This window comes from Balearica regulorum, chromosome 2, assembly GCF_011004875.1.
Source record: "Balearica regulorum gibbericeps isolate bBalReg1 chromosome 2, bBalReg1.pri, whole genome shotgun sequence".
NCBI classification, from domain to species: Eukaryota; Metazoa; Chordata; class Aves; order Gruiformes; family Gruidae; genus Balearica; species Balearica regulorum.
In genome coordinates, this window is record NC_046185.1 from 117,123,604 (window position 1) to 117,267,782 (window position 144,179).

At 40.4% G+C, this 144,179-nt stretch overlaps 1 protein-coding gene across 1 annotated transcript; it reads right to left on the reverse strand.

Moving 5' to 3' along the window:
• Positions 1-9,381: 9,381 nt before the first annotated feature.
• Positions 9,382-113,866, reverse strand: ARPP21 (cAMP regulated phosphoprotein 21). Its single transcript, XM_075745489.1, is given in 20 exon segments — positions 9,382-10,212; positions 11,372-11,523; positions 49,162-49,288; positions 57,143-57,400; positions 59,802-59,906; positions 61,447-61,616; positions 65,989-66,219; positions 73,746-73,975; positions 76,530-76,589; positions 78,684-78,721; positions 85,219-85,320; positions 87,171-87,279; positions 103,791-103,931; positions 104,801-104,860; positions 106,184-106,262; positions 107,525-107,675; positions 111,807-111,896; positions 112,787-112,828; positions 113,662-113,765; positions 113,768-113,866. Coding segments are annotated over 20 exon segments (2,568 nt in total). The 5' UTR covers positions 113,829-113,866; the 3' UTR covers positions 9,382-9,954.
• Between the last annotated feature and the right edge of the window lie 30,313 nt (positions 113,867-144,179).

The window sequence follows — 144,179 nt, forward strand, 5'->3', positions numbered from 1 at the left end:
CTGCTGTGAGGGTCTTAACTCCTGCGTAGGCTTGCGTGGGACCCAGATTCTCTTACAAGCTGCCAGCCACCAGTTTACTCTGAAATGGACCAGCTGAGAAGCCAAACACAATAAATGACTGTTGAAAAGAAATACAGTGGGTAACAGGCTGAAAAACAGAAGGGTTGTGACCCTTGGTTTTCTGGGATTCACAGCCGCAGTGTGCTGAATTGAAAGCACTTGCTCCATTACCTGTCAGCAGCAGAGATCACATCTGAGCTATTCCCCTTGGCCTTTCCGCAGCTCAAGATTTTACTAATTCTGAAGAAATAAGTAATTCTGTGAGAGAGCATCCTTTTTCTCCAACTACTACCCATAAGACACACTGCACTGATTCATTTTAAAAAGGCTGTGCTCCACTTTGGTATAATATTGGGGTGGGGGTATGGGTTTTAATGATAGTCGGCACAGGGCGTTGGCAATCCAGTAGTTGTCATTGGTCTACCTGGAATGATTTCTGTGTCCTGGGTGTCATTTATCCAGCTTCTTGTTGTCTAGAAGATAGACGTCAAGCTGCACTAATTATCTCAGCTCCCCTATTGTCAATAGAGAGAGGAATGGGGACTTGCACAGAGCGATTCATTCCACCCTGGAATATTGCATCCTCACAGATCTCTGTAAAGGATATGTCTTTATCATGAAAAACTCAGGATAATAGCTCTTCTTCTAATGAAAGCGCAGCAGCAAAGGGAAATATTCTTTGTTGGTAGCACAGGTTGAGAATGGCTCTAATGGTGCCTTTCCTGCCTGTGTTTCTGTGTGAGCTCAAAAGATTGTCCCTCTCCCACAGAACCAGTCCCTTAGTGGGGTTGTTAGCATCTGTTTCATCTCCCTTCTGGATCTCAGGGGTAGCAGAGAGTTAGGCATCCTTTTTCTACTGATCTTACACATATTGCTGATATTAGAAATGCCCTCCCTGGCACCCTGTGTACAGCCACAGCTGGCTTTTTCGTGCTTCTGCTGTACAAAGAGCACTACAACACTGTCCATAATAGGCACAGAGAACAGGCAGCCAGGGTATGACTTCATTTGCAAGCCACGTTAGTATCAAGTCACACACGTCTCTCACGCTGGTGCCGTCGCGCCGTCGCAAGCAAGCACGAGTGCAGGCTCCTCACTTCGGCCAGCAGCCTCAGAGACTTTGCCACACTAACGTCCAGGGGCTCAGCGTACAACAGCATGTTACAACAGCTCTGAACCTCCTCGCGTGCTCCCAAAAACTAGCCATCACACCTCTCCCACTGAATCTGCAAGCCATTAGTTTTCTGTGCATGACGTTTCAGAGCCCCTTTAACCACAGCTCCCGGCAGTACAGGCTTATTTATGTGGAACAAAACTGGGCAGCACAAAGAGGAAGGGAAAAGGGGAAAAATAATGCAGTAAAATTTCTCTTTTAGCTACTCATACCTGTCTTGCAGCATCCACAGAGCTCATCACAGCAGAGCTGAGCAAAAAGGCCTTGCCACTGCACCTTGCTCTCAGGTATTTCTCCTGCTTTTGAATGCAGAAGGAATTTTCAGTTTCTCACAAAAAAGGTGTATTTCTTTGCACAAAAATGGTTTTAAGGAGCCACTGAAGTGCCTTTGTAGTTAAACCTCACCCCCTGTTTTTTTTTAAAAAACATGCTTTATTGATGAGAAGAATGATCATAAATTACAGTTATACCAGAAGAGTCCTGTGTTGGATGAGTGGTTTGAAAAAATTGCAGCTTCCCTTTATACACTTGGACAATGTTAGTTAGTCTCACTAACAGACATTTTTGCTAAACACATACATACATCTGTTCAGACAATTAGCCTTCCCACTCAAAAAAAAATTTGATCCAAAACCCAATTATTTCTTAAGCAAAGAGGGGCAATGCTTCTAGTTCTGTACCACAGAACATCTGCTGTAGAGCAAGGCAGCTTTCTAAAAAATACAGCCCCACACCAGAGGAGCATAGAAGCACATGAATAAATAACAGAACAACTCTCAGATCAAATTTTTTCCTATGCTGTATGAATGCTTCATGTCCAGAGCTCATTCCACTGCTATGTGACAGCTCTGATGTCTACAACGTCTTTATTTGCGTATCACCAGTAACTCCTTCCACCACATGCCAACTGCATATAATCTTCAAGTTCCAATGGACTGGGAAGATAAAATCTGTTCAAGAAATACTTAAAACAGACCTTTTCCCCCCCGCTCTCTATCCCCAGGACAGCAGGAAGGATCCAGATTTATCCGAGCATCCAGATTTACCCGAGTGTCTTCCATATAATTTGGAGCCCTTTGTAGTTTCTGAAACACTCCCTGATAATTTCAGCCTAGTGGAAGATGGCAGCGAGCCCCATGACATGTGGTTTTCTGATATCCATGCCAATAAAAGAAGTATCAAGCTGTGCATAGCCCATAGTCATGGGAACATGTTGCCCAACAGGCTTACGTACCCAATAGGAAGCAAGACTGTGGATGCCCGAAGCAGTTCTGAATTGCAGCACGCTGTACGTCTCGGTGTTTCATCTGTACGGATGAAACAAAATGAAAGAGCAGTCATTAACGCACGCAGGAGCTCGGTTCAAGTGCCACATGTGAGCTTCATGCAAATGCATTCCTGCTTGCTCCGCATGAGAGAGACCTCACCTCAAGCTTAAGCGTAGTCAAGGCTTGAACCTCACTGAAAATTTGGGTCAGGGACATTCTGAATGCTGGTTGCTCTCCGTTTTACTTACTGTTAATGTGATTAACTGAGAGCGTACGTGTGAATTGCTCTAAACTGTTATTTGTAGGAAGCTTACACATACGCAGCACTTTGCTTTAAGGTCTGATCTCCTGGCCTTTACAATGGGTGGCACAGTCTGAGGTGTTGGAAGTAATTTCTTTGTTTTTCCCTGTGGAAATACTCTAGTGTATTTGAGAACTTTTAATCTCCAAGGCAGAATTTGTCCAGATTTACCACTTAAGGTTTGATCTCAATGTCATTTTTTTCCCTCCTTGGTTCTTAGATAAGATCATTTGTTGTGCAAATAATGGCATGAAATTTTGCACATCAAAGGACTGTACTGTGACCACCCACCTCCTGACATCGTGTCCCATGACTAAATCATGTCCTTAATGAATCAGCAACACTTAACTTGAAAACACGAGCATGGTTCACGACAAATTTTGTCAACCCTTTGTTTTTAATTGAAAGGCTGTAAGAAAAAACAAGCCATGCCTTTTTCTCCGTCACAAAAAAATTTTACTCACATACACACGCATGCACAGAAGCCCTTTTCCCCAGCAAGCTCCACATGGCATAAAATTTAATCCTGATGAGATTAAAGTTAATGGGAGCTAAGTAGAAAATGTCCAGTCTTGTCTACTATCCATTTACTTGGTCCTCCTATCATACTCAGTGGCCACTACCTACAAAAAAAAGCATTTCATATACATCTGTTTTCCATGCAGATAAAAGCAGTTTTTCATGATGGTGGAGATGATCTAGTATAGATTTGCAAGCAAAACCTGGATATGGCAAGTGCCTTGAGTCACACCCATATGATTCATGCTTAGGGTTAAAAAAAAACATGTAGCCTTGGGAACTGTGAATTCTTTTTCTCTCAAGATACACAGCAATCTTTGAGGGGACCTTTTTAAAGCATTCCTCTAGGAATATATTTGTTAGAGTTCAATGGAGATAATTTCTGTTCTGGGGAGCATATATCTTTGCTATAACATTATCTTCTACTTACATTTCCTTTTTACAGCTGTGTTTTACAAAACTGCACCCGCAACATAAAAGACAAAGTTTATTTGACTTATTTTTCCTAAATCTGCAGCCTGCAAAATTATTCCATAAAAACACAAGGATGAACTGAGATGTAGTGCTTCGTTAAGCATGTGTAGGTTTGCAGATGATCTCTCCAAATGAAAGCCAGGGAAGAACTGAATACTACTTTTCAACAAGCCATCCAGAAGTTTACCCAGAACACCTGTTATTCTTCAGCTTGAAAGCTAATCTCAGGTGCTCTCTTGCAGTTTATTCCTGTAATTCCTACATCAATTAATCTCTGTTAGGTCAGCAATAAAACACTCTTAAAAACATTTTTAGTAGCAGCTGTACCTGATGCTCAGAAAAGCCAGAACTTTTGACATGAAATAATAGAGTATATACAAAATGCCACCTGAAAAAAAATAAAATCAATTATTATCAACTAAAGCAAACAACGCTGAGCACAAAAGAATTGCTTGTGCATAATTAACCTTTACAACAATAATGAACAATTATATGCTACAAAGAAGAAATGAAAGATGAAAAGATCATGAGGCACTTCCCACTAGAAGGCTTATTTCATCCTCAAGACGATATTACATCCTACTCTGAATAGCAGAACAAGCAGCTGTGTAAGGCAAGTTGTAGTTACTCATGCAATCAGGGGCATTTGACACTAAACAAACTGAAGAAAATTAACCCAAGGTTAGCCTCACCTCCTACTTCTGATCCTTACAGGTTTTGTTACAGGATGGACTTTGTCAGATAATACTGATTTTTTAATTTATTTGCTTATTAAGTATTGGGTAACAAATATTGCTTTACAGAACTGCCATATTCGGTCAGGTCAGAGGTTTATCCCCAGTCCAATACTCATCTCTAATAGCATCTGGAGAAAGGTTTAAGAATGGGGCAATGATATGGTGACATTTCTTTAGGCTGTTCTCTGCCTCTGTGAGCCAGACGCTCTCTGTCTGTATTTCACAGCCTTCAGTACAACTTTCTTCTCTGGCCTCGTCCACCCATTTCTGAAACCACACCTAACATCCTGCAGCAAGGAATGCCACAAGTTGTCTACATACCCTATGGGGAAAAAAGAGCTCTTCTCCCATTTTCTTTGTTGGGAGACTGCTGTTTTAATAAGCAATTTTTTTCTCTTATGTCCCCTTGTCCTTATATCAGGAGAGGTAATGAGGAGTCATCCCCTTCCACAGCTGGTGGGATATTGTAAAAAGAGCCAGAAGAGTGGGGTTTGATTTCCCCCCTCCGACGTGCACTGGAAAGCAGTATTTTTAGCAGTATTTAACACAAAGACAAACTCTGCAAAACATATAACAACATAGCAATAGTTCATGCCACTCACTGAACACTGGGCCAACCATCCTCAGAAACACTGTGTGCCATGAATTGTTTAACCATCAGTCCACTGCCTCAAAGGTTCATTATATCCACTTTTCTGAAGAATGAAAGGAACCAGCAGAGAAGAGAGTATTCTTACAGCAAACCAAGGGCAGAAATTCGATTAGAAATGGGGATCTTTTGTCCTGTTTTGGGAGCAGGCATCCCCAAAACTGCTGCATCACCCATAGTACGGTAGGCGCAGGCAATGTGCACGCAGCGAGGCTTCGTCCCCTCCAAAACGCTCACGGCATTTCTATTGTCTGCCACGCAGCTTTGAGTAGCGCTTGAGGCTGGTAGGATTGCTGTCAAAGCACTAGTCAGAGCTTGGCTCAATGTTTGCCCTAAGCTGGACACTGCCCAAGACTAGATGGTGATGTCCTACACCAGAAATGTGGTTTTAGACAACATGAGCTAAGCAGGTGTTGAAGCTGTGAGGCTTTTTAAAGCATAGACTCTGGGCTAAATGTGAGTGGCATATTCCTGAAGAATGAGGAAACTAGTCTCCCTCTTCATCGCCAGTCAAGAGAGGAGCTCTGGGAGACACCAGGCCAAAGCTCCCAGCCCTGCGTGGGCATCGCGCTCCACCAGAGCCTCTCCGCTGCGCGTTAAGGGAGGACACTGGTTTCTCCACAGTTAGCCCAAAGGGGCAACGCATGCCACAGCTCAACAGCCTTGTGAACGGGAGGGCTGAAAGGACGCTGTGCGTGTTTCACATCACTTTTGGGAACGCCAGTGAAACAATCGCATGGAAGCAGTGAATGGCCGTGCCAGGGCAGGTCGCCACGTGCAGAGCAGCTAACGGGGCTCAGAGCAAGACGCTCTGCACATGCTACAGCTTCCTTCCTTGCCACCGCATTTCCATTCCTTGCTGCTGGGATAATTTATGCAGTCGGCCTTCAGTACAGGAAGCTATTCACACAGAGTTAAATAGAAACATAAGGGAATAGGGTTTTAGAAGGAAATCATTGACTTCTTGGGCAGCACAAAGGGCAAAACAATAGCAAATGGCATCTGGCTTCCGTTAGGACGTACAGCCTCTGCAAATTACAGCCCAAATGAATTACACCCATCCAAAAGGCTGATCAGTGTCATCTGATGCAGTCAGCTTAATTCAGGATATGCCTCTTTGGTTTCGCAGTGCAATATAAATTAAAAAAAACCCAAACAAACCAGTAACAAATTAAATATGTACAGGGCCTTGGGAGAACTTTCCATCAGCTTCAGAATATAAAAAAGGAGAAAGCAATATGCAGTTACCAAAGCAAGTATGCAGCAGGTAAAGGGAAAATGGAACAAACAGTCCCTAGCCACCACAAAAGGGCTGCCACAGAGTAGCTGCCTCAGCCTGCCGAATTCCAAGGGAGGACTAGGGAAAAACAAGCCCACTGTGACATAGCAACCCTCCCTCCCCAGGAGAGGAGCATGTCCTGTAAATCATATCACTGCTACCAGCCGGACTCTGAATTCAAGGTGACCAATTGCTGAGTTGCTTGAACTATGTTTGGCCAGGTGTGTCTAATAGCACTCCTCTTATGGAGATGGCCTACAAAGTATTTCAAGGGACTGAGAAAAAAAGCACAGAGCTTCACCTACCCATTTTTGTTACATGTATTTGCAAGTTGCTTCTATTTTTCTCCTCCTGGTCTTCTGCCAATGCTGAAACATCTCTGATTCAGTAACAGAAGGCGGCTACACAATCCAGCTTGGAATATTTTTAACAATGAGGAAAAAGTTTAGGAGAAAGACTTTAAAATATTGTATGATTAAAAAAAAATAAAATTAGAGAATAATTTTTGTGCTTCACTTGGTATAGAAGCAGAATTACTTAATTGTCTTCAAATATAAATTCTTACAGCATAAAGCAAATATGTGCACCACCACGTGAGGTATCTCCCCCATGTATATGACACCTTAGTAATTAGGGCATTCTCCATAGCTGAGGGAGATCAAATTCAGTTTCCTCATATGCCTAAGGAGATTCAAACTCTTTGGAGAGTGAGACAATCAGAGGATGTAGGCCATTTTGGGGTGGGTGGCTGTGACCTCCTCCTGAAACTGCTCAATTTTACATAAAAAGGTAAAGCCTCATTTGAGCGGGAAGGTGCGTTAACGCGCAGGCAGGCGCTGCTGCCACAAGGCTGAAGAAGTCAGCCAGCAGGTTCCCTGCTCCCACAGCTACGCACGTGTTCTGCACGAGCTGGTCACTGGACTGGGACAGGTAAATCACGGGAACTCATGGCCATGGTTGGCCGCGGGACATGCTGTTCACCAAGGGGACATGACCAAGAGTGGCGTTAAGGTCCTGAGAAGATTCTTTCTTTATAGAAGCAAGGTTCCTAGGCTTTGTTTTTTGACTCCCTTCCCTGTCGCTACTGAGAGCATCTACAGCCCAGCTTGCCATCGATCTGTGATGCTGAGAGCAGATTTTTATTTTTTAACCAGCCAATTCATTCATAGTTCCCTGACAAGAAGGAAGATCGATAAGGTAACAGTAGCGCTTCAGAGAAGAGAAGAAACAGGACTTAAATATAGTGATTACCAAAGGGTCTCTTCACTCCAGACACCATGTGCACAGAGGTTCGTTCCCCCCTCCCCGCTCGGTCAGCCTGGCTACGCACAAGGTCACCTGCGGGTCCTTCCTGCTGGACTCTGGAGCCTTGACAGAGAGGGACAGCCCTTCGTTCAGCTGTCAGTCATTCAGCAAACACAATTACATGCAATTATAGTAATGCTAGGAGAGAAACCTCCGTACTATATACAACATTAAAAGGAAATAAGCCATACGATGTAGGGCATCTGAAATGAGAGCTCAGGGTCACAGGCAAAATTCAAATGCAGCATGTCGATTTAAAAAAAGGGAAAAAAAAAAATCAATCAGTATGCTCTCCCAAGGCATTTCACCTCTAATTGAAGAGTGAATTGTGTTTACTTACCTGCTCATGTTCTTGACTGTCTCTCAGCAAATGAATCGTGATTATACTACATAAAGTTCAGTGCTTGGCTTTCTTATGATCCCATAGGACTGGATTCAGTAGAAATTCCACACTTTAAGACAACATATATGTAAAAAAAAAAAAGATTGAAGCCAGAAAGATATCTATTTTTGTATAGAAAAGAAAAATATTTGTTTTAAATATAGGTTGTAGCCCTTCCTGCTTCCACAGCTGAAGTGTGCAAAGGAAATGCTAGCCCTCTTAAAGGGAAAATAAAAGCTGTTTCACACTCAGATTAACAACGATCGAGGGCAGTGTAGGCTACTGTCATCCTGAGTATACCTAAATCATACTATGCCACATACAGATTTTAGGCACAGAAGGATCTCAGGCTTTTTCATGATGCATATACATAATTCTGGGGGGCTCCACTCCTACCTAATTTAAAGGTGTTCAAAACTGATCAAAAACGCAGCTTAAGTGAAAATCAACACAGGCTTTTGTCTGGTAAACACATTTGCTACTTGAATGTCGTCATCACTGAAGCAGAATGAGGAATTCCATGCAGCATTTATGAATGAAGAGTAATTTATTAGAACAAGCTGGGAATTTGAGTGAACATGGATGTAATAATGAAAAACGCCACAGGAATTTGAAAAAAGGTTCTAAAAATTTCTGGCAAACCACTGTGCTGCATGTTTTAAGAGCCAAAAACCCTAATGTATTGTTTGTCCCCACTACTTGAACGTGATGGATGAGGTTCTTGGGTTGTCATCTTTTTTTTGTAAAATAGCTTTATAGCTGGAGTAGCAATAATTGGGTAGACTATCTCTACAGAGCAGAATAATTGCTATGGTTGCTACCTTAGTAGCAATTGATCTTCCAGCCAATGGATGGGATATCACGGGACATCTATGTCTTCTTATATGCAGCTCTTGGTTGGCCTCTTGAACACATATAAGTTAATTGATAGAGACTTGTAGCTGTGGCAAATTGCGTTTGTGACATTACTGGTCCTAGGGATTGGAAAAGCACTAACTTAGTTTAAGATGATCTGGTACATCATTCATTAAACACTTCCTGGGTGTCTATGCTAGTATTTCTAAGTGGTCTTAGCTGTTACGGTACTGCGTGCTAAGATACAGGTACCTTTTCATCAAACTCCCATAAGCCCATTAAGCATCGTCCCCCCCCTTAGCTTCACCTGAAACAAGACAATGCAGAAACAAAGAGGAGTTCACTCACTCAGAAACAGAGAGGAGACCAAGCAGGTGGTAGAAACATGACCTTTCTCCATAAGGCCAAATAGCTTTATTGTGATTAAGCACTACAATACAGTATATATCCATAAAAAAACTCTATAGTGTATATAAATTATTCCTTCCATTCAGTAATTCTTTTTTTTTTTTTTTTGTTTTCATTTTTTTCATTTCCATTACAGCTTTGGTACAATGTGATTTTATTATATTTTTAAATACTTTTAGCTTCACAAACTCAACACAAAGTACAAAACTAATCCGAATCGGGGATATTACAATCTACACAGTGGTGTTCAGTGGTAGGAAAAAATCTTACCTCAATGAATTCATGTCACTAGCTAAGCTATAAAGGCATACCTAGCAGACATGACAAAAATATGCACCATTAACCAGCAAACATGTTTTTTTTTTCAAAATTTATTTTATTTTATTTTTTTTACAGATTTTTCCAGCAGCAAATCACTTGAGCATAGTCAGTACTTATGTCCTCAACTGATGATCCTGTTGTGTTCCTCTTCATTTGAAGGCCATGAGTTACTTGTCAAATAATGCACTGCTATCCTCGGTATATCCACACTAAGCCACAATGTCAGTACTTGACCTGCCACCCTGCATTATTAATGCTCGCACAGTTTGTCCTGCAGCTGGCAGAAATAACTGGAACGTTATTGGAGGGGCAGTGTGGGGCAATCAACCGTAGGTTGTTCTGTGGGGCAGGAGGTATGACATTACAGTAGACAGGCATTCCAGTGGCTGTAAGTGTTCCTTGACCTGATTGATTAGGTAGCATGATTGGTTGTTGATATGATTGTTGCGGCAATCCTTGAGAACCCTGGGTCATTGGCACCTAGGTAGGAATGCGGACAGACATAGGAGAAAAAAAAAAAGTAATTACTAAAGCAATTAAAGTAGGGCCTGAGTATCCCTATCTTCCTTCTAGCTGAATTTGAGTATACAACATGTTCTGCCAAAATTGTTTTCTGCTGCTCAGAACTGTTCTCATCCCTGAGGATTTTCTTTGTTAGAGAAGGGTTAAAGAGAAATCCCTCTGCTCCCAGGTCTAGTAAGGGGCTCTGTCATGATCTAGCTCAATGTGAATTTCTGGGATCAGTGCAAACAGAAGACTCAATCCTGGTATGTCTAGGCCATCTAAAAGGTCTAAACCTTTAACTTGATCATTAACCTTTAAAACACATTTTCAGTATAGTAATTCTGAAGACGCAAGGGGAAAATTTTACCCACAACCAATTCCCCCATTTCCATCTGGGTTTCTGGAGTGTTTTCACAGAAGCTGAGGGAAAAGGTGAATGCCTGCTGAATCAGTGCAATCTATTAAAATGAATTAGAAGTCATTTAGTTTCTTAACTTTCCAGAGGGACAAGCAGAAAATGCAAGCACAGGCCACCTCTCACAGGCTCGTGGCATATCTCACAAATACCAGGTATAAAGTTGGAGAAATAAGTCTGGATAATTCATGGACTTGGTAAAAATCAAGCCACTGCTTTCTCTTCAAACCCAATAAACAAAAATCTATCTGGCTACAGCTTGTTATAGAAGACATGGTGAGATCCTTGGCAGGAGTCTCCTGAGATGAGTAATTTTTAACTGAATCAGGCAAAGCCCTCAACTTCATTACAGGAAACAATACTGCACTGGCAAAAAACCCCCAAAAACAAAACCCCAATGTTCTGTTTTGGGTGGGGTTTTTTTTAAATTAATTTTCTTCACAGGAAGAAGTATAATTCCTTCATCCTGTGTGACATTCTACCCGCACTGCAGGCTGTAATAAATAGTTCAAGTATTACCAATTCAGAATGAAAATCGGGAATTCTAAGAATACGTAAACAAGAAGCAAAGAAAACAATTTGACTTAGAAGCATATTTATTAGGAGGCCTCCTGCCACACACTGTCCTAATGAAATAATAAAGACCCTTCTGCGATACAAAAAACTTAATTCAATTAAGCACTCTGAGAAAAGTGGTCTTTCTTTAGAGCTCCCAAGTACCTGATAAGACGACATGGCTGGATACTGCACCATCATGCCTTGCACCTGATTTCCCTGTTGATTATTCATCAGGTTCTGGCTTTGGGGCGGCTGCTGCATTCCCATGAGACCCTGGAACCCCTGCTGCTGGTTCGGCAGGACAGGCTGGTAACCTGGAAGAAGAAAGATGTCTTCAAATACCCTGTCATTCGTAGGGGTAAAATTAAAACAGTTCTAAGGAACAGCACATGATCCCATCACTTCTCCCCGCATTTGTCAAAAAGTTGCTCGATTTCTAGAGAAGCATTACTGGAAGTGAAAATTGAAGGGGAATAAACAAATGCTGTGAGTTGACATCCCCGGCAGGCTAACAGGAGCGGGCAGCACGCTTTCGTCATGCTCTTCAACCCTGCGGCACAGACCAGCCTGAGGGACGCCTGACTGCGGCGCAGGATTGTAAAGCCCTGAACAGACACAGGGTGCAACTGGCTAGTTCCTCAGAGGCAAAACTCCCACCGGCTTCAAGGACACCAGTATTTGGCCTTCACAGTCAATCTGGTAAGTTTTTTTTCATGTTTCTTATCTTACTCTCTTACCTTTCTTGTAATGCAGCTCTCTAGCATGATGTAAGCAGAGACAGCTTTATTTAATCAAGAAGAACATCTGTATACACACTGGCTCCTACTTGCAAGGCTTTTTACACAATTAGAGCATATTAAGGGTCATAGTCCACGCTATGAGCTTTGTGTTTGGCCAAAGAAGAAAATGATAAATTAGGGAGTGTCTGGTCCTCCCTGTTGGTCAGTAAGAACACTGCTGACACGCAAATGACTGCACAGGGATGAGAAGCTGATGCTTCTGTTTCAACCTGCTATTGGCTCTGTGATCAAAGTCACTGCAACATTGCAGGTTTTCTGCTGGGACAGCTCCTCTAGGACTAATTGAGAAATGGGGAAAGTCTGGATGATCTGGAGGGCAAAGCTGCTAATGAGGCAGAAACGTGAATGGGAAGTGAAGCGCGAGCGGTGCGCTGCTTGGAAGCAACACGATCCAGCCTGAGAATGAGCCTTGCTGGATGGAAGTGCGCTGTCGAGGTGATGCTACAGAAGGTGATTATCAGAAGGAGCAATGCTGTGTTATTTTCATATGAAAAATGTGTGTCACGTCTGCTCAATTTATATTCATGAATACAGTACACGGTTCAATATACTTCATGAATTGGAAATCATCACCTGGGTATTTCTTCATTATGTAAGAAAAATAAAGTAATGAATGTCTCTGTTTCTGCTGGTCTATTGTCAACTGATAGCTTTTCTTCAAAATCTTTTCTGATGCCAGAGAAATGTTGGGTATCTCCGATCAATTTTTTGGCAGTAAAGATGCCTTTCCACAGATATGAGATTAATGCCTCCAGTCAAGTGAGCAAAATAAAAAAAATAATTCCATGAGTGATTAACTTGGCTGGGATATAGCATCAAACATCTCCCCAATGCACCAGATTATTATACATTCAAATTTGCTCTTTTCCTATGCACAAACACAGTGTCAGCATATTTTTAGTCACAAAAATTACCAACATCAGAAGTGCTGTAACTGAGTTTACAGAAGGCTTATACAGCAATAATAAAATCGCAAGTCCTCTTCTCCTCCCATATACCAATTATGGGGGGAGCAGGGGGGAGAAAGGACAGAAATAAAAAATTTAGCACTACTATTCTGGTATTTGCAAGACTGGAAGTTTAAGCAGAGCGGAGTCAACTGACAGCGGAAGCAGCAACAGATAATTCATCTCACTTGTGGCTGTCAAAGTAAGTCCCAGATGTTGTAATGAATGATAGATTGATGGTGGACCAGGGATCAAGTGACGCTAAGTTGGGGAATGCAATCAAACATGAGATCTGTGCTCACAGAGTGGGACTGTGATGCACAGGGCGGTGGAGTGGTGCTCTGCAGAGACAGACAGACACCTCTGGGGTCGAGCAGAGAGAAGCCCTTCTGTTATCTCTAGTAAATATAATTGCATTACCATTACTTTAGTCAGACTACTGCTGATACTCTGCTGTACATTTGAACATACAGCTGTCTTCACCTCAGCTTTGTGTTCCAGATTCTCCAAAAATGACAAATTTATTGCCCAACACAGACATGACTATCAAACTGAAACAAAAAGTTATGGAAATGACCAAGTATTTACCCTTATGCTGAACATGTAGGCATCGTCTCATGGGGATATTACAATAGCATGTACCTTTGCCCTGAAAATTTCCTCTCTGTTAGCAAACACTGCTTAGTACATTGCACAACCACTCCACGTTTAGGTGCAGAAATACAAAAAGGTGATGGGTTAAGAGCTGAGGTCCACTAGGTTATGGATTATTATTTTAACAAAGACCTCAGCAATTTCTCCTGCCTGTAGAGCATGTCCTCACCCTTGTCCCAAGCAGAGTCCTGCTTACACCCCTGAGAGTCAGGAGAAGACCTCTTTCCTACTCCCTCTGCAAGCCCTTTACAACGCTCTGACCACACAGAGGGGCCTCAATACAAGCAGAAAAATACTTTGCGTGCACTCTAACGCACTACCAATGCGATTAGATGAGAGCAAAGAGGTATTAACATAAGAATCTGATCACGTTGTCTCCTGAACCTTCTTTGCCGTTAAGGGAAATTAAGTCACTTATTCGGCCCAGGAGGAGGTACTGTGGTCACTTGACCATTTGCTCCCTTAACTTGTGGGTGAAAACAGGGATGTTTTAAGAAGGTTACTGGCCTGCTGTATCCTTGCAAAGATGCTGGCTGTCATCTCTTCCTCACTTAATATTCATGGACTTCATTTTATCATCAGTACCCTTTGGAATACAATGAAGCTATGGATGTCAGACCTTGCTGCAGAACCCCAGTACAGCATTTGGTCAAAATCCAGCACCCTCTTCAAGGCTCTGCAACTCAAGTGAAGCCACTTCACTTTACCTTATAGCAAAGTCTGACCCTTAAATAAATGCAGAAAGATGCGAGTTCATCCATTCCATTCAAGATAAAAATCTGACAAGGTACAAAAATATACTCCAACAGTGCACAGGAGGTACAGAGTATTAAAAGGTGAACTAATTTCTTTATCTACAACAAGCTCTATAAGCAAGAGGGAAATGCTGTGAAAAAAGAAGCAGCCCAAGTCCATTCTGCTAGACGGCTTCTGTGTGAGCACAAATGCAAGGGGAAGGAATTGGCACTCTATGTGGCAATCCATTTGAACAAGAAGTTGTTAATATCAGAAATCAGCTGCTCTGAATTTCCTGCAGCCCTCCAGCAACTCTGACTCTGCATGCTACGTAACATTTGAAACAGATCCTTCAGTGTTTACTGTGTGTTAATGTCTTCATATGGTTTTGCACACTGGTCAGGAAAAGAATGGAGATGGGAGAACTGAGACTCTGCATGACTGATAGGCTTAATAGATCAATCTTTCAGCAATGTTCATGAAATTATATCATTCTAGCAAATAATTTTTTTTTTGAGGGCACAGACTATCAGAGATCGCTATTGCCCCAAAATTATTTCTTTTGTACACATAGAGTAGTTTCAATCCTCACCTCAGCTCTGCTATGCATTTGACATGCTATTTATTTTTCAATGAAATGAAAATAATACGGTGTTCTCAAAAGTCTTGGGAGCCAACTGCAGTGCACGAAAGGCCATGCATTGCTGGGCAGAGATGGATGTTTTGGAGCTACACAGGTGTCTGGAAACAAGTGAGAACAGGAAGTGGCACCATGCTTTCCGCAGCAATAGTTTTCTTCATACTTGCTCTTTTGTTCATTAGCTTTCATACTACATAAAGTGTAATCCTTAAAAGCCTCTTTACTGTCCCCTGGGAACGTACATACGTGGGTTATTTTCTAATGGCGGTACACATCAGATGAACCATCCTATTACTGCAAGCTCCAGGGCCTCTTTACTGCAATTATATCATCCTCCTCTATGTTATCTCTGCTACAAAGGAGGATTTTTTAAATCAGGGCAAACATGAGAGACATTGTTAAACAACCAGAGGAACAAATCGCGCACAGAATTTCAATGAATGCCTCAGAGGAAAAATGAGCCTTGAATTGCAGTCGAAATGGAAGAGGCTGTCATACCATCAAGGTAATTCTCTGAACCTTTACAGCCTGCATCACCATGCTGACAGCCAGCTAACTTAAACATCCCAGGGGGAGAAAGAGTGCATGGAAGACCCACAAATGTTTTAATTTCTTAATGAGGCTACGGAGTTGAAAAGACAAGACACAGTGGTCTTACACCTCTGCCAGTAATGTCACCCAGAGCTGTAATTAAAGCATGTTTGGTGCTCTGCTGGCCTCAGCATACATCCTTCATGAACGGCACATCCATGTTTGGAGGGACTGTTTCATTGCTCATTTTAGATTTGAAGCATATATTAGCAAGCTAGCTTTGTAATATGTGTGTCAGCACTCCAGGTAAAGAGTAATCAGCACTTCGGCTGACGAGTGCGGCAGTCTGGCGCGAGTCCCTGAACTGCAAATCTTATTGTACTCTTACCACTTGAACAGAGTCCTTGCATCTAAGCCCATCTGATGCAAATGCAAAAAATCATGGTGTTTTTGATGTGAAGTGATTTGAGAGCTCACCTCCTCCCTTCCCGCTTCACTCAGTGTAGCACTGGGAGAGGCCGAGCTGTTGCCACCAGCAAACCCAAACTGCAGGTACCTTGGCATCACACTGCAGTGGCTTAAGCAAGCAAAGTCCAAAATAAATCCAAAAGGGAAACCTCAGCAGGGCTAACGGGGCTGGGTGCAAGGCTACACAGATCTGGTCATCCTCCTGCCTGCTCCGCAGTGCCTTTCCGCTGCCCTATGCCACCAGTACGGACCAGGTCAGCCTCTGCTGCAACTGCCACCAGGAGCACCGGGAAGAGATTGAACTGGAGCTCCCATGGAACAGCCAAAGGGAGCGAGCACCACCTCTGGGTGCGGACACAAGGGAATACCCTGCGATGTACTGACAACAGCGTAACAGCAGATTTTGCACCCAGTCCCAAGTGCTATGCTCACCGCAGGGGCTTACATTTGCAGAAGACTCCCCAAAACTGATAAGGGCTGAGAAGAGAGCTGCAAAAATGATCCGAGGTCAGAAAGTGCACCTCTTCCTGGGAGAGCTAATGAGCTTACTCTGCTGAATTTACTCAAAAGATGAAGAGGTATCTGCTGGTAGATAGATCTTCAACAGAATAGAAAACAGTATAATAAAATTACGTGGTTGGAAGATAAACCTAGAACTGTTCAGATTAGAAATAAAATTCAAAGTTTCAACAGACCCTATAATTAACAAGGGGGCAATTAAGCCAGAGAGGAATCACATTTGCTATCACCCAAAACCTCTAAAACAAGGATGGACAGCTTCCTAGACAATATTAACCAGTTTAATAAGAAGTTCTGGGAATAAAGATATGATTAGAGTGTGCTCTGTGTCCAGTATTATTCAGACCATTACATGTTCCAGACTTGAAATACTTATGAAAATGTTAGCCGGTTAGCTCTTAACACTTTTCCTATCTTCCAAGGAAAAGGACTAATCTTTTGTTTGTGAGACAGGATCCTCTTCCCAGACCATCCCCTTTGTTCACATACTGCGATGCCACCAAATCCACTCCATGAGCAGAGAGTTCACCGGTGTACGGTGGATATTCTAAGCATTTTTTTTTTCTGGCATATTTTAGTTTACTTTGCCCTGGCTAGAGTAGTGCTCAGTAGGTTTTGTAGGCTGAAGAATATGATCGATATCTATTCCCACAATTTTGCTAGGCTACGTTTTCTTTTACTTTTTAAAATAAGCTATGGATAAAGTATTGAAGTGGCTGGATACAGCTTTTACTCTATAATCATAGAAACTTACAATGCCCATGATAAGTTACTAGTCAGAGAAGAAAAAATATCATTGTAAAACTACAGTTCAGTCATGCACACATCAGTAAGTTTCTTAAAGTTTTTGGCAACTCACTTATTTGCCAAAAGCTCTGAGCTGGTCCATCCCAAAGTACTTGCAAAACTGGAAGGAAGAAAAAAAAATGAAGCAAGCAGTTTGGCAAGATCAAACACTGTGTCTTGACACAAAGAACCTTTTGATTCTCAAACAGACCCTAAACGTTATCTGCAAAGTACAAGGAAAGGAAGCCAGGTGTGGGAACCTTGCACGAGGACAGTTGGCCAAGCTGTGGGAGGTGCATATTGAAATCCCTTCCCAGCACAAATGGGAGCAGGAATTTGAGGCAAGGGGTTTCCAACAGCCAGAACAAAGCCCTCCCTGCTACAGGGGTCCATCAGTCCCTCCTGCCAACGCTCCTTACCTCGCGCGAGATACTCAAGTACTGGATTGCAACCAGATGTTTCACCTCCTACATGAACGTCATGAACCAGCTACAGAATCTCCCCATACACTGCTGGCTCTAGAGGAGCGCTGCTCCAAGGCGCTGTGCTCAGACTGCCTTCTCACGTCCAGGCGTTACGCGTGAGATTTGGGTGGCTGCTGAGGAAATGGGGGGAGGGGGATGGTGTTTCATTATGCAGTTGGTCATTACCTGGCCAGATACACTGCAAATGATGGACTAAAAGTCTCATTGAAAACACAAAATTAAGCTATAAATTTAAGCTGGTTTTGATTTAAGCCTCACCTCAATGTGTCTGTAGTTTGGAAAACTCCCACAGAAAACACACTAATTAATGTCTCCCTGCTGCTCTGTCATTTTTTTGTGTGAGTCTGAAGATTTAAACTGCATCTTGTGCAGCTGGAATCCAAAACACTTTGTAAACAATTTTGTAGTTTAAGCTTGGATCTAAAATCCAAGGCATGCTGCAACCCAAATCTGCTGCAGTTGATCAATCCACTTCTACTGTGTCTGCTTTCTCACTGCAATACACATAAAAATGTCTTGACCTAGTAAGATATTTAAGCTTTGTGTTCCACTTGAAGACACCACAGATAATTTCTGGGTGTGAACTGGATACCATGTGAGCTAAAAGCACAAATACGTAATAGCTTAATGCTAAAAAATCCATCCCTTTCCCCCCAGAACATAAGACCATGCAATTATTTTATTTAGTTTTCACACATATACAAGGGAAAAACCAAGAATACCTATGCCTGAAATAAAGGAGTCTTAAGAAGCAACAGATAACTTGGAGGTATGAGGTGGCTTACAGCACACATATAACAGCACATGTGCCAAAAACCACAGCAGTACACAGACTCCTTTCCCCACTGCGCTCTGCAGGCTCAGACGCTCAAAACCAAGAGAAGCCTTTTCACCTAAGTGACTTACAGTTTGGCTTCTTTCATTTCAGGTAAAAGCACACCTTTCGAGTTGTGCGAAATGAAAACATTTTTTAGCTAATGGCACTCCAGTTACATTCATTGAAAATACATAAAACAGTAAATATATTCCTAAACTGATGGCAATGACAGTGACTCGAATAATCTCTGCAGAGCTGGGGTTATGAAACTGCAGGATTTTGAACACAGAGTCTTGACACATAATTCCTGCCAGAATCGTAGCTCCTTGGTCCCTAAATTTGCCGTAGCTTTGCTAAGAGCACATTTGTGCCTCCCGAACCTGGTAACAGACCAACAGCCACATTTGTTGGCAGGCCCCCAGAGAAAGAGACATAATGAGCTGCATTAAGGAACCCAGCAAGATGTATATGCATCAGAGATGTAAGAAAGACTTACTATCACAAGAAAAAGAAGAAAAATACTGGTTAGAAGACAGCGTGTCTGTTTTCCCCACCTCTTTTTCTTTTGCTGGTTTACAAAGCTGCAAATCCCACAAAATCAATAGTGCAAAAATACCTTCATCCAGCTGAAGAAGAAGAAATGAAATTTGGAAATTTGCTGCAATTTTGCATTATTTCAGAGTGACCCATTTGTTGGATTTGGTAAAAACGGCTGATGAAAATACTCTGATACACAAATTTTTTTGTGGATAACAGCTCTGAAATCCCCCATCTGGCTAGTTCTGGCTAACTGCTAGAGCAGGACCTGCCTTAGCTAGCCTAACTGCCCCGCCTTGTCTTCATCTATTCTTCCTCAAAAAGGTACATGAAAATCTCTTTTTTTTCTTGTTTTGCCAGCCCAGGGGCACTTCTCGGCTGCTAATAAAATGGGAAAACAATTAGGAGAATAACGCAACTCCCCTAGCAATGCAGACCCTCCCAGTTCAAAAGATGTGCAGGATCAGAGCCTCACAAATCTATTTTTTTAACTGCTTGCCCCTTGTAAACTGGAATAACGTACATCTTTACAAAAGCTAAGAGAAAGTGTTTTGTGCAGAGACTTCTCCTCAAGAATAGTTGCTGCATAAAACAAATGGCCTCATCTGGGTGGTGGAAAGCCTCTTGCTATGGTGGTTTAGATTATGCCAATGCGAAATGATGAAAGTAACACTGCATATCACAAGTAAGATTTAGAGCTTCTTACATGTCAAAGAAATATCCATTACAGTTTCTTTTACCCTTTTTCTATCATGCCAAGTTCCAACTGCTGGAGACGAGGAATAGCATTATCTTTCGAAAACCATGTATATGCATGCTTGCTGTCCCGTGGGGGAAAAATGTTTTCGCAAAGAGCACTGAACTGTTATTGAGAGCCTTCTACTTCATCATCCAAGCAACTACCTTTAGGGCAAACATGCAAAATCATGGATACAATGAATTCATGAATCACTTAAATATGTATATCCACCTCTCAGTTACTTCTCCACACCTTAAAAGAGTTGTTTTAAAACTTGGCGACCTCACTACCAGGTAAAAAGGCCCAGACAAATAAGAGGTATGATTAAATACTTTCATTATATACCTAATGAAATCACATACTGTTAACATCTTCTGAGACTAAAATTTTAATTAAGGCAGGCTGGCATTTTGGGTTCCCCCCCCCCCCCGCTATGTTCCCGGGGAACAGCAGGTAAGGTCAAACAGAAAGCTTATGTGGTAAAATTGCGTGAGCGCGCTCCTGGGAGACCTGGCATTATTAACAAGAACATGAAGAAGGGCACAGTTGAACAGTTCAAAGATAAATGATTGCATTCAGTTTACTTTTCGCTATCAACTGGAGAACCTGAGAGCGCTGTTATTTGACAAGCAATGTATATAAATAGGCATCAAAAAGAGTTTGAATGGATACAAATATAGGAGATTCAAGGTTGAGGAAATGTTCTTCTTCAGTTTAAAATCCAGATCTGTTCATTTACTTCTCTACACAAAGGATCTCCAAATTATAGGGACAGCTTGAAGAAAAACTTGCTACTAGTAAGTGGCTTGATGCTGAAAATAAACCTGTTCTTGATGAGAACCTAAAACTATGTTATTATATGACACTTTAATAACTTATTTTATTCCCTTTTCAATATACTTTTATTTTTATGTTTTGAGACCACTTAGCACTGTTCATGTTCTTCAAAAACTATGACAAAAATTATTTGCTCTTCTCCTTGAAGATAAATCTGAAGATAAACAGAGGGGCACCTCTTACAGACACGGTATGTAACTCAAAGCTTCTTTAAGATACAGAAAAGAAAATTCTATTTTTAAGACAAAATCCTTTTATCTCACTTCAGTAAAAATATAGAGGGAACAGCCAGCTGCAAGCCAAAATAATTGCAACACAATAATGCAGGGCTCCATTACAGCAGCATAATTCTGGTAAAGCAGCTGATCCAGGATCTTGGCACTTACCCAGACCCTGAAGCCTGACTTAAATGCATTAACCCAGACAAAGCATGTGCAGCTGTTTTGGTAATCTGAGGCTTCTGCATTTTATTGGAGACCAAACAAACAAATAAAAAAAAGTCAGTCAGTCAATGACACAGGTGATATAGACAGAGAGAGGAGGAAAGTATTTTATGCTTTTGAACTAAGTTAATCCATGGAGTCATGTGAACAGCTTTGGGGAGATGGGCTTTAGGAAGTGTTTCGCTTTGGCCAGCACAATGAGCAAGCGTTTATGCTGGAGCGGTGTAGAAAAAGGCAGCTGAGGTGCCTGCAGGGACCTGGCAAACATTATTCTGAGAGGGGCGAAGCCTTCTTGTCCCCACAGATCTAAGGCACTGAAGGCACACGTTGCAAGTTGGTGCGCGGTTCTGGTGACATCAGGGAGGTCAGGAACGGCGCTAGGGAAAAGCCAAGTATAATCCTTCCACTCCCACCGCCCGCCCGCCAATCCCGCTGACGTTAATGAGAGTTAACGTAGACGCATGGGCAGGCCAAGAGATCACTGTGGAGAATTTGAGGGTTGCTCTTAAGAGAGCTTTACTGCCGAAAGACCAGAAGAGATGCAAATCTAGCCATAGCCCTTACTGCTGTTGTCTGCTGCAATTCCTCTTTATGGGACTGTTGAATACACAGCTAAAACACCAATGTAAAAACTGATTAGTGGTGATAGTAACATTCCTTTGGCATATGATGTGCTGTAGGCCTTGTCTTACACTGAAAAGTGGCACCTAAAGAGATACCTTTGCCACCAAAACATTATAGAGCATTTTCATTTCGAACGACTACGTAACATTATGTTCAGGATTCTGCTGAATTCAGAGACAAAGTGTCCATACATTCTTGCAGAAAAAATTAATTTTATTTAAAGCTAAGATCCACAGTGAACTGTGAAGAAATAAAGCATATGATTAACTGTTTTGTTACTATTATTTTCAGAAAAAAACCCCAAACAGTAGCTTTGGATGAAGACTGCAAGAACAAACTGCTCTTTTCTCATCTCTCTACCCAGAAAACTGTACTTTGCAGAATTGCAAAATGTAACCTTTGTTACAAATGTATTCATTTTCACATGGGAATATTTTTCATGCAAAATAGTAACTTCCTGTGGTTCAGGGCAGGAATATCAATATTGCAGTTGGTACAAACTTACACTTGGTATAAATTCAAACCCTTATTAAAAAAAAAGTGGCACTAAACTTTTGGTATGCATACACATACACACACGCATCTATCTATATCAGTGGAAACAAATATTAGAAAAAATGGAGAGCTAAAAAAGTTAAATATTAGCCCATTCATTGCAACCACTGAGCTCAAACCTAACCACCCGCTCTAACGGTGGGATGCAGGGCACACAACAGCTCCAGATTGCGTGATGCAGCGGTCCAGCACAGGGCTGCCCAGGAGAGTTCATATAAATAATAAAAACAGTCAAGTAAGATCAACTTAGGATAGCCCACCAGAGAGAATTTTCTTTGTGATTGCATCGGAATGATTTCTTCACCTGGGTCAGGTGTCAATGTGATCATTTTCCCCACTGAGTATAACAAACCTGGCCTCTCCAAGGACAGCAGACTTACGACTGTTCTTTCCAGCCAGAAGTACCTGCAGACATGAGGGACAGGGCTCAAGATATAGGAAGGCAACAATAAACGTCCAAGTTACTGATCATCAGCTCAGCTACGCAAATTGACTGTGCACAACTGCTCTGTGCTGAATGCAAAGCAAAGCAGGAGGTGGGTTAAGCCTTAGTGCGTAGAGCAGGCTGGAAGCACAGACGGTCAAGTCAATGTAGCTCGTTAGATGAACAGCACCCCGTGTAATACTCCCTATATGTACCTGTGTCTGTGTTTGCATTCTGTTACGTAAAACAGTTCCTGGCCATGGTGTAACAATTATTTGCAATATCCATTGTTTTTGTTAGCAAATCCATAAGGACTATGTGCAATGGGACAGCTAGCCATGCAAGCAAAATTGTGATCCAAAAAATGAAGAAAACCAAAACCAGCAGAATCAGATTTTCCATGCAAGATGTGAACCCACAGATTCACTGAATTTCAGCAGGTTTCTCTCTACATTACACTAGTTTGATTTTCTGGATTGCCCCCAAATCAATAACAGTAGGTCTGAGCAAACAAACTGTCGATCCCCCATGTACTGATCTATAACTTAGCTCTTGGTATTGCTGAAATACCCACAAGCACGAGCCCAAGGGTGAACCTCCACCATGCCAGCTACTGTGCAAACTTCCAAGGAATAGCTGCAGTCCCTGCACTGAAGATGGCACGTTCCTGAACAGACAGGACAGCTGTAGACAGAAAAGTAAGCACCCAGGAGAAATAACTTGCCCAGAGAAAAACAGCAGAACCGCACAAAGCTTTTCTGGAAAATACACCAAAATCTCTGTGCGCTGCCTCAGAGAGAACTAGTGCTTAGAGCCCCATCCTGAGCAGGGAGTCTCACCAGCACAGTCACGGAGATGATGGTCCATGTGCTCTCACTGCTTCTGCCAAGCTGTTTGCTTCCATGCAGCTTCGGGAACAGGCTCCTGCCCACATCCTATGTACTGGAGGAAGGCTGCAGCGTGCTGGTAGTGCACAGTTCGCTGTACTGTGTTGCATTTTACTGAGGGCAGAACGGGGTAAATAACTGCTAGCACCATAGATTCTTGCTAATGATCTCTGCTCTTCAGCGTCGCAGGCTGGGCTTTGTTTTGTGGCTTAGCCTCAAAAAGAGTTTTCATAAACACAACACCAACCCTAAATAGCATCTGCAACAAAGGCACGGCCACGACTTGATGGCGCTCTTCCTCCTCATTGCTTCTGCGTACACCTATAGGTTAATGTATCAAATCACTGAGCAAAAGGACTTGTGTTTGTTAGTTTACCTATAACATAAGGGTACAGCAAGTTATGGGCTACATCCTCCAGCTAGATGCAAACAGACACAAGGTTGATACTGAAGCCAACAGGACTTTGATGGAGCATATGTCTGCCCATATGGGTCCAAGTGCAAAAATCTCATCTTTTCCAAGTGCGCCCATGCAGAACATAATCCAAATACTACTGGGGTTAGCAATCAACTTTCACTGGTTTTGTGCCACATAAGGAGCACTCGCCTGTAACATAGTGATTACTCTGGCCCCTGTACAGCAGGGCCCTTAAGCATTTGCTTAACTTTTAAGCATATGAGCCAATTTCTTGATTTCAGAGCAATGATTTACAGGCTTGAATACACTTCTGAACTGAGGCCAAGGAATTCAGCCCCTTAAACGAGGGGATCTCCAATGGGAGAGATACTGGCACATTTATTCATAGTGTATTCTTAGCATCCTTTAAAAGGCTTCTGAGAAACTTGACCAGGCAGGTAGCAATCAATCTAAAGGAAAAAGAGGCCCATTCCAATAAAATTCAGTTCTACAATATATGAAACAAAATAATTTCTCAACTCTCCTTTTGCACAGCCACTGCTTAATCCACAAGCTGGAAAGTGGGGCAAGATGGGACTGAGCCTGCATTCACTTATGGCCCAATGCACATATACGTACATATATGAAAGTGCCATTAGAATAAGCATTGGCTATGTACCAAGAGATACCGGCAAATAATAAACTAAATGGCAACCAGGGATGAATCTAACCACTTCTACGGCACAGGCGCAGAGCACTCCCAATCATGTTTACCTTGCAATTAAAACCCCTTCCAGTTTACTAGTAGACCCTAGTTTCCTTCTCTTGTCTGTCTTAATTAAAACGTGCTGTTAAAGAAATTGGGTTAGGCTTTTACTGCTACTAAAGCAATCGTTATCGTTAAGACCCTCCATTCCCATTACCCCTTGAAGTGTAAGGCAAATGACACGTGAAGTACCTGCCTGGGCTTTGTATCAGCCCCTATTCTAGGCATCCACTCCATTCTGTATCACTGCAGAAATGTAAACACCAATTGCAATTCTGCCATAGGTACAAAAGCAATGCATCGGATGACTGCACTAAAACTGGGCTGTATCTTCCAGCTAAACTTGTTTCTTGGAAGGAGGTGAACAGCAAAATCTAGAGACGTAGTTACTCCAGTGCCTGGTTAGCTTCATCTGTGGTATTCATCTTACAAAAGACGGAATAAGTGAGTAAAATCCAAAAATGTCTGACAAAGTAAAAACATTCCCTTTGGACATTCCAAATAGAACACTACCAATTTCTAAGACTTCAAAAATTCTGTTCAATTTACATTTAAAAAATATTTTAAATGAAATGAAACCATTTAATTGTCCATAAGCAATGTAAGGCTTTTGTTTCATCTTTTGGGTTGCCTTGGGGCAGAGGGGAGACTCTGTCATTTCAAAGGAATTTGAGATTTTTTTTTAAGTGGCCAAGTAATCTGCAAAATAGCTCATTCATAGTGTTTTATAAAGTCTTTCGATAAATCAGGCAGCTACCTCTGCAAAGCATGCCTATCTCCACATCACAGGCAAACATATTTTCAACTCTTGCATTGGGTGGGCAGAATAATATGAACTGCATTTTTTAAAAAAAGAAAAAAAGGGAAACGCACAGTGGATGTAAACTTTCGCCTTTGCCTTTCCTAAAAAGGGGTTAGTGGCACTTTTGAAAACAAGAGCGTTAACACCTGGGGACTCAAGTTCCTTGTGTATTCACAAAAGAAATTAATAGATACGACACTGTCAGCAGCAAGCGGCAAGCTTTTCCGCACAGCTGTGCCAAGAAATCTTGGCCCAAAGAGAGAAGAAGAAATAGAAAAGGGAGAGGGAGGACGGAGGTAGCTTCAGAAGACACCGCCTAGTTTCTATATTGATTCCCAAGTCTCTGCCGAGTTGGCCAACAGGCTGACAGCGGTGCTTGGGACACGGGCAGATGTCACTCCGCCAGCGGCAATTTTTCTGTGGGCTTGAACAAGCCTGGAATCAGGCCTGTGGTCAACAGATGTCAAAACATTCAGCCGGAGCGTGGTTTAATTCAGTTACATGGAAATAAACCTCTCTTTGCCCTTGCTCACCCCCAGCTCTCACTGCAGAGCATGTTCGTTAGTTGGAAACGTCCACTGTTATCGCTGCACGAGGATATTTTGGTTAACCTGACCAGTGCAACAGCCTGAGAAGGCCGATCCGTCAAGCAAAAGCGTTGTATGCTGGCTTGCCCTGCGAAACCCACAGGATCAGTCCCGATCCCCTTATCTTTCCTCAAGGTATCCGCAACTGTGCAACTGTAAATGATGTAAAATTTACTTTCATTAGCAAAAAACCCCCGAAGCATAGCACAAATTTAAATGTAGGAAAGTCTCCTGAATACTTGTGCTTTGTCTGCTGCAGGTCTCTCCAGGGAGATGTCTGCTCTCAGAAATCACTGGGTCAGAGCTGCCACGGAGCATTTGCTGCCACACAGCATACTTTTAATAGTTTGCAACCCCAGCAAAACTGTGTTTACAATCTTCATGGCCAAGGGTATTTGCAAAGTCTGAACTCATGAGCAATGCTAGCTAAGCATTCAGAGCTATGGAAAATGCACAATAAAGACCATAAACGTATGGAGTTTTCAAGTCAGCATAAATACTGAAGATCAACCTGTGTGTGTGGTCAAGGTAGATTTGAGAGTCAGCTGCAGAACTTTTTTCTTGCATACATCATAAATATTGATAGCTTTTTGCTTGCCTGGGACATAATACACTCTGAGTGCATTACTTCTCCTTTCTGCATATTTGTTTTCTCCTCTGTAAAATAAGGTTTTGAGGGGTGACTTCTTCATCAGACATTTTGAAATCCAGCAGTGCTGAGAAGTGCTATATACTCAATTGACAAAGTAAATGGAAAAACAACTGATCTCCAATCTGGTATACAATATGAAGAGACCTCTGAGTGCTGAATTTGCTAAGAGTTACATAGAGAGCTTCACAAAATTTTCAGCTGGATCAAGAACTATACTTTGGTCGAAAAAAGATGTGGGTTTGGGTTTTTTTTTTTCTGTCAGCACCTGCAAGGATAGGGCCGAATTCCCAGAGCCCAAGGTCTGCCAATACTGGCAGGAAGGTGAGGAAGAGGGCATGGTAAGAGTCATTTGCCAGAGCACAAGTCTTAACTACACCTCTCTGCAAATCAGAGATTTGCCAGCAAGCCACTACGAATGGGAATTTTGAAATTAACCTGGAAGGGTTTGCAAAGGGTTTGCAATGCTTGCTAAAAGGCAACTGCCAGCTCCCCAGGCTCAGCTGAGGTGGGAGAGATGTCTTCTGTAGGAAGTGCAGGTTTGGTTTCTTAGTGGTTTTTCACAGAAACATGAGTATCCTCCATCCTTAGCTCCTCTGATCCTATGAAATGATCTATGCATGTGGGCAGGGTTATATATGCATTCCTATAGATGCAATCACTGAATTTAATGCAGCACCATCATCCACGTCGACCTTAGGCTAAAATACTTGTGTCTTGCTTACGTGGTCTGGATGGGGTAACTGATTTCATATACTTCTTCTGGGGCTGCTCAAAGTCAAATCACAAAGCAGCTGCCAGAAACATCTCTCCATGTAAAATTTACATGCATTTCTGAAGCGGTAGCTGATGTGCTTAGCCAATCTGCTGAAAATGTCTGTGTAGCTAAAATTTTTGAAAAGAGAAAATCACGGGATCTGCAAACACATCTGCAAAATGTTCTTTAGCAGCTACTGCTCATTCCGAGTGCTAACCTTGAGAATAAACACGAACTTCTGTAATGGCAAAAGGACAAATGTAAGTCATACATTTAGACTATTTGTCACGACAAGGAACTCAATCTACACCTATAAATTTTCCTTACAGGAGACCCATTGTTCGATTTTAAACAATTAACATAACTTCTTTAAACTAAAAACCAGATGAATACAATCCTCACATTTTAGCAAATATATCTGCTGCAAATAAATAATTTTCTAATTACACAAACTGACTACTTTATAGACCTTGTTCTCATATTTTGGAATGAGCTATTGCATCAATTAAAAGCAAAGCACTTTTTTTTCCCATCATAGGAGAAGCCATAGCAAATTGGTTCATAAATATTCACTGGTATTGTAGGCATGGCCATAAAAAAAGGAGACATTTTACTGGCTGTCCTGGAAATAGTGTATTTAATGTCAGAGCACCCCTGAGAAAGGAGAGCTGAGGAGAGGCTCTTGTTGAAAGTAGCTTCCAAGTAACAGCAAGGTCCTGAAGCAGCCACAGGTCACACTCATAAAGAGCTCTACCACTGTGGCAGGAGAAGAAAAATAGTATGGATGAGCTTGCGTCTGTCTAGAGCTTACAGTGACGTTACCAGGAACCTGCCCGGTGGGGCGGCTGAGCTGGCGGATGGGAGCAGTATCACCCAGCACACCCGGGACGGGGGGAGCAGGCAGACGGCGTGAGCACGGCTGGTCCGTGCCCAAGAGAGCCGGTCTGGCTGCTGAAACACAACTTTCCTTCTTCGCGGCCCAAGCCTGAGCACCACGTCGCAGCTCTGACAAATCCTCACGCCACTCGTGCTCCCGGCTGTTTTCTGTGATTCAGGGGAAAGACTGCCAGATGAAGGAATTAATTATGCCTTAGGCACAATTAACTACTCGTGATTTCCCGTTACGCTATCCTGCAGGTCTCAGGTAGGAAGGCTTGTCTACAACTGTGTTCCATAATTGAGGAGGCTTTTTATTATTTTAAATCCACACAATTGATTAGTTAGGTGGATATTGTGCACAGGCAGCAAATAAACTCTATGAGGCAGGGAGGATCCTGCATCTGCCCACTGTCCTACTCGCTGCAGAGACTCCATGGCCCTGGACAACTGTGTAGCTGCTCTTCCTGCTACACAGCAGAGCGGGAGAGGAAATGAGCTACGAAACAAAGCTACCCCAGCTGCATGAACCGCTTAAAAGAATGAAAATTAACAAATTGAAAACAAACTGCAAGTGTTGTTAGGGCTAATTAATAATAAAAAATAATAATTACATCTATAAAACACATCCCATAAAAATGCTGTCTTTTTTACAGGGCAAGGCAAAGTTTCCATTTAAAAGAAAAAAAAATCAGGGCTGCTCAAATTTGTTTGATAAAATAAGTTATGATGCATTACAATGTACACAAATAAAACTCCAGAATAGTATCAAGACTACAAAGCATGAAGATAACATATTGTTCTGGCAAGTGATAAAACTGCTTACAGTGACAGCTGTGATTTATTGAAGCAATTCAAATACACTTTGAAAGTATATTAGCTTTGCCTCTGCCCACAAAGGGTGCATTTTAGCAGGGTAGGGCACACCGGTGATAAATTACATACCAGCAAGAAGTGAAGGCAATTGGCAACATCAGATGCCCGAAGGCCCTGAATTACTGTGATAATGTGGTTTTCATGATAATACCTCGCATGCAGCAGCATCTGAGCACCTAAAGAATCACATCAAAGCTGTATTTTTGTTGGCTTTTTGGAAGATAACGTTATGACGGTGAGAGCGGCCGAGGCTTCCCTGCTAAAGTTGACATACAAAGCATTTACAAATTGGCTGTGGAACAAAGTTTGGCACAGAAGGTCACAGTTTAGATGCTACCTTTTAGGTGGAAGCTGGAAAATAACTGCCTCTTGCTTCCAGGTTGCAGGCAGTGAAGCAAACCACAGGCTGCAGACCTGCAGGCTGTCAACCTACCGCAGACCCTGCCTGCGCCTGCCCGCTGCACGGCTTCGACGGGACTGGTAAAAGTGACCCCAGCGCTGCTATGGTTTAGCTGTGCTAATACCCAGAACGGGATGGGGACTTGGCCATATTGCGGTCACCGTGCTGGCACCTGCATCGCCACTTCTGTGAAGGAAGCGAGTTACTGGGTACGCTCGTTCGCTGGTCACACACCAGTTCAAACCCGCAGTAAGAGCCAGGCTCTTCCTATGGCTCAGAGTAGCCCTGGAAAAGGAGCCACAGAAAAAGCACTTTGCCAAAGTCTCCTCCCACAGCAAGGTTTTACTACTGTAAAAATATTGAAAAATTATTTTAAGACACTTTGGGCTAAATTCTACCCTTTGACGTACTAGCATAGATCAAGATTGACTTCACAGTCAACCTGGACTTCAGAGGGTGTCCTCTGAAGAGAACATGTCCCTGGACAGTGCCATGGAGTGCCACACGGCAGACTCTTCTTCTGATATTACCTGGAAAAGTTCAACAAATTCTATCTGCCTCCAATTATTACAGTCCTCCCATTTTGATACACTAGGAAGCACATCTTTGTGTCTTTACAGCTCCTAGATGAAGAACAACGAGAGAAATTAATGACTCGGTCAAAGCAGTTACATCTTGCTGTGGATCGAAAAGAAGTTTATCAGCAATTATACTGTAATCGGCTCATCTCCAAAAGATAAAGCACATTTAACAAAGAGTTTGTTTCTGGTGGGCATTTTTAACTTCTATTTAATCCAAAACACTCCCTTGGGAAGTGATAATATCTATCTATTTCTATGATACCCATTACCGTATAACCTGAGGACCTCAGACATACTGCATGCTTATAGAATGAGTTTGTAACATTTTTAGAGGAAGGTGACAATTTCTTGAGTTTATGCCAGTAAATGCCTGAGAGAATCATGTTTCTATATTTATAGTCTCTGTATGAAAAATGCCCCAGTGACAGTGTAACTGAAACGGTATAAAATACCTATATATACAGATTGATACTTTAAAAGTAAGCTAGATAAACACTTTCCCTACAGATGGGGACTTGGAAAAGATGCAAAAGTGGCAAAACTTAGGAGTTATTTTCCCAAAAGCATATGGGAAAGAAGAGCTCAGCTGCTTTTTGAACCTGCCCCTTGATTTTTGTAGCTCTAATCCAATGATTCGAAGAAAGAACGCTTTTTTCCTTGAATTGAAATTCTGGGTAGTACAGATATTACAGCATAGTGCAGGCTATCACTTCTATTTATTTACGGCTCTGCAGCACCATTCTTCTTTAGAAACATTTGCAGGAATTGAATTGATTGTACGTTAAGTGCTATTCTTAATAGTTTTTTCATTGCTAGCTAATGGAAATATGGATTCAACATTATTTTAAGCTCAATAGAGTGTAAAAGAATTAGTTTAGTACACTGTAATTATGCTTTTTTTTTTTTACAGCACTTAATAGAAGTACAAGGCAGAAATAGATTTCTTCAAGCAAGGAAGAAGAATGGGAGCATTTTTGTTTCTTCACTAACAACTTGAACATCAAAGCTGTAATAAGGAAGTCACTCCTGCCCTTTCTTTTTTCCCTTCAGGTTTATAGTTGACACTTACATGATGTGTTTGCAGCATCCCTCAAATTCTACCTTACCAAAAGACCAGAAATATTCTGTTAAACTTTACCTCTGAGCAGGGGAGGGATTCTCCTCTCTACTGCAAATTGAGTAGGAGGCAGTAGTCATTGCCACAGCCCCTGACTTGATTTCAACGACAGAAGAAACAAGAATACCCTTCCCTACCCCATCACCTGCCCGCCCTTGTCATCCTGAAGCGATGAAATAACACTCACAGCTTTCCAGTAATCGGGGCACTAAAAGTGATGAGAAAATGTTTATTTCTATTCCTCCCACGCCCTCTAACCCAGAAAATATTCACTTTATCCCCTGTTCCCTGGAAAATTTCACTCTTAAATAGGTTCCAAATCTCCTTCCTTCCCAAACACCCATTTCTATGTTGCAGTCTTCAAAATGTCTTTCAGGACATTTCCCCTGAAAGGCTAACTTCTCTGTGTGACTGCAAATGTTTCTTTGTCTGAAGAGCCCAATTTACCAGAAAAACATCGCTTCGTCTCCATCTCCTCTGACAGCTTCCCAGGTTCTCCATGCTGCACAGCCTCTCTGGCCACAGCAGCCAGCCTAGCTGCTGCAGCGGCACTTCATTTTTCTTCCAAAGGGAAAACAAGGATGGTCTCTTGTGCCTCCGAGATCTCATTACAAAACAAATCCCAGCGTCTTGTAACACAGTGAGTGTGACGGACTTACAATTTCATGACTCTTTTTGCAAGAAAAAGACTAAACAGAGAGCACCACGGGAAGGAAAGGAGATAAAGTGGTCTCTGCTCTTGCCATCTGCTCCTTGCTGTCTCCCTTTCCCCATTTTCTCCATACTGCTCAGAAACTTGCTGAGGCACATAGTATCCCTCCAGCCCCCTTCTTTTCTACTAGGTGTTTAATAAATACCCAGCCGTGGCTCTACTCCAGGGCTCTAGCAACTATGGCAACACAAACAACAAGTTAACATGAAAACTGGAAATGTTCCATATATGTCAGGTTCCTTAGGTCTCCGAGGAAAATAGTACTAGGATTCCCAGGCCTAAGACAGTGGTCCTGGAAAGCTGCCATAAAAGGTAAATACTGTATAAAAGCCAAGAGTATTTTACCACCTGCTTTTACAACCTAGTAACTGTAAAGCATCTTTCTGCAAATGAAAGGAAAAATTTCCCCCATACTATGTTCAATTTTTCAGTTTCTGTTATGTCAATATAACAATCTTTTGTAACAAGACGACAAAAGCTTTTCCATCTTCTTTGGATCAATATTATTGCTCAAGCAAGGAGAACTGGTAGCCCTTTGTTAGGGCTCTATTTTCATGTACTGCCAAAATACAAACACAATTCTAACTCAGCAGATAATAACCTGCTTTTCAGACCGAAGGCTGAAGCGGTCGGGATGGAAAACCTACATGCCCTTTAGTTTTGGACCACCGTTCTCTCCCAAGCCCTTCTCACAAATAAGAAATCTGATGGTGCAGGATGGTCTGTGCAGATGCACGTGTCCCACATGTCAGCTCACGCCAGCAGAAAGTTAAGATCTGAAGTCCCATACCCCCCAAAGCTCCTTTCATGCTAGCCCCGCTCTTCCACAGTGTGATCACAGCAGTTTCACAACCGAAGGACTCTCCAGTAGGGAGCTGGAGTTATTCCTAAAGCTAGGGATGCATGAACTGTAAGAAAAAGCTTGAGAAATAAATCTGGAGCAAAGCACATACAGACGTCTGTACAGAGACAAGCAGGCACCCCAAATGAAAGTCAAGCACTGAAAACTGAGAAATTTGTCATTGTTGGTGTCGTGGTTTAACCCAGCAGGCAGCTAAAACACCCACACAGCTCCATCCCCAGTGGGATAGAGGAGAGAACTGAAAAGAAAAAAAGAAAAAAAAAGGTAAAAGTTGTGGATTGAGATAAAGGCAGTTTAATAGGGCAGAAAATGAAGACAACAATAATGATTAATAATAATAATAATAATAGAATATATAAAACACGTGATACACACCACAATTGGTCACCAGCTGAAGCTGATACACAGCTAGTTCTTGAGCAGAACTGCCTCCTGGCCCACCTCCCAGTTATATATGGAACATGACATTATATGGTACGGACTATCCCTTTGGCCGCTTTGGGTCAGCTGTCTTGGCTGTGTCCCCTCCCAGCTTCTTGGGCACTCCCATCTTCTCATTGGCAGGGCAGTACAAAAAGCTGGAAAGTCCTTGACTGCTTGGCAACAACTAAAACATCAGTGTGTTATCAACATTATTCTCATCCTAAATCCAAACCACAGCACTAACCAGCTGTTAGGAAGAAAATTAACTCTATCTCAGCCAAAACCAAGACAGTTGGCTACAGCTGCATTGCCTGAAGGGGTCACATTTCCAGCTCTTTAAAACGTTAACAGAGCTCAATACACTTGTGTCCGTATGGCCTCAGAGAGCACCATGGGCATGGTTACATGAAATCAGGAAAAGGCAATGCAAAAGTAGCACCTACAACCTTAATTCCAGTGACTCAAGCGTATATGAATGAGATGCAGTATTTAATTACATAATAATCATATACATTGCAACAGAATTTGCCCTGTAAATTGCTGAAGTGCCCCCCAGCAGAATTTCTAATCTTCCTATTTCCTATGTTGTGAACCACAGGAGGACTTCAAAATGTTTTTGAGCATGATGGCTTATAAAGCCTTTACCTCAGCCCTTGCACAGGTCTAGACATTCAAGCACGCAGATGGATTGGTATAAATCGCTGGCAATTTTCTCCAGATGGATCCTTTGTGAGCTGTGGGAAAAACCCCGTGAGAAGTACGCTGAGTAGGCAAAGTGAATTTCAAAAGATCAAGCCTTGATGAAATCTGCATCTGCTTTTGCTGCGACACCTCAAAAGGGCAGTTGTCAAATGTTAACCTCCTGCCCTGGGGAGAGTTGGCACTTAAAGCCACAAGCTTTCTTTCCTCCTTGTTTAATTGTACAAGGAACAACATACTTGCCTATGTACGTTCTCCTCATACTCACAAGTCACACATGTGGGGCTTGTGTTAATCATATGAAGGAGGTTCATCTTTAGAAAGAAACAGATTGACACAAACCATACTGAAAAATAAATGGGGAAAAAAAAGCTCCACACAAACTTATCTGGTCTTGGGGTCATCCCAAAGCACGGGTTTTGAAGATGTTAAGAAATCAACTGCTGGTCAGTTGGGATCAGAACAGAATCCACAGTCCTTTAGGAAGCAGCAGTGCTCAGTTCTGCTCATGCTCTTGCCTCAGATATGGGGGGGGGGTGGGGGAAATCCTTATACAGAAAGCATTTTAAACATGTAAGCAAGTCCTACTGAGCAAGATGGGACTCATATCCCTGAAATGATGACCTGAACAGGAATGGATGTAAGTATGCACTTCAGTGGCCCACAGCTCTGCTGCAGGAGGAAAAAAGGACAAGTCAAAGGAGGCAGCTGGTTTTCACATGAAAGCAGCTAAATTGGGGAAACGATTTCAATTTCACCTTTTCTTCTATCATACAGTGACTGCTTTTAACCTCACAAAATTGTTTCCAAGAAAAAAAAAAATCTTCAGTACTTCTTAAACAAGATTGAGCTGCTGGTACTAGGAAGTCCCCAACGTTCACGCAACAAAGGGCAGCTCTCAGGGCCAACACAATTCTTCCCAAGGACCAGCAGCCCACAGGCTGTGTTTCTAGTACGATAGATACAATGAGTTGTAGAAATTGCAGGTGTTTAGAGAAACAAGGTTTTAAAAAGGACAGATTCAGTATCATCATCTTAAGTTCTGGCCTTTAGATTCTAGAAAGCAATAGAAAATGCTTGGAGAGCCACTTTTTGAGCAAAAGTAAAAATACAGCTGATATACTGAATCCTGAAAGAGTGCTTTGAGTACCTTTACTGTGCAGCAAGACTAAAGCAGTTTCTTAAGCAGCTCATGGGCATTCTTGGAAAACTAATATAAAATTATCGCTAGTTTCAAAACCACTGGAAAGACATGACACAGGACCTTGAGCTAAGGAATTGGACAACCATTTGGAACATTACAGCTTTGCTCATTTACAGCACAACCCAACTCTGAAATTACACATATGACCCCACCTAACTGTTGGACTTCTGGCTTTCACTCCAACAAGCTAGTTCTTAAGATTTTTGAAGAGAAGTCAACTCTTGGAAATTAAGCAAGTGGTTTTCTGAGGGCTGATTCCTGTAATGGACACCCAAACATTCCCCTCTTTTCCACATTCAGGAAGCCCTGCCTTCTCTTCAAATATCCTTCTCTAACCAGAAAGCTTGATGGACCTTACACTAAACAACAGATGGCTGGGAGTCCTTTGACTTTCAGGTATTAAAAACTAAATCTCATTCCCAAATTGCTGAACAAGGAGATAAATGAGATAATCTTGAATGTACTAAAGCAGAGTATGAAATCAACCACCTGCACAGCAGATCCACCAATATCCACCCGTTCCATCACCAGCATAGTGTGCACGGTCAAGTCCTACCTCTCAGCGTGACAGGTCTGGAACCAACATAATACATACAAAAATAAAGCTAGATCACATTTCTGATTATCAAAACTTACTGAGATTTTCAAATTACTACAATATATTATAAAAAATGGGTTATCACTTATTTCCTCTCCAGATTAAACATCTCCAGACCTAAAGATTTTGAAAACACTGTAACAATGCTGCTGTAAAACAGATATTCAAAACAAGTTTTTGACATTCACTTTTGTGATTGGTGAGCTCAGCATGATTAGAGCTATTACAGTTAACTACTGATGTACTTGCACATCACAATGTAATGAAAAAGAAGATGAGAAAAAAATGTGTGAGACCACTTATCGGAGGAAGGTTTTCGTTTACCAGCCCATTTTTTGTGCCATCGTTCTTCGTGACTCACCCCAGCCACCTTCTTAGCATGCAGTAGCAACCACTAGTGTATTAAAACTTTAACAAACCTACAAGAAATGAGAAATTCAGGATTTCTTTTCAAAGCCAATGTTGTGATCACTCAGCAAAGCACCCTGCTGGGATTGCTTCACCGAAATACAACCACTTTGCTCACTGGAGACTCAGGCTTTTTCCCCTCTCATTTTCTCAGCTTCTACTTGATGGATGTGCCGAGTCTGTTCATTTACAGGAGGAAACTCAGAAAAAGAGTTCTTGCTGATTAATTATGGCCTACTCGGAAACACCATTTTACTAGTCAATTAGAAACAACTCTCTAAGGCAAATTGTATTTCCACGTGCCTACACCTGTTTCCCCAATAAATCATATCTTTCTATATTTACACAATGGGCCATATTATAGCACAAATGAGCTGCCTAATGCACTTCAAACACCACTGTAAACTCATGTAACATATTAATCAGGACCAAGTAGAACGACCAGACAGAAATTAAACTAACTGTGCCCTCCTCTAGGTTTCAAACTGGCCAGAAAACCGATTTGTTTGAGGACTAAAAAGACTCAGTCCCTGCCACACATGGCTCACCTGACCACAATTCTTAATAAAAATGAATAGCTCTGCGCTTCCACTTTCTTACTTATTATGTAACAAGTAAAGACTTCAAAGTGGGGAAAAATAGGTAGAAGCTACACTTCCTTAGCTTCTGTCAAATTGAAGCATACCATGTCAGCTTTTGTAGCCATTTGTTTAATCTCAAATTTGCACAGAAGAAATGAAGAGTATGCACGGAATTACACAGTACATCTATTTTTGACACTTTATAAAACTATGAAGTCTCTTTAGTTTGTAAACACTCCACAGCTCACTATCAACACAGACAAAACAGATAAAAGCGGATGAGTCTCTATCACTGTGAAGTTTCCACCATGGAAGTATAAATATGTTTCCCTGCAGACATATGGTATCTCCATGAAATTAGTGGGACCAGTGTGCAGACTCAACAACAATGCCCTACAAACCCACTGCTATTGCTAGCTATGTTTCCTAGGAACAAGTTTCTTGCTCCTTATATTGCAAGGTCATATTTCTGAGCGACACTGCTAAGCGATTTGAAGAAAAGCAGAATAATATTTATTTTACTTAGGAATGTCTTCTTCCTTAACATGACCCTGACATAACAAACTCATGGCTCCTCATTTTTCTGGAGCTAGCCAGGGGCTTGAATGGCTCCTGCCTATTGCTCCAGTGGGCCAGTATGGTGAGGCACGGTTCTGGAATAGAAAAATAAAGCTCTCGACTCCCGCATTATTTTTTCTTCACATCCTTTGCCTCTCCTTATCAGGAGATACAGTGTACAGCATCTTGTACACTGCTCCATGACGTGAACTGATGGTCCTTTCACTGACCAGCTTCCACCGAGTTGGCTGAAAAGCCCCAAGGTGAAACGAGGTTAGCAACGCAACTTTGGCATCTGCAAGGCATGCAGGGGAGCTGTACGAACAGCAGGGTGGCACCGGGGGGGAAAGGTGTCCCCTGAAGCTGCATGGGCAGGAGAGAGAGGGTCAGGGTAAAGCTGCTTTGACTTGTATCTTCAGTCTCCTCAGCAGCTCACCACAATGGACCAGAAAACTTTTATATGATGTGGTACCACTGAAAATTTTGTGGAAGGCAGCACTGATGATATAGTGCCCTGAGTGAAGAGCAGGAAACGATTCGAAAGATGTTAATACATCCATGCACCTCAGCCATCGCCTTCTCCCTCCATAAAACAAGTCCTATGATCAGAGGCTCTAGGTGAGTTATAGCTGAGCATTTGCCTACACCAGCACTGCAATACAAATAATTTGGTGATAGCTTGGGTATAAAAGGTGCTTTGTAAAACCCGGCTCCACTCTTTTACACACAAATCACAGGCAAATTCATACTTCTCTGGAACAAAGAACATCAGGAAACCTAATTCAGATTTCTAATTCCTGCATTAGATGATAATTCCATTTCACCAAATTACTTTTGCCTTGTGATGTAGCTGTATTTATAATTATTTATTGCCCAGCTCAAGGTTAAGTGAAGGAACAGCCTCACTGAGATCCCGTTTAAGCCCTTATTTTTCACAATGTGCTACAAAAGATTAATTGCTTTCTATTTCTCCAATAGAGACAGAATTAAAATTGCCGTTTGATACAAACTATTAATGCAGCAATCATTTTGAAGTAGCACACTGCTTCTCATAATGTAATACCTTTCCCCTCTTTTGCTTATTCTATAAAGTGGTACTTGGCAACCTTAAAAATTTAATTTGTGGAGGTTCCTTTGTAGGACCTGTAAAAGTCCAGTCTTTTGTACTCCTGCAGACTTGGTGCCTGATGAAAGGTAGCTGTCAACAAAGAGCAAACTGGAAATGCAGCACTGTTGAGCAGATGCCATCGAAGATGTTCTGTTTTACCAGCATGCTACTTGGAAGCCCTGAGGACAGTGCTGAAGCATATAATAAATTGTTTTGATAACATGGCCTGACAAAAGGAGCAAGGATACATATATATAGCCTAAATATTTGCTTGCTCAGAAATGGCTGGGCTTTTTTTTTGTTTTTTCCCCTTAAGTAATGACACGGGGCTAAGGTCTTTCAGAAAGAAATGATTTGCAATGTGCATAAGACTGCTGTTATTTACAGGCAAAGTCCACTACTCACTTCTCACAATGGTTGTGGCTTTTCATTGTTTAAGCAAATACAAGGAACACCAAGACTGAAGATGATGAGAAATTCAAACACTTGCAAAAACATGAATTATTCCAAACAAGAATATTTAGGAGAGCACACTTAGGGATCCTACATGTACAACCCCAAAAGCTACTTAATTGTTTTCAGCACTCAGTGGGAACTTTGGGTGTCCAGCATTTTACAGGCATTAAATGAATGAACAACAGCCACAGTAAAAGCTTTTCCTTTCTTTTTCTGATTTACTTAAGCTGCCTAAGGAACTTTTAAAAGATGCGCAACAGCCCTGAATTGAATGGCCACCACGGTGCCTACCTTCATATTCTTTTAGCCCTGGATGCAAGCTCTATGCTGGGTCCCAGGAGTGAAAAAGAAAATCTCTTCACATTTATACATACAGTTCTTAGCACAGAGGGCTCTCACGGCTAGCTGTAGCTTCTTGGTATGACTATGGTATAAAAATCATTATTGCACAGATTGGCCTCATTTCCTTTCCTCATTTTTAAGTGCTTGTATGACAGTAGTCAAAAGACTGTAGTTGTTACTAAGACATTAGTATCCTGGGAACTGCGTTGAAAATAAAAATTAAATACGTAAAAATGCAGAAGCAAAAACTGTGTTCAAATACTTCTAATCTCAGCTCCTCCAGATAAACTGGGGTAAAAGCTTATCTAACTTCCCATTATTCAGGTATGCTTGGGTTAGGGATTCAAACTTCTAAAACCAGGAATTTCAGTTCACCATATTGAATAGTCTGTTTATTTGTCTCTCCATCCTGAAAATAAGATTCCTAATGAGGATATAGTCATGTCTTGCCACAAGCACAGAAGCAGAAGCTCTGCATAGTATTCACCAACCTCTATTTGTCAGTTCTGGAATGAATTAACAAAATGACTTGCATTTACAGCTAGGGTCTTACACTAGCAGCAAAGGCTGAGTAAAGAATCACCTCTTCCCCTTCTCAATCTACATCCTATCAGCCATGAAGGAACCCTCATCAGAGTCTGCAGCAAGAAAACCTGTGTTTATCCCTATCATTCATAATGATAAATGCCAGCGATACCCACTGGAAGTGAAACCTTAGCAGGGACTATGTATCACTAGTAATAACAGAAATAATCAAGTTGTTGTTAGAACCAGACACTCAGATGGCAAATTCAATTTTTTTATTTTTTATTTATTTTTTCATTTTCTGCCCAATGCCAATGACAGCTACCAGCTATCAGGCATTACAATTAGCTCATGCTGCAGGAATGCTATCTGCTCTGGTGCATAATGAGTGAGCTGCAACAGAGAGCAGGACCTGGGGAAGAGGAGAACAACTATTTGGAGAGGTATCACGTATCCTTGCCTGTTGCTAAGGAAACCAGCTCCTTTCTTTGGGAAGACTCAAGGTCTGTCTCCTTCACACACTCACACTATCAGCTTTATTTCACTTATGAACAAACAAAAGAGAAATTAAATCAATTGCTCACTTGCTATATAAAAACATACATTCTATATGTCTAATGTTGGCGAGTCAAAATGAGAACGTCCTTGCCATTGCAGAGGGATGCTGTTCTTGCGAACGGGTTAAACAGTAACTGACTGTAACAAAGGTTGAACAAAACTCAGGTGAAGGCACTGGGAATCTTTTACACATCAGGGCTGGTCAGCAGAACACTGCTTCAGTTACTGGGCCATCATTCTTGAGTTCCTCTGCCCTAACACCGAACACACGCTGTGGGCAGGTGCTTCCAGGCAGCTCATACTCACACGCATTTCATCTGCCGCATCCCAATCTAAATAAGTGTCCTGTTCTCTTAAGTTTTACAGCTGCAAAGTGTGCTTCAATTCTTAAATCCTCAATCAATAGCAACTGTAAGGCAAAAGACATCCCCCCCTCCCCGCCCTCTGCAGTGCAGGTCTCTGGTGTACATTTGGAGTATTTCTTCAATTATTAACTTAGACCCAAAAGCCCTCCTGCACTTCTCCATCCCGTTGCATGCTTTTGTCTGCAGGAAAGTTATGGGAAGCTGAGCCCCAAAGCCTATAGACCTACTGTGAGCAGCATGTCTAAAGCAGAGCTAGAGATGGCCTCTGCCCCTCCAGAGAGCACTTCCAGCATTTCTGTCCATGGTGGGGCTACACTAGTTCTAGCAATGGCAGGATGGTATCAGAAAACAAAACAAAACCAAAACACGTCGTCCCCCCCGTCCCCATCCCCCCCCCAAAAGATGAAATCTGTCTTTGTTCTCAAGGGCTACAAAATAAACCTCTCAATTATTCAGTGCTGGAAAATTCCATCACAAGAAGTAGGAGCACTGTGCATTGATCCAACACAGAATTAGCAGTAGAGATGATGTATGATTCTCTTTGGGGGGGAAAAAAAAAAAAAGCCAGAAATACAAAGATTCTTTGTACACACTGTTGAGTATCTTAGAGCATTCCCTACATCTTAGGGTGGCCTCTGCAATTTTTACAGAGTCCTATCCACTGCACAATGCTGTTAGAAATCTTTTCTCTCTCTGCTTGCTCCTGTGCATTAACTGACATGAGATTAACTCATACAAATTATCTTTAAAAAAAATTAAAAAAAAATTTTTTAAATCTGTATTTTAGTGTGAAAGCCCAGGAACACTGTCAGAAATGGCTTAGATTTTAATGAGTGCTAGAGAAGTTGAACAAAACTTGAGAAGCCTTGAAAGAAAACCAGAAATAAATGCCTGTTTTAAGATTCTTATGGCTGTCAAGCCTACTGGTGTGCTCTTCCCTCAATATTTGCTCTCTCTTGGTGTGAATGCTGAATAATTAAACAAGTCATTTGAGGAAGAACAAAGCATTTTGACAAAAGTAATTTTGCCTTTTAATTTTCAGCATCAAGTGTGCTGCCAGGAGTGTGATAGTATTAATTCTGCTACTAATTTAAATTACAGATATTCTGTAAAGCTGAATGCTGGTTCAATACTGGTGCAGCACTATTGCTTCATGTCAGAAGGACAACAGGATTTAGTGTTTCCAAGACCAGAAAATTCAAAACTTTTCAGCCCCAGTCCTGGCTCTCCCAGCGAGCTTCTGAAAAGTCTTGAATGTGATATTCAGACACAGAATCCTCCTCCAGCAGTAGGGGAATGAAATCCAGGGTGCGAAACTCTAGGTAGGAAACTCCCTATGGGTAGCTAATAGGAAACGCTGAGGAGCTGGATGGGTCTTGGAGCTAATCTTAATCACACACCATATACAATAGTGAAATACCATAAAAGCAAGATGTTAAACTTGCAAAAAAATAACATAAAATACATGACCAGAACTAAGCGAGTTTCTTGTTTTATGCCCTTTTTTCCCCATGCACTTAATTCTCTGTTTCTTCACACCTTTAAGGAAAACACTGTAAGAAAGATGGAGAACACCCCTGAACAGCAGAGATCCCGGTGAGCGTTTCCCCTGCAGTGCACAACACGGGTTAAAACCCTCTCAGGCCAAGGCATACAGGTTTCTCAAGCCATGGGAATGCCTAAAGTTGGAACCGGATCATAAAATTAAATGAAAAAAACCAAGAGGGCTCCTTCTTCTCCAGATGTGATTTGGGAAAGGGAGGAAAAAAAAAAAAAAAAAAAGAACAAGTCTGAAGAGCAGTCCCCAAAGAGCAAGCCTGAAGAACAATCCCCGAGGTTTGCTCCAGGCACTTCCATGGCACAGCCGTGAGAAGCCTCTAAGGCAGCTGGCAGGAGGAGCGCTGAGCTCTGCCTTGCAGATGCTCTTGGTCTGACACACTGTCTAAATGGAAGCATTTGTAGGTGAAGCTTTAAGTTTCTGGGCAATTTAAACATAAAATACTTGGACAGAAACTACTAATATCAGTGTGGATCACTTCAAGATTACAATTTTGAATTTAGTCCTCCTACTGCAACTGCTGCAAACTCCTTCTTCATCTAGCCCTACTATTTCATTAAATGCTTTTAAATTTCAAAGCTTTACATAAACATTAATGAATGTAGCACTACACTTAAGTACAAAAAAACACCAGGGCTCTGTCCCTGCCATTCCAGTCAAGCCCCTGTAAAAATGAGACACGCACCCCTTGTGCAATGCTTTTCAGGAGCAGCAGTATCTGCTGCAAAAAAAATTATAGCATTAAACACAGATGGACACCTTCAGTACAAATCTGTTTCACTAGTGCAGTAAGCAATTACTATTGGAGAAATAGTTTCTTCAGATAATTAGATACTTAAAAATTGAAGTTGTTTATGTTTATATAAGCACAAAAATTATGGATGGAATTATGCAAACAAATCTATCATGGACTATGAGCTCCTGACAGGTTGCTAATGAAGGTAGAAAGCGACAATCTTTCTTTATAAGGTTCTCTAATGACCATGATAACAAACCAGCTTTTTTTTTTTTTTAGCGCTGCACATTTCCCTTCCCCCATTTTTTTCTCCTCTCAGTATCAGTTTATAGTGACAAATGCTTTCAGAAGACAAAGAGGATGAAAGAGACTTCAAGATAACATTCTTCAATTATGCTGACACCTAAATGATCAACTTAAGCAAAAATTCAGTATTTCATTGTCAGTTTGACTCTGATTTCTACCTAAACAAATTTATGGACTCCGTTAAGGTACATTATGTCTTCGCTTAAAATTTGTTTCAGAGATGCATTAAAGAGACAATTACCTTTTTTTTCCTTACTGGAAGCCGTAAAGGCTACTAATACAGTACTCCATCAGAAATATTACCTTTCCTTCAAGACAAACATTTACTGTTTACAGGAGATCCATGTATACTTATTAAGAAAGGATTCCATATCCAGACAGTGTTCAGATATATACTTTCCTCACGTAATGACTTCCTTTGCCTACTGTACACAAACAACTATATAGCTTTTAGGAAAAAGCAGAAATTTCCTATGCAATATGAGCCTTCTCACGCTATCTGGGCACTGAAATGGGTTATAATGGCAACCTTTGTTGATTCTCAAATGTATGAGAAATCCTGAAATCATTACATTAATTGCAGGAATTGCAGACCATCCAATTATGCCAAATACCATCTTATTTTCTCTGGAAATATTCTAGTGTAAACTTTTGGCTGGAAGATTTTTTTAACCAAATACTATAGGTCTTAGCTTTCATCTCCTCAAAAAATGATCTTCATTACTGATGCAAAACACACACCACAGATTTTTACCTTACAACTGTGTGATAAACCAAGCTAACTGCCTTTTAGAACTAAGCCCAAACAAGAAGCTAAATATTATTTTATCCATAAAATTTCTGTTGTGCTCTGAAATTATCCAGAACACCTGAGGCAGACATACAACAATGAACCAAAATAGGAAAAAAATCATGTACTTTGTTTCAACTTGTTCACTTGTGAACAACAATAAGAACAGTTGCACATCCCAAAGTAATACTCATGTACTTATCCAGTTCATGTTTATGAAGCACTTTAAAGATGAAAATCCTCAAAGTGCACAGCAGTTGCTATAATGAAAGAAAATAGAGACACAGATAAAAACCAACACATCGCTGATTTCTTCTATCATGATAAAATACAAATCATTACCAATTTATCATCAATATATCTCTCTATTCAAACACAGTAACTAGGATTGAAAGCTTTCAAAAGTATCAATATAGAGATAATTATTGAAGAACGAAATACTGATGATACTAGACATGCAATTTATAGAGCGCTGCTAGATGAGAATACAAAAAATATTTTCTTCTGTGTGATTACAGAACAGGGCATTTCACAGTATCTTAAGTATCATCTGTTGTACAGAAATGACTAATAGCAACATACCCAAAATAGTTTGAAAGACGAGCAATATTGTTTTTGAGAACAGCTGCCTGAATACACCCTGCAATGTCCTACACATGCCACGGCCCGACAGTGCATTGGGTTTGCGTGGCCAGGTTTTGGTAGCAGGACAGACGGCTACAGGGGTGGCTTCTGTGAGAAGCTGCCAGAAGCTTCCCCCATGCCCGATACAGCCAATGCCAGCCAGCTCCAACACAGACCCGCTGCTGGCCAAGGCTGAGCCCATCAGCAATGGTGGTAGTGCCTCTGGGGTAACAGAGTTAAGGAGGAGGGGAAAAAAAACTGCTGAGGGAACAGCAGCCAGAGAGAGGAGGGAGAAGATGTGAGAGGAACAGCTCTGCTGACACCAAGGTCAGTGCAGAAGGAGGGGTAGGAGGTGCTCCAGGCACCAGAGCAGAGATTCCCCTGCAGCCCCTGGAGAAGACCATGGTGAGGCAGGCTGTCCCCCTGCAGCCCATGGAGGATGATGGTGGAGCAGATACCCACCTGCAGCTTGTGAAGGACCCCATGCCAGAACAAGTGGAGGCACCCAAAGGAGGCTGTGACCCTGTGGGAAGCCCACACTGGAGCAGGTTTGCTGGCAGGACTTGTGACCCCGTGGGGGACCCACGCTGGAGCAGTCTACTCCTGAAGGTCTGCACCCTGTGGGAGGGACCCACACTGGAGCAGTTCATGAAGCACTGCAGCCTGTGGGAAGGACTCACGTTGGAGCAGTTGGTGGAGGACTGTCTCCCATGGGAGGGACCCCATGCTGGAGCAGGGGAACAATGAGAGGAGTCCTCCCGCTGAGGAGGAAGGAGCGGCAGAGGCAACATGTGATGAACCAACCACAACCCCCATTCCCCATCCCCCTGTGCTGCTTGGAAGGGGAGGAGGGAGAGAAATTGAGGGTGAAGTTGAGCCTGGGAAGAAGGGGGGCTGGGGGAGGTGGTTTTTTGAGACTTGTTTTTATTTCTCATTTCTCTGATTTGATTGGCAATAAATTAATTTCTCCAAGTCAAGTTTGGTTTGCCCATGATGGTTGACTGATCTGCCCTTACCTCGACCCAGGAGCCTTTTGTTATACCTTCTCTCCACTGCCCAGCTGAGGAGAGGGTGACAGAGCAGCATTGGGGGGCACCTGGCCTCCAGCTGGGGCCAGCCCACCACAGACAGCCACCGGCTGGACCCTGGCCCCACTCAGTGGCAACACTTTGAAAAACTGTGCGCAGGACTGGACAGAAGAATAGTGCAGAAGCAGCATAACGAAGAACAACCACGATGGACTGTATCTAAGTGAAATAAAAGTATTTCTGTTTACAGACCATGCTACTACTCTGTCAGATACTACATTTTGGCTCGAACAGAAATGAACGTAATTCAAATGGCAGAGATTTTTATAAAATTTTCATGGACAACTTCCTCTGTACCAGGCTTCTGTCAGAAATGCGTCACTTACGTTCTCATGCAAGCCAGCACTTAAGGAAAAAAAAATAAAAAAGGTAAACAAACACACAAAAAAATTCTAATCCTTCTCTCCAAATGACTTATTGCTGCTAGAGCTCTAATCTAATTTTAGGTGAGCTCATCTTTTTTTTCTGCCCTGGAGCCATTTTAACTTAATATTGCTCTCCTTCCAGAGCCACGAGAGAGTACAGGCTCCCTTAGCCGCCACAGATACTGTGCTGACATTTTACTTTAGCTGTTTGCTGTAAAAGTCATCAGTATCGCTCCACTCCTGAAGAGACCTTTTCTAAGAAAAATGAAAACAAATTGCTGGCGTTAGATCCAACTTTGACCTCTGCAGCCCAAAGTGGGGAAAGTAAGATCTGAACTCCTCACTGCTGCTCTGAAAGCTTCCAAAGTTTCTGAAGTTTTGTAAAAATCACTGGCTTGAAAGAGGAGAGGGGTGCCCCAGCTCACTTGCCCTACTGTCGAAAGGCTGGCCGTACGAGCCACCAGTTATTTGCTCTGTTTAGGTACCACCACTCAAGCTGCTGCAGTGGTGAAACGCCATAACCTGCCCAGCCTGCAGCTTCTGGGCATCGAAGGGGTGCCAAAAGAGAGGAGGGTTTCGCAGGTGGGCTGAGGCCACAGGGCACACAAGGAGCAAAATATACGTGCGTGGGGAGGCTGATGGTAAGGAAAGCAGATGCAGCCACACCGGGCACGAAACTACCTGAAACCATCACGGAAGCATTTGGGGTTTTGGTGTCTCAGTGCTTACAGTGAACCTCCTGCAATACATCTGTAGCATAAATAATATACTTTCCTATACTTTAATTTCTCTTTTAGCATAAAATATGTGACATTTTGGAAAGCTAGTTATTTTCCAAATACCAAAGGATGGAGTGGAACATAAATTTGAACGATTCTTACACCATGTCCAAGAAAAGACCTGCAGGAAACTGCAAGCTGCTTCCTGGCACACCTATCACATGCTTGGACGACAGCTATGGGAAAGGATGTATCTGAGCCCAAAGGGATGAACCAGCTTGAGGAATCTGTTCTCAGCCAAGTCTCAAGATCTGAGAATAGCTAAATGCTTAAATCATTGCCACAACAGGGAGTCTAAACTGTAGTCACAATGTTTTCATGTTTTTAAACAAGAGATAAGAATAATGTTTCCGACTGAGCAGTCAGCTGAAAGAGTGAATTGCAGGAAAAGACTGAGGCGCTAGAGATTTTACACAAACTCCTTGACTCGTGTTTTCTAAACACGTAAGGAAAACGATGCAGTAAACACAGAAACAAAATTAGCATTTGCATCTCTGCATTGTCTGTACTCAAAACATAACAGATCCTGTGCTACAACGTACCTTTAAAACAAGGATTTCCTCAAAATCAAATAGCTGGATTTCCTCCAGAACATCACTCAAGTGCTTCAGACCATCTCGTGCACTTCATTTACCATAACCTCCACTATGCTATGGATGTAGCATTAAACTGATAAATACGGCTTTATAACAACACAGTAGACCCAGATAACGTTATCTAAGTTGATTTGCACTTAGGTTCAAAGACCTACTATATACAGATAATAAATATGGTACCAGACTGTCAGGCAGGAGAAGCTAGAAGAGACAGATGACCTTTGTGCAATATTTCACCCTCTCCTCTCTCAGGAATGTATAAATATGGAAGTGTGAAAGCAGATACAGTCAGCTAACACTGGCACTGACCAAAACACCACCAATTTTATTAGAACAGCTTTAAAAAAAAAAAAAAAGTAATCAATTGCTTAGTTATAGTTGTGTTTGCTGTGTGTTTTTTTTTCCCTGAGCACCTGAGACAGCGTGAACAAAATTGCCAAATTGCCAGCAGTCACATTACAGAGACAGGGTGACGGGCTGGATGACCCCATAAGTCTTGTTCACATCTCACGTCTGGCCTCTTGACTTGCATCTTAAAAGACTTTCATATCAATGCCTTCGCAGGAACCTGCTTCATCATTCAGAAGGGTTTCTGCCAAACCCAGACACAACGATGAATGCTTTGTCCTACCTGGCACGTCTGTAATTGCAAGCCTTGCTGGGAAACAACACCCCCCAATGCACCTTGGAGTTACTGTCTGAGACACCCTACGAGGGAGGTCTGCACTAAAGAAACAGTCAATCTACAACTTAAAAATAAATATAACCATCTCCAAAACCAGAACTGTTTATTCCCTTGAAACATGAGGATCCCCTCACAAGCACGACCCCTGCCCTCCCCAACACGCACCCACCCAACTCTACCTACGTCCCTCTTACTCTGGTGTCATCAGGAGTGGCATGACACAGCAGGAAAAGAGACCGGTTCACTGTGAGACCTGCTACTCACTCTCTTACAGTGTAACGGCCCCCCTTCCAGCCGCACGTAGCTGCGGGGAGCTGGTCCCCACGGGCACCAACCACATGGACCACCTCACTGCTCCTCAGGCATGGGCAGAGCAGAAGGTGGAGCACAACTGGCCCCTTCTGCATCGCTGCAAACCTGTCCACTGTGTATACTCTTACAAATGTTTGGGGAGTTTATATGATGAAAGACAAACTACAAGAATTGGCTTGAACATGCAATGCGACTGCTCAGACCTCCTGGCTCTCTCTGTGCCCCATCACGTGGAGCACAGACACTGGAGAACACAGCACCGCATGCAGGACAGCAGCGGTGTAGAACACAATCTCTTCCATTGCTCAGTATCTCCAAGCAAAGGGTTTCTCAATTTGTAATTTTCACTGTATTTTCAAACAGAACAACAACCAGCTTTCTCCTCCACTATTCAAATTCAAAATTAAACCACAACCAATAGGTTTCACCAGCAAAGGCTCTGCGAGCAGCTGAAGAAATGAGTAAGAGATGTAAATACCTGCTTGCTGTGCAGTCTGTGGGATCTGTTGACTCCGCTGTGCATTGTACTGAACTGAGGCAATGGGTCTGTACTGCTGAGTTGTTGAGGTAGGGTACTGACCAGATGGGTAATAATACACTGGCATCTGTGAAGAAAGAGAACGGCAGCTAACTGCAGGCTCCAAAGCTCAGAAATTCACAAAGTAATAAAAAAAAAACTAACCAAACAACCACAAAACTGGAAGGGGAACAAGAGTTAAAGTAAAGCATATTAGTGGTAACATTAAGCAAGAGGAAAGATTTGCGTTGTCACTCTCGAGAACTGCTGCTTGCTTTCAGCTTTGCTAGGAAAAGAGCTATCAGTGCCCAAATTTCTTCTCAGATACTTTAAAGACACAGAATAAAAAGAATTATAATTGAAAGAGACAAAACCATACAGGATACATAAAAAGCTATATACAAATACCAAAGAAATCATAGTAAAATACCAAATGCTGCAGAAAACCAGATGCAAACATCACCTTCCATATCAACATAATACATACAGGCAGCATATCAAACCATCAAGTGAACTCTGGAGAAAATGGTCAATTCAAAGCAAAGAATAGCCCAGAGTGGAAATATATAGAGGTGAGATAAAGGGAAAGATGGATTGTGTGCGCCCAGAACACTTGTATGAAATTATTATTAAATTCACGCTTTTGTTTAACAGCTACATCCTTCCTTACATGAAGGTTTCCCTGTAAAGCCTCCCTCACATTTGGTGTGAATTCAGTTACAGTTCAAAAAACAATCATCACAGTTGTTTTCTTGCAGGAGCTGAGTGTAGGCCTTGAGTCAGCAAGTTCTGCCAGGTGGGCTTCTTTTTTTCTATTATTATTGTCATTATAGAGCAACATGTACTACATCACCTTACCATGTAGGTGAACACGGAAGTTTGAGGGTGACCGGAGATAAAGATTTTTCCTATAAAACCTATACCACTGTCAGCGAGGCATTTGAGCTAAACAGTTTTCAATTGACCCTTGGCAAGTTCAAAGCACTCAAAATTTTTCATTTTCAGCTGCAGTGGATGCTGTAAGAACCTGACAGAGTTTGGTAGCGGATGGTATCAACAAACTGCAGAGGGACACGGGCTTGGGAGAATGTTGCTTCTCTCATAACTTCTGCCACACCTGTCAGCATTTATGTATAAATCATATAATTATTTGTGTTTGTGTGTAGCGTTTATCCTACTCAGATATATGCACAAAGTCATACCAAGTACTTTTGGGGTTTTTTTTCACATGAAAATAAGAACTGGTTTTGCCGCTTTTATTTGTATGGAGGAAATGTTCCTGGAACAGCTCATTCAGCTTGATAACACATGAAGTATTAGCAGAGTAAAGGTAACTGCATCCTTTTGTAAACTGCTAGGAAATCATAACAGAGATCAGAAATTTTTTTAGAGATGATGTCAAATGAAAAAGAACAGGCATAGATACAAAAGACTAGGCGAGAAAAGTGTATGGACGGCTAATTTGGCAAGTAGAAGACTACTGAATGGCTAACTGTGGTGGGAAAACTATCAGGATCAACAAAACGGGACTCAGCCATGTTGGTGAAGTGAAACCTCCAGACCAACTGACAGTCAGTATCATCTGTCAATCAAGAGGTTGAATACCCATTCATTCTTCAAGGTCTATTCATTTTCTCTTGAATCAATGGAAAATTCTTTTGTCCCTTCTCCCTCCTCCTGACAATATCAGCCAGATTCAAACTAATACCAGAAAGACAAGAATGTTTGATTGGAAAACGTTGTAAGCTGTCGTCCTTCCAGACAATACCAAGTGACACCTGCCCTCAAGTCATTTGTTTTGTTAGAGACTAAAGCAACAAAAGCAAAATGCCTCTGCAAAATGGACAAAAACATGATGAATTTGTTTCTCTGCAAAGAAAAGCCACAAGGTATAGGAAAGTTGACCCAGACATTTAAGGTACAAAAATCCATCTTTAAACATCATAGCAGTGTAAACAAGGGATCAGGCAAGTTTAGCGTGATAAAGTCATCTTGTGGAAACCTCTACAATTGAACCAAGTGAGAAGACTCAGCCTAAGTCAAGTCAATGCAAATAGCTGATCCTGCCTTGGAGCAGTGGAACAGAGCAGACATCCTCTCAAATATGCTTTGTATTTTATCACCATACTCTACAAACTAAAGAATATTAAACCCCTCTGGAAATACTCTCAACTTCTCCTGGCTGCAGCTTAATCTCACTTAAAGGATTTAAATTTATGTGATTTATCCTCAACTTCCTCCTTTTCCTTGGGCAGACAAGCCCCTAGATATTTGAAAATACAGGAGCAATGAGAACAATGTGAATTATCTCTTGTGGAAAGAGTCTGTAGGTTTTAACTTTAAAACACAGCCTAATGAGTATAGGTTTTGAAGTGAGGTTTATAGTTGAACATGCTTAGCAAAAAAACATATATTGAAGCATTCAGAGTAATTTGGAAACACTTATTTATTTTTATCACACAGATAACACCTCAGAGTTAGTCAAAGGGTTTTCTCCCTTTCTCTCATTTTCTCAATTCGTGGGAATACATTTGTTATATACTCCATTAGAAGCTTATCAGACTGCAATCTATCAGCCTGAAAAATGTTAGTAGTAGGAGTATCGGGTAAGAAAATCATTTCATTTAGGAAGATTAATGGATGAATTTGCTAGTAGTCATGCACACATGACTTGCAAAGAAGAGGTATGTTTTTTTGCTGGTTGGTTGGTGGGGTTTTTTTCGGGAGTGTTTTTTGGTTTTGGTTTTAAAGATATCAGACCCTAAAAGAAGGGCTTGGTGTAAGATATAGACATGGATAAAATAGGTCTTTTGTGGTTGAGGCGTCTGGAATGATCCATTTTCATTTGAGTACATCTCTTCGTCAGTAGTTGAAACATGTTATTTGTCCTTTCTGATATTACTTTAGTGAACAGTGGAATTAGAGGGATCAGAGATAACAAGTATCACTTTCATTGTCTACTCTGACCCTCTTGAATTTTTTAGTTTCTCATTACATCAGTGTTACTAACACCTCTGTTTACGTGCTCTTCAACAAAACCCATTACATTTCTGTAGCAGCTTACTGACATGCCAAATTATACTTGAATTGCTTTCCCATTTGAACACACCATCTAACCTTGGACTTTCTGCTAGTATAACATATTTCATTTACAGAATCCGAAAGTTTCAGCTACACTAACAAACATGCCAACACTGCTATATGGTTATTCTAAAAAAAAAAAAAAAAAAAGCGCAAAAAAGCCTTCTTCTAGGCTAAAAGCATTGTTTCTTGATCTTAATTGTTGGCACTGTGAAAAATCATCACTCTTCAATAATTATCATAGAATCATAGAATGGTTTGGCTTGGAAGGGACCTTAAAGATCATATAGTTCCAACCCCCCTGCCACAGGCAGGGACACCCTCCACTAGACCACATTTCCCAAAGCCTCATCCAACCTGGAACTATTTTAATTACCATTAAAATAGTTGACAGATGATCCTTGTCCCCATGGATACTCTTATTTTGAAGGTGAATACCCTCCTTGTTTGTAGGCTGACCATTCCAACACATATCTATTTTTTCTCTCATATATAGCATCTTTTGTAACTTAAACTGTAATGGGACTGGGCACATCACTTCAGAGACACTCATGAAATGGCACAAACGGGCATTATTTTTTGCTCCTTCTGATGTGCTTTGTCGCTAGATGATGGTAGAGACTCACTACAGCTTTGGCTTTCTGCTTTGTTCTGTCTACATAAACAGTTTGAAATCCATTACCAGGCCGGGTCTCCCTTGGACTGCTCTCTGACAGCATCCCTGAAGTTCACAGGTATGTTGTTTATTTCCTCATGATAGGAAGAAGATTACACATATCCTTCAGACTGCTATTGCTTTCCTAGCCTATGTCCTTACTGACTTACAGCTCAGTTCTGCCATCAGACAGGTATTCCACCTTCTCTTAACATCGCTGACAACCACTTAGGTTTGGATTAACACCTTCATCCAGATGATTAGTGATGCTGACGCTATTGCTAATGGCAATATTCCAGAAACCGGAATAATGTATGGACCTAGAGAGGTACTGTTTCTTCCCACTATCTAACTGACTGGGATGAGTCATTCTTCAAAGATTTTGCTCTCCCCTCTACCCCCCATCCTCCATAATAATTACAAGAACAGTAACAAAAACCAATGGCCTGGGTACAACTACAGGCATGTCCTTCAATATCACCTTCTGAGATCACCAAGGAAAGACCTACTCACTTGCAGTGACTCCTCAGCCTTTTTCATAAAAGGTTTCCTAGAAGAGATATGCTATGCATAAAGATTTTTGTTTTATGGTAGCTATGGACTCTCTAGGAGGGGGCCTCTGCAAAGAGACAGCTAAAAGTAATGATGACACAAAATTAATTCAGGTGAAAAAAATCCTTCAGCATGTGTATTACTTCTCCAAGCCCTTCCAAGAATTCATGCCATCTCATTTTTGGACATCATTTTGACAGTACAGCTTCCACAAAGAATAAGTCAGAAGTGAAAGTATCCTTAAAGGGAGCGTATGCTTTCCCATTGGCATAGTACTCGCAGTTTTCCCATTTTCTTCATTTGCAGAGGCAGAGCAATGACAAGCACCAAAAAGAGTGAGCTGCAAAAGCCGAATGTGCGCCCTTGTTGAAGTGCCCGGGTCCATAAGTGCTATAGAAGAACCATCAGAAAGAGAAGAAAATTGAAAACAGAAGAAAATGGAGAAAGTAAAGATGTATGTTTGCTATTTGTGATACAGAAAGCAAACAGGAATTCACTCCTAAAAGTCCCTTTTCAGCAAACCCTGAGTAATTTGTTCATGGGATTTTTTTTGTTGGGTTTGGTTTTTTGTTTTGGGGTTTTTTGGGGGTTTGGTGGTGGTGTTTTTTTACAATTGGCTGAACGAAGACAGATCATTATTTTCAGGTTATTAAATCATGGGTCTGTTGTAAAGCTGGGGAATAGCGGTGATGAAATAAGCAGCAAAAGAAATTCAAGGGGTCCTCACACCACTTCTTAGGAATGTCATTTCCAACTCACGTCTGCCTCTGCTGTGATACAGACTGGGAGAGAGAATCATGGAGAGCTGCTGTAGAGCCATGTTTAATTGAACTTTAATACACAAGCTAACAATTTAAATGCAGTACCATTGGGTTTGTAGGCTCAGAGGGCATTTCTTTCTCCTCCTTTCAGCTCTCAAAGGAAATGATTATACTCACAGGACCTCCACCCAAGTTTTCACTGCCAGTTTCGAACAGCATACAGGGCACCACAGCCAACCTACTAGAACCTTATCAGCAATGCATTTACAGGAACTAATTAGCCATTAGAGTCAAGCTTCTTTTTTACTGGTATAAATTCAATAGCAACATTTAAGAAATAGAAGTGCTTTCACATTGATTGCATTGCATTGATTGATGCATCACATAATGTTTTGCATGCATTACCATTTTTATTGCCTTTTTTTTTTTGAGACCACCTTCTTTGGCATCTGAGAGCAGCTTTACCATTGCATCTAAGCCCAGAAGAGTAACAGGTGATTCAGATTGCCAATAGCCAGTGCCACAGTGAAGTTTTGCCAAGGGCAGGACAGGGAGTCAGGCTCTATCTGCCCTGCGCAGAAAGCTGAACTGTTAGGGCAGAGGAACTACTATTGCCCAAGGCTTTGCTCGTCTTTTTATAAGAGGGATGCTCTATTTGCCGTATATGTGCTACAAGCAGTGTCCAAACCACTGTGCCATATTCTAGGGCTGAAGAGACTGAATTAAAACTTGAAGCGCTGATCAGATCTGATCCGCACACGCGGATGCAGAGAGCTGCTGCCGCCTCTCCCTCACGGCACAGGCACACGGGCAGCAGGGACCGACCCCCTCACACCTTCTTCCACGGAAGTATCTGACAAGAGGTTTTGGAACAGCAACAAGCTGGAGGCAAATGGTGTGCGTGGTGCAGGGGACGCGGAGGAAGCTGACAGCGCTGAATTTCTCACCTTTCTACACCCCCTGAGGACAAACCATTCCCCAGTGAAATAACTGAAGTTGCTGCAAACCCAAAAGATATTTTTCTGCCCTCGGCAACTTTCCACTTTGTTACAAAGTAGGAGGAAAGCACCTGTACGTACTGTATTTGGGGTACAGACAGAGACCATTAGACACACCAGTACGGTACTGGTCCTACAGCAGCCTATATGTGAAAAGGCACCTCCTTATCACTTGTCCTCTGAAGAAGTTCACCTGCCTCTCCAGTTGCACCAGTGGAAGTATTAATGAGGGAAAAGAGCCTCACAAAATAACACTACGCCAGACTGAGCAAAACCCCTGCACCCTGCTGCACACAGGAGGGTGAAATCCAACGCTCCCGCCCCAGGTGACGAAGGCTTAGCCACGTGCAGGCAGGAGCCGTGGGCAACCCCGCAGAAGCAGCCTCTGCAAAGTCAGCCAAGGGAGGGGTCTAACAGAGACCCCAGGGTGGGCTGAAAACCCGGTCTCACCCGAGGAGGGGAGAGGAGGCAGCACGGGGTCCCCCCGCCACAGCAGGCGGCACGATGCCGCGGCCCCCGTCAGCTCCCGCAGCAAACGCTGGCAGGCAGGGCTGGGAAAAGCATCGCTTCGATGCTGCAGTGACAGCTTGTAAAATGGAGGTGCTCGCATTTATCTGGTTCACTACAAGTGTCGTGAGGTTTGATTAAATGATGGTTGAAAATGCTGCGGGCACCAGGGGGTTGTACATGAGGAGAGGAGCCTGGACAGCCTCTACTTACTCGCTTGGGAGAAACAGGCTAGATGGGGAGACAGACACTTCAGGTCATTTTTTCCTCCAAAATTTTAAAAAAATGCTGCATTTGGCAAACAGTGAAACCTTTTCTAACACTACTTTCAATTTAAAAAAAAAAAAATCACATTATATTGACCTTCAGCTCCTTAAAAATTATTTTTTTGCAAGCTTTCTCTCAAAAACAATGGCTTCATAGTTTCTAACTACAGAAACTATGGATGTCACAGTCCTCTACAAGATGTGAGCATCCAGTAGTCTTCAGATTTCTTTTATTGTTAATTAGTGATCTAATTAATTAACTAGATCTCTAGCCCACTTAAAACATTATAACAGTATAAATTCTTCATTACTGTGGCAACACAGAATCCCAGTAACACACACAACTGGAGATTTTCAGTAAGAAGTGGCAAACAAAAAAAACCAGCAGGGTTTACGCTACTTTTGCATTAAAAGAAATGGTGAATTTGGTGGGCTTTTTTTTAACTTTATTTTTAAAACATTTTATTCCAAAGGATAAAATGAAAACAGGAGAAATACTATTAATACCATTTTAAAGTGGAGTTTAAATGAAGTTATCTATAATTGGATAAAGAAATTTGGCTTTTTAAAGCATACGCCTTGAAAATGGGCCAGAAAGTCATCTGTGCATTTTACTTCTTGACAGTAATCACTTTCAATATTCCATAAAGGTACCCAGGAGACAAGTAGAGATGTTTGGTAGTGAACAGTAAAACATAATCAGTCTTCAGGAAGACAGTTAAAATTACTGATCTGTGACACCTCACATGTTCAAGTCAATTAAATATGATTAACGACTACCTGGGCTGATGTGCACGTTGTTCTTTTGGTATATATAGGGAAAAAGGACTATGGACATTTACTCACCCTCCTCCTTCATATTTATATGCAGATGTGTCCTGGAGTACAAACATATGTTCAGAAAATGGTTTGAGGATAGGGAAGGAATTGCTGAAACCCAGGAAACGACAGAGGCTTTGCAAGTTTCCTACTGCCTAAGAATCTGCTAAGCTTTTACTGGAAGGAAAACCAAACAACCTAGAACCCAAGTAATTATTTATAATTTTTTTTTTGTATTCTCTTTTCGTTGTAACGAACACCAATGCCAAACTGGCTGCAGAGGGAAGCGAAGGTTTTGCCTACCTGAGCAGGTGGCGGTGGTTGTTGCACAAAGCCCTGGGGCGGTGGCTGCAGCACTTGCTGGGATACTGGTGGACCTGAACCTGTAAAGCCTCCTGGGGGAAGCTGCTGACTTGGGGAAGCCATAATGTAACCCGTCTGCTGGGCAGGCTGCTGCAAGATAGGCGACGGGTAGACAGGGCCGGAAGGCGATTCGGGGTTGTCTCCTGATGATTGACGACTTAAGCTCATCTGGTTAAACTGTGTTGTCATGTCATCTCGCTGCAGGGCAAAAGGCAGTAGAAAATGATGTAGACATGATGTCTGCGGTAGACACGCAAATTGGCAAAACAAAATAGGTTCAAACAGAGCATGAGGGGAAAGGGAATCACTCAGCTCAAATACATGCCAAACTTTGCACGGATATCTACAAAAATGGAGGCAATTAAAATGAAAATCACTATAAATGCTTTGACAAAGACTTCCAGACTGCGAGGTGAATGGCATTGCTTGGCGCAAAAGCCAATTATTTTGGTTTTTACCCTGCCTCCCCCACCCTTTTAATTCCAAAATGACGAGTGAACTTTAGAGTGTTCAAAAGACGACATTTTAAATATAAAGGGCATGAAAATAATGTCATGAATACCTCTTCCCCCAAACACAGAATTCCTCAGCCAAACACATGCTGGTAATTTCACCTGTTTCAAAATGATCCCAAGAGGAATTCAGTAGGATCCAGGTGCCGACCTTTTCCTTTTTGGACTGTTTTGAAAATCCAAGTTTGTAAACATAGAGAAGGTAAAAAAAGCTAAGCCTTCAGTTGCTATTTCAAGGCTTTTTATTCAGTGTTGGAAAGAAACAAGTACTTTATTTGACTAGAGGGGGAAAAAAAATAAATCTATGGTAGGATGAATGTACCAAATAAAGTCAATGGACCTAAGTCTCATTACATGCTGGTAATGATACAAGGATTCTAGACAGTATCTGTTCAGTCTTGCAAAAAGATCCATACTAATCAACGCTCTCAAGTTTATTCTGTGAAGGTCGAAGATTTACAAATGCGGTTCTATGCATCTTCATTTGTGCCCATATCACAAGACTATTAAAGACTCAACATTAAAATGTACTCTATATGGCAATAAATCCAGCATAAAACTCCACTGTGTGCTAGTGTGCAGATTAAGGTCCCTTCCTTATACCCCCTCATGGATAGGGAATAAAGCACTATAAAAATGCTTTTCACTTGGAACATCCATTTTTTAAAAGGAGCCTCTTCGATTTTGTTTGCATCCCTGTGGTGTTCGTTCTCCAAAACCACCCTGCACAATGTATTTATTGGCAGGAAACCTCAAAACAGGGTGGTGGGGGGGGAAGTTTGTTTGTGGAAAGCCCTGCCAGAGACTGCACAGAGACTCACCCTCTCTGAGAGCAGATACCATGGGCCAACATTTTAAACACTCCTGGCAGATCTTCAGTCGGTGTAAGAAAGTAACGCTATTAACTTTACCATCATCCTATATGCATATTCAGGCACATAAGCTGTCTGTCTGAAGTTGTTTCTTTAAAAAGCTAGGATATTCGTTACCTGGGTGGCGAATGACTGCAAACAGATTCTACGAGAAACTTCACTGAGCCTGGAATGTCTCTGGATTTGCACAATAGAGACCAAGACCTTCAAAATCCTATAATTTACACATTGTGTGTATAATATAATGTACACTGGGGACATTAATTCAGGTGAAATTTCACTATTAAATTAGCCACTAAAAATATCAACCTTCCCATGACTAGAACAGCCTGCAAGACACTTTTCAAGAGAATTAGCACTGATATACACAACTTCTGTTCAGCACAGAACATTTTTTATTGTCCTTTAAATGGTACCGCTCATCTACCAGGCATTAATAACATTATTTTAGCTGCAAGGGTCCATTCAGTTTTGTTTCCGTCTCTTACTATAACTACGTGACATCTCTACCTTGGGGAAAAAAAAAAAAAATCAGTCATAAACAAGATTACCAGAGCAAGAGAGAAAATAACAGAAAAAAATCTTGTAGTGCCTCTTAAAATGTCAGCTTCATTTTACAACAGTATAATCTTAGCCTTGTAAGCATCAAGCCAGATTCAGACTCCAGGAGAGCACTCTATTTATTTTTATTATACATGTCCATTGGTGCTTTCTCATGATGCACAGCACCTTCTGTAGTTGGTTCACTGCTACTCTGTTTTCCAAGTGCTCTGGTATCATCAGGGAATAAATCCAGGCAGTGGATTTAGTATACTGAGAAAATAATATAAAATAAAAAATAATGACTTCAAGAGGTCTCTTCTCCAGTGTTCATGGGCTTAACAGGGGGATAACCCAAATCTCAAATGCCCAAGCTAGCAATTTAAACTCCTGTCCAGGCACAACAAAACATTTTTCTGGAGGCTTTGCTAACCAGGTAGAGAGCCCTGCTCCTAACATCATCCTCCAGGTTAGATAACCAGAATCAGTGGGAATGCTCTTACAAAATGCTTGTCAGTACCAAAAGCGTTAAGGCAAACGTAGATTTAGGTGGGACTGTCATGTGGGACACCTCTCACAGTGCTCCCCAGAGGCTCTTGGGCATACTCATGCTTACACACCCAACTTCAAGGAAAGGGGGAGAAAAAAATAAAATTAAAAAAATATCTTTAGTACCACAGAAAACTGCTGCGTTGGAGAGACTGGCAGGAGATGCTGGGGAGGGTAAGAAACTGCTGGATATTGGACTGACTGAGAAGATGGCTGCATTGCCTGAACAGGCTGCAAAATAAACACAGTGAAAGACAATAAATACAACCTACTCAGAGATAACAACCACCACCACCACCTCTGTTACTGCGAACAAAGGTCTCAAACACAGCTCTGAAAAAGCAGGTGATTCATCACCAGCCCAAGTACAAGAGGTCAGGTACTGTGATTTTAGTCTTCATTTTAGCCTTATACCAAACAATTCTTTATTACAGATTTTTCTGCCTATTTTCATATACTTGATGGCTGTTAGATTAAATAAAGCCATAACTACACCTTCTTATTACTGATCTGAGGCAAAGCCAAATTATGATTCTACATTTAATTTACAGAGATAAAATGGTAGAGCAGCACAGTGTAAGTGTATATTTGAATTTTGCTGATAATGACTGATTAACTCCAAGTGGCAAAGGAATCGTGATTGTAAAGCTGCTTTGGCAGAACACAATAGCTAAAAAAAAAAATTGACAAAGAACAGGCTGCGAATTATCAACAGACAGGCCGGTCACCTTGGAGCAGATGTTTATCTAAGTGAAAAGAACAATTTTCTACAGCACTATTACCTTGGAATAGCTTTACTATTCCTTTCGGTTTAATGTCTCATTTAACTTGAGTCTTACACAGGTTTGGTACTACCTCTGTCTTCTAAAACCGCTAAGACCAAATCAAGAAATAACAGCCGCAAACACTTAAGTCTAAACCCAGTGAAATCAAAGCAACTTCACTGAATTTAAACATTGTATTTCTGGGTAACCTTGGATGAAACTATGCCAAATTATAAAGCCACACAAGAGCCACAGTAGACCTTGGCTGCTCTGCAAGTAAGCAGGATGTAGGATTCTCGCTTGAGTAGTTCCCTCTGCCTGCTGCACTCTGGGAGAGCAGGCACACAATCCACAAAATTAAATTTGAGCCAGACCCAAACCCTGCCGCACATGCTTGGCCACATGCCAGGGGCCAGAGAGCTGACATATCGTGGTACTGTGCCCAAACCACGCTGCTCTTCCACTCTCCTGCTGTAGCAGCAGAGCTTCTAGCTCAGAGGAGGGTCATGGCCAGAACACAGGGTGCAGGCAGAAGACCCATGATCTGGGGCAGGGGTGCTCAAAGAGTGGGCTACCCATAGGTTGGGCCTGATATAAAGGGACATGGAAGAGTTTATAGAGCCCTGCATTGTACTTGATTCTTTGAGTCGACCCCACTGCTGTTGAAAGGGACAGGGCTCTTTGGAGAGAATTACAGACTGCACTAGTTTGAGAATGAATGATTCAGCCTTCACTTATGGGAGATTTTTGCCAAATTTCTGTAGACATACACCAACTCGCTTAACAGTCCTTTTCAAAATGACACCATCCTTTAGATGGAATTAAAAAAGGAATCTTCCTTCTCCATCTGTTTCTCCATCTGAAAATACAGATCATGTGCCACATTTGTTCCAAAAGAGAAGAACATCCTGCTATTTTGTCTAGCTGCATCCTTCCCTCCTACCCTTCAGGTCATCCTTCGTATCCCTGAGAGCTTCTTCTCTCTTTCCAATGGCCACCACACCTACCTGTGTGACAAGGTGACTTGCCATTTGCTGCTGTGGCTGTTGAACCTGCTGAGGCTGCTGGGATGAAGGCTGCTGCTGAGACTGTCCCACCATCTGGCTCCTCATCGTCTGCTGGCCACTGGGAGGATTGTATATTGCCGGCGTCCCATCAGGATTTACAAACGGTTGACCTGAAACAAAACACCCTACCTTTGCTGAACACTTTTAAGAATGTACTGTTTTCTGTATGAAATCATACAACCTTGCTTTAACTGATCGGCTGCAACAGCAAAGTGCTCCTCACCCTCAGTGCCTCATAACAGCATCAGCCATCTTTTTCTTTTTCTTTTTTTTTTTCTACAGGCAAGGCAGACAGAAGATATTTGTTTTGGCAGTATGACTTTCCAAGGAATGGGTGGAAGGTTACCATGGCTATATGATGATTCAGATGCTATGACTATTTGAAGTCATTCAATGATGAATCAATTCATACTAAAATTGAACTCTGGAGCAAACACTGGAGGTAGAGAATATTCATGTACGTTTTATTGCCACACAATAGCAGTCAAATGTACACAACCACTCCTGACACACTGTAGTTTGTATGGAAAGGAAAAAAACCAAACCCACCCTCGTTACTAATTTATTTATGCATTCCAATAACATAGTGCTGTACTTTTGAGAGCTGTGCCCTATATAATTAGAGGAGGCAGCACTGGAAGTTATCAAGGAAGAAACACTTAAGATGTCTTTGAAAATCTCTTATATACAGGACAAATTCTGTCCAAAGTTCTACTAGTTGCTGAACTCTTTGTGCTTCAGATATTTGAGCTGGGGGAAGTAACCTTGCAAGAGCAATGCTTGTTAAAAAAAAAAAAAAGTTTACCCAAGTCATTGTCTTACAAACAAGAACGAAATGGTATTTCTCTTTAGGGAAAATGTTTTCCATGACCTCAGCTCTTTTTTCACTTCATCATAAATTCATAAATCAAAGGAATTACAGATGTTTCCATGAGAAAAAAGGAATTTTAGCAATGAAGTGATAACGTTTAAAGTAGGTAACTAAAGTATGAATATCTGAGATAAAAAGGGAGATCTGGAGGTGCTTGAGAGCAACAGTGAAATAATGAACTTCTGATTTGTATACCACAAGCATCTCTACTTGTTCTATCTACTCCTCAGCCTTTCGGTTCCTCCCTCTTATTAATCATGGTGAGAAATATATGAGAAGCAGTGGCTAAAGAAACCTTGCCTTCTCTCTCTAAAGCATCAAGACTTTCTGGATGAAGTTGCGGTATTATACTGGGCATGTCTCACACAGTGAGAAAGGTGATGATTAGAGTGACTGGAAGAGAAGCATGGGACAGTTCTGTCCACTAACTGATTTCCTGCTTCTTGCTGTGAGCACACTGGGTGACAATGGCAGGGACTACCCAGATTTGGGAGTCTCAAGGCTCCAGAAGTACTTCAGGAGACTGGGGGAGCAGGATAACAGGCTCCTGAAACCTGTGCCAGATGCTCAAGGGAAGCTGTGGCAGTGAAGGATGACAGAACTGAAAGAGGAAAGGTCCAGCAGTGCTTTTAAAGATGAGGAGAAAGGAAAAAAAAAAGACCTTTTATGAAAAAAACTTGAAATATGAAATGAAAAGGAGAGATCAGGCGGTAACAGGGAAGACATTTGTAAGTTATGACCCATGGCCCTGATAGAAGGGCAAAGATTGCAATGCCATTTAAAGGAGTAAGAATGAACCGTAAATGCTCTTAAATTGTCAGAAGGGTTAAGTCAGAGAATGTGTCAAGAGGAATCCTTTAAAGGGTAAAACAGACTGGTGAAGCGGGTGAAATGGAGAGTTGAAACAGCATAGCCACCTAAATGGTCCTTTCCCAAAGCAAGCAAGAAGCTTCTCTGTCTGTGGAAGGAGAAGGATAAAGCAGAGGAGAGGAAACAAAGGAAACTGCAGATATGGAAAAGAAAGCGTGGATTGCCAACACCTGAGAAGGAGCTGAGAGGTATAATCAGAGCAGAGAGATACTGACAGCATCTGTGGATGCCATTAGAGGCTTGCACAGTCAGTGACTATGTAGTGTGAAAGGAAGCAAAGATCTTTAAAGGACACAATGTTATGATCAAAAGAGAGAAAAAGATTGGAAGTAGCCACTCTGCAAGAGGAGAAAAAAGAGCTAAAGAATGGTGTTACACAGGGAAAGAAAATCTATTCATTGCAGGAAACAAAGCTCCTTTTTCCTTTTCTTTAAGCTGTCTTCTCTTCATCTGTTTCTGACAGCATCCATCACTTTGATAGTCGATCACAGCATCCAGCAATCTAAGTCTCCTCCCTACGGAGCTTCTTTTGTAACGTTACCCTAATAAGATGCAAAGATTCTGAGCCCAAAGAGTGACAAATTTGCAGCATGTATTTTGCTGCATGTTAAAAACACAGTAGACACTGCAGTATAGCCTGACTTCCAGCAGCGTGAAGCTATGCGTCTGAGGCAAGGATTTCAGTCTTGAAAAGAATCTGCTCCTTCTGTTTTATTATGTATGTATTTACAAGGGAGCTACAGAAACAAGACATGGGGTTTGAAAGAAACACAAAATTATATATACACAAACCCACTTGCTCCCTGAATGTTAAACATACTAACACACACGGAGCTCTCGACGATGCCTCTGCAGACAATGAGGCACGCTAGGAGGGAAGACGAGGTGCTCTGGTCTAGTGACAGTATTGAAAGGCATTACACCTGTAGCAGAAAAAGACTCCCTAGGTACCAGGGAAAAATATGAGCTAGCTGCTGCAAATTGCTAAATTGACAAAACAGAAGTAGGGGATGTTCCTCTTAAACAGCTCTTCTGGCTTGCAAGTGTGGTGAGCTGCAGTCTCTGTCCCTCCCATGGCCAGGAACGAGCACAACCTCTCAGCTGTTGGTGGGCTCGAAGCAGCAGCAACTCCTTTCCTCTGTTCCTCTCAGTCCTACCACCTGAATTATGGATGGACACCTGCTAGGCCTGCTGAGTTTTGTACGAGAGTGGACCACATAATACACAAAATGCCTTCTTCTGTATTGACCAAGAAATTCCAGTGTTACAGACCGAACTGTCACCTACCAGAAATGAGTAAATTAATAATTATGAGTTTTGTCTTATGCTCACCTCCCATTCTGTCCTCTTCCCTGAGTCATTTTAAGACATGACTAAAATCCTCATTTATGCTGACAGTATTAGGCTCTCATGTCAATAATGTAACAGCTTGAAAAAAAAGTACACATAAATAGTCAAGGCTTTAGTAACTCGCACAAATGTGTACTTTTCTAAGTCATCTCTCTGGAAAGAACTTAAATCACATTTGAATCTAAATAAAGAACTCCTCCCTGATTTTATATATGCTGTTATATATTGATCAGCCCTGGATACTACTATCTCTAAATATCCACGAAAAGTTTAGTTTAATAGTTTGCCAAGGCTGTCTTTTTCTTAAACACTGTAACTTTCATTTTTTCCTGACTGGATTTTGACTAAAAAAAAGTATTTCTAGCAGAGGACTCGCAAATAAACTTTACGCATTTGCACCAAAATATTGGAACACAGGGGTGCAATATACATAAAATACTGGTTATAAATAAAAATCTCCAAATAAAAATCTCCTTTGAAAAAATATTTTGGAGTTCAACTCTAAGCTCCCAGTATAATGGAAAATACATTGCACTGTAGGCTTTGTTATTTTAAATCCAGCATAACTCAGCTAAGGTCGACAGCACAGCTGGTCACAGTCACTGAAACAGTCCACATCACTGAAGAAGCATCATAGTCTCAACCTCCCTGAACCTTTTTAATGTTGTCAGTACAATACTGTGGAGAGTAATGGTGTAACATTATCTGGACTTCATCCGGATGAAGGAGGTAACAAATTGCCTTAAACTTTGAGCTAGCACTCAAGTTCAAGCTGAGCGGTTTCTGAAGTGTCTGCAGTGCTTGGGTGACTGTGAATGCCTCGTTCAAACACCCCAGTGCTGCTACCAGGGCCACGATGCAGCAATTGTGACTTTCTCTCATTGCAAAACTTTAAATAAATACAATTGCTCATCACATGAGGAAATTAATTCTGAAGTGCTAATTCAAACGCAGCCTCTAAGCCTTTTGAAATTCTTCTGCTGTTAAGAACAATCTCTAAAACTTTGAACATTGTATTTCAATTGCACCCAACCTCAGCATGCTTGATATGGAAGAGCGTCTGTCCTTACTGAAGCTAATGGCATCTCAGAGGATTCACAGCCAGGGAGTGACAGGACTTTACAAGAGGAACATCCTGTCTGGGACCACATGAGTGTGTTTTGCATCACTTCCCACCAGCTATGCCACAACAGCCTCAGAAAGCCAATCCAGCTTTGCCTGCAGACTCAAAAACACCAACCTGCCAAATATCATTTCTACGTATATTTGCTGCTTGCTTCCTCATAAAGTGCCTCGAGGAAAACATCTCTAGGAACATGAAATTTGCCAATTCCCCAGATGACACTGGAAACACTGAAGGGCAGTATCAGGCAGGAGAGCACCGTACTGACCTGTGTGTGGGTTGAGAAGGATACTGCCAGGTGGTATCCCTGCAGCTTCAAGTGGAAGAATGATATAGCTGGTGTTGCTGGGGGCCACCTGGCCACTCATCCCATTCTCAGGGTAGGACACGCTGCCTGAAGAGCTGGCTGTCACCCCGGGGACAAGAGATGCACTTTGGAGAGGCTGATGTATTCGTGACAGTGATCCTGAGGAGCCAGCGCTGCTGGAAGACTCTGAGCCTAACGGAGAGACACAACCGCAGTGACGGGGGGTTACAAGGGACCCCAGTCGCCATCCAACACGGCGCGTACGCGAGGACAGCCTTCACAGACTGCAAAGGGAACCTCTAGTCCATGCCCAGCTGGTAGGAGTGGGGTTTTCACTCCCCTCTGAGTTCAGCATCTGCTGGTGTTTCTACAATTCAAAGGACCACTTTCCTCCCACAATATCTGCTTCCCCCCCATCAGCCAGTAAGTAGCTTTATCAAATAGAACACAAAATGCTCAGCATGTATTTATAATGCTAAAGTATTGGTTCGTAAGGCATAAAAACTAAACACGGGGTTTGTAAATGAAAAAGAAAAAAACCCCGCCACAACACAAAACCCCCACCAAACGTTTTCTGTAAGGAAAATACCAAACAAACCAGCAACTGAGTTGTCAGTCAAGTAAAAAGGTAGCCGTGCCATATGTGCATTAATTTAAAGCTACCTAAGATGCTACGCAAGACTTTTGCCACTTTGGTTTTTCAGCACCTAGCCTATTAAAATTAATCGAATGTGCTAAAACACATTTGTGCCTGGAAGGATGGGGAGACACATTATTTTAAAAAACAAATATAATTTCCAAACTTCAGAGATTTTACTTGATTAGATTTCAATTTGCTTCACATAAAAATGACAAGAATCTCTGAGAGCGTAAGGCTCAGATGAAGGGCTTCCTTAAAGGAAGACGTTAAGGTGAATACAAGGGAGGTATGAAAAAAAATGTCTGCATGGGTGCTTCCTCCCAAAAGTGTATTTTAATTGCAACTTCTTTGATTTTAATTCTGTACACTGTCTATGCATCTTACATTAATTACTAACCTCCTTAGTGCCCTCCTGAAGGTGTAGATTAAAAAAAATAAGACAGAATTCAGACTTTGGTTTTAGGAAACTTCTTTCTTAGAGGGCAAATTATATCCCTTCGTATTTGGGATACTACAGGAGTACCCTGCAGTAGACTGCTCAGAGCTTCAGATTCATTTTCAGTCGAATCCATATTGGAATTTTTTTTCCCCTCATAATTAGAGCAAAACAGGTTTCCTCTGAAGAAATCACACCAGCATCCTGTTACTTAGCAGAGGGTCTTTCCACAGACTACTACTGATTGCTGTGTAAAACACATTTTTATCCATCATCTTCAAACTTCATATTCCTACAGCAGCTACTACAGAGACAGTCCTCTTCATGAGCTGTGCACTATTTGCCATCAATAGGACCCTAAATCTGCTTCTCCAGTACCTAATCAAGAAAATAATAGTGATCTCAGAAGAAATTTTAAATTTCTGTAAATACACTTCAAAGTTGTATTATTGTATTATTATTGATATATATTTTTTTTTCCTCCGTGTAGACTGAGGTTGGGAATTTAGAAAGATTATTCCTGCAGGGATAGTTTTATTTATTGGATCATTTCAGATTTCAGTGTTTCTAGAAATTGCAGAGATATTCCCAGAGGTCATCCTCATCAAGCTGCAAGCAGTATTTGGCATCTTCCTTGCAAATGTGAATGCAACTGCTGGAGTTTAATTTTCTTTCCACAGCAGTTACTAGGTCCTTTCCTACATTTCCCTGGCCCTGCTACATGCGCTTCACGTTGCTTCTTGGAGTTCTTGCTTTACTTTCTGTAAACTTCACTCTTTCCATCACCAACTGAATTCAATGGGTTAGAAAGCTACCCAGAGATGCAAGAGTGGTGATTTCATAAACCTCCCATTATTTCTAAGCGTGTAAGTAGCGTCAAGCCTGAGTTCAGACTTCTCTCTTTCCATTTTGTACTGGTCTGAAGAAACGCCATGAGCGTAAAAGAGGATTGCAGCTCTTGCAGGATTGCAACGACATGCAATCGTTTTGTTTTTTTTTTTTTTTCTCTTTTCCCCCCTTTCAGCTATTTTTACTGCAGAACAATGGCTTGATCTTTACCAGCTTCTGAACGTTAAAAGCCAGAGGACTGCTATGACTTCAGATGTACTCCTCAAAGGGTAGGCAGAAGCAGTGGAAAAACCTGTAGAGCTATCACCTCACATTGGCCAAGATGACAGCCTTGAGATGTCTGCCTTAAAAGATCAGAGATCTGCTTTCCTATGCCAGTAGGTCAAGTTGGTGATTTTGAAACAACACAAATAAGACACAACACCATTTCTGCAATTTTCTGAATATTTAAAAAACAATCCCAGAAATTACTACTTAACCAATTTTCCCCCATTTATCGTGTATAAGAATGATCTATTTTAATTTCTTTCCATCACTACAACTTAGTTCCTATCATTTTAAGTCTAGACAAGTCAAAGCCAGGTAAATTCCAACACTAATGTTTGGAAATTAACACCAATTAATCTTGTCTTTGTAGCTCTGATTAGCTGTTTTCACGGTGCCTAAATCTGGAATAATAAATCACCACATAATGAATTCAGTACTGTAGCAAATGGAAAAAAATGAACTATCTGACTTTATTGAGATACACATTAAGAGATGTCTTCCTAAAGACTTCTGAAAGGAACTTTGACTAAATGAGATTTTTTGCCCCCATTACACAATCCAACCTCTTTTTTTTTTAGTATCTAATGATGGCTGCTACTTCTAGATTCTTCTATAATTTTCTTGCTGCTTCACAGCTGACAATAATAAACCTTCATATTCTCATCGCTGTCCACTAATATATTCTTAAAGTAGTCTGAAAGATACAGCAGTTCAAAGAGTGGTAAAAGAAAAAAAAGAGACAAAATTCACCACAAAGTCTTAATAGCTTTGAGGATTTGTGGAGGGAGAGCATGGAGGTACCATTAGTTTTCCAATATTCTGAGAGTTAGTGAGCAATACATGACGTCTTGCTCTATTTTCTTTGAGTCAGTGTTCAGCATCTGATGACTTTGAACATCTCTGCTCATCCTACCTTCCAAGCCCACGGTAAATTTTTCCTTTCGTAACAACTGGAGTCTCAAGATCTACCCACTACTTGCACCAGACAGGCAATTTTTCAGGAACAGCAGAGCACCGATCATCTCTGGAAGTACTTTTGACTTGGGTATGGTTTCTTGGCTTACGAATATTTATTTGCTACCTTTGCAAGTCACTTGCATTTCTGTATGTAACAATGTATTTAGCGTGGGGTTTTTTATGATAATGTTACATGCTCATATGAACACAATTATTTCTCTGCAAGCTGCACTTCTAAAAATAAGATTGATGTTTCAACAGTCAGTTGGCAGGAAGCATATGACTGGAAGCAGTTGGCTCATGATTTATTGCCCGTACATCAACATTCCTACAGTTTCTCTTGGACTCAGAAGATCCATCAGGCTAATGCCCAATTAAAGGAAATCATAAAGAAGCAGAAATAGAGTTCCAAAACTCAGAGACAAAATTATAATTTACAACACACTTTATATTTAAAAAAAAAAATAATTAAAAAAGGTTAATGTATTGAAATGCCTGGAGTATACTTGTCTTTCCCCAACAGGAGTAGCAATGAACACCTAAGAGGAGAGATTAGACTGTGGCTCCGATTACTTGGAGCTCCGCCAAGGAAGTTAACGATCCCTACAGATCTGTATCAACATAGCTGATACCCCAGTGCAGCCAGCTTCTCATAAATGGGGGGGGGAGAAATACACTCCAACAGATGTGCATTCCACTGAATGGAAAATGCATTAAGAGAACCTAAAGATGCAATAGTTACATCTTTTTACTCTTCCAACAATTATTTAAATAGACAAGTAGATACACAGAGGATGTTTCTTTGAAACACATCCTCATAATGTATATTAAAACCTGTTGTAATGTGTCAGTGAAAATAACACAATAGTTGATGGGTTAGATTTTCTCTTCATTGGTGTGCTGGAGACTGAAAATGTACATCTTTGATGCCTACAGGGACATCTGTTTCACTTACCACTCTACATGCTTAGTCAACCCTGGAAAGTCCACTATAATACTGGAAATTTAAGCTAACCAATGTTTTGTATGATGTCCTAAGTTGTAGGAACCCAATCTGATTGCAATTTGTTCAATTATTAACTCAATACTGAATTATGGCTTAATATAACTCCATATATCTATTAAGCTCCAGAATAACAGAGAAGAAAATTTTGTTTGCAATATACAGTCTGTGCTTTTCAGTTGAATGAGGCTTTCTAAACAATCAACAGATGCATGAAAATCACCATCCAAACCAGTAAGATAACCATGTAATGGGTTTCAAACAGCCCCTTTTGTGAAGTTTGCAAGAATGAAGTAACATAGTTCCTTGGCTAAGCTCTAATTCCTGTGCAGCTGAATGCAATTAAAGTCTAAGACTAATTGACATTACCGGACTCTACTGCAGAGAACAGCACGTTCTATGATCTGACTTCCCCTAAGGGGAGGCTAACATCTTTCTGTGCTTCAGTTTCTGTTTTTCTGATATGTACCACTAATTACTGATTTATCAGAAGTTGAGATTAAGGGCAGAATACTTAATTTTGGTGACAATATTAAAAACTGATCCAGAAAGGCTACAATGCTAATATTGGATTACTGTAGGTAATCTCAAAGGTAGCTGCAAGCCATCTGTGAAAATCCTGGAAGTTTTCATATTCCCATGCTCAAGAAGGGTGCTTGACAATGCTTCTGGATGACCGTCAGATATATGGAATAGTTTTCATATTTAAAATGGTCACAAACTTTTTTCATTATTTAGCCAAGGAAGAACATTTTGACCAACTAATAACTTCAGACTGATTTCATACATACTATATGCAATATAAAAATGTTTTAAGTTTATTACTGTGAATCATAAAGCACTTCAGAGAACAAACTAGTACTTTCTGCAGAGGAGAACTGGGACAGAATTGATGCCTACCAGGCTCTGCCATGCTACCGGGGCAGTGTACCTCATGTTTGTAGTTACACCTCTGCAATCGCATTTCAATCACTGTAACAAATACAACCAAAAATAAACAAAATCCCCCAAAATAAACACATGATCAAGCTTTAGATGTGTACCCAGCTACAGAACACCTGGCGATGCCTATGAGCAGAGTAAGGCAGATCTAATGCAAAATATGCACAGTGCTACCTAACATACCTTAGAAAACATATGCAAATAGCACATGGGGTTGTGACAGCTGTATGAATGCACTCAGCATTTTTTGGTGAAGGGAGAACACTTTATCAAGGCATATTTCCCCATTATTTTTTGAAGAGTCATTCTTTTCTGCTTTCATGCCATTCAATAACATTTTAGAGAGGACCGAAAGAGCAATTCAGACATTATTTCCTATGACTTTCCTCAGGCTGAGAGTTTGGACTTTGTGTCCTGGCTTTGAAGGTGTAAGTTTGTTTTGACATCCAGCCCCTTGCTCTTTTTTCCCCCACCTCTTCCCCTTTTTTTTGTTTCTTTTTTACTCTTTCTGTGCCTCAACTGGCTTTCAAATCTAAACACTTTGCTTTAAAAAAGTCAAAGCACTCACAATACGTAATTGCTCTGCAAAGAACATGAAATTTTAATATCACTGATGTTTTAAAAATGTATTATAAGAGTTTTCATTTGAAATCAATTTTGGGTTTGGTGCAGACGGAGTGCAGATGCACTTACAAGTATTGGCACGCTTCAGAGATCTCTCATTTAATACCTTTTCTAAGTGCACCCTTTAATATGCTTGATTTTAATACTAAACCAGCTACTTAAAAGTATTACTCTTTTGCAATTAGATGTCTCAACCCTTCCAACTGAATTTCTCTGACACTATTTTAAATGCTCTGCACCTCTGCAATGCAATGCTGCAGAGAAATACATTTACCTGCATTCTACTGAAGGTGAATGATACGAAAAAAGTATCCCAGGAACCTGTGCCTCCTCCCTAATTCATGCATATCAAATTGAATTCTGATGCAATGGAAAGATTTGCAGGAGGCAAAGACATCTGGAGGTAAAAACATGGTCTACTGCATACTTCAGGCCCCACTGTATAGCCTATTCAGCCTTTATATAAATAAAACATACAGGAGAGTGTAGACTACACACACACTGGTTTTGCTATGCTGCGTATGTTCATGCTCAGGAACAAGCCAGAGATAAACATCTATACTGTAGAAATTTTCAAAGTCAAATTCATGTCTTAATTCCATAGGATTTCACATACATAAGGATGGAGTAAAACTGAAGGAGAATCTTATCTTAGGAATGGATCCTTATAGGTCCCTTCCAAGTTGATACATTCTATGATTCTATGAATCTTATGATAATAAACCCAGTATTTGTCTAGGGTCTCAAAAGAAACATAAAATCTAAGTGTTAAGAAGAGGAGGCAGAATATTCCAAAAGTTCCCAGCAGCTTTATGACCAGCAGGGTTTGAAAAAGCAGCTTTCCAACCAGCCAGGTTCCTTTACAGCTGTGAAATATAACAAAATCTTAAACTATGTTCAAGATCTGGAGGTCCAGAATGTAGTTACCAAGTCAAAGGTTTTATCGATTTATTCTTAAAACTCCGTTCCCCAGCATCCTGAATCATGGCAAAGGCTACCATACAATTTTGGGAATAGGAGTGAAATCTGACCAACCCAGCTTTGATAAACTGGGTTTAAACTAAGTACCGTCCATAAAAAAACTCTCAAGCTGAAACAGCACTAAGTGCTAAGTATTGATTACCACTTGTTCTGTACTATATTTATGAAATGAACCAAACTGATGGAATCATCTGATGGGCTCATTATTTATTATGCACTTTTACACAAAAATATAATAGAGTAGCTTAATGGCACGGCTTGAAATTACTTAGAACCAGACCCTGTGACTCACTTGTATGTTAATGTACTGGTGAAGTTAACGCAAATAAATGCAGAATTCCCATCAGGTTCGCAGTCTCCTTAAATGGTGCTTTCATTTAATGGGAATTGAACAAGAAAATGGAGAGATTGTGGGACCTCTGTGAATCCACCACTTCTGCCCGCTTCTACCACAGCACACTGCCTCATCTGCCAGCAGTGAGGGAGAGGCTATACTCCACGATACAGATGGTCAGCATTTTAGTAACCACAACAAAATGTTCTTGGATTTCTCATCAGATATACAACCTTTAATTCTTCATGTTTCAAAAAGATTAAGATTAATAAAAAGGTAAAATCTGTGCTTTGTCTGAAAGGAGTACTACCTTTTTAGGCTACAAGAAGTGCAGACAGTGTTCAAATAGGACATATGCACATGCTCCAGGAAAAGCCTACCTCATCTATGACTGGTACCTATGACTGGAACCAGGTTTTCTTCTTGATTCCTAAAAACTCAATACCAGGTACCCAGATACTACCGTAAATAGATGGGCATGCACATATGCTACGCACAGGAAATACAACTGTTCATGTAATTCACCGTCTAGTCCAACCATGGGGATAGGATTGGATGATCTCTGAAGGACCCTTCCAACCCAAACCATTCTGTGATTCTGTGATACACCACACTTGGGCAAGTACCAGTACAGACATTTATCAACGCACAACAAGTACTGTGAACCCAATACAGTACTAGCTACCTGTTTTAGACAGTTTGCCGGTACTTCTGTTACTTGATGAGCTATCTCCTCTTGTCAGGACGGTTATCCCACCAAAACTGGCTGTCTTTGTTATGGCTGGCTTCAAATTTCGATTTGAGCTGTCTGAGTCTGTGCTGCTCCATGGCCTCTGGTGGTCTGTCCACTTCAGTTCATTCTCCGTACTGCTCTGTCGACTGCCAGATGTCTTCCCCGTGCTGTCTCTGTTACCCCTATGGGCATCAGGAAACAAAGATTTATACACAAACCAACCCGCGTCAGGGCAGAGTCTATCTCTGGGTGCCCTGCAGCGACCCTAATAAAGAAAAAGGAAATACTCTGCATTTACAAAAGCATGCCTGAGACAGGGGATTTGACCCCCATACTGATCTGCCTTCAAGACTGCTTTACCCTCTTACATGCACAGCACTTACCACTGCTCCCCTTTTGCATATATCCTAAGAGCACTTCACTCGACGGGGCTGACGTAGCAATATTATGCAGCACTGATGTAGCATTTCTGTTGCCTGTTGACTGGTCTCTTTCCTCAGCAAGCCCCTCGCTACTTCTCCCTTTGCTGTCCATCACCTGTAATGTTTTTCTCACTAACTTCACCTGCCCTCTATCTTTGTCTTCATATCCATCTTCATTTCTATTGCACCTCGTCCCCACTCATCATCTGCTCTGTAAGTCATCCAAAGCCTTCCCCCCTAAACATGTGCCCTCCCAGTGTGACCCCAAACTCTTCAGTGCTAACTCTCCACTTAGAGATCCACCAGTTGGGGTATTGTTTGTATTTCTCCCCTCTGTGAATAGTAATTGTAAAAATCTCTGGGTAGAGACTATCTGTCCTTGAATAGCTGCAGAGGACCCAGTATACTGTGAGTAACAACACAGTAAACCGTGACCAAAATCTGGAGGAGAATTTGGCTTATTTATGGTGAACCACTTGCGATGTGCTGCTGAAATGACAAAACCAGCACACCTACCGCAGCTTAGTGCGCCATAACCGTTATCCCAAGTGATGCTAATAACACTGGCTTTTGGAGGCTTTTAGAAGACACTTTCCACCCCTCCGTCTTATTTTACAGTATAGTACCTTGCAGACTCAAAGCTCTTTCTACAAATCAAAAGGATGGGACTGCATCTAATTTTTTTTTTTTGGTCCCCTTTCTCCTTATGAACGTGGCTCCTGCTTTTTATTTGGAGAACCTGCCCAGCTGTGTCACTCGGGATGCGAAGGAGCAGCATGTCAAAGACGGCATCAGGCTGGTGCGTTCCTTGCCTGTGATCAGAGCCTCTCACAGATGTGATCAGCAGTATTAACCTGTTGACCTTTGCTAGACCCAGACAGTGGGAAAGCATGAAGAGAAACAGCACAAAAGCAACAACATAAAAAAAAGGAAAAACATTTTAAAAAGAAATTGTCCTTAAAATTTAATTAGAAAGAAAGAAAGAAGCCAAAGTATATTATTTACAGACTCTCTTGCATTCTTGTGCTTAGAAATTAACAATTCTCTTATATTTGTGTTCTAGTGGAGAAGAGGAAGAGAAACAGAATGCTTTTGTATCCCAGTTATCAGTGGTTTTGGGTTACACAACTTTCCTCTTTGTTCCCCAAACCGATATTAGTTATCAAGAGCGTCTGTGTGTAAGATGCCTCTTTACTCCTGCATGCCCAATCCAAGACTCTCATATCATCAAGGCTAGCAAAAAGCACAGAGAAAAGCTTTGCTGCCTGTGGCCATGGGACGCAGCTCCAGATGCTCCAGCACTGCTCCTTATCTGGTGCAGCCTCGCCGTCTCCTCTGTGGCTGCTGTGCTGACGTGCACGGTCAGCAACTGCATGTCAAATAATCCCGCATCCTTTTCTCCTCATAATAAAAAATTATGTAATATAGATGATAAAGGTTTGAAGTGACACAAACTACCATTGCTACATATGCAAACCCCAATGCATACGGACATCTAGCGATGAAGGACATGCTTCCAAAAGCATCCATTACTTCCGCCCGCTCTGCTTAAGACGTGTGGCAGCTGATTGACTTTAAAAGCAGCTTGGCATGCTCAGCTCTGATTGACTTGATTCGAACCTGTGGGAGCTCACGGTGTGGGAAGGGAGCCTTTCTAAGCCTTCCAGAGGAACACTGTTACCACCAGGCTGGGTCTTACACTGATCCAGTGTGTCAACTGATAAAAAAGTTCTCCATGAAAATATGGGCTGACTCCCACTGATTCCCTGTGGCTTGGGAAACGATTTGGGATACAGGATACATCTGAATGTTCCCTGGGCAGAAGGAATTGGAGTTTGGAAGTCAAAGTTCTCAGAGAAAAAGTTTCAAAACATTGCTACTTTAGATAAGGGAACGTCAATTGGTTTCACCTCATCATACTTTTACTTCAGCTTTTAATAAACCAATGACAGGAAAAAAGGTCAGTCTGGGCACAGGTCTGTGAAATGTGTCTGTCCTATAATACCAGAGCAAAATGAACTTTCACCAGTTACAGTTACCCCCAAATTGTGGCAGTCTGAGCAGCTGGGCAGCTGAAAAATTTCATATGGCTCCTGAGCCAATGATCCATAAAACCAAAGGAAAGGGTCCTGTTGCAACCTCCCCATCCAGGGAGCGTGGCAGGATTATCAGGTAAGAACTCTGTTCTCCATGCTCCTTTCTAATGAGAAAAATGACATACCCACGCCCGTCAAGGTCTCCCTCGGTGAGGACACTTGACACAATCATGAGTAAGAGTTACTGCGAAATTAATATTAAATAAAGTCATACAAACCTAAACAGTTGTCTTTTCTTATGGGTATCATTGCATATACTACTGTCTTCCAACAGCCTACTGAAAAATGAAAAGAAAGATTATGGTAACAGACATGATAATTCATATTTATCTGACCTGTAAAGCTACATTGAATTTCTAGCAACACCTTCCAACTTGTGCTAGATTCATAGTTTTTTTTTTTTTTAAAAAAAAAGGCTAAAATTGCCCCCCCTCCCCCCAACTGTGCACAGATGACTGAACATGAGAAATGTCAGCCAGGGAGGCTGAAGGCCATTTAACATTTCCTGTTACCAAGCAAGGCAATTCTCAGAAGCCAAGGAACCATACATCTACATCCAAAAGAAAATTCATAAAAATATCACCTAATAAGAACGTAAAAAATGCAAGCCAGCAAAATACTGCATATATAATTTTAAGCACTTGCTAAGTCGCTTGGAAATCTCTGCAGCTCAGAGAAATGCTCTGGGTCTCTGATGAAAAAGAAAGGCAAAGCACTTAAACACATACCTAACTTTCAACACAGCAAATCAACAAGATTGCTCACGTGCATGGAGCTAAGTATGAGTTTAAGTGCTTCACCTGATCAAAGGCTGTAACGCACGTAGCAAGAAAAAGCAGTGTTCTGAGAAACGCAGCTGAAGTCTCCCTCCTGACACCACCAGTGCAGGCAGTAACAAAAGCCCAATTTCCAACCTGGCCTTTTACTGGTCTCCACTTGACTATGTACCCTCACACCAGGAGAGCTGGTCAGCCAGCTCACGGGTTCAAGCAAAGCGAACCACATGCAGACACCAGAACTGGCCACGTTTTCCTGCACACAGGTGTGGGATTGAATGCATGCACCAATGGAGGCCTGGCCATGAAGTCTGTGGTTTATCCCATAAAGGTCCCCACCCCGCCCTGAGCAGCGGCGTGTCTGAGCGCTTTCCGTACTGACTTGGGAACGTGAACAACTACGTCACGTTTCTCGTCCCCATCTCTCCAGAGGGGGAAAAGTAGGTGTATGGAAGCATCTGCTTTTTGATTTTCAGGTTCCTCTGTTGCAATTTTGATGAAGCATAATTTCCATAGCCACGAAACAGAAGCAGCAGCTGAGGAAATATCCTTGGGTCTCAGAATACGAGGTGGTTAGATGACAGTGGCCATTACCTGCTGAGGGCCTTCCCTCATTCCACTGACAAGACCATCCATCGGAAAAGCTGGTTTGTACCATTACCGTGGAGTCATTTTCTATGGGAAAAGCTTTACCCATAAATGCATCTGACACATGTAAGGATGGACAGAGATAGAAACGCTGTGAAAGATAACCTCCCCTTCTTCAAGGGGATGATAAACACTTTTAAAACCTGCACAGGACAGACCTGGGCTAGCACTGCTCAAACACTCACCAGTGAAATTCCGAACATTTTGGTTAAAATCCTTATCTGCCATAAAGGTGCACAATTTCTAAGATTTTTCAACACAGTTAAGCAAATTCATGGCTGCTACGGAGCCAACACTTCATATTTTGTAGATCTTAAACCCAGTTTCTTGTTCCTTTTACTTTAAGTGGATGTATTACAATAAAAAGAACATCCATCAGAACTATCACACAGTAATGCAAAGTAACAGTTGGCTCAGATATCATCATTTCATTACTAAAATGGAACAGTAAAGCAGGTCTGGTCTGGGGGACTTGTGAACCTTCACAAGCAACAAGTGAAGCCAGTGCTGCCACTCAGCCCCACGGGAGAGCAGGTTAAACAACAGAACACAAGTGTGGTGTTTCATAAATACCGTCACCCAGCCGCTGCTAGAGTGCTTTTTAAAGATCAATAAGTTAAATTCTAAAGGCACTCCAGAGACAAATTGGTCATTTGAAATAAAACCTTAAGTGGGCTTGCTCTCCCTCCCACAATCCGCTTTTTAAACTGAAACGTAAAGTCTTGGGAAAGCAGCAGTTACACCTTATCTGCTCAGACAAAATACTGCCAGGCAATCTCTTCCCCCCACCTCCCCCGCCCCCTTAAAGCACAAAAACACTGCAGATAATATGGATTACAAATTTGCTCAAAAGTCTTCATATTAGGATAAACAACTATAGAACCATAGATAGACAAAATGAGAAACAGCTAAGTTTAACACAAAAAAAAAAAAAAAGCTATTTTTTACCTGTTTTCCACAAAAAGGTTTTCCTGGGAGCAAACTGACTGAAAAATAAAAAAGGCATTGTATCAGACGTTCTAGATATGCTCTGCTGTTCCAATTCCTTCCTTGATTTTAGAATTACCTCCCCTGTTCAGGCTTAAGGGGATTTAAATTCATGCATCATTTGCATTTGCAGAAGACAAGAGGGGAAAAAAGGGCAAGAATAAGGTCAGGCCAGTAAAATAAATTCCATGCATTACAACACATTGCCAATGAGGGGTCTCAGTTTGGAAACAAACTGAAACTCCTCAGTCCTGAGATCAGAAGGCGGCGGTATGTGCAAAATACTGGCAATTTGAAGGGGAAAAATGTTTTTCCTACATAATATAAGGTTCCACTGGTCTGCTCTACCACCTCAAAATAAGATTGCAGAATAGCACAGAGCTGCAGGTAGGAGGGACAAACAGGAGGAAAGCATGCAGAATTGACAAAGCTCTTCAAAGGGAGAGAAGATACTGCAGTACTTCGAAATACTGTGTGGTTTCACATTTTACAGTTGGAAAGGAAACAGTCATACTCGCATTGAGATATAAAATGATGATAAGTGTTTTAATAATAATATTAAAACCAATAATAGTCTGTTGCAAAAAGGTTCTCTGCTGGAGGACTTAGATCTGAGAAAGGTGAAGGGCTCGGAAGAAATAAATCCTATGGGCAAGTGTATAATTCTTTTAGCATTACTTATTTTTTTATGCAGAGAAATGAAGCTGTGCTCAATTTCCCATGAATAATTCTCCCTCTTTGATTTTTTCATTTCCCTCCTTTTTCATGTTCACTACACAAAGTGCCTCATAGCTGTCACTGGATTATATTTCCATGAGGTAGAGAAGAAAGGATAGTCAGTACTTGCATTGAATTTAAACAAAAGGCAGGCAAAGGGAGGAGGGCATCAGAGATCATGCCCATTACTTCTGTAACAACGGGACTCAGCTCAAAGAATAATGCAATGACATCATTAGCTGTGTCAAATTTTAGTGGTATGGGATATGCACGGATTTGGGATGTTTCTGTTTTGAAAAGGCTGAGCTAATGACCTACTCAAAGACCGCTGGCCAACACCAGAAGCAACGCCCTGCTCATTCCCAGTGCTCCAGCAGATGCATGGGCAGAGTCTTCCCTTGGCACCACAGCCAGTGCCATCCCATCAATTTACACAAGGAAGGAATTTAGCCTGGAGAAGGCAAAGCTGTAACTTGCCCACCCAGCATCCACATCAGGGAACATCTGACAGCTCCCTGGGCTCCCCAGGCGAGCTCCCTCCCCACGCTCCTACGGAACTGGCCAGGCTCTGGGCTGCATCGCTGGCAAGCGCATCTCTCCTCAGCACAAAGCCTCAAGATATCGGGAGCAAGTTCTCTGTTGCCAGGGACCAAATTCCCACCAGCTACAGCAGACCTGGGGTTTCACCCCAGGCCAACAGGAGACACAAACTGTTCCACCTAAACCCACTGGGATCCTTTGTACAACTACATTGCCTCTTCTCTCATTTTATGTACGTTACTCACGAGGTTTCATCAACAAATGTGGCTGTGCAGACTTCAGCATAGTCTAACTACCTATGAGCGTAGTGAAATCACCCCGTGAGCTTGTACAACCTCAACTGTGGGGCTGTGTCTTCACTTTAAGGTTCACGATAGGCATTTGTGCACTGACTTCATTGCAGTCATGTTTTGAAAGCAGCGTTATAGCTACACTTCCGGAACAAGCGAGTAAAAACCTTTGCTTAGACCAGAGTACAGGTCTGTGTCACCACAAAGTTACAAAAGCAAAGGAGCATGGGTCTGTCTGTTTTGTTTTTTTTTTTTAATTTTATTTTTTCAATTTTATAAAGAGACTGGGTCATAAAGCAGAATACATATCTGGGATTTACATTTTAGCAAGCAAGTGGAGAGGTCTGCTCCCTTTTCAGTATCTTGATGGGAACCACTATCAACTGCATTACAGACTTAAAGACAGAGTCTATAATAACTCCATTTGTCTTCCTGGTTAATGGCACTGGCACAGGGCCACACAATCCCTGGAAACTACTTTTCAGTACAGGTGTGAGGCTGAGAGGCAGAGAAGACAGACCCTTTTTTTATTATGTTATTCTTACTGTTAAAAATCAGATGGCTAAGCAGCCCTGGATAGCAATTTAGTTACTACAAGGTCAGGACTCACTTTCCTGAACTACAGCATCAATTTAAAGCACCAGGAAAGCTTAAGTACACAGCACAGCTGTTGTCAAAAACAGTCTTAAAACACTTGGCTCTAGCATACTCAAAGACACTGACAACAAACCTACAAAAGGAAAAAAGTTATGTAAGATTACCTACAAATTCGCCTCCTCAGAGACCTCTGGCATGGAAGATTTCCATTAGGGTGCTCTGTATGACTAATTGCCATTTATGAAATGAGTATTTCATTCTTCCAATTTCCCAGAACCTTTCAAAGTCTCAACTGGAAAACGTGCATCAAGCTCTGCCAGTGCACTAGGTATACGGAGGGTTGTTCCTCTTATTTTTAATTACATTAGCCAACATAGATAACCATTAGCATGCAGCAATATCCTGCAGTGGATGCCATCAGGTAATCATTTTCACGTCAGTTAACAAGACGTGATAGATCTCAGGCTTCCAGCTAACACTTATTGCTTGATCCGCAGCCACAAACAAAGGCTCTGTACAGCAGTATGGGAGTTTTAGTACCTACGAGTTCCTGGTAGCCAAACACGAGGCCTGTCTTTGTTTTGGTTTTATTAATTTTAAACCCTTTTCTTCCTAATCTTTTCCTAGAAGGACAGGCCAGACTGAAGCCACCTTTTCAAATATTTCTTTCATGACTCTCTTTAATCAGAGAGTGATAAAGATCCTCAGTGTTTTCTTAAGTAGAGGAATCATTATTTATTTTATCTAAAGGATCTGGCTCTTCAGAATACACTCCTTAGTCAAAAATAGCCATTACAATTAACAATGAAAAATAAAAAGCATGGTGTATTTGCTTTAATAAGTTCCATGTGTACCATGGGCAATGCTAGCATTTGTGTAAGTAAGAAAACATCTACATTTTTCAGTGAATACACAATGATTACTAGAGAATACAGTTATGAACAATGGATGGTCCTTATGTGATTCTGGCTCATGAGGTTATACATTGTGTTAACCTTGAAGAATGAAATTTCCCCCATGTAATTTGATTGCTAGTCTTTAGAATCAATTTTCTGCATGCTGAAAAGCCAAACATAGTGTACCATTTACGCACGCATTTGGGATTCTCAGTTAAATCTAGGATTTGAATTAACGCACAGGGAAAGAACAACATATACTTTCTATTTTATTCTTTTAAATTGTTCTTTGTCTTTCTCGGAAAATTACTTTTCAACCTTTTAAAAGCAACTAAAGCCATTCAGACAAGAAGCTTCTTCTTTCCAAGACCCAGGTATTCCAGGTCTTCTGCTCCAGTGCACTTGGTTGTAAAATTCACAAATTGTTGTAAAACTAAGTTTCCAATAAAAAACATGTTTTAAAAAGGAACGTTGTAGGCATTACAATTAAAAAATAACCTTGAAAATATTCTGAGCATAACAGAGCTCATGCAGCACTGTTTTACTGTTAGCAGCCTGAAAAGTTTGAGGTGCGCTTTGTAGTTCTTATTTCAGTGAGCTGGAACGATCACATTTATTAACTATTTATTTCTTCACCAATCCTTTTATTAAGCTATCACATTAACATGCTTCTCAATCCCTGCCACTTGCTATGACTCTACACATGACAGGAGACATTAAAACCTCCAGCTCCCCTTGTCAAAATTTATGATAGCCAACACAGCAGATGGAAAACTTGCCAGAAAGTATAATTTAAACTGACTAATATCAGACTAATCATCATAAGTACTAGCATAATGATGGCATTATTCATGAACATTTTGTTAAAACCTTCCCACTTGGAAATGAAGATATCTGGCGCACTAGAGTGCTGCAAAAATCAAAGGAAGGACAAGCAAGCTTTCTGTTGGCTGCTACGTGGGGTCCAGGAGGTTAAGACATTTTTCATAGCACTTGAAACATGCACCGAATTTTTCGCCCCTGTAAGCAGGCTGACTTTTCCTCCTCATTTTTGTTCAAAGTTCTGACTCTTGGGCTGATAATGTTATCCAAAGAGTTTGGGTTACCTCACACACATTTAGAGAGGGGGTGCTAGGTGCAACAAGTTACGGCAGTACTCTTGACCTTCACGGCTGCCCTTTGGAGACCTCTCATGCAAGCTCTCTTCATGCATACTCTAATGAGAAGTGAAGTATCCCTAATCCATTTGCTAAGGTTCATAAGCAAGGTACTGATAAAGGCTTGACTGCAGCAGTGTAAACAGTATAGAGATAATGTAAAAATACCACATGATTAATCCTTCCCTGTCTCTCTTTCTACATCTATAATTTGCAGGATGACAAGGTTTAGGTACCTACCTCAGAGAAACCTGGGGAGAACTGGATTAATTAACGATTGCAGAGGGTGTTAGAACTATAAAGTCTTACATGCAGTAAGTGGCTACCTATAGTAGAAAGCCATTGCTCTCTTTCCTAAAATTGAAAGAAATGACATTGTCCACCACCACAACCACTGACATCATCTTAAAACCACCTCATATCTGCAAGGAGCACTCCACTCAAAAAAAAAAAAAAAAAAAAAAAAAAAAAAAGCTCGGCTAAGACATATATTCCTGTTAATACTATTAGTACAGCTTGCTAAAATTCACTGCGCTACGATGCTCACTAACACCTGCAATAGCAGGGAGAGAGCGCAAATGAGTGGATATGAGAGAGAGAGGGAGAGATATCTAACGCTGCTGATCTTAAAAATGCTCACTCCCAATCCATTTAAAATGCCTGCCACAAACCACACTGTCACTTAGGTCTTGCCACTCGGAGATGCCAACCCAATGGACCACAACAACCTCCTGCTGTGGGCAATTAAAATGCTCACTGCTTGCCTGTCTTTAAAACTCAAGTGCCTAAAGATAAAAGCAGCAGAACATTGTGGAGCGAGGTTCAGCACGCTTTTCCGGCCACCTCAGTTTCCCAGCTGCTGCTTGTGATAGAAAATGCATTATTTTGGCAACAACTTTCCATTTGGTATTTTTAAACAATGTTTTGCCTCATTTGAAGTCTGCTTCAAAACCCAAAGATTTTTTCATTTTGCACAAGCTCCTTTGTAATAAGTCAGAAACAGCAACCTTCATATAGGAAAAAGGTTGCAAAGAGGCTTGTGCAACCCTTGAACTACTTGGTAACTCTACCATATATACTGTGACAGTATTCACAGCAGACCCACACGCTAAGAGCAAAATGTAAACCAAAGAGCCTCTGCTTTTACTGGAATTGTCTCAGTGATGAAAGAAAAAGCAAGGCTAAAAACATTTAGATGTGGCAAGCCACTTATTAAAAAGCAAAATTACTTACCACAAGTGAGACAAAACATACCTTAAAACTATACAATGTATTCTGCTAAAGAAAAATAACTTGGATGTGTGCAACTCCAAAGCCAGAGCAAAATAAAAGGCTATCTAAAATAATACTAGTAGCCCTGCAACATATGAACAGTTTTAATTTAAAAGGACACTGCCAAATATGATTTTCAGTGATAGTTTTAACTGGGTTTATTCCCATATTCTTCTAAATGGCAGAGCTCCCACTGAGATGTGAGATTAAAACAATAAAAATGTTGACTTTCACCCCCCCTTTTCTTCTTCCTCCCCTTTTAAGACCCCATCATTACAGTATTATAGCAAACTATGATTTTCTTCCTTTTTTCAGGAACATGAGGTATTGCTCACAGATGATTCATATTTAAATGTCTTCCTCTAGCAACGTAGCTTGTGCAAGTTCTGATTTTTTTGGTAAAGGCAGGAATTATAATGCCTATTTAATTTTATTTCTTTCAGAATAATATCATCAACAATGCAACTGACTCCTTCTGATGGCAGAAATACAGTTCCTTAGTCAGTCATTTAAAAAAACCTGTGCAACTCCACGTTTAAGCTCTGGCTTTTCTTTGTTCTTAGTGTCTTAGTGCTAGAGCACAGGTCCAAAGAAATAAAACCATGAGGAGGCTCTGCAGAAGGACACTTTCAAGATTTGCTCCAGCTCGAAACAAATAAGAAATAACACAGCTATTTGAAATTATTGAGAGTGTCCATTTAAATCACTGCTCTTTGGTTGGCAAAAAAAGGAGGAAAAAAGAAGGAAACCTAGACAACACAAACGTTCAAAGAAATGGGATAAGCACTCTCCAGACAACATGCTGGGCCTGATCTTTCCTCTACCCTTCTCCCTGCAATTCTCATCTTCTCCTTCTCCAAAAACCAACCTCTGCACCTCTTGAGATCCTCTCGGACCCCCTGCGTTCCCTGTCACCTCCAGCTCCACAGGGCAAGTCCAGCTGCGGTGTTCGTGTCGGAGGGGGGCAAGACTGTCTGACTACCGGCGAAGGTAGGGCACTAAAGAGGCAATTAAAACAACTACTCACATCTTGTGCAAATATTCTCTCCCTCACTCTCTGATACTCCTCTTCTCTCTCTTCAATTGATTTACTTCGTCTGTCATCTCTAAATGGAAGAATTCTGTTTTGCTGAGCAGAAAGAAAACCAGGAGGGTTATATAAGTTGAGCTGTTAAAAACTGCCGTTAAGTAACTGTCAGCTGAGAATAATAAATGTTCACTTAAACAAATGAAGCATGAAAACGATAGCTGTCGTTCCTGCACGAAGTGCCCTGCGAGGCTGGGCACCCGAGGGTTTCCAGTTAGATACTGCACGGGGGTTCGAAGACTGAGTGGCCAAAACAAGGCTTTCTGCATGGCTTTTGTAGACCTGCCGTCCTAAAATTGGGTGTTCTCACCTCAAGCCGAAGAGCCATTGCTCTCGGCTGCTAAGATTTCTCGACTCTCCTACCGGCTGCGAGGAGCAGGAGGGCAGGCAGCGCTGCACTACCTACGAAATAGAGGAAGAAAAGAGGGAAACTAGGCTGCAAGAGCTAAACTGCAAACCCTAGAAGAAACCCACCAAAGTCTAAGTGTACAAGGAAAAGTCCCAAATATTCAGCACAACGCTTTTAACCATTTCCACGCCATAAGGAACCCTTGACTTCAGTTTCGCTGGGAAAAGAAGGGCCATTTGCGCCTCTTGTAAACCGCAGTGAAGGAAATGGCTGTGCCGTGGGAGGGAGGAGAGGAGAAGAGGACCTTAAAGGAATTGGCAATTGGGTTTCAAGTACTGCTCCTTCTCCCCCTGCACCCCAGCACCTGGTGAGATAGGTCATGCTGCTTTCCTTTGGCTGACCCCATATTCACTACACTCCGAAAACGCCTGGGGTTTGTTTTCGAAGCTAACTCAGATGCAGCACAACTGGCAAGGCTGCTATGTACAACTGAAAGTCAAGGGGGGAAAATAGGGGCGGGTGGGGGAGGGAAGAAAAAAAAAAGAAAGGCAAAAAAATCAGTCCTTTACTGAAAGCATGAAGGAGAGTGGCAACGAGAGACTCACTGGCAGGTCCCTCCACAAATATAACCTCAGCAAAGAAAGCATACGCTGTCTTCTTACCTGTGAGAATTTTCTCATAAAAGCAATTCACGTCAGAACCCTTTTTGATTTGTTTTGTTGTTGTTGTTAATATATTCCACATACACATCTTGCACTGGATTGAAACAGCACAACACCCGCTTTTAAAGGCAGCACAAACACACACATTTCCCTGGCGCTCCCCTACTCATCGGGCTCACCTAAGGTAAGGTAGTGTTATGGCACAGGCAACACAGAGGGGGAACGTCTGCCACAGTACATGCACAACAAGCAAGTAAGTTACACAGACAGTAAAAGGTGGTGAGGGGACAGGAGGAGGAAGGGAATCTAAAAGATGAAACTCATTTATTTTTGGTCAAAACTTAATTTAGGATGGGTTAAAAAAAAAAAATTTGACCTGTCCCTCACCATCACATGTTTTTTTGGGGCTTTTTTTTTTTTTTTTTTTTAGGTTTTGGGTTTTTTTTTTTTCCTCTCTCCTTTTTGGGTTACACCAGTTTATCATCAGTCCATACTGAAATCGAACTCTGAATGGGTACAACGGAAGGAGGAAGCTGTAAGGGAGCGGAACAACTGCCACAGTTAGGCGAGACATTGAGAAATGCGACTGACACAGCCTTCCACGCAGCCCGGAGCCGCCGGCATTCCCCCTCCCGTGGGCATGCAGCAAGTCCTGCGCCAAGCAAACCACCCATGCAAACCCACACGCTGCCACGGCTGAAGCGGCCACGCCGGGGCTCGATGCTACCCACGGTGGTACGTACGCCAAAGGAGGCGGGGAAGGGAGCGGGAGGGCAGGGGAGGAGGAGGAGGAGAGCAACAACAAAAGAACAACAATAACATCAGTCAGCCCACCTTCAAAAACAGAACAAATTTCAGCAACTCTCGAACCGAGAACCAACCTGATTGTCTTCTTTATCAATACTAGAGTTATCTCGCTTCAAGATAAATCGCTTCTGGGATTCTTCACCTTTTTCATCTTTTAAATGTTCAGAAAACCTTTGCTCTGGTCTGCCAGCAAAGTAAAACATAGCAATAAAAAAATCTTTCTTTTGGTTTTGCTTTGATCTTTATTTCTCAGTGCTCTTTGTTTTTACAGAGGCATTCAGTGCAAAAGCAGTTAACATTTGTGGTCATGGTGAGACGCTGCCTATAGCTGTCTGAGGCTGCTGTATCGCTGCTAACTGTTATTGCTATAAATAGCTTTTGTTGTTGTTGTGCAGCAAGGAGCGGGAATCCAAAGTCTCAGTCACTGAAATATTTAGACTTTCCTCACTGTGACTGAAGGACAGGGAAAACAAATTAACATACTGTATGTTAATTTGCTTCCTTCAGTAGCTGTGACCTCCGGCAATGCTGCCTATCCACCTTTAAAAGTTAAGAAAAACCGATAGAAAACTTAAAAACAAAACCAAGAGTTTCTTTACTCCTAATAAAACCAGTAACAGGAGGGACTGATGGTGTTTTGCTTAAACAAAATATTACCTCATCACCATTAAGCGAGGAAAAATACTTCAGAGAGTATCAATTAGTCCACCGATTTAAACCCACCCTAACATTTATTTATTTTTAAAAGCCATACCCCACTGGTTAAAAGCTCAACATTTTCAGGTTTGTAAGTTGGTAGGATGATGTTCCATATTCTCATCTTGTGCAAAAAGCGGCATTTCATGTCACCTCACCTTGCACAAAAAGCAAATTTTAAGAAGCATCTCACATCACTGAACTGGTCGCTGCCAATGCCTCGTAGCTGTCAAGAAATAACACTCCAGCTTGCACCACTCCCAGATCAAACCCATAATGTTTTAAGCCCCACCAATGTCGATAGGCAACCAATGGCCTCAAGAACTGAGCTGAGATTCGTACGCTGCTATGGCCCAACTGAGGGGCTGCTAACGCACAAGCTGTTTTTTTAAAAGCAGTAATAAGTTGTGTCACACCGTGAGGTTTTTATCAGGGAACGCAAACCTTATACTCTGTGCTGAAGGAGCTGCTAACAACAGTACTGGTAGGAGCTGCTTATGTCTAGAGATCTACATAAGTAAGATACAAACATTAATGGACCAATTGTGAAGAAACCAAAAGGTAGAATTTACAGAAGTCAGTGACTTTGTAAATAAAACTCCTCTACAAACTTTAAAATTAAAACCTCAGTTTCATCTTATTTCGGACTGGAAAATTAAACCAGACGCGTACATCAGCCACCATTTTGTTGTTATAGCATTCAGATTTATACTTAACTAATTAGCGATGGGTTTCAAATCAAAGTACAGCATGTATTTGCACTGTAATTGCAGTCCATTACGTTGTCAGATGTGCAGGAAACATTTGTAATGGACTGTTAAGAGACACTGTAGTAAGAGATAGCAGTTCTGCTGTCTCTCTTTCTCTATGAATTTGTCACAATTTGCATTTTTGTGACAAAGCAACAAAACATACTAGCCCCATTTCCATAGATTTTGAGAATTCAAGAAGCCTTTGTCCATCTGCTAGCGCTAAGAGATACGGGGCCCAACGCACAAAAGTCAGCAGACGCTCCGGATGCCCCACTAGCCTTCTTTTGGGAAAGCCCAGAGGAGCACAGCTCTCCACATAGTTTTCTAACCTAATGCATCTTTAGTGACGTTTCCTCATAAACAGAAAGGCTACAAAGCCCCAGTAACGGATTGCTAGGTGGGTTGTTCTGCCTTTACTCTCATTAATGAGCACTGTGCCTGCACAGCCAGAAACGAAGATTCATTCCCTCAACTATTCTGCTTTGACAGCTGAGAAATGTTATTTTTCTGATTTTACATCCTAAAGCACAAACAACATTCCTGCAATTGTACTATCAGTATAAAATTTATAGTTGTAAACTATCTACTGAGCATGTAATAAACTATATATCAAACTTAATAAATAACTGGCATTTTAAAATGCAGAGAGAAGAAAAAAGTAATCAAAAATTAGAAAAAAAAGCTTGAAAAAGCAATTTGGGAAAATGTGCCTCCAACTACTAACTTGTTTAAACAACAACGTGGTTTTCATACTTCATAACATTATTTTCATTTTTTAGTCCCATTTTCACTTCATTTAGTATTTATAAAATATTTCCACTTGTCAGAAGAGAATAGGAGAAGTGTGAGATCAAGCCACAAGTCTAAACTAACGATCTGGTACATGCCTGTTAATAAAACTAATGTACGAGCCTGTAGGTGATTAATCTCCAGTTGTGAAAAGAGGTTTGCTTGGGCAGAGAGAGACTCTTGAGCATTATGGAGCGCCACGGTACTGCCAGCGCCATGAGAAGGTCCCTCCCTCCCAGTAGTCACTGCAACTCAGGGTCACCGTTACCAGTGAGGTTGCAAACAGCACGACCAGCTCAGTTAATAAGGACGCAAAGCCTGAGGGAAGACTGTCAAGTGAGAAATAGGATACTACAGCACCAAATATCTTCACGCACGCCAACCTGCAGGCCTCCCTCAAACATTATAAATCAGAAAAGGACATCTAGAAGAAAGAAATGTAAACTAACTATTTTAAAGAAGATATCAGAGTCCAGTGATATTTACACGTGTTTGTGGTTTTGTCTTCAACACTGTTTACGGCATTTTCTTTTTTAACACCTATTGCAAAAATGTATTAGTAGTAGGACACAGATGGCCAACAATGTCTAAAAACCAGTAAGTGGATTCAAATGCTCTAATCATTTGGGTAGAGAAGAGGTTGACTCTGCAAAGATTTGGGTCTGGTCCTCTGATGGAAGTCAGCACAAGTTCCACATTCACAGCTTTAAAGTTCCCTAGAACCATATAACACATTTGCTAAAAGGCAGCAGAGACGCTGTGGTTACTCTGAGGAAATCTGTTGCAATAGTGTATGAATTTGCAGGTGAATCAATCGCTTGAAAATGGAAGAAAATAATATGCAATTTTGAGTAAGATGCATTATACTGTCAATATACTAATACAGTATATAATTACAGTAATACAGCAGTTACAGGGAATTCATCTCATGTGAGTCCCAAATTAATAACAATCACGTTTACTTCTCTTCTAAGCTTTTATAGCCCTGATACTGTCAGTTGTAGAAACTGCACAATATACCAAACTGTGTTCATGCATGAAAGGGAGGGAATTTATCAAGCTTATTTTCAGTACTGGCATAAATTAAGATCTTGGTCAAGTCAAAGCATGGTTTACAGTTATTATTACAAACCCATGCAAAATCAGGAACTTACTATTACCACACTGGTTATCTAATTTACACCTTCAAATCCTAACCACACCTCAGTTTAATTTTAAGCGGTAAAAATGAGATTTGCATAGCTTTTTTGAAGAGAAACTGAGTACTTCTGAAGACCTTACCACTAACTCAAGTACTCTATTTCGGGATCTTCTGCGAAAAACCTCAAACAAAACAACCTATAACACCTATCCTATATTGGCGGGTTGACCCTGGCCACGCAGTACACCCATCTACGTGCTAACAACCGTGCGCAAGAAAACAAACATGCAAACGTACACTTACAAAGAGTGCAGCCCACCCGTATGACATTCAGTATTTCATTTAGCCCCCACGTCCGGAATCAGTGGATCACTTGAGAACCTCAAACCCCACTACTCCAAAAAAGCTTACGAAGAAAATACCAATTCCCTTTTAAGTCAATAAGATTTTTGCAATTTGGAGCCTCTGCTGAGAAAACCAGAAAGTATGACCCGATTATACCTTAAAGGCTTAGAAACCCCAGCACACAGGGAGGGGGAAATCACATAGGCTAAAAAAAAAAAAAAAAAAAAAAAAAGTAGTCAAGTTTGAGGTGGATTTTTGTTTGTTTGTTTGTTTGGGTTTTATTTAATATAACCTTTTGATCATCCAAATTTTTATTGCTTGACAGTATGGATGGAAGCAAAACATCTGTGCCCTAAAAATGCAACTTCTCAAAAACACAATCACAGATGAACTCATTTCATATTTCCTAAAAGTTGTCAAGCAGCTCACTTAGTCATCTTTCTGGAAAGGTGTTTCAGAACAAAACACAGAGCGCATTTCCTCCTTCCCTGTAAAGCTTTTGATCAGGTGCTACTAATGTTTAAGAGAAATTGGATCTTGTCATGCATCCTCAGGCAGCTGTGCAGCCCCTTTCTCATGCCCAGATCTGCCAGAGAGTGTAGGTCCTTCGAGCAGCCAAGACAGCCTCTCTTCTCCATTCTGCCTTGCAGGAAACCAGCTTCAGTAGGTGTCCAGCAACACCCAAACCTTTCACCACAGACAGCTTCCCGAAACTCTGAGAGTCTGTGGACTTTGGCAAAATCTGCTCACATCATCCAAAAATCTTTGGAAACCTTTTCCTAATCCATTTTCTTTCACAGTGAAAAGATGGAGAGGATGGATTATGAAATTAGTTTTTGGCAAGTGATCAATTTACCCAACCGCCAGCCACAGCATGTGACAGGCATCATTAAGCCTCCTATCCAGTGTTTTTCCCTGGTTCAGGAGCACTTCTGCGTACCTCACTGCAATATCAGGTCCAGACTTGAGGAGAATAGTCAGGCAAAATCTCAGGGCAATACTGCTTTTCAGTTTCTAGTGGCTGTGCTCCTTCTCATGGAGAATCATCAGCCAATGATCATTTCAACTCTTTCAGCCTCATTTTTGTGTTGAGGGATTATTATAACACTCACTTTAAGATACGGGTCAAGTTTCTTATTTCTGTGCTTGGAATACTTTCCCTGTGAGGGTGACCGAGCACTGGCACAGTTTGCCCAGAAAGGTGGTGTAGTCTCCATCATTGGGATGGTCCTGGGCAATTGGCTTTAGGTGGCCCTGCTTGAGCAGGGGTGGGGTTGGACAAGTTCACCTCTAAGGTCCCTTCCAACCTCAACCATCCTGTCATTTTATGAAACACTGAGTCAGATATATAGTAACAAATCTATAGCAAAACAAAGCTCTGTCACTACCTCCTTTCAGATGTTTTTTGTGTCTGCTGCTTCTTTCGCAAGTTGGCCATCATCATTTACCTTTCTCATTTTATAGTTACCTAAAAGCCATCTGCAGTCCTTACTTCAGCAAGACCCCAATAAAGACACTTTTCTAGACTCATTCCTTACAATGAAGCCTATATTTTGGAAATGGTAAAGCTGGAATAAGCAGCTAAACATTTCTGTGTGTCGGAAAGGAAAAAAAAAAAGTTAAGATTTTTGATAGCAACATCCATTATAAGATTTTTTCCTACTATCATTGTGGTGATTTTAATGTGAGCTGCTTCCATTCACTTCAGTAGAGTTCCTCTCAATTTATCTCTGTATGACAGAAAACAGAGTTTGCCCCTCAGGCATATTTTTTACATGGTCTCTTTAAGGAGAATTCGCCATTACGTGCTCATTTAATGCTTTTGATTCCAAGTCAACCATTGTAAGTAGTAATGAAAAAAACCCCAAACCCTAAGTACCTTAACCAGGTATCCACTATTTAATCAAATTACAGATTTAAAAAAACATATTGCTGAGTGGTAATAACTATCAGGATACACAGACTAAGGAAGTCACAGGGCATTTCCCTTCTAAACATTGCATCTGCCATGTTTAGAAGCAAACTAATGCAGTTTCATAGACCTCTCTTTGCACGGGAGATAAGAAATGAAATACTGGTGGGGGGGAAACTTCACTCATTTAAAATAAGTTAATTAGCTCTGAAATAACTGGCTAAGAAACAGGAAACACAGATACCACACCAAAAGTACAAATGGAAAGAGACAAGCATGAGCTTTGAACATTATGGTTCTGAAGACGTAGTCACTGTATTAGCAGAGCTCACAAACAGTCTGGTATTGTCTGGGCTGACTTATATACAGCACATAAATCTTTATTATGAGGCATATGTTTCTGACAGCACCACAGCACAGAGGCTGTTGCAAGATGCCTTTCAAAGAAAGCAACAACCTCACCATGTGTGGAAAAGATGGGTTTGCCAGTACAGCGCCTGATGGAGTTACAAAAAAAAAAAAAAAAATCAGGCAAGTGCTGTAGTGCATATCATCTGCAAAAGCCTCATAGGTAAGAGCGAAGCATTGTCTGAAGGAATGTAAAATAGGAAAGAGATTTCAAAAGTGGAGATCGCTGCAGTGTGCAAGAGTCTAAAAAAAACCAAAAACATTGCATTGCAATTGTTAATTTAATGCACATAATGAAGGACAGCACGTTGATATTCCTCTCCTGAATGAAAGGCAACATAAAGTGAAAGACAGGCAGAGTAATGGGGCTAGGAAGAGGCAAAACACCACCCCTGGGTACCCGCAGGATCATCATCTGGCAAACAAAATGAATAACTGACAAAATGTTCTTAGATCAGGAGAGCAATGGGACAGTGAGAGTGGGGGAGAAGCGCTGCTGCCAACAGGATTCAGAGAAGTTGTGAAGATTTATGGCGCTCTTGTGTGGGTGTGCTGATGGTTTAACAGTGTTTTCTTCTTATTTGCGCTTGTCTTTAATTAAACCGACTGCTCAGTCCAACATCACGTTTGCCTCTATTTTGAAGGCACGCTGTGACACAGTATGATGGCCTTTCTTGCTTTGCTAGTTTGTGAATATCTACTACATCTGCCCGCTGTGCTTTTTTCGGTTTTATGCTGGAGGCTCTCCTAGGGCTCTGCATTACTGCCACAGTAAACCTATGTAAGCATTACCGATTCTTTGCTTTACCTTGTGAGCCAAAATTCTATTATCTGCAGTACAAATGACCATTTTGATCACGGAGGCATGGGAATGTATTCTGAGAGTTCGAGAATTTACAGAATTTGGAAGCAAATATCATCATTGTCAAAAGGCCCCAACTAAATGATGAAAGGCAGAATTCCAGCCCTAGAGGTTAAATTATTTGATGAAATTTTCTCAGAATAATACTTTTCAAGAATGAGAGCCCAGAATTTCAGCCTTCAAACAAGCTTTGTATATTTAGGGGTTGATGGACGCTGAAACACAGTTTCAAAAAGTCAGAGTGGGAATTTAAATACAGATAATTGTTAAAGTACAGTGCATTTATATTATCATAACTTAATACTTGAAACCACTCAAGATGGCATTTCAAGCATTTGAAGGTAAATGCCTCATTAACAGATTGCTGCTTTTATAGTATGAGTCACTAAGAACTTACGATGATAAAAGCACACTGAATCCACCAAAAAAAAAAAAAATCAACCCTGTACAAGACAGTTCCTTCAAGGTGCTGCTGTCTCTGTAGCACAGGGTGGGGGGAGGCCCCTCAAATACCAAATGCCACATTTTTCCTAGTTAAAGACTTTATATTCTTTAACATTTTTTTCAGAACAGCATCTGGCCTCTAAACATGTTCTGTATTTATTACTAAACAACAAGGATGTGAAAAGTCACAAGTTATTGTGACAGGCATTCTCCCCCTCTAATTAGGGTTGCAGAGAAGTCTGGCAGGACTGAAAGGAAGAGCCAGTAATGCTACACGGGAGCGGCGTCCCCCCGGATTTTTCAATGAGAGCGAGCAAGGTTCAGTCTGTCACTCTCACCCACCCCTTCAAGATGCTCAGTTCCAGTACCCCAGCAGCACATTTTCAGGGGGGCTGGCACCAGTAGCATTTGCCATTATGAAAATGATGGCAAAGCTGAAGGCTGCAGGATGGCTAGAGTCAATGCACACCGAATCTCTTCCATGCCAATTTATTCTGTGTGCGGATCAAGCAGAGGGCCAGATCCTGAAGGCTTTCAGAGTATACGGTATTTAAAGAACCTGATCTAACGTTGAGGTATCATAGCACAACTTGCAACCCTCACAGGCCTTCACAAAGCTTAATTCCAGAAAGTCACCCTCATTTAATCTATGGATGCAAACCATAGTACATCTGAACATCTTGCAGAGCACCGATTTATTTCCAGCTAGTAGAGCCTACTATGTGGTACCATTGCTTATTATGGAATTCATTAATATTTGATTTTAAGGATGTGGCATACTCTGTAAGTGGCTGCAAATTACAGTGTTGCATAACTGCTGTGATCTATTTAAAGTTACATTACTTAGAAGTTCAAAAAATAACAAGGAAGAGAGTGAGAAAAAGGAAGCAAATTCAAGATTTGAAGACCACCAATGAAGGCAAAATAGCTCCCCAAAAGCCGATGGGCTGATGAAGAAACTATTAGTCCAGTTGAAATGCCCCATGTGTACAAATTAATACCATAGCAAATTCTTGTGCTTACTTCTACTTCAGGCCATGAACGTTTTCCCCGTCTCCAGCAGGAAGACCCGTGGATCAGAAGTCATCCCCTGAACAATCACTGGCCTGAAGAAGAGTGCCTATTTCTAAACCTGTCAGAGGCTACCTTGGAAAAAGCGAGCAGAAACAACTGACTTTGCTTATAAAGACAAAGGTTTCTCAAAACTCATGATACTTTTTTCATTTATAGCGATCATGTCATATTTCCTGCATTAAACATGACGCAGGGAACAGAAGAGTAAAAGGCAATTACTGAAAACAATTTAGACTGCCTAGAAAATTCACTTGCTCGTATACTAGCACCTCGTTTCTGAAATACTCAGATTTAAAGACATTATTTCACCTACTACTGACATACAGTTACCTCTGCGAGAAGTACAGGGGCCATTTCAAATTTCCAGATCTGCCTCCAGTGATTTGGAAGTATAAATGATGGAACAGCAAATTGATTAACGGGCACTTTCCTGCTACAGCTCTCTTCCTGGGTAACCTCCCATCTCTCCACACAGAGCAGGTGACAATAACCTTCTAGGTTTATCAAACTTAACAGTATTAAGTGGTGTGATTGTAAGGATTAAAAAAAGAAAAAACAAAAAAACCTCAGAAAAAAATACCATAGATGTCTTCTGATTAATGCTTAACTAATATTTCATTACAGTATAGAACAGCTGTAAAGTACATGGCCACTTTAATTATAAACAATTTAGTTTTGATAAATTACATTAGATAAAAATTTAATAGTGGAGCTATTAGAACTGGTCCATTAATCCTAACATCTCATTTACAGATTAAGTCATTTCCATGGGTCCAGTATATGGCTTACACCAGTCAAAGTAAGAACGAAGCCAGTATTTAAGGGTCAAATTCAGCTCAACTTCAAGTGTACCAAGTGTATTCTTTCTCTTTTGTATCTTTCATGTTAAATAGGCATGTGACTAAAATGAGAGAATGCTTGCTCAGAAAAAAAGGCTGTACTAATTCAATTATTATTAAAAAAAATCAACATTTAAAAAAAAAAAAAAAAGACTGGGAGAAAAAAGCTCAATCTCTTCCAGATGAGCGTCAAGCAGTGAAATTACGAATATGCACAGCCTCAAATAATGCATTTAGCGTAACAGTGGCAACTTTATGTCTGAAACAAATGCCTGCAGCATAATATTAAGATACTTCTAAAACGTCTACCAGTTATTAACGTACTTAGACCCTAAATTACTTCTCCAACCACCATGTGACAGGATAAAAGAAAGGCAATTCCTCCACATTAGGTGGCTCTCTACTGCAATAAAAAGCCAAGGCAATGCAGTGCACGAGGAGGTGCAGGCCACTGCTGGAGGCAGACATTTCCCGAATCTCAACGCAAAACATTTAATTTCCCTTAATGCTTTTCTAAAGCACTGTTTGGGAAGTTCCTCATTCCTTCTTGAATGTGAAGGCCTTCCCCTGCTCAACACACAGGGATGTGCTGCCCAGCTCTGGGCGGCAGCAGGAAAGGCCAGAAAGGAGCTAAAATCTAAAATCTAAGCATCATAGCAATGACTACTGGGTCACTGGGCTCTCGCATCCTAAACGTGATTACTATTGCACTGAAAAATGTTTTTTCTAATCACCTTCCTAATTTAATCCCAGATTGAAATAAACAGATTATTTTTGCATGAAAAATTCAAGAACTAAAATCCATGAAAACCAACATAATTTAATACTTTGAAGCTACGTATGTTACTATGTAGCTACATAAACTCATAGTTATTAGACATTATTGCTTTATTATGTTCTTAGTAAATTCTTAGTTGCATAATGTATTAGCTCAGCTTAAACTGGAACAAAATGTCTCTGACAATTATAGTGTTATTTCTCAGTTACACAGGGGGTTTTTTTCCATTTTAGTTGCATATGTCTACTACGCACCCTTATATTTCCATACACATTTGTAACATATGACACTGCTATAGCGATTGGGCAACAGCAACTCTAAACCAGACGGAAAGTGTAGATGTCCCCAGTTTCTACCTATTTCTTAGTAGTCAAAGAGCAACTATTCTGTAGTGAAGAGGGGAAAGAGGTAACTACAATAGGAAACAGAGAAATGGAAGGAACTCCATAGTCCCTTGAAGAAAACTAATGCAGAACTCCAAGGGGAAAAAAAACCCCAAAACAACCAACCCCAAAACCCGAAAATAATGGTGTTCGTATATGTTTTCTTGCATCATGTGGCTCATAAAAGCGATTCTACACTCACGATGTCATTACTCTGTGTTATCCGTGACTATCATATAGGTACACAAGGTGCTTAAATGCAGCTGCAATACGATACAGCAAGCCATTTGCCAGATAACTATTCCGTATTACAACGCAGGGGGACAACACCCAAAACTGAGCTTTAAACTCCCTGGCAAACATTGAATTTCTTTGACTGAGCTTTTACAAAAAAATAAGATATATGTGAGCAGATACACAGTTGTAACTACTACCACATACCTAATTAAAAAAAGAACTGTTACCAAATGCGTGTGGAAAATGTCACATCTTTCCTATCAGCAAACAACTACTTAAAGAAATTAAAGTCATTTATATTGAATACTTCATTTAGTCAAGGGGACAGGCATACTTTTCGGCATGTTCCAAAGGCTGTAACATTTGGCATCTCAAGGAGTCTTCTTGGCACTTCTGCCTAGGGTAAAAAAAAAAAATAAAAAAAAATCTAGAAACTATTTGTCCTGGTTTCAGCTGAGAGGGTTGATTTTCTTCACAGTAGCTAGTATGGGGCTGTGTTTTGGATTTGTGCTGGAGACAGCATTGATAATATAGAGATGTTTTTGTTCTATGGACTTATTGTTGAGCAGTGTTTACACGGGGCCAAGGCCTTTTCTGCTTCTTGCACTGCCCTGCCAGCGGGATGGCTGGGGGTGGACAAGAAGTCGGGAGGAGACACAGACAGGACAGGTGACCCAAACTGACCAAAGGGATATTCCATACCATGTGACATCATGCTCAGTGTAAAAGGGCAGCTAGCCAGGGAGGGGCGGCAGCATTTCCAGGACATGTGGCTCGGGGACAGTCTGGTTTCAGGACAGGTCTGAGCGTGCAGTCTGAGTTGTACAGTTCTTGGGTGAGAAACGACATTGTGTATCACCAGTTTTGTATACTCTGTTAAGTACTGGGGTTTTTGTTTTGGTTTTTTTTTCCCCTCTCCCTGTGCTATCCCAGTAAACTGTCCTTATACCAACCCACCAGGTCTTGCCTTTTCTTTCCCATTCTCCTCCCCATCCCACTGTGGGGCAGTGGGTGAGTGGCTGCGTGGTGCTCAGCTGCCGGCTGGGGCTAAACCACGACACTATCCTTCATTGAAATTGCCAACGTTCAGTGAATGCCATTTTACTGACATGTCTATAGAATCTTGTACCAAAGTTCAGATTCTTATCTTAAGATAGTGAAATTGGCACAGCGCACCTCTATGAGCATAGATGTTATCTACCACAAGATCACTCACTGTATACACAATAGAAAGCTAATGAGAACTTCTCTTCCGTACTTGTGATTCAAACCACCCTTACACAGAGGAGACAGAATAACACAGACTGTATGTCATAACTACAAAGGTCTTGTAGGTTATTCAAAGTACATACTGTACATTATGTATCCTTCTGCTGATACAGTTCAACTCTAGATTATAAGGAATCCCTGTAACACACAAAACATCTTAGTGTTGCCCAAAGTTTTTGATGCATCCCAAAGGCACCAAAAAACCTTCTGAGTGGGCCAATATTATATTAAAATTTACATATTAGAAGAGTAAGAAGAAAACCAAATATTACAAGGATCATAACTCACCATGCTCTTGGAAAAAAAAACCAGTCATAACTGAAGATGTGAATATAGATATAAAGTTCATAATAGGTATGTTACACCCTCAGAATGTATGAAAATGTCTAAATACAGCCATTATATATTCTAAGCACTCCGCCTTCTCAATTCTGATGAGCCCTGCCACTCACACTTATATAAAAATGTACATGAATGCATGTGTGGGCTGTGATTCAGACATACTTGTCACATGGGTGATGATCTCAACCAAATGAAAACCCATTTCATTTACCAAGCACATCAAACACACTTCCTTTAAATTTCTCCACCTATATACAGACAATCAAATGAATGAATCTGATTGACCTGATATGTGTAATAATATCAACAGTTCTGCAAAAAACTCCAAAGTACTTCCAATTCTTTGACAGGAATTATGAGAAATATACAGAATAGAAGGTGGCACACACACTCCCCCCCCCCCTCCAATTTGGGATGCCCTAACATATTTCCTCAATTCCAAACTGTTTATATCATATTTATATCATATTTCTCTACATTTCAGTATATCTCTAGATAGATGACAGTCAGACACAGATGACAGACAAATATACATTACAATGGTGACACAAAAGCAGGTTCATACTAAACAAAGCAGACTTCCAATTTTAAGTAGTAGTTGAACACTTTGACTATAAAAACAAAACAACAATAAAAACCCCTCCCTCACTTTCTGATCAACTTTTCTCATGTATACTGCTGAGAGTAAAATTTTTAAAAGTTGGACAAATTAGTTAGGCAGGACTTTGTAAGATAAGAGACCATAAAAATGATATTTATTTTTTGAAGTTGTTCTCCTTTTTTAACCTAGTCTTAATTTCAAAAATCATACTGAAAGGTAATTTGTTTTTAAAATGCAGTATACTGTGATGAGAGCAAGAGTACAGAGACTTAACTTTATGAAGGTTAACAAATATTTGGGTACTTGAGGTCACCTCTATGTGTTTTAAAATTTCATTTCATTAAAAAGCTTCAAAAAACAGTAGAACTTCTTCACATTCCAATAAAATTAAAAAGAAAAAAAAGGCACCTTAGATTAAGTTCCTCATCATAAATTGTCTTCAGACTGCAAAATTGTCATTGTGGTCTGACTGTATTAACAGAGACTTCACCAAGAGTTCACTAAAGCTCCAGGATTGCAGTCCCAGAGAGATTCAAGTCCTAGTACATTTTTACCATCTTCCCTTCTCTGTAAAGCAACATGGTTGACCAGACAAGCCACAGCCCTCCTTCCAGCTGCAACCCCTTCAATAAGCTCTTTCTCAAATTCCAAGCCCTTGAAAAACAGGGGGCTTTTTTATAGGCAGAGGTGCACAGAAGTAGATATATGTTGCCCTAAGTTGGCTAATTGATGAAAGAAATTAAATGCCCCCATCCACTCCATTCATATCCTAGTCCCCCGTTTGACAGACCTTACTCCATACCACGGCACCTCTAAGGTAGCGTTGTTACCAGATTTTCCCCAACCAGCCCAATCATCTCAAAGCCCATTAACTGTCCTGACCCTTGTACCTCCACCCACCTGCGGGCAGCGAGCACGGGAGGTCTCTGCTGAACCGAATAAACGCACCTCACTGCCCGGAGCCAGGGAACAACGCATCGCCTGCAAGCGTGAGCAGAGATGTGACATGAACACTCGCTCAGCCAGAGAAATAAGCCACATGGTGCTTATTCAAGCCCAAGAGTCATATGCTCTTCCCAAACAAGCACACATACACCAAAGTCACAGACAGTGCAGAATTTATGAATTCTCGAGTATCCAAGAATATTCTTCACTCTCTGCAGTATGCAGCTAAAGTACTTTGGAAACCATATGCCATAAAGAGATAATTTATTGTCAAAATGCAAATCTTCATAATATCCGTCTGTGGGGCCTCTCCATAAATTCGCATAAAACTATCATGGCTCAGGCTTACAGCACAGCATAACCATGTTGAACAGCGTGTCAGCCGCTCTCCAGATTCTCCGGTATTCTGGATACTTTCCAAGTAGTAATTAATAGAGTCAACACATTCCCAGTATTTGGTGTTGATTCTGAACCGCACAAAATTGTCTCCTCTGAGAGTACTGAAATGCAGAACACATGAAATCACATTGGACGCTTTCAGATGTGGAACTTCCACAATATTTGTTGCGGATAATAAAATCTCATCAGCTTTTATTCAAGCTGGATAATAACAATCTATTTTCTGTCAGAGCCATGGATGTTTTAAAAAAACATGCCATCTCCTCCAGTTACAAAGAGAAAGAGCTACTTCTACAAAGCCTTATCTTACAGCAGTATCAAAATAATGTAAATAACACACTGCAGGCACCATGATGCAATACGAACTTCATATAATCCAGTTACCTACTACCAAATCACTGCAGAAGGGAAAAAAATCTGCAGTTTGTGCGGTGCTTATGAAACAGCTGTACTCACAGTCAACAGAGGGGCAAAGCCCTGTATTTATTTCTGGAAGCTCTACACTGGAATGATGACCAATTTGTCTGGCTCCCTGCCTCACCTCCAGCTTGCAAGACCACAGCTGAGATGGTCATTCGATCCGCTATACCCACGTAACATCCTGCCCGCTGAGCTTGCCCACAGGGACGCCAGTTCATGCCTGGTCAACAGCCTCGCTTGCTCATTCCCACCATGCAAGAAGCCACAGGTTCACCAGAGCACTCGGACAAAGTTTTAACCGTTGAAGAAGGCTTCAGTGTCCTCTCCAGAAGCACTGCGCGTGCACTTCCAACAGCGCTTCCAGTGCTATCCATCTCTGTGATGCACAGCCACACAACCAAGCAAGGCATTCTCAGATATTTAATGTGATATTCTCACATCATCAAGTCGACCAGGAGAAGGCAATGCTGTGAGTAAAGATCTGTAGCAGTTGGTGCACTACAGAGGTGACACAAACGTGAAGGGGAAAGGGAGAACTACAAAGAGAGAGGAATGCCTAAAAAAAGCATTCAAATATGATTGATTGTGTTTTGCTTAAGAGAAGACTCATTTTTTTTTCATTTACAACTCAGAAATGAACACCAGTTTGCTGCATACCCAGCTTTTTCTTATTCATACCCAAACACAGCCCTCGCACAGGGTCAGGTATTACCTGATCCTGAGGCTAAGCCTTAGCAGCCCGAGTGTTAGTTTAATCAAGCTACTGTCATTCTCTTGACTTCTGAAAAATCAGATTGTTAGCGCACGCTTTATTCAGATCTTTAAAACCACTGATGTCCAAGTGTTGTTTTAGAGGTGCCTGAGTATCTCAGGGATAGCTCATGAAAAGAATCCAAAATGAATTGTCCATCATCTTAAATTTATTTCACACACAAAAGATTTTTAGGGCTCAGTGACGTAAAAACCAATGCGTTTGCAAAATTAGGTAGCCCTTCTAGCCTTCCACAGGAGAAGCTAATAACATTTAAAAAAAAACAAAAAAAACACAAAACCAATTCTCTGCAACTGAGTCTGAGTAAATCACCTAAGTACTGGATATGTAAATGAAATAAATGTTTTTATTTCTCCTACTAATTGAATACAGGAAGTACACAATTTTCAAATGGGGCTTTCCTGTTCCAATACCAGATACCAAAACTTCATTATCTGTTTGTAATTACTTCCTCTTCATTATGTAGTTTATAGGTAAAGAGGGAGAGGAAGGCTACAGTTCCATCATGGTTAATACACACATGGCACTCAGCAGAACAATTGATGCTGATTAGGCAAGGACACATGACTGCATCTTTGCTGAATTAGCCAGGGAACTTCGTACCGAGCTTTTGCTAGCTTTATACAGGTTCACGGAGGAGAGCATAAAGCATGCCAGCACAAGTTTAAAGTTTAACCTGCCAGGAATTTTGCAATGCATTTGAACCATCAGAAGGAATTTATATCCCACAAAAACTCTGTGGTCAAACGATGAGATTGGAAGAGAAAATAGAGTGGAACCAGGAGGGTAGAAGAGGAGGAAAAGGGAATGAATGGTGGCAGGTGGTGGAGGGGAACCAAATCCTAAATAATCAGGTTGGGCAGAAAACGATTCTTGAAGCAGGGAGAGCCAGAACAAGGGAAGAGGCAATTCCAAATACGTTTGGGTTATTTAGGAATACAGCCCTATGGTATCAGGTGCCATGTAAAGCAACAGGCTCATTTCTGTAGCAAAAGTGGTGGCACTAAGGAGTCAGCGAAAGTAACATTCCAAGATACTGCATTAAGTTTCTCACAAGAGACAACTTGGGTTGATTTCTCCTTATGCATCTTTATATCCTTAAATAACCTCACAATGCGAGCCCTGTCCTCCCCTCCCACCCTAGAAAGAAGTAAACAGCACTCACTCGATACAAAAATAAAACAAATAAAAATATAAAAGATTTAAAAAAATACACCACACAGTCATGGTACCAACCAGCTCTTGTGAAAGGGAACAAGGAAAAGCACAACAGTGTTGCTACTTACATTCTTGTATTGCTGGTCTTGTTGATAATTACGGATTTTCCAGTCTGATCCACATTGTGATCCATTCCAAAGTAAGCTGCCACTCTGTGCACTAACATCCTCTGATATGATGACATCTGAGGGAACTTTTTATAGTGATTACTGGTGAAAAAAAAATAAATTGCATTGATAATTAGATTTCCCTCTGAGCTATAATTAAAGGAAAATAGCAATACATTCAATAATTCAGTGGACAAAAATCTGAAAATTTTTCCTTTGTGCATTTACATATAAATGTTTGCTATGAGAAGGCAGGAAAAAAAAAAGGAATTAATTTTAGAGTTTCTAATAAGCATATTTCCATGCACTACACTGGGACAAACAAAGCTCACACTTCATGGTATCAACTGAGTATTCTGTATATTGGGAAGAACTCACCCCGGAACGCGCACACACACTCGTGCTTCCCTGCGCAAACAATCCTGCAGATTTGCTGAGCTCCTGGCAACAGCTTTCTGCCTTTCTCCCAAAGGTCAGATGCCAGGCGATGCTGGAAAGATCTAGTTTGGCAAGTACTCCTTTTTTCTCTCTTACTGACAAAACGCTTATTTCCCGTCAGCATAATTTCTTCCTCTGCTACTATTCTGACTCTCTATTTTTAAGGCTGCAGAAACATTTATTTTAAAGAGCACGATAGTTGCAAGAATCCCTCCACCCAAGTTCAGTTTTATTTTCCAATGCATTAGAATTGCATAGCACACAGGGAAAACCCGTGAGGTAGCATATGTGATCATCCTCTGTGCTGAAAGCTTTAATTATATTTTTGGACCTAAATGAGCGGAGCCAGTGCAATTATGATGCAATGAAGAGCAAAAAGGTTGTCATTTACATCTACTGTATTTTCAGCAGCCTAATCTTGCAGCGTGCCAGTAACAGCGCTCAGCAGCACTGTGGTCCACATGAGCGTATCCCTTGCACACCTCGCATTGCTACACACATGACTTAATAACCAAGTGTGGAACTCAACTTACTTGTTGTCACTAATAAAATCAATAATTTCCTGTTCCATTTTCAAGAGTATCATTCTGTCCCTGTCAAAAAGAAACGCAAAGATTTGTAGCATCAACCACCAACAGACATTTTAGATGAAAAAATGAATATATCAATGTTTGTAAGGCAATTTTGAAAGCGCTGTCAGCCATCTTGATTAAAAATGAAATGCTGGTGCATCTGGAGAAGATTGAAACCTGCTTTGCTGCACCTTCACTGATATTCACTGACACACATGACAGATTTAGCTCTTCCTTGAGCTCAACTATGGTCTGAGAGTACTTCGAGCCCCAACAGGCTGCGATCAAGTTGTTGGCATAGAAAGACTGACTGCTATGGATAGCTTTGGTCCTTTTTCACATACGTCGTGTCCCCCCCCTTTTTTTTTTTTGGATGGAAAATGAGATTTCCAGCTAACCTAGCTCTTTCATGAGAAGAGCTGCTACCCACAGAAATTTTCTATATTTTGTCCAAGACACATCTTCCATAAGGCATTGATCTGCAGGAAAAAAGACTGGGCACATCTAATCTACAATGGAGAACAATGCCTTTGAACTATGGCTCCCGGCATGCAATGCCACAGCATTTCTCAGTCAAAATGGTCTGTTTTCAACTGGAAGGTCTCAGATGTTCCCCTCTCCTGCCAAAAACATTCAAAAATTTCCCCAGCATATTTCCACACATACATCTTTTCTAAGCTTGACAAGAGTCCATCACTCTGTAGTTCTTTTGAACTTTCTCATTTTGTGCAGATAAAACAATTCAAGGACCTTCCATCGTCTATACAAGAGGTTATGCAAGCTGTTAGGTACCCAATTATTCCTAGTTCTCCTATAATTGCAGAATTACGTGGTGCCTATTCAGCAGGTTCCATTGAAATGAATATTGAAAATCGCAACATATAAAAATGTTACAGTTCCTTCCTTAGACATTTAGAGGCAAATTTAATGATGAGATGAGCTTGTTGCTCCAAATGAAAACTTATGGGAATACCAAGAGAAGACTTTGACATTGTGCACAGGATTTTAATTGTGTACGGCAATGCCAAGAGAAAGCTACTTTACATTCATAAACAAATCTCCAACTGCAATGGTTATAATATATTACTCCTAACATCGTGTAGAGCTATATGCAAGAAGGTAAGGACAAGGACCAGATGTTGCTGAAAGTGAAATTAAATAATGGGTGACTGGATGGGGGAGTAGAAGTTGATGACTTTTTATAGCTTTTTGCTCAGTGATCAGCCTACCTCCTCTACATTTTCCTTCATAACCATCTCCAGAACTATATAAAAGGCAGTGTACAGTTACGGGAACTTGAAGACCACCGGCTATAATTACAGCTCTAATGCAGAGAATACCTACCTGGGATTATTCTTTAATGTGTTAATGAGAAACTCATGCAAATCTATGCCTGTTGAGTCTGTATACTCTTGACTGCAATCTGAAAAATAAAAACAAACACACACCCCCCCATTTATTTCATTTCAACAGTTATGATTAAGCTATGCTATAAATCAAAATCCATTTTCCAGCAACAATCTGAAAGCACATGCTCTGAAAGAAAGTGTTTATTTGGAGTTCAGAGAAAAAAAATAGATCTATGCTCAGAAGCATCGGGTGGACGTTCACGGTTCCTCTGTACCATTCTACTGAGAACGCAGCACCAAAACTAGACAGAAACTGCTGGTCATTTGAAAATCACAGGAAACCTTCAATGCCACTCAAGACCCTGTCAAGTTCTTCCTTTAAACTACTAAATAAAATTAAAGTAAAATAAATTAAAAAAAGTTTTATTCATCAATGTCTCTTTGCATCACTTAATAAATGCTGTACACACGACAAATGAGGCATCGTGCTAGTGGGAATTCTATTTGCATTAACAAACTGAAATCCAGTGACGCCCAAGAGTGGGTGGGTAATAGGGATGCGTGACAGTAGTCAGAATTAATTTTTCAGCATTGCTATATCGCCTGACTCAAAAGTACACACAGATCCTCAAGCTGGCGTGAACTGTGAGAGCTCCATTGAAGCCAACTGACAATTCACACCAGCTGCGGATCTACACCCAGGTAGGCAATAATTATTTTTAAGAGATTACACTGCAACTTTGTACTATGGATTAATGAAAACAGAATTTTAAAATACCAAATTTTGATACAAAGTCTTTTCTGAAGAGGTCTTAATAGGTGATAACAGCAGATTGCAATGCAGGTTAAAGGTCATGGATGGATTTCCTTACAGTATTTGAAATTCTCCATGAGAAAGGAGCAATAGCAAAGAGGATTACTCTCTGCTTCCTACATTGCACAAATTACATGCCAGTATGTTATCATTAATGGGGAAAAAAGTGTATTAGAGTCTTACCACTTACATTATTATATAATCATACATATATTTACATATATATGTGTGTGTGTTTATACCAACACGGTTCAGTATTCAGAAGAATGATTTTACATTAAAATAAAATTAATAACCTTCATACCAAACCTCGGTTTAGAAAGTTTCATCACTTTCAAAGCTTGATGTTTGTATGAAAAACAAACACTCTCATGCATACACATTTCAGGTTCTGAATTTTCTCAATATATGAAAACACTTCTCCTGTGTATTTATACACAAATAAAGAAATGCATGCTTACAACAATACACAATTCTTTTTATAACAGTAATTATAGCAATTTAAATATTTTTTAATTTCACCTTTTGATAACATTCTGATCTTGGTTTTTTCACTGTTTTTATCTTTGTCTTTATTTTTATCCTTTTCTTTTTCTTTCTCGGAGTCATCTTTACTAGATTTATCTTCTTCTTGCAAGCTAGGAAAACTTGAAAGCTGTAGTTGGATTGATTCCTGTTGGTGGAAAAAAAGAGAAAGATAAATCTAGGACCAGATTCAGTAAGCTTTCCATGGCTTCCAACGTGCAGACATTTGCATTAAGCTATGTGCAGCTAGAAAAGCTGAAGCCAGATACATTTCTTTCCTATTTGAAAAATGATTTTTTTCCAGGAATATGACAGCATCTTAGAGGCCAAATTCTAGCGGTAAGTGTATTTCTTCCCTAATATTTGAATATCATAAAATCTCAGTCTACCTATATTAATAGCACTATATTGTTCTACACTTTAATAATTCTCACTTAAGACTTATTAGGACAGTGAAATAAGTTTTATACAGGCTTTCTTAAGTAATTGTATAATTTAACCAATACTACACATGTTAAATGACGATCGATGGATAGACACCTGAAAAATATAACTTTTTTTCCCCTCAGTAAAAAATCCTGCAGGTTCATACAGACTGTTTTGCACATGTAAGCGCAGTATCAGACTGAGCTTTCAGGCGCTGATAGTTGAAGAGTGCCAGCAAATTATAAACTCAGTCCTATACAAGAGGACTTACTAATTTATCAGGTACTTTAAATACAAAGACCCATGCAAACCTGCCTTTAGCAAAAGGGGCGAAATGTGCATTGTGATTTTCAAACAAGGTGTGGTAAGTGAACTTCTCCACGGTGTCACTAGTTTTATCCTCAAAAATTCAGTATTTCGGAGACTATGAGTCCCTTCGAAAGCATGCTTCAGCTTTAAAAATTTAATTAAGCCGAGAATTCAAGTTGGTTTGTGTTTTCCAATTTGCTTTAAAAAACTTGTTATTTCTTTCTTACAACATTACTTTATATTGGCTTTGTTTTAACAAACTACAACTTGTTTTCTTTTGAAGTTACCATGGCATATTTTATATATTTCAAGAAATACCAATCTGGTTAGAAAAAAAACTGAAGGAAGCATACTTCTGTGTTCATATTCTTTTGAAGGAAAAAATGCCCATAACAATAATAATACATGCTTAAGTAATGTGAAAAACGCACATTTGAATTATGCTGTCACAAAACTCCCTGGTAATGCAGTTTTCTTTAATAGAAGAGAGTACTGTGTGCTTGATAATTTTGTGGCATCCATCATGTTAATGAAAACCAAATTCACTAATACTGGAGAAATCAGAGTTTCTTGAATACTAGTAAATTCCTTCACAATTTTTCAAAGAATACTAGCATATCGAAAGATCAATACAAAACTTTAAAGTAAGGGGTGGGGTTTTTTAGCAACCAGACCATTATGAATTCAAAAAATGCTTTCAATAACTATTACAAATTTTAGGTTTCTGACTTTTTTAAAGAACTACAAATCAGCCACCACAACACATGTAAGACAAGATCCTAACAGAACAAAATATCAGCATAAACATGCCACAGTAAGACAGAAATTGGGTTATTTCTCAGCTTAATCATTATTGACTTTTTTGTGAAGTTTGAGTCTGGCATGAAAGACGTGAGATGAAAAGCACTGTAAAAGAGAAACAAAGCCCTAGAGCCAAAATTTAACCTGAACTACCGTCCTTAATCCCTACTTCTGTTAGTTTTGGCTGACAGTATTGGCGAAAAACCGTGCATACAGAGGGAAAAATTGGGAACTCCTGGTCATTCGAGATAAGGATACATAGAAAAATGTTTGCTAACCTGCTCAGTTACACTCAGAGGACTAATGTTATGCCTCCTTTCTTTCACTTCAAACGGCAGTTCGATTTCTCATTCAAACAACAAACTTTGGATCAACGACTGCCAAAAGACCCCGAAGGATAACTCTGATTCCCTGCGCTGCCCAGAGCAGAGCGATGTGCCGCTAGCTTTTCAAAACAGGAGAAAAATGTAACTGGCCATGCTGTTCCCAGGACATTAATCCTACCCTTCGCAGTGGTTGTTAAAATGCAGTCATGAAAAGAAAAATGACAGACTTCACGGATAAGCACACATATGAACATATGGTAGATACTGTCTTACATGTAACATAATACTTACATATTTGCACTAAGAAAAAACACACAAAAGGGCTGTAGAGTCGTGAAAGCAAGCTACCGTGTATTTTCTTAGATTTTTATTGATTTTTCTCAATAATAAAATACAATGTTAATAAATACATTGATACAAGGTAAGTATAGTGAACAACAAAATAAATGTTCAAATTGCAATAATACACTTCTTGGTCAATAGTATAACATTAAAGGCAACATTCCTTTTAAGTAAGGACATAGTGAACCATCAGGTAAGCGTTCAAGATCAAGTAATACAGGTAAACAAGTGTTTTCCCTATACAGGAAAATGAAGGCAAGTATTCAAATATAAATACAAACATCAAGTCTGCAGTACAATCCATACTCAGTAGTTCTGGCAATGTACCGTACATTCTCTGGTAATTAATTCCCTGTGCTTTGTAAACCATGAAGATAAAATAATAACTTAAAAAAAAAAATCCAAACCGAAAATAAGCTTTTTCTCCTCTAATGTGAAAGCAAAGCGATTCGGTTGGCACGAAGCTTCCTGTATCCTTCAGCCAGTCCAAGGAGGAGCCTGCAGGTCCAGCTTTCCACGGCAAAGCTGAGCCGCATTCATTAGTAAAAGGACAGCAAAAGTGCAACTCCTATCCAATTAATCACACCAAGCCAATTGTGTCTTTAGGAAATGGATGCTGGGGTCCAGGGAGGCATTTTATCTCCCCTAAATGTTTCGATATGGTCAAAGAAATCTTTGCTGCGGCTGGTCAAAGTCAGGTAAGACCAGAGGCTGTGTGTAAGGGGAACCCCTCCCTCTGCCTGGCGTCGGGGTGCAATCCGGACAGGGATTTTACCTCAAAACCTGCCAGTCTTTCTGACATTTAATACAGGTCCTGTGCAGTACATTATAAACTACCATGTGATGCTTAATTCAATCTCTTCATATTATTCTCCTTTTCATTCTCCATTAAACAATAGAAAATACAAATGAAAGCAGAACAAGAGCCACGCATCTTGAGTAACGCAAGTTAAGCAGAAAGCGTATACCTACAACAGAACAACTGATAAAATAACCTGCTCGTCTACTGCATAAGCATCTTTGTAGAGCAGTAGAACATGTAGACGTCCCCCTGCTAAACAACCTGGTTTTTGCTCCCCAAAATAAAAATATAAAAAAATTAAAAAATAGAAAAAAACCTCTCTATGCTTATGAGCTTAAGAGGAGAGCTGGATTTGTTTCATTTCAAGTCAATAGAGGAAATGGTGAGAAAGTACACTTAAATGTGATTTTTTTTGTTTTTGTGCTAAGCTCACAAGAAGTCGCTTGCTCAAGCTCTCTTGATGGCTGATCTCATTTGCACATACACATCTCATAAATCATAGGCAGTGGTCATGATATTTTGGTTTTGGGTTTTTTTTAAGCCTTGCTCTTACCAGGCAAGCCAAGAAGAGTATTTGAGGTTTTTACTTTTACTTTTTGGGTTGTTTTGTTTTTTTTTAAGTTAGTCTAAAAAGACTGTCACCAGTGTTACTGTCCGAGGTGAGGGTTGCAGGGGACAGAACTCTACCAGCTGCTGGGAATACAACACTACCAGTACAGATAAACTCAAATACACACTTTTGATACCGGAAAAATCTACACCAAGCGTTTAGAAAATGAATGCCAGTCAGTAAGAGGCATCCTTGGCTCTATCAAGGTATTTTTGAGAGTGAAAGACCTGTGAATTTTATGTGAAGGGGGACACTGATATGAACTGGAGTCTCAGAGGAACCAGAAACCAGAGCATATTCATAACTGTGTCTGGTGCAGCCTCAAAAGAGATAGCCTTAGAGAAAAGAACATATTAATATTCTTTTTGATTGTTACTTTTTTTTTTTAATTTTAAAATCTGAATTCTTTTGAATTCTTTTCCATTTGCTGAAATTTTCAGGGGGTCTGGAAAAAAAAGCAAACAACACCCTGTGATATAGCGTAAAACTAATATTTCAAAATAAAGTTCACGCTAAACCAGATAACTTCATAAAAATGTGTTCATTGTCGGATGTAATCTTTCCCCCAAGAAAGACATTGTTAAATGCCCAATTAAGTAACATAATCATGCAACTGAACATGGAGGTCAACCATGCAGCTAACAGCAATGATTGCAAGTGTACCTGATTATCATGAATATTTTCCGCTCCTGGACGAGGGGATGACTCTTCACACACAGCAAGGCTCCGGACAAGTTTTCCTTTAGCTCCTGACTGAATAAGAGACAGAAAACAAAACAGAGACCACTACTACTGACCCCAAGTCACATCGGCTGTCCCTAAATATCCCAAATACTACTCGCCCAGTCAGCAAAATTGCATCTGCCTTCAGTGCGGACAGAAAAGGATTCTAAGCAATGAGTCATTTGCAACACAGGGGAGGTGGTAGGTTTCTTTTTGTTTTTAATCATCTCTGCTACAGTTCACCCACTTCCACCAAAAATCATAAGAGCAAAGACAGACATCCAATACTGAAGGTAATTTAACATAAAGTTAAACTCAAAGGCTCCTTCTGCCATTTGGTTTTGGGTTTGTTCAATTTGGGTTTTTTCCCTCCCCTCTCGTCTTCTAGTAGTATAACATCCAAGGAACAGTGGCAATAAAATGTGCAATTTTTATGAATCTGCACTTGGAAAATTAACAGAAGGTTTTGGGTTTGGTTTTTTTGTCCCTAGAAGCTCCTTTCCCCTCACCCTGCCCTTAGGGAGCTAGTCAGTCTCTGCTTCTTTATGTCAAGATTAGTCCATTGAAATAAAATTCAAACAAAAACGTTAATTACTAAAGCAAAAGGAATGAGCTTTTTCCTTCCCCAGTGGCACACACAAGCTAACACGAGCACACAGCGAGCCCAGCAGCATAGAAGTATGATGGATAAATAAAGGGGAGCCTGACACATTTATCTAGAGGAAGTCCTCTGCCTTTGTACAACAAGATTATGGCGTGAGGGGGAGAAAAAAAAACCCAAACCACAAACCCCCCAATAACCCAAACACCCAAGCACTACCCAAGTGATGAAAGGCCATCATTTCAATTGCAGACAGACATTTGATTGAAATTATTTATCCTACCATGACATGCAATCCCAGAGAGAGATAGACCCTTACCTTGGATCTCTTTTTCTGCTGGTTCTGGTTTGCACCTCGTTTCTGGGTATAGCAAAAAAGAGAAGCAGTTATCACTTCAGTGGAAAATGTGCATGACAAGAGCATTACCAATAAATAAATGGACTAAATCACTCCTAAATGATATTTTAATCAGTTGCTGACTGCAAAAACAACTTCCCCAAACCCAGTCTGGAAAGCAGGGAAAACCAAGAATCATCTTTGCTCACTTCATTCATTTTAGGAGCAGGTATAAACAACAAAAAACACACTGCACAGCGTTTTATAATTTTGCTTATAATAAGAATGTAAGAAAAGGCATACTTAAGTAAATGCTCCCCCTCTCCAAATTCCTCTTAAATTGTAGTCTCCCCCTTTATTTTTTATATTCGATTGAGCAAAAAGGATTAAAACCCCCTCATCCGATAAAGTCTTCTTATCAAATTACCTTCTTAGGCTTTGCATAACAACTTTTTGTTGGCAGTAACACCTACAAACCAAACCACACATTAAGTAATTATTCATTAGTATTACCTGTAAATTCATGAGATCAAGGTAGTTTTCTAAATCCCCAAAGAGGGAAAACAGTCAAATATTTCACCAAGCTTTAAACACAGACGTCTAGGAATTAACTTCTCAGAAAAATTAATAACATGGAAAGCAGCCTAAAGAGCTTGAACAGTATAACAAATAACAGCATTTATTTTATAGGGACATAAAAGGACCCCCAAAAAAATTAAAAAAAAAAAAAAAAAGAGAATCCGTCTCAAATGAGAGAAAAAATAGGGGAAGCGTAGGCAATGAAAGAGATCACACAAATGGAAAAAGAATGGTAACACATTGATATTTAACACACCCATTCACTATTCCTGTCTTACCTGCAGCTCTGTCTTGGCATCGCTCAGCTTCTCCTCCTTCTCCTCTACTTCTGAGCTTTCAGATTTATTAAGGATACAGTTGTCCAGGTTCCCTTCAGAGATGCAGTCTCCTGCTCTTTTGCAGCTTCCTCTGCTGTCTCCTGGTTCAATTTACCTTGCTCAGACATTCTTCCAGACAGAAATTAAAATAACAAGATTTGGTGACCTGAAAGGTCAAGATATCACGACACAAACACACACACACAAAAAAACACTGGGGGTGAATTTTTATTTATTTAATTCCCAAGTAATTTCATTTCTTTGATAAACAAACCAAAATATGCAGCTCAGGAGTGGAAAGCTACGTATGTCCCTGCTGAAGAGACGTACGGAATCGACAATATTGGATAACAGAAGAATTGTGCCAGGTTAAACAAGCAGAGCTCTGATCTAAACAGTCTTGGTGGACAACGGATTTAAGGCAAGGTGCTGTGACCCCAGCCCAGCCCCGGGACTGCCGAGGTGCAGGCAGGGATGGCGAGGGACCCTCCGCTACTGAGCTCAGCAGCACCAGCCAGGAAGGAACCACTCAGACTTCCAGGTCTCTGGCATCTCAGTGCTCCCCTCCCCCCCCTTTTTTTTTTCTCCCTTTTTTTTTTTTTTTAAATAAAAAAGAAGAGTCAAACACACAAAGCAAACAGAAATAAAAAACAAGCATGAGCAACAGCACTGTTTTTAGGCACTCGACCATGGTTTTTCTACATAGCAAAGCCCATGGTGCTCACTACCAGTTTAAAAAAAAAATATTTGAAGAGGTAATAATTCAATAAAAATATGAAATCTGAATTTGGCAATAAAGCTCTCAGGGTCAACATTTTCAGGCATCAAACTGACAGCTCCATTATTAAAATCCTAAGGCCTCTTCCCAAACCCTATGTCCTCTCCAGCACTATGAAAATCCTACAGGAAGCCCTTGGCAGGTATTTCTAATGAGATATCTTAACTGAACTGCATTTACCTCTCAGCTCACAATGGGTTGTTGTACAGAAGCTTTAAAGGCTTTTCAAAGTTAAGCCTATTATTATTTTCTCTCTTTTTCTCTCTCTCTCTCCCACCCAGCTCCCTCTTGAAGCCTCCCCCACTGATCAATTGTCAAATGAGACTCATGAATAATTTAACTTTTCTTTCCCCATCCATTTGGCTTAAGAAGTATCTTCAGGAAAAACAACTGCGGTTGAGAAAGGGAGTTATTTGAGAAAGGGTCTTTTGCAATACCTTGCCAATTCTCAGCAATGAACAGTGACTATTAAGCAAAACCACACTTCGCCATGTTTCTTTTTACAGCTTAAAATTAACATTTACAGATCTGATATCGCTTACCTTTTTTTTAAGGCTATGTTTTAAGGTCAAAAAAAAAGACATACTGAGTTTTAAAAATTTACTTTTTCCAATTTTTGCTTTTGTTTTGACACTGTAAGCAAATAAAATAATAAAACCTTTCCTACATATTCTTCCCATTGGAGAAGAAATGAAGCTACACAGTTCATAAATAACCTGACTGGAACATGAAGCTCACAAATTAGCCCACAGTAAGCCAAGTCAAACTTCAAGTTGTTCTCCTTCCTCCCACCACCCTCCCCATGAAGTCCCATGGTATTGGCTATTCTGCAGTTACAAATGAAACTTGAACCGCTTTGCTAAAAATTCAAAACACGATGAATGGCAAGACCTGAAACTGGTCTGTTAAATAACCCTTCATTTGTTAAGGATTTTCATCAAGAAATGCACACGCATGCACAAGTTCTTTATGGGCAGATTACCCCGCAGCTCATCTACATGCTTACACAGTGTTCACAAAAACGATTACACTCAGAAGCAGCCATTTACCTGAAAAACTGCTATAATTCCCACTGTCTTTCTAGTGTCTTCTGTTGCTCTTCGCTGGTTAAGTCCACACAAATGATCAATGACAACGTGAGTCCCATGTCCCCATTAACAGTTCAGAGCACCAATCTCCATGCTGGTCCTTCAGAGAGTTTGACGGATCATAGTCAACCTGGAAAAAGACGAAAAGTAAATAGCAACAACAGTAACAATCATGGTACAAGGTAAGGAGGCAAGAGATAGGACCGGATTTCTAACACTAATGACCAGCTTCAAGCAAATCACTTTCACAGCTTGATCCAGCTCCACCTGTCTCAAAACTGACTGCTTCTTCTCTAATGAAGGCTAGAGCCGGCTGTTCAAGTCATAACAGCTCCTACGCAAGGAGCTAAAATTAACAATTGCATTATGCACTGAAGATTACTCATTTCAATTTTAACCTTTTTTAGTGAATTCCACCACTTTTCATTAAAAAAAGCATATATACATATTTATATATAAGCTCATCTGTTTGCTTCAACAGAAATCAATGAGGATATGAGGAAAAAGGACTTGCCTGCTTTTTAACTACGGCTTCTGCTCCAATTAAAATTTCAATAGTCAAATGCTAGTGAAAAAGAAGCTAGGTGGGTGCTTTTAGAAAGTGACCTGCTTTGCCAGGGTAGTGAATTGAGATGTTCATTTAATAAGCCGAAAAAAAAGTTTAAATGATCAAGAATGGGAGGAGGAGAAGGAAGAAATCCTATTCCCTGAACAACGGCCACCAGAAAAACTTTCTTTTGCAGCACTGCGTGAGGAGGAAAAAGGAGATCTCCGGGTTACGGTTCGGAAAATAAACCTGAAGAAAGAGTTGCCTCAGCAATGCAATATATACTGTTCATTAGGATTGTGTTTGCCAGCTGAATAGCTGATCTGACAGAAAAGGAGAATTTTGGGATGAGTGGGACTGATTTACGAGCCATGGCTGTGTGCCGACTGTCTTGATACAGCAGGCACCTCTGCTTCAACTGTGATTCATGTGCAAGCCTTGAGAAATTAGAGCAAATACACAAAAACAGCAAATAGGAGGAAACATATCGTTCTACTTGAGAGGAAAAAAAGAAAAAAAGCTGAAAGTCATCTCACTCTGATATTAGACTCCTTGCTTCTGAGGCATATTTTAAATTGCGCATGGTTGCAATTGCTGTACGGTATGTGGCAGCGCACTGGAACTCACCACGTTAAGAGAGCTGAATTTCACGTGCCAGAAACGTGATTCAGCCTTTCACAAAAATCAAGTCCTGCTCTCTCTGGGAGCTCAGGCGCACAGAGGAGACCAGCAGGCAGTTCTATAAACTACCACTGTAGTGGTATATATACATAAAAATATTTCTTTTCCTGAAATCTCTTAATAATTTGTACAGAGTAATACAAAGTACATCTTTCCACTCGCTTTTTGGTATTTCTCACTAGACACTGTCGGAAATTTTATCTCATTGACAAACATACTTATAGGATCATGATGGGAGTGGCAAAGGAACAATATGGAAAATTATGCCTAAGCACTCAAGCACATACGAATGTATTTCATGGAGCTAATAGTCAGAGAGAAAACAGTGAATAAACCACTGACTTAAAAACCTTTAACCCTTCCATTAATCCATTCTCTCACACTTTTGAAAGAGATAGAGAGAAAAAAAATCAACTAAAATCAATCACAAACCAAAAACCCTAAGGAAATATAGTACATTAGTTTCACCTGGAAAACATCCAGCCAGAAGATAGACCATTGCAATCAAAAACCTCCAAAGCTAACTGAAAAATAGACAGCTGTACCAAAATCAGGACAGAAAAAAAATATTTCAGGATTCTTCACTGTTACCATGTGTTGTGAATTAACTATTCATAAGACAAACAAACAGAGCAAAACAAAAACCAGACAACAAACCAACAAAACAAAGGGTATCACATCCAGCAAGTGAAGATATTTGCTAAGACTCCAACAAACAGCATTTCTGGTCTTGTGCCACGGATGCTCAACATAATCTTATCATGCTTTACCAAAGACATATTTCTTCATAAACTGGAGTTCCTCATATTGTTACACTTAAGATCTCCAACGCAAACATCATTTTTCATCAGCAATGTATAAGACGACTGTAGAATCTTACAGTAAAACAACAAAACCCCCCTATAAATTTCCCCAAGAAAACATAACCAAGTAGAAAATAAGCTTACGGTGTGCAGCTACCATTTTTCAAACCTGCTGACCGTGTTTCTTAGGATTATTTGTTTAAAATAAATCCTTCATAATTATCTTTTGGGGGGAGGAAAAGAAAAAGTCAGGAAGAACTCAACATATAGCAGTCACAATCAAGCTCTTCACCTTCCCTCAATATAAATTTCCTCCTCCTCCTCCGTCAGGCAATTTACAAGTGATGACTAATCATTTACATACTACAATACGTAAAATACACTTCTGGTTGTTTGGGTGGGTTGTCAAAGGAACTCAGGTTTCTATAAAATACTTCAGGGAGAGTATAAATAGCAAAAAGGAATCACTCAGAAAATAGCCATTAAGAGTGAGACATTTTGATTGAAAATACATCTCTGTTTTCCACACGTTTCCATGATATCTGGTTATTCACTGATGAATGCACTTTTTTCTATTGTCAGTCCTGCAGTGACAGCACTGCTATGGAAAAACATACTGGATTATTCTCTTTCTTGCACATCAACAGAAATGTCAGCAATGATTTGACTGTCAAAATCTTCAGTACCGAAGTGATGCAAAAGGCTGAATAAATGCACTTGTGTTTTTGATCCTCAGGTAAAAACTGCAAAGCTTGTTGCTAGGCAAAACCCACCTTCATTTGCAAGTGAGCAAAATTTCATAGGGGTGTCAGGATCTTAGAAGCGGTCTGCAAGAGCCTGTAGCAAAATTTCAACCTCTAAATTCCTTAAAGAAACTTGAAACTTGCACACCACAATGAAACAGAAAATATGGGTGCCCACCAAGCCATTTGTAGCACCACTTTAAGGGAAATATAACCTGTTTATACAGAATTTATAAGCACCAGCTGATCAGCATACACTGTGGAATGGAAATGCTGGTTTGTTTTTTTCTTTTTTTTTTTTCTTTTTTTTTTCTTAAGTTGCTTGCTTTATTAACAGGATTTTCATTTTAGAAGCTGAGGGTACTACTGAGCTTGAGCAGCTACTGCCAGCTCTGGCTCAAAGAGACAGGGATGGAAGAAGACACCCATGGTCATATACCTTCATGCAATGCATACCACGCAGATTCCAAGAAAAGTTTGTGGGAAGGAATACACTTAATTTAACGCAAGAGTTTAAAAACTATACCCAGAAGAGCAGCTGTCAAAAAAAGCACAGAATAAAAAAATGAGCAAAAGCATTAGAAAGCCCTCCTAAATGAACATCTGATAGCTGACTGTCAACTGAAATTAAACAGACACATCTGACAAAAACCTAACAGCCCACCTCAGGAGAGCAAGCCCTTTCTATATTACGTATCAGGAAATGTTTTGATGGTCTCAAAGGTATCACATACTGAAGCAGGAATTCTGAGATCCTTATGCTCCCAGTAAGCATTAACATGTCCTCTCTCAGAAGTGAAGAGGAGCAGACTTTAATGCCAAACAGCATACTCTTAACCAAGAGCAGGCAGCAGCAGGCGGCAGGATTGAAACGTGCCAGAGTGAAACCCAAGGTTCTTTCTCCAGAAAGCTGCTAAGCATAGAGGTATAATCATTTGAGCCTGAACGGCTCCTGTAACTGAAAATTGGCTGATGTTGGCGGTACCTATACGTCAGGATTCTTCTCATGCCATAGTGATTCTCCACTTGCATGAATGGCTCACAAGTACAAGCCCATGAGCTGGAAGCAGAGATGTCAGTCACGACTTCCGCTATGCGATATGCCCCTTATCCATATGTATAAAGATAGCTTTGACTCACTATTGCCAACTCACTCATCAGATTCCTAGAAACCATTGGAAATGGACTACGGCATTATCTTATCAGTACACACGGCCCTCAATGTTGCCAAACTCTCACGGCTTAAAGCATAAACTTCCTGTTATTTGACATTTAATTAAATATTCCAGTTCCTACCATGAAGCAAATCTATGAAAATCTCCAGTTTCACATTGAAAACAAAGGCTTCAACTCTCTATGGTGGCTTCAAATAAAATCTTCATGATATAAAATCTACTGTTCAAAAAAACAATAGCACTGACCCCGCTGCACACCAGGTGCCCCCCAATGCTGCTCTGTCACCCTCTCCTCAGCTGGGCAGGGGACAGAAGGTATAACAAAAGGCTCCTGGGTCAAGGTAAGGACAGGGAGAGATCAGTCATCCATCACCATCACAGGCAAAACAGAGTCAACTTGGGAAAATTAATTAATTACCAATCAAATCAGAGTGGGGCAATAAGAAATAAAACCAAATCTTAAAACACCTTCCCCCCCAGCCCCCCTTCTTCCCAGGCTCAACTTCACCCTCAATTTCTCTCCCTCCTCCCCTTCCAAGCAGCACAGGGGGACGGGGAATGGGGGTTGTGGTCGGTTCATCACATGTTGCCTCTGCCGCTGCTTCCTCCTCAGGGGGAGGACTCCTCTCATCGTTCCCCTGCTCCAGCATGGGGTCCCTCCCATGGGAGACAGTCCTCCACCAACTGCTCCAATGTGAGTCCTTCCCACAGGCTGCAGTGCTTCATGAACTGCTCCAGTGCGGTCCCTCCCACGGGGTGCAGACCTTCAGGAGTAGACTGCTCCAGCGTGGGTCCCCCACGGGGTCACAAGTCCTGCCAGCAAACCTGCTCCAGTGTGGGCTTCCCACAGGGTCACAGCCTCCTTTGGGTGCCTCCACTTGTTCTGGCATGGGGTCCTTCACAAGCTGCAGGTGGGTATCTGCTCCACCATCATCCTCCATGGGCTGCAGGGGGACAGCCTGCCTCACCATGGTCTTCACCACGGGCTGCAGGGGAATCTCTGCTCTGGTGCCTGGAGCACCTCCTGCCCCTCCTTCTGCACTGACCTTGGTGTCAGCAGAGCTGTTCCTCTCACATCTTCTCCCTCCTCTCTCTGGCTGCTGTTCCCTCAGCAGCTTTTTTTCCCCTCCTCCTTAACTCTGTTACCCCAGAGGCACTACCACCATTGCTGATGGGCTCAGCCTTGGCCAGCAGCGGGTCTGTGTTGGAGCTGGCTGGCATTGGCTGTATCGGGCATGGGGGAAGCTTCTGGCAGCTTCTCACAGAAGCCACCCCTGTAGTCCTCTCTCCCACTACCAAAACTTTGCCACGAAAACCCAATAGAAGGACCTACATCATCAGACAGGTAGTATCATGTGCTCCTTCTCACTGTTTTTCCACAGAAATACACACACACACACTTGGAAGCCAAGTTTCCTGCTGTGTATTAGCATAGCAGGATAATAATCCATGCCAGCTCTCACATCAAAATGTTTTAGTATGGAAAAAAGTATTAAAATACAATAAAAATTAAGGCTGTGAAATACGTGGAATCCTATAAGCTCATTGGTTGTTAAAAGACTGAAGACTAAACCTTAAAAAACAAGGGGAAAAAATATTTTTGAAGGAAACATTTGAAGCCTATTTTTTTTGCCACCTCCTCTTGCCTTCACTTTGTCTCGTCTCCATCATCACTGCAAAAACAGACACAGTGACTGCCTGCATCTTCTGTTCCTACGTGCCACAGACCTTTGCGGGTAAAAGGTTATTTAGATTCATTTACTGTTGGCACTTTAGCAGAGACTGTCAGCAGATACAATTTTTTTTTCATGGAGTTACAGAAACATGAGCATCTGTGTACAAGCAACAGCGCAGAGGCCACTGACCCACCTTAAGCAGGCCAGCAAATAACCAACCATCAGTGGCAACAGTGGTCAAATTCGATGAAAACAGAGCAGATTGAAATATATTGGATCAGATTTCAGATCCTACACAACAACTACTTGTCTTTTAAGAGGTGACTAGATGATATGAGGAGCAGTACCTCAGTTGAAACCTCTGTCTTGGAATAGCACTGGCTTTCCTCCCAACCTGTACACAAAATCCAGTATTTGCAAATTACAGCAGGGATGAGAACAGTGTAATAACAACAACAACAAAAAACCACAACAAAAAAAACCCCACATAAACAAAACCCCACAGAAACAAAGCAATTTTTTTGTTGTTTACACCTGATTCCTTTTTTCCGAGGGATGCTCTTGTTCCTAATGAATTACCACCAATATTTTCCACTATAATCCCCTGTCAGAGGGCCTCATGTCAATGTCATCATCTTCAACCACATAGTAACAATGATGTTCCCTCTAGCTTGTTATATTTCTGCAAAGCTAGATGCTTTACCCAGGAAAATAAATATAGATGGCCTATAGGGAAAGCCTGTTTTGTTTTAATACTTAAAAAAGGCTCAAAAAAAATGCTCTTTTATCTGTCACGATGACCATTTGAAGTCTCCCAGGATCAATGTGAAATGTATAGGAGGCTTTGAGTGGTTGTGCTAATAAATGTCAGTCATGTAAGTTTACTAAGAACAGAGTAACACCCAAACTTTTAACAAGCTAATCAGATGTACAAATCGGCGTGCTTGGAACAAGTTGTTTGCTTTAGCTCAGACTTCAACACCACCTCATGCATTTCAAACACACCAATTTGTATCTCATTCCCAGACATAAACCTGACAAATTTTCCTAAAATCAAAGTCATTAAACTAACTAGTCTGACTGTTAGGTGGTGGAAAACAGCACAGGTCCCGTGACTCCAAACACAGAGACACAGTGGTTCCCAGCTATCCTTTCAATGCACACAACTCTCCTTGCAATACACAAAAGTCATTTTCCTCAAATCCTATCAGGAAAACAATAGCCAACATAAGCAAATAGAAAGGGAAAGGGGGACCCAAACTCATCTTCCCACATAATATGTCTATTTCTCAGCTATCAAAAATAATTGTATCATGAAGTCCTTTATATAGACTGATCAGCTTTATTTTAAGCTTAGAGGGGGTCTAGGGAGGATGCTCTCGTAATCTTACTGTAAGGATGTTCCAGAACCTCACTGCCTTGGCAGGACGCTTTCTCCATTACCCCATTGTATACATCAAATACTTTGTACGTTTTTTCTTCTTGTGCCAACAGTTGTTCTTTATTTTAAATAGCTTTCCTGGTTTCTCGATAGGTCTCTCTTCCTGTGGGAAATAACTGTACGTCACCTCATTACTTGCTGTTAAGTTTAAAGAAGCCAATTCCTTTTTTTAATCAACAGTTAAACATATATATGCTATTTCCGTTACTATCTACATCTAGTCGAGTTTTTATTGATTGATGGTCTGCTTCAACATTTCCTTAGATCTTTCTCACACTCTTCCTCCACCAGGACTGCACTCTATGCAGACAGACACTCCTCCACCCATTGATGCACAGTGGTGAATGCACTAGAGGAGCTCTGTTTTCAGGAACACTAAAACCAGTTTAAAGACAGTAAGTATCATAAGAATATCCCAGAAGGCATATCATCATTTCAGTATGATACAGTGATCAACAACACAGCATAAATGAGCGTGGGTTCCCTGCAGAGGGGTCTCAGTTGGGCTGAGGGCAGAGCTACTGCAGAGCCTGGGAGCTGTCACAGACCGAAGCGGTGGGACTAAGTATCCAGCACAGTCTAGGTGAGAAAATTCAAGCCATTTGTGGTACACCATGATATGCTGTCACACATAATGAAATCTGAAATAATACATAGCTTACATTCATTTTAATTTGAACTATATATATATATTAGTTTAATGTGGGAGTTCTTGAAACATTTTTTGTTTCTCCAAGTCAAGCTATCCCTACTCTTGTCTTCCTTTGATGCCTTCTCTTTGACCTTTCTATCCTCTCAGGTAACCACGGATAAAGTCCATTTTGCTTTATACACAGGAACTATAAGCTCAACTTAACCTATTTCTTTACTCAGTTCCTCCTAAAGCTTAAGGACTTTACCAGAAAACCTGAGCACTCCAAGTCTGCGGCCAGCTAAGCCATCATGTCTCATTCACTAATAACCAGTTGTGCCAAACACAAACCAGTGGATTCCAAGAAGGGGGGGGGGGGGGGGGGGGGGGGGGGGGGGGGAGAAACAACATCTAAACAAAGAAAAACAAGCACTTTTGTACACTACTAACATAGTTTTTACACAAAACTTTCTGGGCAGCCTCTCTCAAAGCATTTTTTTTTTTTTAAAATACGTAATACTCAGGATGTGGATGACCCATAAGTTATGACCAATTGCTTTACACTTCTTCCATCATCACCAGTGGATGAAGGCATAACCACAATGAAAGTGCTGCAGGAACAGACTAAGTATCACTGAGTCTCACATATGCTTTTCCTGATTCTTCTCTTTCCCAACTTATATAATGGCCCCTATATTTCATCCTGCCATTTCTTGACAAATTAGGTGCATTTTCACTAGTGCTAGCTTAATTGGCAAACCCTGAAAGAAAATAATTGCTAACAGCAAAGGAGCATTATGCTGATGAAACAGACCTGCATTATCCACTAGAATTGCCTTAGCAGACAAAAACTGACTGCAAAACAGCAAAAAGCTTTCACATAAGAACTGAAAGAAATTAAAAAAATATATTATTTCCCTCCAAAAGTATCTGTTGATTACTGGAATTAAACATAGTAGCTATTCCTATTTGTACTAATATCATTTTCTGAAACAAAACTAGCCTGCAGCTAAAGAAAAATTCTTCTTTCCAGAGGGTGAAAAAAAAGCTGTAAATCTATATGAGGTTTAAAAAAAACCCAACAACCCCCACCACACATGATGGGATATTTCCCCCCCATTTAACTTCACTGTTCAGAAATTGTGCAACTATACTAATCATCTTTGAATATAGAGAGTATCAAGCTTGTTTTAATGCAGAGTAAGTTTTCCAAGCCCATATTCCAACCAATTTGGATAGTCTGCTCTACAAAAGGCAAAGGCTAGACCCCTTGGGAGTTCCCAATACAAGATTATTTTATTATTTTAATATATTATTTTATTATCTTTATCAACATAAGACCACTCCTAAAATTTCTTCTTGATTGTGTTTATCAGAAAATATATAGGAATACAAATGCTGAGTTGATGGCTTCTTTTGGATATTAATAGACCTAGGAGAGCAACGTCCAGTGAGAACAGTTTACGTAGACAAAATCTCATCAAGTAAGGCATCAAGTATTTTGCTAGACACCACTATTTTGTCTAAAATCTTGCAAGAGGTATGGACAAGATTTTGGCAATTTTCAAGCAGATCTGGAGATGCCCCTTGTTTTTAACTTTGAATCTCCTGAGAATGACTACTTTCTGTTGTTAGATTCACATCCCCCTGTTTTCTCATTTTTAAGCCCTTCTGAAGAAAAAGAAAATTAAGACAGAGACAGTATCTTACTTTCCTAATACTACTGAGAATTTATAAACATATATAATAGATATAAATATCTTTACATTTATATAAAAATGTACATTTTATGTACTTATTTTACATATCTTTACATTTTAATAAAGGTGTATTTGTATTTTCTGTAAATACATTAATCTCATTTTGTCAGTCCCATTTTGGCTCACCTCAGGCAACACAGTTAAGTATTAAATACCACACATTACAAAAAGAAGCCTTAACCTCACTACGGATTGTATTCAATGCTCTATATTGCCATGGTTTCAAAAGAAAATGAAGAAAAATGCCAATTATAAGCATAAATTAGAAGTCAAAATGCCTAATGATTAAATGCATGTTATAAAAGCCAATGAAACCGTTACACATTTCTGTGCAATGCTCCCAGCACTTAAGTGCCAGATATCCTCTGCTTAGGCTCACTTGTAGAGATAACAAAGAAATCAACGTTTATATCTTTTGTCAATTCCCTTGCCATCTCTAAAAATATTGTTAGAGAATCTCCCCCTATGTTAAAACCCATCTTAAGATACGATATATCTCCCATTTCCTCGTTAGCAGCATCAGTACGATATGCTAGACATTGCAATCAATTCCTGAAGAAACAAACAAAAAAATCCAACTGTAAAATACCAATCAGGTTATTTTGTACTGTCACCTTAACGGCCAGCGAGAGGAAGAAATCCTCTTCAAAAGCAGTTACAATAGTCAGAGAGAAAAGGCAGAAACGCAGGTTTACGGAACTGGCAGTGCCAGTTCAAAGATTTGTAGCTTTAGCCTCTGAAAATACCCTGCCAGATATCCTGCGGTTCCTGCATTATGTTTTGCCTTTTCCAGTAGGTAATTCCAGGCTCCATGCGATATTGTGAACAAAAGAAAAGGCAGAAACAGTGTTTCTATGTCTGTTTGTGTTTTTCAGGGAAGAAATTATGACATATGTATGGGAGAGAGCTAAGCAGTTTTGTTAAAAATGTAATTGGCCGCTCCACATATGCCCAGCCAGAAAGCTTCATGACACACAAACTAATAAGAGAGAGCAATGAACACACAGCAGAAATCAAATCTTCGAGCCAATATCTCTAAGGAATATGTCCTATTAAATTTAAACTAGAAAAATGTATATATTTAATCAAAAAGGACATTGAAAAAACCCAATCAGAAAAACTGTGAGGGGTTTTTGAGTACTTTAAATCTTGTTATACAGATTGAAGTCTCCATAAGTTCAAATATGATTTTAAGAAAACTTCTATAATATCCAAAATTGTGTTTACCTGCTGTGAAACAATCTGTCTTACTTGGCACTAGAAACCACTAACTACATCAATGATCTAAAAATATGAAGATTTAAATTACAGGAGAGAAGTGCGGGACTGAAGTTCTATAGTCTGTAATATATTCGATTTCCACTGCAGAATGGCCATATCATCACATTTTTTTCATTGCTGTACTCAGTATCAGAGAGTAAACAAAAATATGATTATAAAGCACAACACTAAAACAGTAGAGGAGAATATATTTTATGAAATTTGAAGAAGAAAAAAAGGAGATGGTGGTATTTTACTGACTACGACAAATTGATGTTATCAAAGACAGCTCTATGCTACAGATTCTTTAAAGTAAAGATGTATTTCCAGGCTTGGCTCCCAGCCTGGATCTTAAACAAGACTGTTAAACGGGACCTTCATTTAATAGTCTTCCAAAAACCAAAATGCTGTCATAAAAAATTCAAGAAGGTACCTCTAAGATTTCAGAATTTAATGAGTACTTTGGAACTTCAGTTGCCCTAAATTCTTTAACTAAAATTTCCTATTGGCTGGCTATGAATATCTTCGTGGTATTCAGCTACATAATCCAGCAATTTTAATTTTTTTTCCTCTAAACATTTAAAAAAATTCCACCTGTTAAAGAAGTATTTTTCACTTATTTAATCATTTTGAGTCTAGGCTGACCTTCCCCTTGCAAGAACTGAAACCACCATTTCAAGTAAAGCATAAAATCTGTTTGGTCAATACTTCTTAATATGTAATGTTATGCTATTTGAGCCTCAGGATTTATTTTGATAGCTTCAAGATTTTCAAAGGCTGATGAAACATGACACAACTACAGGAAAGGGCAAGTCAATAACCACTCCTGTCACTAAGTCCAGTTCTGAGGAACTGCGATCCTTCTTGCAAATCACCCTGCCTAACAAAAAAAGACCTTAGCCTTCACATGTTTTATTGTAACCTGTCAAAGTGCAATGGCAAGAATTTATGCCCTTGTCTTTTAAAAACATTTTAACATTAAAAGTTATCTGCCCGAGAGCTTTCTGCAAAAGACAAAAAAAGTAAAACTAGTTTACTGTATGTTTTGCTTAATTTATGACACACTGTATAGCAAAACAAATCTTCTGATCGAATACTGATTAAAAACCTGTATCTACTGTACAATTTGAAATACTGAGAAGATGGAAAGAGAGAATTGCAGTTTCATAGGGAAGAATAAAGCAAACATCTATATAAAATATATGTTATATAATATATATAAGTTTATTCCACAAACAGTATTGTAAGTGCTACAATGTCTCTAAATCACACAAAACAATTATGAAATTTGGTTTGTAAGTACTAGTAATAAAAAAAACCAAAACAAAAAACCCACCACAAAACACCACCAAAAAAAAAAAAACCCAAACCCAAACCAACCCACAAAACCCCTACGTAAATACGCTCCATTTCAAAACGTGGTTAAAACTCCCAGGGACTTGCTTATAGTCGGCACCTATATATAACAAGCTTACAGATATTTCAAGTATTAGCAGATATGAGCAGGAGCAAGCGTGAATAATCATACACTAGCAACTCTGCTGGATAATCACTGGGACTTTCAATAATGCATGACTTGCAAACAAATCCGTATGATTGAGTGAAATATTTCACTCCATTACAGAAATGAAAAAATCCCAGTCTAAAATACCAAAACTTTTCTTACCGTAAGAAATTGCTCTTTGTGACTGAGTAATCACCTGACAGTATGAAAGTTATGGTACTATCTTAAAAAGAATTTAAGGGAGGACTTAAAAAATTATTTTATAACAAAATATTTGAAATCAGCTTCAGCTGCCTTAGCAAATACTTTCCAAAATACTTCAATTAAAATAGTTGTATCTCTGAGCAATGTTCTCTATCTTCTCCTTAAAATTCAGACTTCCAGAATGTCAGCTGGATTTCTTTGTGCTGAGTAGGATTAACTGGGCTGAAGTTTTTTTTCCTTTTGCTATTGCCCAGGTTTCTATGTTGCATAGGTGATTTTTCACAGCTCTTATGTATGAGCATTGGCTTTTATATGCGTGTACAACATAGAATAACCTGACAAGTTTCATTTTCTTCCCCTAAAAGTGCAACAGAAAGTTAGTAAAACTGTTGCATACCTCAAAAAGTAAAGTATCTAGTAGTAAGTTCAGTGCTGTAAAATACTTTTAAGTAGGTCCATAGCTGTCATGAATCAGAAAACTCATGGGCACAGTATAGCTCGTCCTCTAAATATCTAGGGAACTTATCTTTAGGAAATTTCCATAATTTCAGAAGGACCAAGAACAGGCCCACCAGCAACTCATGGAACTGCACCATGCAGTCCAATATATTAAAGGCTCAACAAAACACCACCAGCAAAGCTGAGTTTGTTTCAAGTTGAGAACTGTGCCAGAAAAGCCCTCATCCTTGGAAACTCCCATGTACCTGGAGATCTGAACCTACCCGGGGCCTATGATCTCAGTAAGTGTTACATCTAAGGGATACTTTTTGTGTTGAACAACAACTAAATAGATAAAACCCCAAAGAACTGTAATATTTCTCTCTTCTTTCCATCCCTCTTCTGAATCTTGGTTCTCCTGAAGAGAGCTGTCCAGTTAGACAGCCAGCTCATAGAAAACAAACATACAAGTTAGGACTTCCCTCCTATGACAATAAAAATACTTGGTTTTATTAACAGTCAACCTCATCTTGACCTATAAGCAGTGAGTCTTGAAGTTGTGGCTGTCACAGCTACTGTCTTGCAGTACATCTTCCAACACCAATGCAAGATTATCAGCAGCTGCAAAGATAACGCTTCTGAAAACCATGAAAAGCTGTAGCTGCTTTTCAAATATTTCAGATAATGCCATGATTTTAAAGTCTAATTTGTCATTTTAACTAGAATTACAAAATGAAACGGATTGCATCCTGTTAGATGATGGAAATACTTTTTAATCTGTGTTTATCCAGCATCCTCCACGTTAAATTTTGACAGGAGCCGCTTGGAGCTACCATAACGCAGGAAACAAGTCCACCAGCCAAAATGAGACAAGAATGTGTTACGTGTGTTTAGGGACAAAACCAAATCTCTATTAGAACTGTAAACGTCCTATCAGCATTCTGTTAATCAATGTTAAACTGCAGTTGCTCAAAATGTAGGACAAAACAGACTCTTAAACATTCATTAACCTCCAAGGAAAGTTGGACACCAAAATATTACAGACACTTATGAAAATTCCAGCTTCTTATCATAAGATACAACTAAACAGGACTTCTGCACTCCAATTATAGCAAATTAAACAAAATCATTGTAAATGCAATACCCTGCTGTTGATTACAAACTATCCTGCTGCTTCATACCAGCTCCTCTTGATTTCAATGGGAGTCCTAAGAGGAGGAGGATGGTAGAAAACCTGAAGCATGACAGTAACGCTGACACTGAAAATGGAACTATCTTCTTCAAATGAGCAGAAATAATCAGACCCTTGCATGACCAGTTTCAGGTCAATCTTCCTGGCTCTGTAAGTTTCCTATGAAAGTCTTCATTTGGTTGGCAGCTAAAACATTCAAAAATCGGAACCAAATCAAACAGGATAAAGGATGGATGAGACTGGAAGTAGGCTAGATGGAGATGACGACGGCCCACAAGTCCCACCACTGGATTAGAGGACAGACCAAGGCTTGCTATGCTGCCACAGCAGCCTGGTGATGTTAGCTTCAGCAGTCACTGCAAGTTTACATCCTCCCAGTTCAGGGTTTTAGTAACCCCCTGACATCTACCTGATGCAGCCTTGGCACAGGAACTGTACAGCAGTACAGGAACCAAAGGCTAGCTAGACTGCAAAATGATACGGAACTTAACCGTCAGCAGAATAGAAAGGTAATTTAAGTATCCCTTTACATAAGCCAAGAAAATAGTATTTCAATCTGTTTTTCTAAAAACATTTATCAGAGATCATTTGGAACTTACTGAGATGTAATGTGGCTGTAACGGGAACTCACTGTTTTACACTTTTCATTTCACTGCATGCTGTAATTTATTTCTTCTTGTATCAGTTTTCACTGCAAAAACATTAAATGAAGGAGGACTAGTTGCTATGCAGGGTTCACAGGGATACCAAGATGGCATTCATGACCTGATTTTTATCACCAGTGGGCATAGAAAAAAAAATTTACATGCAAAAGGAAAAGCTACATTAATGTTACATTTCAAAAGAGATTTTTAAAAACACAGAAGTCAAGATTTTCAAAGTGATGGCTCCCACAGCATGCATAATGTGTTATAAAGAATAATCTCTATTGCTATATTTTATGTTTTATGTCTTAATACATATGTGCAATTTTGCCTAGTTATGACTGCTGTGGAACTGTAAGCAGCCATCCTGACAATTTTGTTCTCAACTGCAATGTTGTACTAATGGAGTTTTGGTACTTAATCTCCTTGTTTGTTTCAAAAATGAGGGAGAAAAAGAAAGGAAGAGATACAGGGAAATAGGGCAAGAAAAAGGAGGAGGAATATTATCACTTCTGTATGTTCTAATTATTTTAGTCCATGGTGAACTTGGTATTTAAAAAGAGCTAAGAGTGATGAGTATTAGGATAATACACATTTAAAACACCATTCAGGCAAATCCACTATCCATTTTATGTGTTACTTTGGTAGGGGAAGTCTAACACGCATTAACACCAACACAGTTAGATCCCCTTTATCGTGTTCCCATTTACGATGCAGCCAGCCAAGAAAAGACTTGTGTCTCTCAGTCATCTTAAAGGCCTTACATTTTCCATTAACAGGTCATAGTAAGATCTTCTCTGGCCAAAGGGAAATTCTTTGGTCTACAATAATATGATACCAAAAATAATACCAACAACTAATGAGTTCTGAAGATGGACAAATTCAATCTAAAGGGAAGCAATGTTCCCTTTTTCCTTATCCCCAGGAGACAGGCAGAAGGTCTACAGCCTAAACCACCCTTGTGAGCCATATGAAAAGACATTATCTTGCAACTCTTACCACATTTGCTGCTATATGTTGTTTATCCAGTTTGCATGTTTATTACTTTCCCATCTCCTTTTCATCTTCTCAGTATAGACAAAGCCTAAGACTGCACAATAGTTACATTAGTGGGACCTGACCAATCCTTTAAGTACCACTACAACAACTGTGAATGCTAATAGTTACGATTTCTAGCTTTGGAGATCATTCTCCAAAAAACCCACCAAACAACGAACAACAAAAGCAAACAAACAAAAACCACCACAAAAAAACACCAAAAGACCACCACCAAAACCCACCAAAACCAAATAACCCCCCAACCCCTCCCCATTTCTTTTTCCAAGAGCTTTGCCTTTATATTTAAGTTTTGAAGTTCCTCCCCCAACCCCAAGTTTCCCACCCATGTACACACGCAACAATTATTAAAGAGAGGAAAGTTCTAGCCACTGGAAGAGTCTTCCCTTGTCTGTCTTCTCCTACCAAAAACCCAAACACATTATTGCCTTCTGAAACTTCAAATTTCAAAGTCACAAAAGGCTAAGAAAGACCTGATTTTCCTTCAGAAGTGTATTTGAAGAACAAGGAATAGAGATGGAGTTTACTGCTCTCTTTCGTTTTCTTTCTTCATCTGACTTTTCCGAATCCTTATCCGCATCATTACCATCTTAAATCCAGACAAGTTTTAGCCTGCCTCCAGTCTAACTGGAGATCTAAGAATAAACGGTCTGAGGCTCTGCACCTTTGTATATGACTGTAGCCAAAGACAGGTGCAAAGGCTGCCAAATGTAATTGCTGGCATATTAACTCATGCCTAATATCGCGTTTTTCATTATTCAACCAAAAAGGTTAGAATTTGAAAGATTAATGGTCTCCTAAAAGACATTATCTGATAGAACTGCCCAAATTTCAACTGTCAGGTTCAAAGCGTCTTTCTCCTTTCTTGGAAACTTTTGTTCTGGGAAACATCTAGACCTCATGAAATCAAAATGCCAAGACAGTGACAGAGTAGAAAAATACTGAGACAGACTAACTAGCCTCCAGCATCCATACTGGTTGCTTGATGACTGAGAATGAAACCACAGGGCAGGATTCATTGGGCATGCCAGCTAAATGAAACCTGTTCTAGTCATACTTGTCTACCAAAACCAACATCTCTCTCAAATGTGCTTGCTTTGACCAATGAAACTTCTACTTTTAGAAAATCAATGTCCCAAAATATTTACCTACCTATCCACAAACATTTACAGAATAAAGCTTCTTTCACTGCAAGTGGCTTGTCACCAATTTTATAAAAATCAAAGAAAGGATAGCCATGGCAGAAGAAAGGCAATGATGGATCTTTTCAACGATGGTTTTAAAACCAACAGCGAAGGAGAAGCCCAACACTTGTAAACATTATGTCTGCCATGTGCCATTCTGATCCATGCTGCTTGAAGCTGGTGAGACCAGAGTACCATGATGAGTTCTCATCCTTATGAGGATTGACCCAATTCTTGGCTATCTTGGCTTCCATCCAAAAATCTTGTACCTCCCATGTTCTGGCTACAATCTGAGTATGACAACAATATTATTGTTCTGCAGGCTCCGGCATACCGTCATTTTCATACTTAGGACAGTCTAAGAAATGAAGTATCTGATATTTCAGTACATAGCACTTCCATAAATGGGACACATTAGTTTGCAATTTACATGGCTGCCTAAAAATACTCTTGCCATCTTATGATATACAGAACTAAGACAACTGACAAGAATGCTGGGCAGTATTAAAAACCAAACCAGAAAACATGAAGTAAGACAAGAGTTTCAAATGTGTTCTTACTCCTGTAACTTTCCGCAAATCAATAAACTAAACTTAAGTTCATCAATATCATAATAAAGGTATGAATTTGAAGACATACATTAATCGGGAAATACTTTCTCATTCCCTGTTAAGAAAGAATGCGACTTACCTTCATAAAAAATAAAAAAGTGATGCTACAAATGCATCTGCCTCCCATGATCTGTTTGGCTGCATGGACACGGATCTCTGCCTCTATCTCTCCATCTGCCTCCCACCTATACCTGTTCAATGCAAAGGACCCTTTTTTCAGTGTGTGGGACTAAAAAGGGAAGAGTTTAATAAGCCTTTGATCTTGGCTGTAAACTCTAGGCACATCTGCACAATGTAACTTTTACAGATATTCAATTAGGCAGGGTAGAAACAGTCTTTTAAAACAATTTGTAAGACTTTTTTCCTCAAAGGGATTCTCAATATAAAAACTCCTGAAGCATGAAGTCTCAGACAGGGATAATTATGAGAGGCAGCTCCCATATTTTTTGGGGGTACCACCACTGACATCATAACAACAAATAGGCTACTCACTGGAGAAGGACAAAACACTTGGTTGTCCAAGCATCGTTCATAGAGCATTGTAAGATGGCTTGCATACTGCTAGTACTGCACACACGACTAGAAGACCTCCTCTAGAGGATATTCTTTCCCTTCATTATCAGATACCTTACTATTACCCTCTATACCATAAGAAAAATCTCTCAAATGTTTAACTTCTGGATAGCCGCTTTATTTGGGTTGTCAAGGGTTCAAATGCAATAGGAGAAACCCGTTTCAATTTCAGTGGAAGTAATTTTCTCAATATGCGAACATTTAATATCTTGTAACAATTGATTCAAATATCAGACTGCGCTGACTCCTTGCCACAGCAGAATTAGCAGTATTTCAGCTGAAGTTGTGATTGGCAAAGCTACTGTTCCAACCCTCCCACACCAGTCCTGTGTGGCTGCTGGCTGTAATTCCATCCATGTACTATACACCCTGCTAGGGGCCTCATGATCAGCTTCCTCTATACTGAATATACTCTGCTGCCTTCTACTGAAATCAGAGCTCTTCTCATTTAAGTCCACACACTAAACGGTTTGCACAAGTGACCTGACAAAACTAACCAAAATATGACAAAGCGTTTAAACCACTTTTTCAAATTCTCTGAAAGTAAAATGTCTGCATAATTTTCTTCTACATCCACTTCTTCAGTTTTTATAATCTCTTTCAAAAAAGGCCTGTTGACTTAATATGTTAAATATTTATATTAATCCAAGTACATGAACCAGTACTGTGCAAGAACAAATTTCATACACCTAGTTGGAATCTCTGGCAATTCAGGGAGTGGGGGAAGAAAACAAAAAAGAAAAGAATTATATAGTAATACAGAGCCTGAGGTCTGAAGGGATAATTTAAGTACGTTAAATTTATTTCTGTTTCAAGAGACACAACATAAAACTTCTTTCAATGGTCTTTAGTTCCTCTGCCAAGCACTTCTCTGAGTATGTTCCAAACTCAAAATTACATCCCGGGAGAGTATCTCAGGTTGGAGCTTTCTTTGATTGTTTCTGGGTTTGCTCCTATATTATAGATTATTGGTTCCAGATGTGAAGCGGGGATGGTAAAAAGCCCTACCATGTTTTTGTTTTCTTGGTCCTTTAGGAGATTCTATAGGAACTGAAGGGAGTCAATTTGCTTTTCATCAATGGACTCTCTCTTCGGGAAGTCTGATCTCAAGGTGTACCTCAAAACTTACAGACCTCTTTCTCTCCCAAAATGCATGTTTGTGGACACTTCTTGTTGCCCCAGTTTGGTGAAATCACCAAATATTTATGTGATACTTCAAAGCCTTTGACTGACTATTTTTAGAAAACAAAGAAACAAAACTACCTGACTAGGGCCCTTCTTTTTTAATGAACAGTAATATTACAATACTGATTTTTTGTTTTCTTTTTTTTGACAAACACCATATCACGCATGTATGTAACTGGTGCGTACATGTGATTTTTAAGAACCAGAAATACCATTAGTTTACCTGGTTAAATTTAACCTAATCATTTTTATTTCTTCTTCTATCTTAGCTCTATTCTACTGCTCATGACCACAGTGAATGCAAAAACTTAGTTGCAGTGCAGTACAGCTGTACACATATGTGTATATATACACAAGAAATCTGGGCATGAGGAAAACAAGGCAAAACTAGTCACTGAACAGTGACTGCAGTTTTCACATGGTTCTGTAGAAGCTGATGGCAGCTGAGTTTCATCCTGCTGAGGACAAATGGGTAGTGATGTCCTGTAACCACTGACACACACGCATAACTTAACACTAAAATATTCGCAACTGTTTTCGCAGATTAGACCTAAGTTTTTTGCAGCATTAAGCATTAAAGAAACACGCATGCAGACTAAAAAAAGTGACATGCATGGAAGACAATTTATGCTTCTGACTCCATCTACATATAAATTTACCGAATGCAAGTGTATTTAATCGCTCAATGGATATACGTTCTCATCAGACAATCAGAAAACCAACACAACAATCTGTAACTCAATCTATACTTCACCATAGTAGAAAAACATTGTCTTTCGACTCTACTAGCTGATATAAAAGGTTTTATCAAGCAATCGTACCTTTCAAAGAGCAAATTAATGCTAAATATGTTAATGTTTTACTGCTACCACAGGCTTATTTTATTACCAAATCTGGCTTTGGACTTCATGCCTCCAGCCATCTGGTTTTTGCAAAACTTAAAACACATTACATATTTTTGACAACATAAGAAACTATTAAAGAAGCAAACAAAGAACTCTGTATAACAGGGAAGCTGCTGTTACACAGACAGGTAAGACTGAACAGGCCTAAGGGTGTTCCCTGGTTCACAGAGGCATAGGAAACGGGTAATCTCATGATATCAGAAATATAAAAAAATTCAAAGGAACTCAAGGGCAGAGAAACAGGGTGTTACTAAAAACCAAAAAAGAGACAGACTGGCTAGAGCTAGCTGTAGCAAGCAGAAAACTGTAAAATTTCCAGTAAGAGAAAACTTGGGAGACCAGGAGAGGAACAATGCTCCAGGGCGTCTGGAAAAGAGAAAGGATAACTCCTGTTTTAAATTAAACCTTTTTTTTTTTTTTTTTTTTTTTTTATGTTGGGAACACAATTGGAAAAGCAATTAACACACTTGTCCCAGCTGCTCATCCATGGCTGGTACCTCCTTGGATAAGCAGGGAAACAGGGGATGCACAAAGGAGGGTACTGGTTGTGCAACAATCAAAATTACTCCTCAAAATGAGCCTACAACAGCACTAAAAAGACTGTAAATAAGCCTAAAATTAACGGCATGGAGCAGTTCATGAGAACTAGTAAGTGCTTTAATAAGAAGAAAGCAGAATTATATTTTTATCCAAAAGCCACTGATTTAAGCAGCTCCTACATGTACAAGACAGTGACACTGAGAACTGGTTATCTCAGTACACAAGTTTCAGTGATGATCCAAGAGCGAAACTGTGATGCCATAGAAGTCAGTGGAAACTTTAAAGCTAAAGGCCAGGATCCCTCACACATACAGAGCCCAGCAAACCAGACCATGTCTGGGTTTAAGTGACTTCGTATGCCAGCCTCCAGAAAACTCCTGTCAAGTGAGAAATAACAGACCGTAGTGCAAAGTAAGAGTCTCAAGATAAAAGTTACAAAAGTTCATAGATGTAAAAAGGTGATTAAATTCTCACGTATATCTACACAATCATTACAATATCATACATTTTCAGTATATACTTACAAAGCTGTTTAGAAAAATATTTACATTCTAACAATAAAACACATAAAGGATTATTTTAAATAGTAATTATTTTAGAATCACAGCTGTATGAGGAAAATAGTATTTTTTAAACATTGAACAGAATTATAAATAGTTACTGTTTATTAAAGGGGGATGACCTTTTACACTCTACACAAAGTGAAGATAAATGCACAAGAGGGGAATTCACATGACTGTAATGAAACTGGTCCTGTCTACTTTGTAACTTTTTCAAAAGTTTCCCCCTCAAAAGGTTTTGTCTATTAAACTTTGACCTCCAAAATAAAAAACAACCTACTTAAGTGAAAGCTATGTACAACACTTAAATCTGGCATTTGTGGATGCATTCTTTTTACTTGTACAGATCATCAGGTTTATAAAAAAAACCCCCAAACATTATTTGAAAATCTATCCCAGCAAGGGCTAACCCTGAATATGTGCTACACATAAGCACGTATTTCTAGGCTTAGAATATAAAATAAACCAGTTGGAAAAAAACCTATCAACTTTTTCAAGCTTTGCCTCAGGTACTGAAACTCTTAAGTTTTAACATGGTTGTGACTTTTTTTTTAAACATATGGTGACACTATTTTTCAAATTCCATTTATCTTGTACCTGTTCAAATTCTTCAACATTATCACCTGCTAAAACTACCAGAAACACGTTATTGCATGATTTGTCTGTAAAAGAATCACTAAATAAAGGCAGTAATACTCAACACAGAGAGCAGACAGTAACAGCAGCAACAGGAAAGTGAGTGTTTTTATATTTGCTGTGGATTGAAGGACTGCACACAAATAATAACCGTGACTGAGCTAAATTTTGAAAGTACCATAACTTGACTGTATCTCCCAATATTAGCAGAACACAGGCAAAGTGCATACTCCTATAGTGCCTGTTTATTATAAAAGATTCTAAAATACCACCGTCTCTAATTGAAGAGAAAACACACATTTAGGGAAGGAATATAAGTACAAAAAAAAAAAAAAAAAAAGAATATTTCCTTCCAGATGAGGACACTGAAGAATACAGAGGTTAAACGAGTAATGAAGTTGAGCAAAACAAGAGCCAGAAGGGTAACCAGCACCCCCTTCCCCAGGTACGTGGCCATCATTCTCCAGTACCCCCTTTAAACCCAGGCACTTTCGTGGCAGGTAGTGAACATGGGTGTACGAAAAGGAGCCACTAACAAAACTGTACACATATTTAAAAATATGTTTGTCTAGACATGAAGATACAGGTCATGTAATGAGAAACCTAAAAGTTCAACATTTTTAAAAATAGTAATAATAATCAGGAAAAACTTTCCATGTTTCTTCTGTATGACCTCCTAAAGCACAGAGTTAACCGCAGCTTCTGCATCCAACTGTTTTAGGAACTACTACTACAAGATAGCAGGCAGGAAAGCGAAAGACAGAGAAATGCTTTTATTTATGCAAAATTCTGTCTACAGGATCCATTTTGTTATAAATCTAATCAGACTGAAATAGCACTTACAAGTAATTTATAATAATGGCTCAGATTCATTTCCTAAGAGAAATTAACTAAGAAATAAGCAGCATACAAGCCTGCATTATAACACTGACAATTAATACAAGGAAAAACAGGTAGTCATATCAGCATCTAAATACTGAAGTTATGCCATTTTAGTTATTTACAACAAATGCAGTATCAAAAGTGGACTGCTATTCTTCACATTTCTTCTACTAGCCTGATTAGCAGTGCCTACACTTCTCAAACCGTCTTTTCATATTTCACTTACACAGGAAGAGTATTTCTCTGGGGTATCTTGAGGTTTTAGTAGATCAGCTGTACACCCATTAAAGCACACTATAGAGTACCAATGCAAACTAAACAAGGCAATCAGTAAGGACAATCAGCTCAATTTCACTTCAAGTCTGCTTTCATTACCCGAGTTAGAATTCACTCCTGGCGCTTTTCAAAAACTTGCCAGGTATATACATTTATACCACGGATTTTATCCTGTCTACCACGTAGTACAACCACCAACATATTGTACAGATGTACTTCTGATCGCCACAGTTAGTGGTTGGACAGCTTACTTTTCATTGGGGAGTGTAAGTGATGCCAAAAGTGCATTTTTTTACTTAAAAACAATTCCTTTTGTTTCATTTTCTTCCTCTATTCACACCCCAAATGAATCTTTGTTAAAAAGTTTCATGCTGATGTGAGATGGCTGGCTGCCTATTCTTGTTCCTGGGGGGACATCCACGATTCTCAAAGCTGAGCGTGAGGAAGGGAAATTCAGTACTGGACCATGTTAGGAAGGAAAAAAAAAAATGAAAAATTGAACAACAGGGATTTCTATTGCTCAAATATCTTTCTCTGAGTTACTGTCTCACAGTAGACTATTCCCCCTCTTTAAACTGTTTCATGTTATACTGTCTCACAGTAGACTATTCCCCGCTTTAAACTGTTTCATGTTATTCACACACAACACATTCATCTGTCTTCGCTTTTTGGAATATGCTACTTTTTGGGAAAGGTGGTTTTTGCAAGGATGCTGGTACAGCATACAGCTCTCAAACTGAAACTATATCTGTAGCATTTGAATTTGTAGCTATTGCCACTGTCAAAAGGTGCCTACGACATAAGTATTTTTAAAAGCCATTAGTGGAAAAGAATAACCCAAAAGTATCCAAATAACCTCAGACAGGCATTTGGAAGTACTGAAAATCTGTCCCCTTCCTGGAAAAAAAAAAAAAAAAAAACAAACAACAAACAAACAAAAAAAAAACAAAAAAAAAAACCACCACAAAAAACCAAACACCAAAAAAAACCCAAAAACCAGTAACATTATTTCACTGCCTGTACCACAAAACACTCTTTAAAAGGCAGTAGGCCTGTTTTTCCGCTATGACTCAGCAAACGCTTCCTCTCTCTCTGGGCAGAGTAGTTAGCCAGTTTATAAAAGGGTCTTCTTTTGTTTCCTGAAGTAAACAGGCATTTTATGACTATCACATCCATCACCTGTAGCCTGTGGGGGGCAGAGGGGAACAGGTCTCCACTGGCCATTACCACTGCCGGACTTTTTCTCCATACACACACACCACAGCTAGGCATCAGTGGAAGATCTCTGCTACAGAGCCATGTGCTCTCGTTCACAGTAACAGCATTAGTCCAGTGTCATCCTCCTCATCTTAAGGTTGGGTTGGTTTGGGTTTTTTTTGTTTGGTTGGGTTTCTTCCCCACATCTTGTCTTTACTGGAATGCCCGCAAAAAAAAAAAAAAAAAAAAAAGTTTTCAACAATAAAGTCTCTTGTCATTTAGGTGACATTAGTGAGTGTAAGAGTGGGGATTGTCAAGCCTGTATTTTGCATCTCCAGTCATTCTGGTGGGCTAAAGAACACAAAGCAACGTTACTTTTACAGCAGCTTCCCTTACCACATAACAGGAGTTCACTCATTCCAGTGTCTGAATTTAGCAGAAAGCTGAAAACAAGTGGTTTGCCTGTCTACCTTCAAAATGCAATCTAGCTGTTCTCCTATCCCCTTCATTTGGAGGGGCAGTTTAACAGCAGACCAGTAATACAGTCATTTGGGAAACATCCCAACTTAGTTTTACTCAGAAATACAAATGTTGTATCTTAAACTTAACACAAAATACGTGGATGCACATGTTGGAAGGATCTTCTAGCCATACCAGCTTCCTGCTACAGAAACAGATTCCAGTTGCATTATTCCTCTGAGTTGCAGCAATAGGGTTATATGGACTAACATTTTCATGTCTTTATTTGCAAGGATTAAGACTACAGAATTAAGTCAATAAAAGCAAGAGCTTTCCTTCAGTCAACTTAAACCTAGGCTACATGAAAAAACAAGCCCATCTCACTGCATTCCAAGTCTGTGCTACTACAGACATTTACACACATGCTTTTAAAAGTCACAAATCATCTCCTTAGCAAACAACTGAACTCAAGAATTCAATTATCACTGAGTATGTTGAGGAGAGTATTGGCACCATCATTTGTGGAATAAACAACTTGTTTGTATGACATCCCTCTAAAACATGGAATGACTCCACACAACACAGAATTTTAACTAGTGAGAGATTTCTTTAATTCAGTGCTGCCTGAGAGATAACTTAGCTGACTGTCCATCAGTCTGAAGATTAGCCCATAAAAAAATAAATCAGTTCAGAACTATTATACATCATCTGTTGAGACTGCTGTCATCATTTCTTTATTAGGTTTTGGAATACTCAGAATGTTCCTTTCATAATAAACCGACAGAGAACAGCAGGCAATTAGTGAACTAGGCACTAATGGCAATCAGATTACTGAAAAACAAATAGCTGAATTAAATTCGTAATTGGCAGCTGAATACAGGCACTTCTCCTGCTATATCTCAGCAACAAAAGAGGTAAAAAAAAAAACCCAAACAAAATGTAGGAGAAAAATAAATACTAGATTTCCAGGAAAAATAAATTTTAACTTTCAGATGATGGCAGCAAACCATGCTCCTTCAAACACATCAGTCTTCCGCTTCAGCGAGAAAATTCAGCCAAGAGTTCCTTTACTTCCCTGTCTTTACAAGGGGTTTCTATATATGCATTTCACAAAAATGGATTATGTATTCAGTATAGGTCCTCAAATGTAGACAATTAGATGTCTTAGTAACAATCTTTAAAATCAATCTCCTCCACTTTTAAACAAGATCTGTGGCTACACACTCACTACAAACTTATAAGAAGAATACGTAACCTTCAGCTTCTGTTGCAGTTTCCAAGCTTATTCAACAAGTGTACAGACATGACATACAAAATAATTCTACATATAAAAACTCCATCCATTTTTTCCTCTTTTCATTGCACAACCTGGTAATATACTAAACTGCATCTAAGCTAACACATTAGAAGCTAAGCTAGCTGTTGGATCTCCTGCTCATACCACAGACAGCAATCTACCTGAAAGGTCAAAAAGCCAACATGTAAAAAGTCTTTGACAAGAGTCTTGCCTCTCTGTCAAAGGCATTTGATTTTGTATCACTTCCATTACACTTTATTTTTCTAAGCAACTGAAAAATATGAAATTTACTGAAAATACTACTAATTGAAGAAAAAAAAAACAACAACCCTACATAAACAGATGGAGAGTTCAGGACACATTTTCCAGGAGCAAATGTACGCACGGTTCTATGGAGCTATTGAATTTGAATGGAGGCCCCAAAGGGAGCCAGGCACACCGATATGAGCTGTGTACATGAAGAAGTTCCAAAGCACAAGGTCTTCTAGATTCCACCACAAAACCTTTTGTTTGACAGATGCAATCAGAGCTGTTTTGGCACTCCCTCCTTAAGAGACACCAAAACAAAGTCCAAAGGATCTGAGAACTGGCATATTTTGAATGATGATAGCATGCTTTATATAGCAAGCTTTATTATAAACTGACTGTCCAAATATCTACAGAATTATGTTATTTTAAAAAGTGAACTATTAAACGATAAATAAATCAAAGTTTTCAGCCATTTCAAACACGGGCAAGCAACTGATGTAGACAGGCAAGAAACAAAAGCTGGGGAATGTGAGCAAATGATGAAAAAACCAGAAAAGTCATAAGGGTCAGTTTAATAAAGGGAAGTTCACACAAGGGACACAACTCTCAAAAGCAAAGGCCCAGTATGAAAAATGGTCAGACAACGTAAGGAGCAGAACAGAGACAACTGATGCATGCATGGCAACAGCCAGGAAAGAGGCAGAAACATAATGCTAGAGACTGCTTGAAACACATACATCAAGGAACAAAACAAGAAAAGAGTTTATATTAAGACCTCAGTGAATTCCTCTAATATTTAACTTCCTGAGCTTTCAGCAACCTTTAAGTTAGGACTACGGAGTGTTTTAAGGAAGATCCCTTGTTTTTATCTTACACCTAAAGACGCAGTAAGTCTCCTAACTGCAGTGTGCTTTACTTCTCACACGCTCTGCTGTTGCCAGAACAATATAACGCTAACTCCACTCCCTATTTTTCATGTTCTCTGCTGTGGTTGTAAGGCTACTTGAAATGATCTCCATTTTCCAATTTTACAATGCTTAATAACAATAGCACCTCAAGTTACTGGCCCCAAACTAAACTACCGGAGTTCAAAAAATGTTGCCTCTGAATTCCTTTTATTAAAATCATCTGTCTGGCAGTGAATGGGCATTGAAATTGCTTGTACATGCAGCTGATGTTCTGAGGAGCACTGGTATGTTACACCATCATCTGCCAGCATCATTCCAACTACCAAATGTAGGTAATAAATGATATATTCCAGGGGAACACTTAACTATGCATCAGAAGTACTAGGGTTACTTACACTCCTCCTTTGTTATGATCTCAAGTCAATGCCAATCTAGCTAACACATTCCCGTGCCATAGAATTTGCTCATAATACACAACTGAATTGCTCGGTCTGCTGTCATTTTTTAGGCAAGTCAAAGAATCAGGTATTAATGTAGTTGCTCTTAAAGTACTGAAGTAATCAGAACTGATTTCATTTTTCCACATATGGAAATTGTGCTGTTTAATCAAGAAAATGTTTTGTTAAGAAGTGCCGATATTTTACTGTCTTGTTTTCTGACACACTCCTATACTGATGCAGTTTTATTGCAGATGGTTTTGAAGTGCCTGACAACATTAATAAAGATGTGACACAAGTGTATGTTATTAAACACAAACAGAAATAGGTGCCAAAAGAATCTACATTTTGACTTTCATTGCCTGGACATTGAACATAAAACTGTAATGTAGAAGAGAGTTAGCAGCAATTCTTTGAACATACAGCTCTCTAAGAAATGATCTGTAGAGGAAAAATTATAATTAGCCTTCGTAAGTACAAATTATGTTCTCTGTTCTCCTCCATGAAAAAAAACCCTGAGGAGTAACAAACACATTAAAGAAATATGCGGGCTTTGAAAGAGGTAGGTGCTTGCCGCATCTTCCTCCCGCATTGCGGAAATGATCACGACGAAAGAATGAGTGGACAGGGTGTCTGCAGAAACCACAGCCCCACGACCATGGCTATATGGTTACTGGTAGCACAACCACAGGCAGCCAAAATGCTGCATCAAGATTTGTGTCTCGATCTGCTCTTTTCTACCAATACTTCTCCATTAATACAAAGCCCTTTACAGAAGGGCGTAAATTTATGTAGTAACAGGGCACACTATGCTATTTCAGTAAATACCTGACTAATTTATGAGGTTACTGACATGTCAAGACGAGAGATGATAAGAAAGAAACCAATTTATTCTCATAGAAGAACTGGCTACATACTACAGAGCCCGCAGTCTTGCATGTCTCCCCAGGACTGACTCA